This window comes from Anabas testudineus, chromosome 10 (assembly GCF_900324465.2).
Source record: "Anabas testudineus chromosome 10, fAnaTes1.2, whole genome shotgun sequence".
NCBI classification, from domain to species: Eukaryota; Metazoa; Chordata; class Actinopteri; order Anabantiformes; family Anabantidae; genus Anabas; species Anabas testudineus.
The window spans coordinates 21,331,315-21,448,642 of NC_046619.1; the positions used below are offsets into that span (position 1 = coordinate 21,331,315).

General features: G+C 40.5%; 4 protein-coding genes across 8 annotated transcripts; 3 read left to right on the forward strand and 1 right to left on the reverse strand.

Annotated features, from left to right (window-relative positions):
• Positions 1–43,097: 43,097 nt before the first annotated feature.
• Positions 43,098–48,654, forward strand: smu1a (SMU1 DNA replication regulator and spliceosomal factor a). Its single transcript, XM_026358568.1, has 12 exons — positions 43,098–43,212; positions 44,108–44,318; positions 44,582–44,734; positions 44,926–45,036; positions 45,149–45,277; positions 45,391–45,510; positions 45,632–45,748; positions 45,929–46,056; positions 46,215–46,341; positions 46,465–46,632; positions 47,618–47,770; positions 48,034–48,654. The coding sequence occupies exons 1-12, from the start codon at positions 43,187–43,189 to the stop codon at positions 48,130–48,132; spliced, it is 1,542 nt and encodes a 513-aa protein (XP_026214353.1). The 5' UTR covers positions 43,098–43,186; the 3' UTR covers positions 48,133–48,654.
• A 1,212-nt stretch (positions 48,655–49,866) lies between these two features.
• Positions 49,867–59,290, forward strand: LOC113160558 (probable carboxypeptidase X1). Its single transcript, XM_026357873.1, has 15 exons — positions 49,867–50,195; positions 50,945–51,097; positions 52,975–53,084; positions 53,167–53,306; positions 53,630–53,714; positions 54,108–54,267; positions 54,346–54,437; positions 54,990–55,113; positions 56,505–56,701; positions 56,785–56,964; positions 57,653–57,850; positions 57,940–58,036; positions 58,345–58,484; positions 58,574–58,676; positions 58,898–59,290. Exons 1-15 carry the CDS (start codon positions 49,877–49,879, stop codon positions 59,215–59,217), a joined length of 2,418 nt encoding a protein of 805 aa, XP_026213658.1. The 5' UTR covers positions 49,867–49,876; the 3' UTR covers positions 59,218–59,290.
• A 540-nt stretch (positions 59,291–59,830) lies between these two features.
• On the reverse strand, positions 59,831–71,148 carry elp1 (elongator complex protein 1). Of its 3 annotated transcripts, none has more exons than XM_026357426.2 (36): positions 71,057–71,148; positions 68,952–69,170; positions 68,641–68,793; positions 68,413–68,494; positions 68,095–68,175; positions 67,919–68,004; positions 67,650–67,840; positions 67,362–67,485; positions 67,145–67,238; positions 66,566–66,796; positions 66,315–66,485; positions 66,055–66,133; positions 65,806–65,961; positions 65,588–65,694; positions 65,280–65,383; positions 65,070–65,123; positions 64,826–64,931; positions 64,578–64,693; positions 64,406–64,479; positions 63,991–64,069; positions 63,733–63,812; positions 63,493–63,630; positions 63,321–63,406; positions 62,990–63,138; positions 62,756–62,879; positions 62,557–62,654; positions 62,159–62,360; positions 61,982–62,043; positions 61,780–61,842; positions 61,550–61,610; positions 61,230–61,343; positions 60,923–61,022; positions 60,714–60,841; positions 60,295–60,446; positions 60,098–60,176; positions 59,831–59,966 (listed from the first exon to the last, which is right to left on the reverse strand). In XM_026357426.2, the coding sequence occupies exons 2-36, from the start codon at positions 69,099–69,101 to the stop codon at positions 59,899–59,901; spliced, it is 3,942 nt and encodes a 1,313-aa protein (XP_026213211.1). In that variant the 5' UTR covers positions 69,102–69,170; positions 71,057–71,148; the 3' UTR covers positions 59,831–59,898. The 3 variants fall into 3 exon arrangements, with proteins under 3 accessions (XP_026213211.1, XP_026213210.1, XP_026213212.1); XM_026357425.2 differs by lacking the exon at positions 71,057–71,148 and adding an exon at positions 69,808–69,923; XM_026357427.2 differs by lacking the exon at positions 71,057–71,148 and adding an exon at positions 69,808–69,920 and having other exon boundaries at positions 68,952–69,179.
• arhgef37 (Rho guanine nucleotide exchange factor (GEF) 37) lies at positions 70,792–90,411 on the forward strand. 3 transcript variants are annotated; one of them, XM_026357429.1, is made up of 17 exons: positions 70,792–70,987; positions 71,587–71,690; positions 73,868–74,059; positions 74,366–74,463; positions 76,422–76,885; positions 77,990–78,119; positions 79,218–79,365; positions 79,461–79,660; positions 79,876–80,006; positions 80,787–80,891; positions 81,747–81,860; positions 82,002–82,171; positions 82,635–82,782; positions 82,948–83,076; positions 84,210–84,405; positions 84,817–84,986; positions 87,597–90,411. In XM_026357429.1, the coding sequence occupies exons 5-17, from the start codon at positions 76,433–76,435 to the stop codon at positions 87,813–87,815; spliced, it is 2,313 nt and encodes a 770-aa protein (XP_026213214.1). In that variant the 5' UTR covers positions 70,792–70,987; positions 71,587–71,690; positions 73,868–74,059; positions 74,366–74,463; positions 76,422–76,432; the 3' UTR covers positions 87,816–90,411. The 3 variants fall into 3 exon arrangements, with proteins under 3 accessions (XP_026213214.1, XP_026213216.1, XP_026213215.1); XM_026357431.1 differs by having other exon boundaries at positions 74,369–74,463; XM_026357430.1 differs by lacking the exon at positions 70,792–70,987 and adding an exon at positions 71,269–71,360.
• Positions 90,412–117,328: the final 26,917 nt, after the last annotated feature.

Here is a 117,328-nt window from a genome sequence, read left to right on the forward strand (position 1 = left end):
TTGCACACATCTGATGAACAGCGCAGCACTCACTGCCTCACTTTGCAGATGCTGATTAAAATCATACGCTCTGGCTCGGCTGTCTTCCTCGTTGATTGTGTCAGATCCATCTCACTGTGTCCAGACAGTAAATGAATATACATCACTTTAATAAAATGATGTTAACCAAAATGCTTTTATTGCACCAACCACACACAGTCAGTGATTCCATTCTGCATAAAAATGGTATTTCAGTAGCATTGGAACATTTTTAAGAGACAGGGTTAAAGATACACAGATACACAGGAACTGTGAGAATGGGTTTTAGGTCCAACTAAATTCTTCCACCTCTGCAGTTTTGTTCTTCTTTTGACTTAGAATTAGTTTGTGACACGTTTTTCCAGCTCTAACTTTACATTCACAGTTACATCACTACTTATTCACATGTGCGGCTGACTACACGTGATCCAGGAAGCTCTTGCAGCATCCATCTAGACACGGCCGATACTGCCGGACAGACCGAGTGAGAGAGGAGAGGCAGGAATGTTGTCTTGTCAGAGTCATTAGAAGCGTTAAGGTCACTGAGGCTATCATCACACAGCTTTTATTTGATTTGGACAGAAGGGTGAAATCTTGTTATACCTCCTAATGAGCAGAAAATATTACCCAGAGCTCACTGAGATGGCGAGGGCCTGTCTGGCACCTTGTGTTGTTGACATTTTTGCCCCTGCTCAGGCTTCAGAGATGGGGACAAAGACAAGGTTGGGGATAGAAAGCAGGCAGGGACACTCTCACCTGAACCCGTTCGGAGGATATATCTTCCTCAGCTTGTTTTTCCCCAGTGAGACAACCGGCAGACAGCAAGCGCAGGCTGCTAATGAGGGCAAAGCTCGCTCACTGTGACTCTTGGCTCATTGCAAAGGTCGCTGTCGTTACCAGAGCATACATTAGAATAAGTAGAGGAATGTGATGTTAATGCAAATTCGTCATCACACTGGAAGAAATGCCATCCATTTCCAAAAGAGAGAAACAAGAGTTGTAATAATCTTTCAACTTTTACTTCTTAGTATGTGCCTCCTTAGGACTAACTGAACAGCATCTACAGAGTTATACACTGTACTACAGCGGCTTTGGGAGCTTGCCCAGGCTCTTGTTTTTTGTTTTTTTTAATTATTCACACTGTAGTGCTTTTCATATCTTCTTTTTTAACAAATAAAAGGTACTGCTACCCACACTGAGCGATGACTGAGCATTCTGGGGAGAGTTTTAATGATCTTTCCACTATGAAAGACCTGAAAAGCCTGCTTTAGACTGGCTAATGTATGCCATTAGCGTGGAAACACAGATGTGTGGAAGTGAAAGCGAGCGACCAGATGAGAAGCACAGAACATGAAAACAGATGAACCCCCACCAAAATACTGAGATAAGCCCCGAACACTGCCTTTCTTTAAGAGCAAATGTTCAGTGGATGTGTCATGTAGTACACGTACTGTAATTAAGTAGTTAACCAAGAGATGTCAAATGAAAACACACAAAGAGATGCTGTCATTCAGTTATTTTTCAAAAATGGCTAAAGTAATGTAGAAATTACATGTTAGAGGGAAGGAAAAATGGACTGGAAGGAACAGTAGTACTGAAATAATCAATCACAGAGTCAGTGCATCATCATTGTTTCTATATTGCTGATTTCTTTATCACCTTATATAAATGATCTGTATTGTATAGCAGCACTTGTTCTGCCAACAAGTTCTAAAGTTATTAGTGTTTTAATACAACTTCTTCTGTCTTTGTGGTTGATGATAGGATGATAGGAGGATACACTGATGACGTGCATCATCAGTGTATCTTTGACCAACCAAGTGGTGAAATTAACAAAGATTCTGGCACTTTTATTCCATATTTTTATTACTGTCAACAAAAGACTTTTGAAAAAGTATTTTGTCCAAACTCCACTAACACTCCCAGCACAGGACTGGATGACTCATTCATCATTATCACTGAAATAAAGCATCTTGCTACTCACTAGTGCATCAGATTGGACCCAGTGGAAAATAGTCCCCAACAGACGCCATACATGCTCCTGTTTGTGCAATGTTTGCAAAAACATATATAGCATTCTGGCGTTTTAGTTATTCACTTGAATTTATGGCAGAGTTTTTAGTATTCAGTGGAAGTGAAACTGCTTTAAAAAGCAGCCTAGGTGTACTGTAAAAAATGTAGATCATGTAGCAGGAGATGTCATTTGAGACAGAACCATCTCCCTGTGTCACTGTTTACCGTACGAGCATTCAAGAGCTTCAGCTTTCTACTTTGTTGATAAAGTTTTATCAACCAAAAACATATATTTCATAGATTTAAACATGTAAGAGCCCAGTGTCATGAAGGGGCAACATCCTTTCTTGAATTCATCAAATCTGTGTCACTAAATGATGTGAAGTCTTTGGCTGTTGCTGTTGTTGTTGGTTTGTCTGTCAGCGTCTGCAACCTGCAGTCTCACTTTGTAAACTTTTGACCCTGCCGTGGTTTCCTTATGATACAGGTGGGAGCCATAATGAGCTGCATCGATCTGTTGTTGCTGCCAGATTTAACCTGTTTGATCTTGGAGACTACAGAGCGAGCTTGTTATTCAGTGTCACCTAGGAGGTCATCCAGTGTCAAACAAAATCAATGAATATTTTTGAAAGATGAAACAGATGTAGTACTTATTTCAGTCTGCAGACAGCATAAGTCCTGATTTGTGTGACAAATATCAGAGCTAAAAATGAGACCAGGAGAGTTAGGGAGGTCCTGTCAGCTGTGTTATACTGATTTCACCATCCCCTCTTTTCTACATAAATGTTAGATCGACCTTCATCCTTCAGAATAATGAACTAGAAACAGTGAAGGTTTGTGCTACTTCCTCACTATCATACAGAGGGTTTCATCTTTCATTAAGGTTTGTGGATTTATTTTTTTACGCAGGCACAGAGAGTTGATTTGAGCCTTGGCAAACATCACTAGGGGAGTGACACATATTTTTAGAGAGGAGAATTTACGTTTTTTAGCCTCTACTAGAAAATGTTGCTCTATATAAAGGTTCCCATGGTGATGAATATGATTATACCATCCAAATATGATGGATATTTATAGCCTGCATGTTACTTCCTGTCGCTGCATTGAAGTTCTGTCACTGCTCTTTGCTACTACGCACTATTAAATATTCATTTGAATGAATAAGTTAAGTATCAAGGAACACTTCAGTACACCCTAACAGCTTGACAAGATGGAGCATTTCAGAGTCACAGATTTGGCATGATTACTGTTTGTAATGTTGTCTTCCACCTCCCCCAGAACTTAATGAAGCACCAGTGGTCAACTAATAAACAAGGGCACATGCAGTTTACTGTTTACAGTACTTTGTCTCTCATACGTACCAGTTAGAGAGGACATAGTTTTCCCTTCTTGATTGCACAGTGTATTCAGACCAAACTCTTCAGAGCAGAAACTCAGAGGTGGAGGAAATACGTCTTTATTTCAGTAAAAGTAGTGATACCACAGAGCAGAAATACTTTTAAAGTTGAATATTTCTGCACGGAAAATGTTACATTAAAGTACAAAATCACCAAATATAAAAATCCAATCTTAGCTCGTCTTCAGTGGTGTCTCCCCCCTAAGTTTAGAATTTCTTTTGACAGTCCAGCAGTGAAGACTAGGCAACCAATTTCTAACACGATGACCCGATTTTCTTCCATCATACTTTGACATAAATCTGAACAGTTTGTTGACGTTCTATCAAATCGACATCAGATCTGACAGGGTGAGAGTTTCTTGGGACTTCCTGTACAGACTGTTTGCCATCACTGCCACCTGCTTCCACACTTGACACACTTTACTTTTACTGGACCATATACATGTCCAGTCACTTTATAGATTGATTTATATTATGCCAAACTGTGCAAACTTTTTTTTCCAAGCAGGTTTATCAGAATAAAAAATAAATCATCCCAGTCTTCACTGAACTCACTGCATGTTTTCACAGATCTGGTTGTTGGTTATATTTATTCCGAATGTGTCGGCTTTTGAGTCCACAGTGTGACAGCTTATTTCATTTTAACTGCGCTTCACAGTAAAACAAAGCAAAGCAATATTTAAAAAAGTAAAATACTAGCTCCACCCTTTGGGGTTTATCTTAAAGGTTGGTGCAATTACTTTTGTAAGCAGACAATCTCTGTAATGTGAGAGTGCAGAATTACAAAGGAACTATTTTCAGCCATATTAGGTAAGAAATCAGAGCAGAGATGGAAGAAAACTGGGCTTAAAGTCCTTTATGAAGCTATGAAAGACTCACTGCTCTACTACAACTGTGGTAAAGAATGCCAGAGCTACTGTAAACACTTCTTAGACGTGATCGAAGTTTCTATTTCTGACTGTTGATCATTTAGTAAATCCAACCCCTCCCAGCATTACTGCTGAAATGTCTTAACCTTTTTATAGATAAAGTAGAATCAGTCAGAGCTTCTATTATCCCTAACACCTCCTCAAAGATTCTCACCCCACTAGAGAAAACACTTTAAGCCGGTTTCCTCCCATGTCCTTGTCTTAGTTACTTGGTATCAGGTATGAAACCGTCTTTCAGCTCTGTTGATGCCGTTACAACTAAGTTCTTAATCTCTATTTTTGATTTGTTTGCTGCTTTTCTTCTGAGTATTTTGGAAACTTCTCTGTTTGCTGGGTATGTCCCAGATTATTTTAATATGGCATGTGTGCAACCTGGCCTAGATCCCTCTCTCCTTGAAAACTCTGGACCAACTACCTTTCATATAAGATTTTACAAAAATATGTGTCTAAACTCTTCTAGCTGCAGATAACTTATATTTTTGATGAATTCCAATCTGGTTTTCGCAAACATCACAACCCAGAGAACGCCATACTAAAAGGGACTAATGATATTCTGAAGCTGGCATGTGCTTCGTTCTTGTCCTCCTAGATCTTAGTGCTGCTTTTGAGATAGAAGATCATCACATTTTGTTGGAGGACTTTTGTCCTTTAAAGTACGAAGTCCCGCAAGTTTCAGTGTTAGGGCCGATCTCATTCTCGCTGTACATGCTTCTCTTGGGACCTATCATTTGTAAATGTGGAGTTTCTTTCTACTGCTACGCTGACGACACTCAGCTGTACTCAGAACATGAAAGGAGGAGTTCCTTACATGCGTGTATAAATAAGATAAAATGCAGCATGGCTTAAAATTTTGTCTCAAAAGAGAAACAGATGTTATTAATTCACAACATGTAGCCAAACACATTTTGCCCAGTGAGGAGCTTTTTTAGAAAACACTAGGCCTCCTGCAAAAAGTCTTGGTGTTTGGTTTGATAGTAAATCAAGCTTTGAGCACCATGTCACAAAGCTTGTTCAGATATGTTTTTATCACCTCAGAAATAACTCCAAAATACAGTCAATTCAATCATTTAATCATACAGAGATGATTTTAAATACATTTATTTCCTCATTCCTTGACTATTGCTATTTGTGGGAATGGTGGCAATTGGGCGAGCAGGGCTGGCTGCCATCCCAAAGCCACAGTACACCAAGGCTGTGGCAACAACAGACGAAACGGGTGTCTGATGTTATGAGACCCGAAACACCCAAGGATCTCAGGAAACATCTCTGATGTGTCCCAGTGCATCAGTGGATGTATCTATGCACTGCAACAGTCTGTTCACCTGTCTCAGCCATAAACCTATTATTCGGCTCCAGATTGTTCAGAACTCTGCTGCAGAACGAAAAGACTAAATGAACATATCACTCCTGTCTTAGCTTACTTGCACTGGCTCCCAGTATGTTTTAGGATAGAATTTAAGATTTTATTAATAACTTTAAGCTCTGCACGACCTGTTTAACAGCAACATATCCCAGCTGTTAAAGCCTTATGAGCCTGCCTGCAGAGAGATCCTCTGGTAGAGGTCTTCTGTGTGTCCCTGATGTCAGAATTAAAACTAGAGGTGACAGCTTTTGTCCTTGGAGCTCCCAAACCCTGGAATGACTTACCTTAGGAAATAAGATCAGCTGACTCAGTCAGACAACATTTTTTAAATTTCTCCTTAAAACATACCTCCACCGATGTGTGAATGTGTCCTGACTTTCTTCAAATTTACTGATTTGATCGATTTTCCTCCCTCTTTCTTTTGAAACTGTTTTTTCCAAGTAAAACAATAGTTGAGTTGTAGTTGTTGTTTACTGTTACTAGATATTTACCTTTATATATTCCCCTCATCCCAACCGGTCGAGGCAGATGGCCGCCTAACTTGAGCCTGCTGGAGGTTTCTTCCTAGGAGTCCTAGAGAGTTTCCTCTTCACTGTTGCCTAGTGCTTGCTTGAGTAGGGTTTGTTGACTTTTATTATTATTATTATTATTATTATTATTATTATTATTATTATTTCTTGTTGTGTTTTTAGCTCCTTGTTTGTCTTTTTGGTTTGTACCAAAAAAAAACATATCCAGCTTTGGTTAAATTAAAATGTTCCTCTAAATACACAACTACTACTACTACAATTTGAACTACACTGAATCTCAGTGCTAGTCAACAAAAGCCTAGCATTATTATTATCATGCAAATACTAATTCACTCTGCCTGTCTGAGGCACGGGCTCAGTGGCAGCTCTCTAAGCACTCTCAGACTAACGTAATATTACACAGGCATCGTGGTTACATGAGCCCCCTAAAAGCCTCAGATGGACTCAATTATGCCTTCATCAGAAAGAGAGAATCAGTATATGCAGTATTTCCCTTATCTCTCTTTGCCCCAAGCTTCCCTCTCCACCGAGGTAACACACATTAAAATGTCCAAATACAGCTGCCACAGAGATTAGATCTATACAGGCCAGATACACACAGCCTGAGATGAGGAACTAATACCAGCCCCCAGCCAAAATTATGGAACAAGAACAGGTAATAGTGGTCAGTTATAACTTCATACTAATATGATGCATTCAGCTTTATATTAAATATTAGCAGTCAGTGTCAGTTTTTATGTATAATACTAATGTATAATGTGCTCATTTAGCTGTCAAGCTTTCCTTTCTCAGCTAGATAACACATTTTCTCTACATAAACACACAATAAGCAACAACCTACCAACAACTACCTGGTGTTTTTACTTGACAAGTCATACAGTATTAATCATGACATGTTATTTTTACAATGTATTTCGGGTACCACAACTCTATTGCAACACATACAGATGAATTATATAAAGTTATATTTATTATATAATGAATGACCACACCATCAGTATATGCTTTTGCTAAAGATGCTACTTGTGACACTGTCATGAATGAAATAAGTAACAGGAAGGATTGGGGTATTGTCATTGTTGCAGGCCAAATCATGTTATGTTTGCACATGAGCGACCGCTTCATCAGTCCCGTGCCCCGTGTGGTGCCAGAGAATGCATATCATATTACCTCGCACACAAAGAAAGAAAATCCATTAAAAAAGGTCATGTCATGGGAAATGACAGAAGCAGCAACGAGAGAGAAAATGAGTAATCCCTGTCTCTAGCTCTCGTCTTCTCTCTTGCAAGATGCGTGGTTTGCATTGCATATGAGATGAAAAACCAGCAGCTATACTGATGGGCATGTCTTTGTCCAGCACTGCCTCATTTTGTGCTGAGCAGAGCTAGTTCATTTCAGAATAAATCGTTTTGAGGAATATTACACCAGTGCAATAAATCTCAACAATAAAATGTGTCATTAACCTGCTATCGTACAGCAGTTTGAAAGTCTTGCCTTCTGCTGTGCGGCAATCTGTTATGAATTTCTGAAAAATAGTTGTTTTGCTGGTGTAACATATTTCACTTCATAACGCTTGAAAAATGTCACAACGAATTTCATTGTGAAAAATGTCTGCTGTCATTAAAGTATTGCCATTTCTGGTAAAATAGAAGCATTTTAGTGAATGTAATCATCAGGGCACTCTGAGCAGCTAAACGAATTAAACCAAAACTCCACTGATTTATCATCGCGCTTCTATAACATTGTTAGGACAGACACAAAAGAAAAAGTTGGTGCAGCAGAACAGTTGTTTTTATTTTTCACACACTTTGCTTCAAACCGTGGTGCCTCTTGCCCACAGTGGCAAATCACTGCCAACAGTTTTGGTTGGCGACTGAAGTGTATTATGGTAATAGAGGCTAATGCAGCATCTATCTGCCTCACAGATAAGGAGCAGGCTACAGAGTCTGGTGAGTTCAATTCCTTCTAACTCAACAACTCCAGATGTTCATTTCCAAACTTGTCTTCCACCCTAATTAAACTGAGGTCTTAACTTTTAGTACATGCAGTAGTGCTACCCAAGATCAGTCTGCAACACACAATATGTAGCTGCAACAAATTTGTCCAGAATATAACAAAGCTTGTTTATGTCTGCACCTAACGTCCATCTCATGTTCTCCTATTAATAATTTTGTTCCTGTTACAGTAGGATGTGCCTTTGTCTCGGCATAACCTCTCTCTCTCACATATTTAAAGGCTTACTCCACCATTGCTGTTATTGCAGCTTTTTGATTAGTCCTTCCCTGCATCACCACCAATGACTATTCCTAGCTCTCATCCAGGGATTGTATCTCCAGAGCCCTGCTGTGTGTGTTTTTGGCAACACCGCTCTAGCTAGCAAATCAAGGCATCTGTATGTGTGTTAGTCTGCCTCATGCTACAGTGCTATATGCATGTTGAAGAAATGTGCACCACTCACCACATTATCTAAATTTTTGAACAGCCATGGATTGCATTCATACAACTATTTATAGCAGTCATTTATCTTTTATTGCATTGCTTAGTGCTTGTGAAAATGCAGTGTGGTACAGTAAAGGTTGTTGTCTCACATTAACTCTACACAACCTGCTCTGTGCAAATGTCAATTAAAAGCGTTTACAATTTTCTATAAATATACAGCATCATGATGAATAATCTGAACAGGAAATAAGTTACACTTTTAAATCCAACTCTAAGATCCAACCCCTTGTCTAGTTCAGGTGTGAGTAACCCTGGTCCTAGAGGGCTACTGAAACACAACTTTGTAGTCTTTTTATTTTTTGGTTGCTTTGCTCTATCATCCACAATCTTGCATGAACAAAACTGGCATTTCTGTAATGTCAGCAGGCAGCAAACTCGAGTCACTTGCTGTGTGCTGTCAGTTCGAGGATTCACAGTGTCTTCAGTTGAGTGTCGGAGGCACCCTGCACTCTCACTGCCATAGGCAAGTCCAACACTCTGCACACACCCTCATCCTTCTCTTTGGTTTTGATAATCGATGACAACAGTCTGTCTGAAGTGAAAGACATGGCAAAAGAAAACTTTTGAAAACATGAAAGCTTGTTCCTTTATGACATAATGTCACTGTAATGTTGATTTAGTTTCATCTAATACATTTATGACATTTAATCAAACCTTTTTGGACAAATTACAAATCCTATATAAAGACTGAACCGATCAATAGCTGGTTTTGTTGTCATTTACAGTTCAGCATTTCAGTAGCACAGTTAGTAGCAGACCCACTGAGCAATTTAACATTGATTATGTAAATGTATTTATTAAAACTGGGTTGTAAATAGTCAAAACAACCCCAGGCTCTGTGGGGGATAAAGCATAGATACAATATTAAAATCACCTGCAGTGCTCTGTGGTGAGCATCTAATGCGTCAGCAGCTAGTTATTATGTGCTTTGCTAATGGACAATTCTCATTTACTGATAATAGAGACACTGTGTTTTTCAGATACACAGACACTATAAAAAGCATGTCAGGTTTTGACACCTGTCAACTTTAAAATAGCTACAGCAACACAGATATTAACCAATTAAAGGTAGCTTGATCTGGGTACTTCATGCAGAATAATTGCATGGTATAAAAAATTATTTATTGTGTTTTCAAATATATTCTATGTAACATTCGAATATAAGAGTAAGTATTGTATTTTTACTATATATTGTAGAATATTCTGCTATTTCTCATTCATATTTTTCTATTCTTTAGGTATAAAAACAGCTAAACATCACATATGATCTATAAAATGTTCATCAATAAATCATACACTAAGTTACTAGACTTGTATCATCTAATGCAACAACCCTGCAATAAATCCACAGATACTATATTACAATAACATGATCAAGAGGTATATATAAGGTTGTCCATTATGTGTAATTTGGATGAATGCAGTTTGCAGCACTCTCTGATATACAGCAACTAATACTACATACAGTATAATCTGATTTATTGTGTACCACACGTATACTCCTGCCTCTATCTGTCTCTTAATAGTAAAATCTGCCTTTTGCCCAGGATGCATGGAAACAGCAATTCTTCCATTTTTGCTTTTTGCCACTGGTGCAGGCTTTAACTTTATTTTGTCCTCTACAAGCGAGTGAAAAAAGATTTTTGTTACTGTTGGTATCATCATTTCTTCCCCTGCATTTGAAGTAATCTCAGTCAAAGGGTGGGTGGCTAGCAACTGAACCTTTGCTGTCAGGCGTTTTGCTGTGAACAAGAACATTCTGTTAAATGGTTTATTCATGGCAACATGAAGAGTCAACTGCAGAGGATCAAAGGTTCAAGCTAAACTTGAATAAAACCACATCCAGAGCTCAGCCACTATTTATCAATGTAAACACAATCCCTGCCTATTGGGGGGGTTCAGATCTGTGACCCGCAGCTCTGAGATAATAACAATGGTAAAATGTGTGACGTGATTCAATTCTATAAGACAAAATGAGATGAGACTAAATCCTTCAGTCATTACAGGAAATCTCATCTAATCTAAATGAACAATTCGACTGCATCTCATTAATTACTGTACATTACACTAGATTACAGTACAGCAGAGCGGTCAAGTTATTTTTGACCAAGTGCAAAAAAGATAATGCAGAACAGTGCAGTGTGGGTATGAAAAGGTTGCTTCAACATTTACAATATTGATCGTCCGTTTTAGTTGATTCTTGTTTAGTTTATAAAGGAGACCATATAAAAACCAAGTTCGAGTAGTCTTGTCTTATTTAGGCACAAACAATCGTAATAATCCTCCTCCTGTGTACGGTGTATGCAGAAATGCTAACTAAACAGAATGAATTTCATTAAGATATTGGAAAAGTAATCAAGCAGGGGGTTCAACAATCAGTATCTGGCAGAGTAAAACTAATTCTTTATCAACCTGTGATATCTTTTTGGCGCGTTTATTCCAATCAATCCCTTATTAGATTGAATATCAGTGTGCTGCTGATGGAAGAGCTGCAGAGCACATCATCATAAAACACACTGCTGCATACATATTCAAATACGGGCTCTTTCTTAAGGCTCAGTATGCAGTGAATATGCATAGGCATGCAGAAGGGTATCTCAAATCAGTCCTTGTACAAGTAGTAAATTAAATTTAAGACAGTGGGCCCTGCTAAATGACTTGAAGTAACATAAGGTAGATGTGCTATACACTGACTAATTTGGGCCAGATGATTAGATTTGACTTATGTTTTCATTCTAAACAAGCCGGCATAAGTAATGAACAGTACACTCATGCACACTTTGAAGAAAAAGTCTAACTCTTCCTATCACACTCATTTCATCATTTAGCCCACATTGTGAGATAAAGAAACATTTACCCCCATTTGCATTCTAATCATGTTTTATTCTTCGTCAGCTCTACAACTGATTGGAGCCGTAATGACTGAAAAAGTGTATTCTTTGTCTGCGGGATGTGGTGACAGAACATTTTCCTGGCAGTACATTCTCTGATTTGCATTCTAATTAGTACTCTAACAAAAACGGCAATCGCCTCAAAACTGTTGTTGCCAGTTCCGCCTGCACATGTAGCTCACTCTTAATAGCAAAACACATTTTGGAAAGCAAACTTTCAGATTCTGGCATTCATGGTTTTTTTCTTTTTAATGATATGTGCATCTTTTCCACACCGAGTTGGCATTTCAACACATAACCAGTTTCACAACAAATAGCAATATTGGATTTACTTTTTAATGAGTACAACTCACATTTAATTTCCCTTAAATTTAAGTTTTAAATTGTTGTAGTACTTTTTGGTAGTGATTGTAGAAAAATAACAGAGTGATGCGTGGTCAGGTGTCCTGGATACAGGTTCCTAAAATACCCTAAAACATCATGATCAAGGATCCGGCTGGCTGTCATGTGGTCCAGTTCTTATAAGAGCTCATAATACAAGCTAGTTTAAGTTCTCATGAATTGTCTAATTAATGTTCCCAAGCATTTCAGTATGGGGCCAGTTGTTGTGATCCGATACTAAGCAGAAAAAATGAGTGATTTAGTGATCACAGGGCTGCTGGTTCAATCCCGACTGTGTACTGACTGATTCCCAAATCTCAAATGATCAGGCCAGCTTTTTGGAACCACCCAGAGAATGAAAATTTGCTGACTTTCATCCTTATCAAATCAGACTTGGCTCCAAAATGATCTCATCTGTGCAATCTACGATAACCAGCTAACTCATGAAGCACAATAAGTAGTGTCCTTCCTGCTGTCACAGTGACTCAGACTCTTGGTACCAAGAATGGTGTTATATTAGCTTTTTTGAGAGTTCCACCTCACTGTCTACGTAACGTTTTCACAAACGGCAATGATTCAGGAGAAAAACATTTATTTTGTTCTACATTAAAATAGTCAGATTCAGCCTTAAATTAGCACAATCAGTATTTCTGTTCTAACATCCGTATCATACCAATCTGTATTTTATATTTTATTCCCTTTGCAGGCTGTATCTACACTATTGGCTTCTCTTTCAATAAGAGTGAACAACCCATAAATCTCCGTCGCTGATAAGGCAGCCTGGAAACACAAAGATGTTATAAAGTCAATCACACTCGATGCATACCAGTTTTCTCTAAGCCTCTCAGAGACGCCACTTCAGGTTTCACATTTCAGTGCAATAAGTAGGATTTCCTAGGATAGATTGGTGTCAGTTAAGGATACAAAAAGCTGTCTATAAGCTTATCACAATCTACAACAATAGTGGAGAAAATGTGGACTGTTACAGCAGGACCTCCTGAAATGTGGAAAAATAAATGTGCTGTTGTTTAGTGTAAAAAGAAAAATCATTTATTTCTTCCCAGTGACCGAAATAGCTGAGAAAAGTTAACTTTAGGCCAAAATAATGACCTGCTTCCTGTATGTTGTATTTTCTTAACAATGGCAAATAAAGCCTTTAATTCAGGTTGGGAGAATTAATGGAAAAAACATTTTCAGAACAACAATCAGGTCAACGCAGCATTTGACACAAGCTACAATATGTGATTAGGGGCAACTGTACATAATCTCTATTGAATGGCCCTGCTTGTTTCCCTGCATCACCATTGTCACATTTCTTCACACTTACAGACCAGCAAATCCCCTGCTGTTCAGAGCTGCCACTTCCTCCCCATTAGGTTGACAGAAATGAGTTGATGCATTGACTAATCGTTACTAATCATAATCTCTAATGTGTTTTGAAGATTGAAACAAGCTCAGTCTGTTCTTTTTTATTTTTCATGGCCAGGCTCCCCGGGAGGGCCAGCTAACTTTTATCATGGAAACTATCTCATTCTTGTGTTTTACTTTTTAGTAGAACTGATATCTGAGGAGAAACAGACAGTTTGTGTTGAGTTGTTCCTCATGTGAGTTGGAATCTTCTGAAACAACCTTGTGGATGTCTGAGCAGCCCATACTGCTCCAACATGTGTCCTCTGGAAGATGATTGTTTAGACTGCATCAGTTGGTTTTATTTATACTTCCAGAAAGGAGAGAAACACTGTCCCAAGACACGTCAGAGGAGTGGTGCAGTACTAGTTAGAGGGATACTTAAAACGTGTGCTTGGAAAAACAGGCGTTAGGTTGGTTTTAAAACCCCAAGGCTACAGAATTCAGCAGAAACTGGATGGCAGCGATGGCGTACGCAGCTCACCCAGTACATCTGCAATGCGTCTTTATCAGTAGGATATGAATGTGTTTGTGTGTGTTCTCCCTGTTGGCTTCTCTCAGTTTAGCCTTACAACCATGAATGCAACACAATCAGTCCAACAAAAACATAAAAAAATAAAAAAATCCTGTTATTTTTTTCCAATCTGGTGTTTGTGACAAAAGAATGTAGTTGTAAAGACTGAGCTTGCTGTGTGTGTGTGAATGTGTGATCTGCATTGTAATGTTCTCTATATTCACTACAAGCATAGATGGGGATTTAAGAGATTTCTGCGTGGGGGTTTGAAGATCCCTTTGGTGTTTGGGTTGTGCAAAGAATAAAGAAAATGCACAGTGTTCATGTCTCCCATGTTACCCGAAATTAGATCTTAACATCTTTAGAAACTGGGGCAGTAAAGCAATTCTTTGATTAAAGAAAGTTGGGATGGTACATAGTTTTAAGATGCATGAGGGGTAAGAGTCTGAAAGCTAACTGGAAAGACTTGTGCCTTCTTTCATTCATTCTGCAATGATTTCAGTCAAAGTGAGCATACTGCAGTCACAGGGTCATCTGGCTTGTCCTCTGTGACTGATCTCCGCCTTGTGATTTGCAGCTTGGCAAGAGTCATGCAGGAAAGGTTGGAAAATGCCACTGTCAGTGTGAATTTAGCAATAGTTTGATGATGGTAAAATAGTTATTATACATTTAGTTTTTCTATGTTTATGTGATAATCCACATTCCCCACATCCTTCAGACTAACTGTTCAGCAGAGTTGATAACCTGACAAATAGAGGAGGAAGCCCAAAATTATTGTGAGTCTGTTGGAAATGTCTGGAGGAACCCTCTGTCAGAGGGGTCTTCATCTCCCACCACCGGGAGAGCGTCAACCAGATCCAGTGAGATGTTGGAGATATTGAGTCTTTCGGTGAATATTCATTAACACCTTTTGGTATTTGGTATTTTGAGCATACAAGTGATATTTTACTTTACTACTGATAGTATGTGGGAGTGAGGCTGCCAGTTTACATCACAAATTCCCTTCAATCTTCACTCCTCGAGGTATTAAACAACATCAAGCGAACAGAGCAAACAAACTGTCAAAAGGTCACAGTCGACTACACTGATCTGAGATGTATTTAGCCAACACACAGCAGCTTCAGAAAATGAATTAAATCAGTATCTGATTGTGTCTGTAGGGAGACTGTGTAGGCCCGGTCCTATGCAGGCCGACCTTTGGCTTTGGACAGACACCACATCTCACAGTAGAGGTTAGTGATAGGAGTTTGAGTAAACAAGCGTTGTGACTGATTCCTAAACTACCTAGAGCCAAACTATCCAAACAATGAATTCCTCATAAAGATCAAGTTAAAATAAAAATGTACGGTTTATTACACTCTCCCAAGTTCATACTTGTACAAGTCATACCTGCAAGTTCATACAAGTTCATATTCATACCCAATGCCTTTGTACATCCAGTCTATATGAAGATGTCTTTATTTTAAGACTCTGCAACAAAATACATCTACCTTAACAAGCTGGTTCCTTATATCATGTTTCATTTTACCAAATGATAGTTTAGTAAACTGCTTATTTTGGAATGATCCAACATTCAGTCCTGTGACTGTAGAAAGCTGAGATGAAACTGCGTAATGTTATTCCACCTAATCTTCAGGTAAAGTAAAATTAAAACTGTCTTAGGAACACTGACATTTGCAATGTGTAATATCTAAACTCTTCAAACTCCTAACCCAACGATTGATATCCACTGCAGAACTGTGGAAGTCATATGTTTTACTTTGCTCTAAGACAGTTTATACAGGCACACCGGTTTATAAAAATGGATGTGCTTGAAATTCTGCACACTCACTGCTTCTTGCCGACATGGTCCAAACAGTCTTGATGAAGTATTGATCTTTGGTCTGGGCTGTGTAATGAAGATAACTATAAGCATTGACAGAATATGTAAACTATCCTGTGGAAAATGAACGGCTGCCTCTGCTGCTGTCTTTGAGCATGTCTCCTTCAACGTTTTAATGATGCCTGCTAAATATAAAAGTATCTGTAAACAAGGCAAATTGGCCACATTGAGATTAGGAGGCAGTGGGTGGAAACAAATCAATTTAGACCATGCAGCGCTTTGAAAAGCACAAATATCATGGAAAAACAAGTGTGGGAAATGCATTTTGAAGAAATTATTGATGTGTCTAATTTATTTTGTGTCTTATTTGTTTCATGAATATACATGAGGTGAATATAGAATAGGAAATATTGTAGCTCTCTGAAATTTCACAGTTGTTCTACAACTAACGTGTTGATGTAAAACCTTTTCTTTCTTTATTCTGTTTTGTGTTTTCAGTGTTTAGCCTATTTATTACTAACTTTACATATTTTACTGATTAAATACCTAAAATTCCTAAAAGTTATTTCCAAAAAAATAAAAAAGAAACTGTAAAGTTGCATCATAGAAATTTAATTATTTTATGGAAATTTATAGAAAACAACAACTTCCCCATTTGTTATCATCATCATTGTTATCAAAATCTTTTTTTTTAAGTTAAAATTGATTAGATTTTATTAAAGAAAGAAACTTCACTTTAATTTCTGATGAAATCTCAGATATGGACAGTCACCCCAAAGGTCTTCCTAAATCCTATATGTTCAAAGGTTTCCCTTACCTTCTGATTCTAATGCAGAATGGTGCCTAGGATAACATGAACATATGAGTTGCAGATCTTTTCATTTCTGTCTATTTTTAAAAAGAGGACAGAGCAAGGTGAGTCCTATAGCTTTAGGACACAGTGAAAAAGAGAATCAGTTTGCATCATGTATAATATACAGAATCAGTGTTTTGATCAATAGGTCAGTAGTTTGAATCCTCCCTTCATCAGATTGTTATGTTGAGGAATTGGATGTTTAATAGTTTTGTCTGATGAAGTCTGATGAGCAGAAAACAGAAATGTACAACTGCAGGGTTCCTTGTACAAGTGTTATTGTTCCTGTTGTGTTCTGCAGAGATGATGAAAGCACAACAAACCATCCAGAATATTTCAGCTCTGTCCAGAACATCACAGGAGATTCTACAGAGAAACATGAAGAAGTCTTGAAGGTGTGAAGGAAAGAGGCAGGGTTGTGTGTGTGTGTGTGTGTGTGTGTGTGTGTGTGATTGAATGGCGGTGGCATTCAGTTTACATGTTTAGAATAAAAAAAAAACATGACGACTATTCGGTCAACCAGAGAAGTTTATTTACCAATACTGTATTATACTCTATTATAGTTTATAGGGATGCAACAATACAACACATCATCATTAAAGTAAAATGGTGCTCTGAGAAAGAAAGAGGTGGTAGGAATCTACAGTATCTTCCCCCCAAGAGTAAAACCAGTGCCTGCAGGTGGATTATGGTTGGTGTTGGAGCGAATAAACAGAGCAACAATTGGTGCAATGTGTGGTGCAATGAGCAGCAGCTGCATTGGCAGAACAGAAGGAGAGATAGAAATTCCTGGCACCAATCTGAAGGGGTGTGTGAAAAGGTGGTGCAGTCCAACTCAATTTCCTCCCATTTGTCCAAATTTTAGCTATTTTGTTCCCTTGAAAGCTGATGTCAAAGCAGGTCATCCATTTTGTCAGATGTCGAATTTTCTTCATGTTTCAAACGCAAGAATCTGCAAACCCCAAAAGGCAGTTGTACAGGAAAGAACATGCAAAATAAAAGAAAAACAACAACAGTTGTTCAGGCTCTAAATGCCAGGAAATAATGTCATCATGGTTGTAATTTATGATTGTGCTATTATGTGTCAAGTACTGGTACAATCCAGTGGAAGCTAATGAAAAATAAACTTTCATCAGAACGACTTCCTGGATCACATGTAGCTCTCTTAATTTAGACATGTACCAAAGTTCAGTCAAAGTAAACGTGGAGCTAAAAAAAATCCTGGTGAAAAAAGCGTGAACTTCAGTCTAATGAGAGGGTGTCATGCACACGAAGGCCTGGATGTGTACATGCTTTACTGTGTTTCTGTTTGCATCTCAGACCTGAAGTTCATACAGTGTATTTGGGCAGACTGGCAGTTGGTAATTAAAGTGCATGTTTAGCTGTGGTGCTTCCTATGTCCGCCTTAAAGGTGTCAGCTGTGTAGAGAGCAGGCCTCTTTATCTGTGATGGATGCTGTAATTACACCAGGCAGAAGAGCTTGCTACTAAAATTGGCCGGAAATAAAGAATAGTTTTGCCCCATTAGTCTCCTGGACAGAAGCTTCAAGCCAGTTGAAAAGTTTTTGTCTTTGGATGATCAGATCTGTAAGATCTCCACTGCTCAGACTCACGTCCCTGCAGGAGCTTGTGATTACTTTGCCACCACTGTGGGTCTTATGACAAATGGCTTCTGGGTGCAACTTTGCAAATGACATCGATGTATAGTCTGTCATTTTAAGTTGATTACATCAAAGGATCAATCTAGGGGCTCTGAATAATGCATAGCACGGTGGGAGGCTGGATAAAACCACTGACTGCTGCATTTTGGGGAACTTGCACAGAGCGAAGAAAGAAAGTGACAGAGCATGAGAGACTAGCAGAAAGAGCGAGCTGGGAATTCCTCAGCTTAATTGCATCATGTTTAGAATCCCCCATGTCCTCAATAGAGAAACTGCATTTGACATTATAAAAGAGAAACTTTTGAAACTTTATTTTTCGCTTACGTGGCTAAAATTGGATCATTTTCTGGTAACAGAAACTATTTGTCCTGCAGGTAAGGTGAGGATTGTTGTTGAGCACATAGACTAATGGTGACAAACTGTTCCGGAGGATTAGTTCAGTTTCTGGGTGGGGAGATACTAGACATCTATCTAACACGGCTGCACATCTAACGACCTCTTGTGCTATTTTTGGGGAAGTTAGCCTGGCTTCAGGGAAATGATGGCTGAAAGTATGTACGTTCCTAGAGTTATTAAGTAGGACCAATGGGAAGTTCTGGTATACTTGAACAATAATTTACATTGTGAATTAAACAATAAACATACTGTCCACCACCTTGTAGCTGCATACAGGCTCTAGTAGCAATGAAATGCTGCAAAACCCGAAGAGCTGGTTGGTCCTGCTGACTTAAAAAGACCACTCGGCAGCTCACTGAAAAGGAAACATAAAGGGAAAAACATGTGTTAAACTAGCTCCACATTTTTAATGGGAGCCCACACACTCCAGTGACTCAAAAAGCACTTTTGACAGTGTTTGTTGTGTGTGCTTCTTTAAAGCAGTGCATAGCCTGCACCACAGACCCTGAAACCCGAACAAGTATCAGTGCTTCCTTTTGTTTGCTAAAACAATACAGCTGGCAGGTGGACACATGCAGCATGATGTAAAGTTGATGAGAATAAAGCATTAGAGTAAGTCACTGTCTTAGTTCCCGGCAGCCCAGAAGGCATGAATTTATCCCCTTCACTAATCCTGTGCCAATAGCAGTGTCTGACAGTCAGACCTTCAAGTTTAATACAGACAAAACCAGAACATCCACATGAAACTCAGATTTCCTCCTCTCAATGGTGGTATGAGATGAATATCACTACTATGAAGAAGATGAGACGACACTAATCAAACAAAAGGACAAACACTGATGATCCTCTGTGAGCCAAATGAATAAAATCTGTTTTCTTGAGAAAGCATCAGACAGAAGGATTCAACCCAGAGGTCAACATCCAACTTATTACTTCGTACGTGTGAGATTTCATACCAGAGTTTCATATCCACTGACATCTCACCACAGAGTGTAAAGGTTCCTTTTTGCATTTAGGAGATAATGCACAGGCGTTCAGAGATACAGTGTATGAGCTCTGTGAAACATCTTAAGCAGAATGGCCTTTGATATATTGCAGACATCAGCCTGAGTGCAAACATCCTCCCACATCTCTTGTTATCTGAGCTCCCTCTCAGATGACAGAGCAGACGCAGTTTAGCTTCCATCAATGATAATTAGAACTTTACTCAAGTATTTTTGTTACTTTAAGTACATTTCTGCCTTTATAAGACGATGATAGAGAAAAAACAGGAAACATGGGTCTGACAAAGAACCCTTGGAACACTGGGGTCTACTATAAGATCCCTACAACCATAAAATACACTTACAGTGGTTAGTATCCTTAATTCTCTATATGCATATTACCCCAATGTTCATGTATCTGGATTCATCAGGTGTTGAACCTACAGAGAAACCAACATATTTACTATGACTCTGTACCTGGAAGAAAACATTATTAAAACCCGTGTACATGTTGAACTCTCCCAGCTGACCATCTCACTGCGTGTCCCTGCTGAAGCATTACACTTTGTTTTTCCAATATGAGCAGAACAAAACAAACCGTATGTGAAGTTTACTGAATATGTTTTGATTTATTCACAGTGAATTAAAACCCCACTGCATCACAGCGTGACTTTCAAACTGTTCTTTAGTGGGTTTAATAGGAATAAGAAGCAAACAATTGCATTTTAAATTCAAATTTGCACTTTTTATGTATAGGAAGTGGAAACATTTAATGATGTTTCAAACACTTTTCATATCAGTAGCAGCATTTCGTCAGTCCCCGAGGTTGATTTCCTGGCTTACTAGGCTTACTGAGCAGCTCCACTGGAAGTACGTGACTAATGTGCAGCTTAATCAAGGCAATCGTTTGAAAGGTCATCTAATGAGTAGGAGTGAAGATCATATGTTAGCCTTTATCCCGCACTGTGGGTTATCGTGGTGAGCAGAGAGCACCTGCCGCTTCCTGTCAAAACATTAACTCGAGTTAATTACCTAAGTGATAGCCTTGTTTTACCATTTCCACTGTGGGCCACTACAATAAGTTACAAACGCCTTTTACTGATCTAAGGATAAAGTCTGTTGTACTGATCAGCCACAATATTAAGACCATCTTGTGTTTTCAATGTTGTGTTGGTCTCAGAGTCTTTTTAGCCAATGATAGTAGCTGTTAGCAGCTGCACTGTTTCCCTCGAGTTAACAGTTAAAAGAAGAAACAATAAACATGAATTTTGAGCTGTTTTACTATTTTTGATGGTTAAAAAATAATAAATCACATAAATAACAACATCAATGTTCAAGTTTTTTTTTTTTTCTATATTTGAAGAAAACGTGGTTCTTTAAGAGTTTCTAACTTCCTGATAGGACATCTCTGAGGCAGGTGGATTTTAGTTAAATCTTTAAGTAAACAGGGCGACAGTACGTTGGTGATGTGTTGCAGGATGTATTTCTCCAGAGAATAATCTTTAGAAATCCACAGAGAGTTTAGTGAATTTTCCCTTATTAGAACTTCTTATAGATCTTCCTTTGGGTGCGTCACATCATTTGACACTGAGAGGAAGCCAGCTGGGCTAATGTGGAACCTAAATACATCTTTATTTGCCTGACATGTGATTGCTCTATTCGTCTAATGTGGATTAGTTACTGCTGTTTGTTCTTGTTGTAAAATGTGAAGCTTTTTTAAACTTCCATGCATGGAAAGCCGTGTTATTAAAAGCACTAGGAAACAGTTCCTGGAGCACTATTTCCACCCTTCCTGGTTTCAGACTCCTGAGTGAACCTGCATTGCAGCAGATTGCATTTTTATGTCACCATGAATCATGATCTCAGTTGGTGCAGTCGCTTTCATCAGCCATACCACAGTCTTTGCAGCCCTCTCTCAATGCCAAAATGCGCAGTGTTTAAAAGAATGACCTGTCAAAATAATAAAACGCCTGCAGCCATGTGATGTGATGTGGTGTATAAGAAGGGTCTGACTGTGTTTACCGTGGAGTTATTGATAATTCATCTGCTGCCTCTGAATTGCCATGAATTCATTTTTAGTTACCACTTCTTGACACTTTACTGTATAATGTACCCCAACATTAGTCGTCTTATTCGTTTAAAGTATTTGCCAAGTGCCAGGGTTTCCTCCATCCTTTTGTCAGCTCTCTTCCTCTTATTTAGGCTTTTCATCTGTCTGCTCTCCCCACCTGTGCCCTTCTCTCATCTTAACTAGCTCTTTCTCTACCTGTCCTGAAACTGTTTTTGTCTCATCTCGCCTCATTTCCATCTCTTGTCTCCTCTCCTCCTTGCTGCAGACTCACTGAGGACTCCTGGGGTTTCCAAAAGGTCAGTAAATGTGGGACCATTAAGTGCACTCACCAGTCTCCAAAACATAACATTATAACATGCACGAACACACACACACACAGACACACACACAGACTGAGTTGAGTATTTGACACTAACTAGAAACCAGCATGTGAAGGCAGACATGTTTTTGAAAGAAGAAAATCACAATAGGTGAAAGTGCTTTAACAGGTATGAAACGCACACTCACACCTTCACACACACAATGCTGCACAGGTATGTGGCAGGTCCCACAGTTTCACATATAATGTGATCTGCAGACTGTGACATTTAATTCACACTTTATTCCGTCTGTAGCACAACAAGGACAGAAAGTAAAAGTAATTGCTCCATCTTTTGAGGAAACACGGTGGCACTTATTTGAGATGACAGGCTGACAGCATGTTAGGTGTTAAATTTATTCACAAACAGATGATGGCAAGTATCTCCACTTCATCATGGATTCAGTAGAGTTTCTATGTAAACATATTAAAAACAATGGAGACATTTTTGTGTGATCAGCCACAGCAGTTAATTCATTTCTAAGTTTCACTTCTAATTCACAACTTTTAAGATTTACGTTACATGCAGTTAAACAAAAATACAGCTGTAGTTCACATATTTCTTCTACTTCTCAAGTCTTCTATTTGGTGTAATGTTCAATTTAATTCAACACTTCCTGCAAAGGAAGTATGAAATTAAATCCATTTAAGACACTGGGGACGGCCTTACTGCGAACTGTGCCACGTGTTTGTTGTTTCACTTACTGCGGGTTTTAAGAAACAGAATCTATAAAGACAAAGAGAAGAGCTGAGGTTATATTTACAGATGAAAATCAGGAAGCAGAGATCGTATTAATAACATAGCAAATTATATTAAACGTCAAATTATACTTGAAAAAAGTGAAATTGAGAATGAAAACCCATAATAGTCACTGTAATAGTTTGTTTTTTTGGCTTTTGCATAAAACCAATAAGAAGAAACAATGAGAAACAATGAGGTATAATGAAAAATGTGGATAATTAAGTAACATTTACTGTTAAATAACATTATACCTATAATATAACATTATAAGTTTCTAAACCTGCTTCTAATAAACCTGTTAAAGTTAGAAATGCATTTCCTTCAGGCTGAAACGAGACGTATTTTTAAACATGAAAAGTCCCATTGAAAAGGGAAAAGTGGCAGTTTCTGGTTTCATGGAAGGAGAAGTCGACGTTTGACTACGAAACACTGAGTGTAACCTTCCTCTGTTTGCTCCCTCGACAGTTAACCTGGTTAAATAAGGTTTAAGCCTTCTATACCCAGGGTGTGTGAGGTGCGAATGCTCGGTCTCAGCGGCCTGAGTTGTTCGCTTTTCTTTCCGCCCAGTTCTCATTAAACATCCCTGTGCACAGACTCTGTTTTCTCTCCTGTTTTTCACTAATCTGATCCTCTTGACAATCAAACATCTGTGCTTGATCTATGCAGCCTTGCCTCAGACTGGACTTCAGACTCATTTGCCTTAGTTTGTCAATTTAATATAATTTTTTTCTCAAGTGAGCAGGCAGATGTCCAATCAGGTCGCTCGTACGGACGCCAAGATCAACTAGGGCTTTGTGTTTTAATCATTTTACAATGAGAGAGGGCAGACGAAGGCAGCTTGACATCATCTGGTTTACTCAGATTCTCCAAAGAGATGAAGTTGGCTACTATCACACATTAGCCAGTGTAATAGTGTTTTTCCACCTCACCTCAACAAGCTCCACTCTTTCTACCTGACTCACTTTTGGTAGCAGGTACTTTGTTTTCCACTGCAAACAGTACCACCTCAGTGTAGCTGGTTGTCATAGCGATGCCAGATGAAGCTGCATCGGGAACAGGAGAGGTTAGCGGAGGAATGCCGTCCTTGTTTCTCTGTATGTGACTATTTGTCACAGCAAGGAGACAAATCTAGTTTCAGAGGAGAATGACAGCAGCAACATGAAAGACTGCTGAAAAAATCTGAGAGTTTGAGAAAAATACTTCAGAGTTCAGATGAAAAGAAGTTCAATTTAAACTTAAAAGGCAAACTTTTATAAGGTACAGTTTATTTTTTACAATCAGAAATTAAAGAAGTTATCAACTAGTGGAACATTTACATGCTACATATATAAAACATTTTTTAAAATGTTTTATATGCATCATTTTTAAGGTGTTTAACTACAAGTAACCAAAGAGTGAGTTAATGCTGCTTTAAAATTCAAGTTTAAAATCTTAAGCAAGACAAAAGCAGCGTCCTGAACATCACTGATTCTGTGAGCACTGTATTCACAAAGCTCCACTCTTTCGTCTGTGTGTATGTGACACGTTAGTCTTGGCTGGAAAAACTCTTTTTGAAGGCAGCTCCACTGTCACAGTAGCCCGGCAGCCTTGAGGCATCGTACCACAGTGAATGTGGTTTCAAACAAACTCCAACCACACAGCGTGTTCTTCCAGTTCGCTATGTTCTGTAAAAGCTCCTGTCAGACAAACGGTTTTTGAAGCAAGCCCTGTTGTCACAAAGGCACAACAGCCTGCAGGCCTCCATGCCTCAGCGGACGCTGCATTTTGCTGCAGTCTGTTGCTCCTGTTGTGTGACGGACACTCTGTTATTGTCAGTAGCAAATAGCGGTGATAGGAAGACCAGAGATTGTGGCACTCGCTGACAGGGATCCTCTCCCAAGGCTTGTTTAATTCAAAGCTCTTCCACATAAAGTCGGCTGAAAGTCAGAGGCCTCTAACAAGCTTTAAAACTTATCTAGAAAGCTTTCATGTCAGCGCTCGTCATCTCTTCAACATCTACCAGTCGCTCACTAATGAGACTTTAGCCTCCACGTTGCATTCCTGACCCTCCTGTGTGGTAGTCAGGTGAAGCAGAAGATGTGACGTGTGCTTTAAAGACTTCATGTGTTGGTGCTGCAGTGGAGGTGCTTCCCACCCCACACTCCTCAGTCACATCGTGGAGTTGCTGTGAAAGACTTTTTGTCCTCTTTGTTTGTATGTAACAGAGAGAATAAAACAGCAAACGAAACAAAGAGACCATCAGAACATGTGTGTGAGGGTTTTATTTCTTTTGTTTCTTCATTTCAATTTTTTCAAACTTAAAACCAGGTTTAATGACTAAGTTCGGACCATTCCAATATCTGATCAAATTTGAAGTGAAGTTTGATATTTGATCTACGATGATGATGAGACTTGAAGTTAAACCACATGTTTGTATCTTATTCATCAATACATCATTTTATTACACATAATAACTCAAATAACAAGTAAAAATGAATGAGATGCTTCAGGTGTAGTCTTAAATTAATACTGTGATTATACTATTAGCAATTATTATAGACGTGTTCACAACAATGAAAAAATGGTTGTTTTTATTGATTAATTTAACTCACAAATCATGTGGTTAAAGTATATTTACACAAAACGTTTCTCTCTGTGACGTGCACCTTTTGCATTTTAACTAATCCTGGCCAATGAACACAGTTTAGACAGTACTGCATTTACACATTAGTCTTATAATTGCTATAAGAGTTTTATGGTTAAGACCTTTAGGGCATCGGGGTTGTGTTTAGGCACATGAGTCTCTATGAAACTCCAGTAAATGAAAACTGTGTCCTCACAAGAGACAGAAGCTGTGCATGTGTTTGACTACAACTGTCCTGCTGTGTTTTAATTTGTCCTCATCTTGTAAAAGCCCCATAAATCAGCTTCCCATGGACCAGACTTTTAAAAATTACAGTGATCTATCTGTGAGGGGCCGATTGGCTTGTTGATCAATACGAACGACTCAATTAGTGGGAAGCTGCTGAGACTTGCATCCACTGGCACGTACAGACCTTCATGAGACTTTCTGTGACATCGTGGAACGTTTCATTCAACTGACAAAAAATAAATATAATGACAATAGAAATGACAAGCACTTGAATTACTTCAGTAGCCACCAAGGTGACTCTCTGCTCTCATTAGCAAGCTCACTGACAATATTGTGACAAGTGGTTCTTCATGTCAGTCTCTCCAATCCAGAGACTCTGCCATCCAGAACAAACAGCAACACACCAGAGGATGTGCTTTCATAGCATTGACTTTATGCTGCTCTGTGTTAATAGGCTTGTACACAGGGTCTTAGGGCAAAGCTAAATTAATTACTGACAGGATATTGTCTTTCACCTCTGAGGTTTTGAACCAGTGTTAGTTCGTTGTGCTGAGAGGGCAGATGTGGTTCTTTTTTTTCAGTCTCTGATGAAATGCTGTGTAAGAAATTAGCAATTAGATTTCCTGAATTGCAAAAATCCTTTTTGATAGGAGCGTTCACATATACATTTTTGGTCTTGCACATCTTGGACTTCGTCATGGATTGGCTGCGAGCTTTGATGAACTTCAGTCGCAGCAGTAACCGCTGACTGCGTCGCTCTCATCTCTCTAAGACATCTAATTAGAGATGAGACGTGCAACCGCTCACTATGATCAATGACATGTTGCCACCCAATGCGTGAAGCCAATTTAACCAGCTGACTGGTCTCCAACATATGGAGAGAACATAAAGGAGGTTTTCTGTTGGCTATACTGTGCATGGAGCATATCCTGTCTGTAAAAATGTAAAGAGCGGGACATGGTGTGACTGATTGTGTCTATAGTAGTAATAGTAAATTATTCAGGGCCCAGTGTTGACATTTCCACTATTAACAGCGGAGAGTGATCTCGCCCAGCTGAAGCGACTCAGGCTGCTGGCTGACTCTCATTACAAACACATGCAAACACACACTCACTATAAATAGGCCAATTGCAGGTCCTGCCTGTTCTCTCGACCCCAGCTTACTATGAGGGAGAAATTGCAGGCTGTTAGAGAAATCACAGGCTGTTGTACCAATAACAGGAATGAGCCATTTGTGACATGCTGTGTCATTTATTTCATGTCATTTCTCATCATTAGCGAGGTCTTTAGACAGCAGACAGTCGCTGACTCATTATGTGAATAGGAAAACATCCATGAAAGCCATATCTCAGAGAGGATAATGAAAAGTTGTGTCTGTAATCACCTCTCTGCACAAATCTGACTCTGCATTATTGGATGTACCTCAGCCTGCCTTCAGAAAGGTTGCTGGGCAAAAAAAGGTTACGTGGATGAGAGGAGGTTTCATATGTGAAGTTTCTGACTGTCAGTGCCGACACTCACCCGGTCGCTCCCCTCCTGTTCTCACTTTCAACATTGACTCAGCTGCAGCTAATCCCCAATCACCCTGCTCTCAGTCGCTGCCAGATAGTTGTTACTGCCTGCTCAGTCTCCAGCTCCTTCGCTGATGTTTTTGTGCAGTCGGAGGTTGCGTCTGTGTTTGTAGTTTTTTCTTGCTCACCTCTTGTGCTCAACCCGTCTCAAGCCTGCGCTGGGTCGATGACAATGATTCCAGTTCTTGTTACTGTTTCATAGCAGGTCGAGGACAACGTTGATCCATTTGCTGTTCTTAAACTTTTAATAGAGGAAATGCTTCACATAATAAAAGTGTACAGAAGATTTGAATGTGGTTTTAAAATGCTGAGCTGATGGGAAATACGTGACTGTGTAAAAAGAATGATTTGAACCACTTGAGTTTTACCAGTAGGCTGTATTTAACATGTTATTGGAGGTGAATCACCTTTTCTCGATCACAGAAAGGTCATAAAAAGCTGACATTTGTTCCACCCACTTGATGCCACAGTAGCTGGCATGTGGTGACACTGAGAAATGCCACAGTGAGCAGCGACAGTGTGTGAGATCTTTCACACGAGATGCACTGTGGGGTTTTTTTCCACAGTGACTCAAGCTGTACCTGGTGCAGGAACATGACAGCCCATACATTTAACTGAGAAACAGGGGGAAATGGTTTTGGAGACATACATTTTCTAACAGAATGAGAAATGATGTCAATGGCTTTTTGACATGGAGTGTCTGAACGCTGAATGAAGTCAGACTGGCAGGGAGAAACGGGGTTTGTGTTCTGGTCGTCCATCACAACAGGCAGACGAGACAGAGCTGTGGTGACAGAGTGACAGGACGTGTGTGGAGTGGGTCAACAGAGGCCGAGACTTATCTCACAGTCTAATGCAGCAGAGACGCAGTAGCATCTGATTTCTATTCATATCGGATTTACCTTTATGTTGTGTCTCTTCTTGTTTATATGAAATATGTGAAAATAGATTGTTTTTGTACAGTTGCAAAATATTTTTCATCATTTCTAAAAGCAGAGATGAAGAAAAAGGCTTTGAATTCCTCGAGTTTATTTGCACATGAAAAGAATAAAAGTGAAAGGAAAATAAAAAAGGAAACAGGCAGAGAATAAAAAACATAAATCATGGGTAAGACAAAGAGACTCCCACGGGTTGACAAAAATGTCACGCAGAAGAAGAAGAAGTGATTTTAAGTGAAGCTGGGTTTTAAATGTGCGGCATTAACAAACAGATCAGCACTGCTCATTTCAAGCTGTCATTTATTCAAGAGACATTTTTTTGAACATGTAAAAAGAGCATCAGTACAAAGTAAATGATGTAATGAAACTGCCTTCACTCACTCAGATGTTTACTTTGTTGTACAGAAACTTATACTCAGCAGCAGACTGGATGAAGTGGGAGCAGAGTCAGGAAAACTGGGCAGAGGAGCCAAACAACATGAATTCTCAACGCATGAAAATGAGTTTTAGGTTCATGTGGCAAAGAACAAATCCCAATTCTCTCAACCTTGGGGCTAAATGATCGCGCAGCAGTCCTGGAAATTACACACTAATGGTGGCTGACTGCCTCCCCAGATTGTTGATGGAGGGAGATTGACCTGACAGCACTGATAAAGTTGATCGCTCTATCTTCCCTGCGCTCTCATTTGTCATTCTGCACCACCTCGATATAAAGGTTACACATCTATCTGTCTCAGTGGAACTGAAGACTTCGTTCCAGAGTATGAACTCAGTTCTTTGTCACAGACGTGAGAAAGTATCTGTAGAGAGAGAAGAAACTAAATCAGAGCTTCTCATAATCAGAAACGGTTCTTCCATCAAGTGAACACACACGATGATACAGTTCCTGTTTTCAACAGTACAATAGGATAAACTGTTTTTTCAGCAACAGGAAATGTGTATGAATTCCTCAAAGTGTGTGGGAGAGTCCTCAGGCTACATGCTGGCTTCAGAATAGGACAGTGATTCTCAGGAACACATCGTTTAGAGGGTGAGAGGGAAAACTGGGTCTGGGACAAGACCCCAACGTCTGGTGGGTCTTTCTAGGAAAATCCTCACACATACACAGACCACCCTCATCTAAACTACCAGGAAAGCAATAATATTCTATCTCCTGTGGCTTTAAGACAGTATCAAATAGAAACACAAAAAGGACTTTACATATAACATGGTAGATTTACCTCCTAGGGTGTAGAGTGACAGTTATTCTCACATGAAGCATCAAAATCCCAGCAACCCTTTAACAATAGCAGGACTGTGATAAATGTGTCATTGACAGAATGAAGTGTACCCCTCTGTGGACTGAACTAGAGAGATGTTCATGTTTAATTCATTTGTAGCCTGGTTAATTTGGGACTAGTGACTTGATTTCTTCCTGTGGTCAGATTCCCTCAGCAGGAAACTTGACAGTTGCTTGGAGACACAGACCTTCCCAGCAACACTTCAGCAGCTCTGTACTTTGAAAGCGTACAGAGTAGATGAGGCTTTCTGACTCCACGTCTCTCACTGGACATACAATAAGTACAAAAAGAAAGTGGGCAAGATCTTTGTCCTGCTGTTAATAAAAGAAAGAAATATGAACTTAAAAGGTGCAAGTCATGCATGCAGAAAATGTTTTCAGAATGTCATCAGTAAAGTGCAATCATTCTTTATGACTGAACAACGCCCCGTTAGAGCAGCAGCATCCTGCAGCGACAACCTAGCTGATAATCCTGCTGCACACTGGGGCAGGTTGGGAAAACAGTCATCCATAAACAGATGAAGGCATTGCTCAAATTCTGTTGCTGGCCTGTAACTGTATCCTGAGTCATGTTTCACTGTGAAATTCTTAATGCCTTGTATCTCTGAAATCAGATCTTGAGATGACATTTTTAATCCTCCGTGGGTTAATCAGTAAATAAAAGTTTCCACACACAGCAGCTGTGAAGTCATGACCCTTTTTAAAACTCCTTCAAACTCATTCTTCACTGTGAAATCGTACTATCGCAGCACAGGATCAGTGTCATAAAACGCCATGAAAACAAAATTCATCAAATCTCAGTAAAAGCCAAGTGAATTTCATGGCATGAATCTTCACCCCTCTACATGATAAATCAGCTCTTCAACAGCAATACAACATCCAGGCAGCTATTCTGACAGAAACACTGCTACTCTCACTATGTGAGCGCCACCAGAGACCAGTCATGTGTGCAACACCCCAAGGCCACATGTGATTAATATTTATTCAGCAGTCATTATTTTCCCGTCATGCAGGATGAAAGGATGCAGAACATGGAGAAGTCAGAAGAAGTCGAGGCTGTGTGCTCCTCGGAAGGTCTCACCTCAGGAAGGAAGCTGGCGGCTGAAGAAGCATCATTCTAACAAAGTGTTTACCTGCTTGGAAAAGACAGAGGCCTTTATGCACAGTTTCACTCACACATTCGGAAAGAAGCTCTTAATGGCCTAATGGAAACTCTAGAGCACTGGAAAAACACTCTGGTTAAGAGTGTCTGAAGACGTATTAGTGCGATCTGAAATCTCTCCCTGCCTTTGTGTTGCGGACATCTTCCCAAGGCCATAGTTTGTCTACCAGCACCATATCTAACTCTTACCAGATGTACTAACATAAGAAAAACATGGTGAACGTTTAGGCTGTGAGGACTCAGCAGGTTTAACAATGTCCAGTAATATAATAAATGCTGAAACTTACTTACATCATAATATATTTCTATTACATCAAGATAGAAGAGATTTATTTTATAGATTTGTATACTACATTTATTTATTTATTTATTGCACTGTACCATTTTTCTGCAAATATTAAATAATAGTAAAGTTATAAAAAACAAAGCAGTGAATAAAAAGCAACAATATTGGCTAAATGATAAATAGATGTCTTCAGATTTTATGACTTCATAACCTGGCTGTGTGTTCACAGGCAGGTTAGAGAATTATTAAGTGTAGTTGTCTCTGTCTAATGTAATGTTTCACTGTTGATGTGATGGTTCATTCATGTGCCAACTTCACACATGGCCGAGTTTTAATACAGTGAGGGTTTGTAGACAACATTGTACAGTACATATATAACTTTAGCAGAATAAGACTTTAGCTCTAATGGACCCTGGGGGGTAATATAGTGCAAAACACGTTGAAGATGAACACTATCAAATGTACCTTAATTTACCACAAACTACAGCCTTTAAAATACTATTGATTTTGATCCAAGGGACTATTTTGAGTCCCACTGACTCCACTGTATAAATTGCACTGTGGAATGCAGCTTTCATCCTGAGAAGACTTTCAACAAGATGGATATTAGGAGTCAAGTATAATGGAGTGGAGGTAGTGAACTTGCAGCCAGGACTGATTGCACTGGACCTATGAGAGGGATTTCCTTTATACAAATGCTCCGTATTTGGACTTAAACTAATTATGTTTCACTGTGGGGAATGGGAGAGGTGATATGCTATCACTTCAACATATTCCAAGGAGGGAAGAAAGCAATTCAGACACATCCGGCCATTATATTCACAAGACGGGATTAAAACTGTACGTGTGAGTTTGAGTGTATGAGAACGGGCAGAAAAGCAGGACGAAATGATTTACTGCTTTTTGAGAGTACAAAAGACAAGAGTGTGAGTTAATCAGAGCCAAATTAGATGACCTTTAATATCACGCAGAGTCTGCCCCCAAATTCCCCTGATACGCTCTGATTGTGTTTGTCATGTTTTTGCCGTCCTGCAGCAGTGAGATCGCCTTCAGGAGAATGAGTTTGAAAGTCAATAAAAGAAGGAAAAGATGAGATCTTGTTCTTTCAGATAAGATCTGCAAAAGCTAAAGGGGGCAAATACATCACCCAAGTCTGCCTCTTTTGTTTGTTTCATCCAATGGACTGATTCAGTTTTCTTATGAAGCCTATTTTAAATCTGAATCATTCACTGAATCTTCCTACAGTTTTGTTGATGATAGTGTTGCAACAACCAGTTACTTGACAGCTCTACACTTGTTTCTCTCTGCTTCTCGTCGTTGTAATAAGGTTGTGTCACAAACTCAAATAAGAACTTAAGTTACTTTTCTATCATGGGATCGCTGGGAGCTTTGCTTATGTACCAATGCCTGAATGGTATTATTAAAAAATATGTTTTATATTGCTGGAAATATATCATACAGTAGAGGTCAGATTGAGACCCTGAGAGTTGGAGCACTGATAAAAACGGAAAATATAGGTTTTGGAATTGAAACAAGTTGAGTGAATAAACACATTTTAGATCATTCACAGGCAAAATAAAGCGCTCATTTCCTCAGTTTGGCTATTACTAGACTGGAATGTGAAGGAAGTATATGTAGAAACACACAAACAACAGAAAGACCAGACAGTGATTCTCTGGATATGTTTCTTCCAGCTTATCTCCAGGAGTTACAGTGATTATCACAGCAGGACTGAACTGTGCTGGGAGGATCTCTGACTAAATCTAACATTCACATCTGTTCACAAATTATTAACACTGAGAGCATTTCAGGAGGTGTACTCTGAAACGCTCCTGTGCAGCTACTATTGGTATAGGAACGGGAGTAAAAGGTGAAGTTGAAGTGATGTTCAACTAATCTGAAAGAGAAAGAAACAAGTAGAAGAAATCCGCCTGTGGATCTGAGGCTGCACTGTGGCTCATCATTTAACAGGTCTATATTTGTGCTCGTAACCTCCAGTTATTAATTATTTTACAATAACATTCATTCACCCATTGAAATGCAGAAATCTTGGAGGGGGGCAGTATAAATAAATAGATCCAAATTAGGGACCTTACTCGGGTTAATTGTTGTTAATTGTTTGTGTATTAATAATTACAGTGAAATAAATAAATAAACGTAGACGTAAAGCTTCAACCTCCCTCAGGGGCTGCTGCAGCAGAACGCCCCAGGACCAGCCTCAGTTCAGTCAGTGTACGACAGACTGTGGTTTTATAGGCAGCTACCTGACGTGAATGAATTTAACTGTGACTAAGTCTGATCAAATTAGTGATAAAGAGAATGCATGCCCAGTTGACTTTCCCTGAAGAAACACGATAAGATAAAATAAACTTTATTGATCCCTGAGGGGGAAGAGGCTCGCTGCGGCAGCAGCAAACGACTGAGATGCCACTTCACTGAAGAAAGAAAGATCCAGAGATACCAAGAAATGAGAATGAAAACGCAACAAAGGAAATAAAAAATGCAATAAAGTGGAAAATATATTAAAGATCTTCATGATGTCTAATAACTAAATACAATGGTATAATTCCACATTACCCAGACTCTGAAAACAAAGTGAATTCACATGAAGAGTGAATGAAAGAGTGTATATCTACACTAGCAGGACTTTCCTTTCCCTCCATGACACTGAATCATATTCTTCAATACAATAGTCACCAAACACTTCATTTAGCCCCGGGCACCGACTTCTTCTTACTGTATTTATTCCCACTGCCAGTGGAAATAGGATATCGCATTGGGCAAAATAAATCTGATGTGTTCTTGTTACAGCACTTTATTATGACCCATACTTCTATCATGAGTGTCTTCCTGCTCCTGGTGAAGTCTGGCACAGTATGTGCTGCTGACACTGAAGGAATCCATGCAAGGATGTAAGTGGTCAATGCAACATGGGGAGGAATCCATCTGTGATCATACACAGAGGTAGCACGATATTGGATTTAAGTAAAAATTAAAAATAACGTCAAAGGTCTGTTGATAAAACGTGATTCAACACCTAGGGACGGTGCAGGTGCACATGGTGCACAGTGTTGAATATACAATATTTATATTCCTTCACTGATTAGGACAATTTAATAATCACAATCACAACAATTTAATAAAAAAGGAAAAATCTAGTAAATGACCCTTGACATTGTCCTGTGGAGGAAATCAACTTACATGAGATCCACATCTGAATCTTCATCAGTGGACGGACATTATATAAAATGCTTTCAAGTGAAGCTTGAGTTATTTATTCTAAAACAGAAATTTACCTGCAGTAATTATATACTGCAGTAAAAAAAATAATTCAACATGCAAATACAAAAAAAAAAGCCATCCCCCTCTCGTTAACAGACTGTGACCTTTGCAAACTGGATAGGCCTATTTCCTTAATGTCATTATTCTTCGACAGCCTGGATAATTCCTCCACAGACAAAATGCCATTTTCATTTAAAGAGAGAAGTGTAGCAGCAGGACGTCGAAGAAAAGCACTGACATTTCGTGTCCAATCTCTGGAATTGGCCTCTTGAGAACATTCAAGTGCTTTTTTGCTAAATATAATTAAAAACAAATTACACTTGTGTAATTCAGAGTATAGTTGTGTAAAACTTTCCATTTGCCTGAAACGGGAAAGATTTAGACCACTAACCTCTCGTGCTAAACCCCAGTGTACCCAGACTACGTCCCTCTCTGCTGGGAGAAACCAGCACAACACCCCGCTGAACTGGATTTGCTGGAGTCTTGTCAGCTCTCCACTGTGGGGGCTCCTTTAGTGTTGTATACACCTTTACTCTACTGAATGGAGGTTTAGAAACACCTCTGCTCCCTGACATCATCTATTCCTTTCATTCTCCTTGGCTACAAAAGACATATGGCGTTACATAATGTCTCCCTTCAGCAGAGGAACCCTGGATTTTCAAATTAAAATAAAATGAAAATGTCTATTGTTGATCCTAGAGCAACTAAAAATGACAGAATGAATTATTTATTATTAATGACTGTTTACATACACTTCAGTAACCAGGTTACTCAGAGAAACCGGATTTCTCTGGTAATCAGTGAACAAGTTTACCTGCACTTAGGAAACTGGTCACTAAAATCTGCCTATAAATGCAGCAGATGAGTAATTTGATTTCTGCTCTAACGTGGACTTATCTTGGAAGCAGTGCTCACAGAACTGTATAGAGACAGATGAGACGGCTTGCTGGATTGTTTTTTATATGCATTGGGGGAACTGACTGACAAAGCTGTGAGAGGGACAAGCAGGCAAACACAGCACAAAATGTCCAAATAAAACACATATATCGTGGGAAATTACTTATTTAGAAGTCTACAGGACACGATGTGTTGGTTCTAGTCTGATTTTGGATGGACTTGATTTAACGAGAGAGCATTGCTCTGGGTAATGAGCTCCTCTTTTTATCCAGCCCCCTCCTCTCTGCTGAAAGCAGCAGAGCATCTGCAGCCTTTATCCTGCACATGCGCGCTCATAAAAAGCCAATTAGAAACCTGGTTACACAAGTACGAGGCAGAGTTTTCAAAATGTACCTTGGGAAATCCGATTTTTCTAATCCTCTACCCTGATTACAGAAACCACGTATTTTGTTAATCAAGAAAGCCAAACATAGTCTAAACACTGAGTGTGTTCAAAATGGCTGCTGAGGAGTCTAATTACAACCGGAATCAGGTGTGTAGGTGAGAGGAGAGGCAGAGTAATCAAGGTGAGTGACTGCAGCTGTAAAGGAGTGGGATCGTTAGACAACAGGTAAGTGAGTGTTTGTGAGTGTGTCAGTGTAGAAAACACTGGGGAACACTGAAGGCAAAAATAAAACTAAGGACCTAAAAGGACCCCGGGCAGAGCAGTGACACCACCAGTGAAACATTACACAGTGATTTGTAATTGCAGTTTTTTTGTTTTCACTGTCCTCCCATGTTTTCTCTTTAATTACACACTAAGAAAAAGGTCATTAAGTGTGGGCTGCGTTATCCACGATCAATGTGGACGTATGAGTGTGTTGAGACAGGAAGCAAAGCCACATTTAGCCTTGTTGTGTCTGTAAATCTGACAGCTGGACTGTTTGTGCAGTCTGTGTTGCTTTGCCCCAAATAGCCAATATACAGAGTGTACAGATGTCATCTGAAGATAGCTCACATCAAATAGACTGTGTGGGCAGCAACCCTCCGACTGAACTCTAAGGGTTGCTTGAACTTCTTTCTGTTGTTTCTCTCCACTCTTTCTCCTTTTATGTTTGTCATGTAGCCTGAGGATAATTTAAATTCCCTGGTCAAGTTAAGAGTGTTGGTTTGTACTGCTCTGGGAATCTAATTAAGTATTTTCATTGTATATACAGTGAACCCGTGAATCCAGAGTCAAATCATTGTTTCAAGCCACCTAGAAAGACTTTCACCGTAATGTGTCAGTATAGTGTGAGATCATATTGATCCAGTTGATGTCTGCAGCCTCCCTGACTGGATCACGTAGCTGAGGAAGATTATTCTACATGATGCAGCGGCGGTGTGTTCTCTTTCTCCTCACGTCCTGCTGGTTAGGCTCCTCTTTAAAGCTCTGTGATGGGGTGGGGAGAGATTGACGGATGCTCACAGTCTGCTTGTTCAGCTCTAAAATTAAGTCCACCTGAGCGTGTATGTGTGTGCTTTAGAAACATTTGCGTGTGTGCTGTTGTTCACAGGTGTTTTACTCTGCATCAGTGAGCAGAATCCCTGAAAATACAGTTAAAGCTGCAGTATGTCGGTGTGAGATACTGACACTTCCCACAGCGTCAAATACACTAAAAGTGATGCAGCATCAGCGTTTATAAGCATGCCTCACCACGTATGTGATGGTACAGATTGGGGAACACTCCAATCACGATGCAGTGCGATCAGTCTGATTTAACACAGTGTGATGTGATTAAATAATGAATGATGCTCAATTCAGTGAGTTTCAGTATTTACTAATCAAATAAATTAATATTCAATATGTATTAGACAAACAAAAGAGTGGTATCAGTCTCCTCATCTGATTCTCTGCAAAAATGTGAACAAGCTCAACAAATTTAACTTTGCATTTCAAACACATGTGCTTTGTGAAATTGCATTACAGTATCCCCAATACCCTTCAAATGTGCAGATGGAAGAACATTATCAATCCAGGCAGATTCCCTGGTTTCCCACTGTATTTACACACTGAATGAACTGAGTACAGAACTCAAATTTGCAGCCATGTGTTAGTGTTTCTGAAAAGGGTGTGATGATCTCTGACAGTGTACTCTACCTACAAACACTGAATATTAGAGAAAGTTCACTTTCAGCTACTACAGTTACTGTGTATAGGAGCCCTAACCAGAATACTTTCCACCAGAAAAGTGCAAACTATAAAACTGCAGGAGTCATTTCACTTGATGGACAGAGTTTATTCATCATACCATTAATTAGAAAACATCTATTTGAAATGCAGATATGAAAAAGACCATGTGACTCTCATTACCAGGCTGTGACTTTTACTTTCATTCATTTGTGACACGAGGGCCCATTCCTATGGAGACAAAATGCTACTGAAAAAGTAATAAAACACAGAATGGTGCTATTGGACAGATGAGGAGAGGCAGTGACATTTAAGATTTCTTTTTTTCCATTTCTGCAGTCGCCCCCCTGAAGAACCCACCAGTGATTTTTCAGCCCGATCCAATATTTGAAAAGGAACCACGCATGCCAATCCTGTCTCTATAGATGACAACTGCCATGGGGAACACTGACAGTCCACAGCCCATTATTTCAGCTTGAAACCAGCTCCATGCTGGGATATTCTACTGTGGAACAGTGAAAATAGCCTCAATCGGGAAATGAATTAAATGTTGAGGGCTTGCTTTCAGAATCAACAGGGCCTCGGAGCCCAAGTGGACAGTTGACATGTATGCTAACATGCGATAAAAAATCTGTTATGTACTTCAGGAAAGAACCTAGGGATTTAAAGACTCAGGCTGAATTTTGACTGGAATAAATGAAATACTTCAGCCTGTCTGTTCCTTCACTCGTATGTGTGATTTTATGTTTATGTCTAAGAGGGTCAGAATACAAAGTGATACCTCCTGTTAATAAGATTCGCTGTCTGTGTCTCACGAAGTGCACTTATGTCTTTGTTTGAGTGCTCATATCCCATCAACTAGCTTTGTTCCACTCCAGCAGTACAGGTTAATTAAAACACCATGGATGAATTTATTCTGTTATTGGATTCTCTGTGCCAGTGAGTTTCCCCAGATGTGTCTGATTCCCCTTGTGCTTCATGCGTTGGTGCTGCTGAGTTTGGTGTGTTCAGACTGTGCAAGCGAAAACAAAGTGATGGTAATCCTAAACAAAAGAGAGGAAAATTGGATCTGAATATGTTGCTCTCTTCCCCGTAGGACTACATTCCCTTCAGCGGGCTCTGACAGAAGATGGATTTACTTATTATCGTGCCTGCACATTCCAATGAGGGAGACACAATCAATAACCATCCGCAGAGAGTGTGAGGGCCATACAAATGTGCGGTCAAGCCAGGTTACAAATGAGGAAATTGCTAAACGAGAACTAAGCAAAGAGAGCCCTAAGTATCCGCATGCCTTCTGTTGTATAAATTATTAGACAGTTACTAAGAAAATTACCATGTTAATTGCATGCAAATAGACTCCCTTTGTCTTCTATGTTTTGCATAATAACCTAATTTCAACCTGCCGGTTCGGCCTACTGTGAGCTCTGTTGAATGTTTTTTTTTTTAACCCTATTAGGTCTTAATTGTGAGCCTCAATAGAAGGATCATGGCCTTTTGTGGGTCTGCATCTTGGCAGTTTCTACAATGTCACATAAGGAATGAGCTTTTCTACAGTTTGAAAATGAGTCAGGTTGAAGCTTGAGACTTGTTGGGAAGATAAGAGCAACCAAGGCAAACATGTCACTGTTTTTATCCAATCTAAACATGTGTTGTTGAAACTGCAGGACAGAAAAACATATACACATCATGTTTATCAGATTTATAAAAAACAATGTTAGCATTATGTTTCTCATATGGGCTTATTTATTATCCCTTATAATGCTGCCTGAGTGTGTATGCATGAGCTGAACAATGTATGTTCTGACTTCAGCTGCAAAGATTCTCGTACATTGCCTGAATATCCATAAAACCCTTCAATGCATTTTCAACAGCCTGACAAAAAAGATGCCTCAAGTTGTAGATGTCAGATTTATAGGAGCACAGGTGCAGGAACAAGCAAAGATAGACCAGCAAGTGAAAGGCGAGAGCTTACCCTGCTCAGAACCATTCACGTGTGTCAGCACTTTGTGGATGTTTTTTTTCCTTTTTTGTGAATACAATGGGGCTCCTGGAGCTTTTTAGCTAAGGAGAAGCTGTGGCATTCACCCAGTAAGTGGATAGCTTCTATTTACATTGTCACATGAGAAATGTGCCCCGCTGCATATCTCTCTTACCCAGACTGCAATGAAACTAACATACAGTTTATTGTATCAGGTCACATGTGCACTGCTTGGTACGTCGTCTTCCAGGCACAATCCTATTTCCAACTCACTGCTTTATCACCTTGATGACCCATAATTTATCATGCACCCATGCAAGCTACTGTGATATGAATAGACCTAATTCTGCACATTTCTATGGGTTGTAGCACCTGTTTTTGTGTCACAAAGATTGAGAATATCAATAGAGCTCTCGCACTGAGACCCTTTACGCTTTCTAATGTGTCTGTTGAGAATAATGAACATGCCAATAGGATTGATGCTTAGCCCCACCCCTCCTCTTCCTCTACCTTCGCCAATACCTCTCACATACTCATACCTTCCACCCACCACCACTTGTGACTCGAGGGCTGACTGACTGGCAGAGAAATCAGCCATTAGCAAGGAGCTGTGAGCAGCTTCTCAGCTGCAAATTAATGGACCCTTGTTCATTGCGTTCTGCTGCCAGGTACACTCAAGGACAAAGCTCTTAAAGATGCATAAACAAACCAAATTGTGTTGGTTTTATCTTAGTTCGTGATGTTCTCTGATGAGCTGGTTCCTGGAAATGTCTCAAAATTAGCTTTTTATCTTTGATGCTCTGTGCAAGTTTACATAAAAGAGACTTGATGGAAAGACAAATACAGGAATAGGATGATGGATGAGTGGATGTGTTTGGATTCAAGCTTGATAAATTAGATTTCAGCTTCCAGCTCCTGCTAAGATTAGACTGTTGTGTATCCCCGAGCAACTTGTTGTTGTCTTTTCATTGCTGAAAGGAAAATGACAGCACTGGTCAAGTGTGTCACTGTCTAGAACGACCTATGTCCTAACCATTTGGATAGGACTGGTTGTCTGATGATGCTCCCTCCACCACGCTTCACTGTTGGGATGTTTTCATGTTGGTGTGAAATGTGAAAACATGCTGTTTTCTGCCACTTACGATTCACAAAGTTATTGAAAATGTTTTGGGGACTGTTGAAACTAAGGTTGAATTATTCCAGAAGAACACACAGCACTGCAGTACACTAAAATACACTTCATCTCAACGGTAGAATTCGGATGTTTCAAAAAATAAAGAACCCCCACCTTTTGAAGTGGCCCAGTCAGAGCCTACAGCTCAACCCCAGATGCTGTGGAATAACCTCAAGAGAGACGTTCACACCAAACGTATCATATGGATAACTACATATAATGTATGCCTTAATATAGTATTAGTTTACATGTTTTTGTGTTTAGTAAGCTGCCTTACTAAATCATGAACAAATCACATCCAAAATTGTTCCTGTGTTGGACTGATTAATATGAAATGAAATGTCCCCACTACCATGAGGAAACCATGTGAAGCATGTAAACTCAAATAATTGGTGCTCAGCTTAGCAGGCTGCAGACTTGATGCTTGTGCACAAGAACAAGATCTAAGCACAGAATACAATCCATACACTCTGCTGCTTGAATAGGACAGAAATCCATCAAATAATCTGATGCTGATTGTGTAAATAAAATTAGTATTTTCCTCCTCTAATGTGGATCAATAATCTGTGGTACAAACTTCAAACATATAGAACCAACAACATTTTGCTTTCGGTAGCTGCATCTCAGTGCTTTGAATGTGCAGATCTTGTCTGAGAAGCAGTATGATTACAAAGCATATTCACAGTTCTCATCTCAAAACCTGTGCATCCTACTCCATCCTACTCCAGCAAAGCACCTGTAATCCCGTCTTTAGCTGACAAGACATCATAAAGCTTTACAAACATCCACAACCTATTCTTATCATGTTTTATCCCCATTAAAAAGTAATGTCACTAAATCTTGACTAAGCAGGCATTCATCATTTCCCCACCAGAATTAGTTTGAAGTTCTTTTTAATTGTTGATGCTCAGAACACTTCTTTTCAATAAGTATAGCACAACTTAAACCACAGAAATAAAAAAAAAACCCACCAGGAAATATGTCTCAGAAGGAATCAATACATTTAGAAGTGGCCTCATTGTGTTGTTGTCTATCAGTTGATGAATCTCTTTAAGTGTTTAACAGATGCCCTTGGCTCTTTGCTTTGATTTGCTTTCACCGTCAGAGCTGTGAATATTCAGTTTAGAAGTTTAAATGGTTTCCATGAGAACACAAGAGACTGGGATTATGAAGATTGTGCCAAGAAATGCAGAATTGTCTGTTGTATTTTGCAAAAATGTGATTGTGAGGCAATTTTTTTTTTCTCAGAATAATTGACAGGGTTTGATTCATAAATGTCAAGACTTGAACTTATGGCATACAGTTCTTTCTCTTTTACTCTTGTAGCACCATGTAATTAGTCTTCCACCACAGAGCAGGTAATAAAAAAACAACATCTTTCTTTTTCTCCTCAAAGACAGACCAAAGAAACTGCATTTCTTTGTGGCGGTAAAGTGTTATTTAATTATGATAGGGAAAGGTTAACTTTATTGCACGCTAAGAATGGCACCTCACACAAACTTAGAATTTCCTTTGTTTTTCTCAGAAAGGATGAAGTGATTACATTACAGCCTTTTGTGTGGCTGTCACTCTTCCAGCATGCTGGCGTCTCCCTCATTGGTAAGCGTTCTCCAAACAGCCTCTGCTTTGTCATGCCAGAAGACAGCAAAATTATGTTGACGTTGTTTTTCTGCTCTTATGTTAATATATTCAGGGTGCTATGCTATTGGTTTTGTGTGAAAACCCCACTCCCTCCTCCCCGTCCTTTCTGCTTCTCCTCATCGACTCCCAATGTATTGGCAAATGAAACCAAGCAATGTCTGCTGTGTTCTTGGTGCCAAATTAATTTCCAATGTGGATAGGGTTCTCAGTGGGATTATGTCATGATGGACCAAAACAATCAAACCCAGGCCGTGGTTTTACAGAGTGAAGTGGTGCTGCACCGAGCATCATAATCATCATAACCTTGAAAGACCTTCACTGGCAGAGAGAAGGGAGTCAAGAGGGCCTGGGAGGCATAACTGTGCAGATAGAGCCCCCTGTTGAACATTTTAGGAAAAAGAACGCACCAAAGCAACAGCGGTAATGCTTAAAGGGAAGAAAGGCTCATAATGACATTATACTGTAGATCCTCTTATTGACAGAAACCTCTAGCAAAATAATAATCATCAAGATATATTATTTTATTAAACTGATTTGTTACAGACAATTGCTGCTAGGGTCCAATTGAGCCTTTTCAGTTACTCCTAATGATCCCTAGGGCCAGTTTTAAGACTATATCAGGTGTACTGTATATTAAACATGAGTGCTGCATGAATGAAGCAATAGATTAAGTAAAATTACACCTAACTGGACGGAACATACTTCAATGGACATCCAAATGAAATTAGATAATACTTCAAAGTAAAGCAGTATGTGCTCTATACGAGTATCATTTAATGGAATTAAATGAAAAGTTTCGCTTAAAACAGGTTCACATCACAGAAATCCACAAATTCAGCATTTCTCCAGCAGAAAACTTACAAAGTCGGCTCCAAAGCCTATACAACATTGAGATTTAAGTATTTTATTTTAATATACAAATCAATCTATGATGGTCGTTTGTTTTGTCAGAAATATGAAGTTGATCTTGAATCTATTTCTCTTTTTATTTCAAATCAATGTTCCACCTTCACACAGTGAGGACCAGACTTTTATTTTGAAGATCCCCGACTCCTCCCAGCACTTCCGTGTTTGCGTCGTTCTCCGGTCGTGTGTTTTCTCGCTTTTCCTGCAGATTGAAACGTGTCTTGTTGTTTTAAAGAAATAACAATGTCTCTGGAGGTGGAATCCGCAGAGTAAGTAGTCCACCTAATTATCTTTAAATGAGTGTTTTTTAATAAACAAAAACAGCAGCTTAAAACTGCGCATTTGTTTGTATTTTTATCAATGAGGCCTGTCTCATCCTTTCTGCAGTCATTAGCTTTAGCGCTTTAAGCTAAGCTAACAGGCTAGGCTAACTCAGATATATGGATGTTTGTTCTTTTTTGGTGCAGCTATGTAAATGCATTTCACTTTGAAGTGTCGCTGACTGCTTTACTTACGGAACTACCTGTTTTGTGCTTCTATTATTTCCTCATGTTACAAACAGAAGTTAAAGTGAAATTGACGTTATGTTAGCATTAGCTAAGGCTAAGGTTGCACTGCCAGTTTAGCTGAAATATTCAGACTTCAGCAGCTAACACAGTTTTAAAGTTACACCGTTTGATAAATTGCTAAATGTACCTTATGTGCTGTCCGTTTCTGCACTGTTAACGTTAATAGCAGACCCAACAGATAGTACTTACTTAATTAAACTGAGGGAATATTACCGGGATTTCTATGTTAGACATTTGTCAATTAAAATGTTGGTTGTCATATATTCTCCTTGCTGATGTCTGATAATTGTTAGAAAGAAATAAAAATAAGTTTAACTTTTTACTAGAAGACTGATCCATTCCTCAGCCAGTCTGATGAATGTCAGTTAACCTAATATAAAATGCAATCAACTGGAAAACCTGAATAAACTCAGTGAATGCTGTAAAAACAGCATTTGCTTTTCAAACAGAGGTTCTTGTTCTACTGCTCTAATATTCTCCCCCAATAATCCACAGTGATTCTTTATTTGTCTTATTATAATTTCAATTACTTAAGTAGAGCTGTCGCAGAATATTTATTTGCACAACTGACTTGCATCCATTGTTTTTCCCACAGCGTGATCCGTCTGATTATGCAGTACTTAAAAGAAAATAGTCTGCACCGGACTCTAGCCACCCTGCAGGAGGAGACCACAGTATCTCTGAACACTGTGGACAGTATAGAAAGCTTTGTGGCAGACATAAACAGTGGCCACTGGGATACTGTCCTCCAAGCCATCCAGTCCCTCAAACTGCCAGATAAGACCCTGATCGATCTTTATGAGCAGGTGAGATTTTAAAACATTGCTCCTGGTCATCTTTTCCACGTGCATGGTGGAAACACTGTTAAAGTCACAGTGGAAGTTTGAAGAGTTTAGATATTTTACCTTTTAAAATGTTAAATTTCATATTTTTTGTAGTTTCATATTTCTGTAGTTTGTAGTCTTGAGCTGATTGGCTTTATCATGAAGCATTTGCTTGTATAAAAATACCCATTACTCATGTCTAAGGTTACCTTTCATCTGAGTCAAAGTGGTTGCTTTATTTTCAGGTTGTGTTGGAGCTGATTGAGTTGAGAGAGTTGGGTGCCGCACGTTCCCTCCTCAGGCAGACCGACCCCATGATAATGCTGAAACAGACCCAGCCAGAGAGATACATCCACCTGGAGAACCTGCTGGCTCGCTCTTACTTTGATCCCAGAGAAGTGAGTCCACAACAAATGTGCAGAGATATGCTATCCCTGTTCATTGATGTTTAATTTTTTATCATCAGTAAGTGCGGCTTACCAAAAAACCCTGTGTTCATCATGAGAGACAGATGTTGTGCTAGGTCTGTTGCTAGGTTTCTGGCATACCTGAAGTTGTATGAAGTGTGTTTATTGATGTTCCTGTCCAGGCATATCCAGATGGCAGCAGTAAGGAGAAACGCCGGGCAGCCATCGCTCAGGCTCTGGCAGGAGAGGTGAGCGTGGTGCCCCCCTCTCGTCTCCTGGCTCTTCTAGGACAGGTAAGAGATCTTCAAACCTGGTAGTGTGGTTAGAGACCTATTCTTAAAAATGCAATTTACATAATTGCAAAGTGTTGTTTCTTGAATGTTTGTCCACATTCTCTACTTTCAGTCTCTGAAATGGCAGCAGCATCAAGGACTTCTGCCTCCTGGTATGACCATTGACTTGTTCAGGGGTAAAGCTGCTGTAAAAGATGTGGAAGAGGAGCGCTTCCCCACTCAGCTCACCAGACACATCAAGGTAGCAACACTGTCCTGTCCTGTTATTTTTGTGAAACATACTGTGATTATAATTCTATTTTTTTCAGTATGGTATATTTCATGTGTTTGTAATTGTTTTTCTTTAATGCACAGTTTGGACAGAAGTCTCATGTGGAGTGTTCCAGATTCTCCCCTGATGGTCAGTACCTGGTTACTGGCTCTGTGGATGGCTTCATTGAGGTCTGGAACTTCACCACAGGCAAAATCAGAAAGGTAACTAATACATGAGAAAGACACAAACCAGGTTTTCTCTCTGGTTGAATAGAGCACTGCATTACTTGCAATACTTGTCATTCCAAAATCACCTTCAAACTATATGCACCATTGCTTACAGGATCTGAAGTACCAGGCTCAGGATAATTTCATGATGATGGATGATGCAGTGTTGTGTATGTGCTTCAGTCGGGACACAGAGATGTTGGCTACTGGAGCTCAAGATGGAAAGATCAAGGTAGAGGATAAAGTTCACATCTCTTTTCCCTTAGCAGCTGTTGCTTTGTTCAGCATTTAGAAGTTGATATAATCCAAGTTACATCCTGGTATTAAAACAAAAACAAAGCAAAATGTTGAACATTTGGAAGTTAGAATACCAGAATGTGGAAAAATAAAGACACAGTTTGTTTTTGTGTAGGTGTGGAAGATCCAGAGCGGTCAGTGTCTAAGGAGGGTTGAACGTGCCCACAGTAAAGGAGTAACATGTCTAAGCTTCTGTAAAGACAGCAGCCAGCTCCTCAGTGCCTCTTTTGATCAGACAATCAGGTAAACTCACATCTGACATAACACCTTTAACTCCTTCTTACTTCCAAACTCTGCGTTAACTGTTAATAACTGTGGATGTAACTGATATGTTGAGTGTGCAGCCACACCTTGTATGAAAATGGACATTTTTTAACATTACCTCGTGTGTTTTGTGTAAGAATCCACGGACTGAAGTCAGGTAAATCTCTTAAGGAGTTCCGTGGCCACTCTTCATTTGTCAACGAAGCCACATTCACTCCAGACGGCCACCACATCATCAGTGCTTCTTCTGACGGTACAGTGAAGGTAAGAAAAGATAGAGAAAAGATATTTACGCTTTGATCCTTTTTTTTTTTTCCTTTTATTTGAAACATTGCCACGATGTCTGTTCCTTTATTTTGTCTTTCCGGCCTACATCAAACCTGTCAGGTGTGGAATGTGAAGACCACTGAGTGCACAAGCACCTTTAAGCCTCTGGGTACATCGGCTGGAACCGACATCACAGTCAACAACGTCATCCTGCTGCCTAAGAATCCAGAGCATTTTGTAGTGTGCAACCGCTCTAACACGGTGGTCATCATGAACATGCAGGGACAGGTCAGTTCAATCATTATTAAATTATTAAACATTACAGCACTTGATTCATGAAGGTCTCTGGGCTGCCAAAGCCAACTTGTGAGCTAATGGTCCAAAGCAGATGCTGATCTTTAGAGAGCAGGAAAACCGATGACTGATTTATAATGCAGATATGATGTTGTTCATCTGAGCAAACAGAATAAATTCAGAACCAGCCTATGAATAATTAAATTTTAAAAATGTAAATTGTTTACAACAGGACCAACTCAGTTTAAGCAAATTAGACTGAACAGTCACTGTTACTGCTGTTCTGAGAGTTTGACTGTTTAACAAGTGTTTCAATAAACTACTTTAATATCTTATTATTCACTTTTATCATGTGCACAGTAACTTCAGGTATAATGAACCTTTTCTACTGCCTTTGTGAAGGAGCTGAGCTCTGGCATTGGTCACAGAGACACCGTTACCATAACTGTATTTTTCAGATCTGCTAATCTCACTTGCTGCTTTCTTCAAGTGCCAATAAAACGTGTCCAGATGAGTCATCGCATCTGTGCGCCCAGATCATTTTTGTATGATATCTGCAGACATTTTTTATTAAACATCTGACATTAACACAAATTAATAAAAAATGACAAAGATGGGCCAGATTAATCTATCATTAAATTAACTTTTGGTTGTGTGTGTAATTTAACTGCGTCTCTCAGATGATATTCTAAAGGACTTGAATTGAATTGAAAATTATCAAATTAAAGGAACCAACAAGAACTTGATAAGTAATCACCTGTCTTAGCTCATTAGTTAGAGTTTTTGTGCTATTAACTACTCGACCATAAACGCTAAATGGTTATTTGCAAACTGAATTTAGTTCATAGTTTAAAAGTGAGAACTTGAAGGTGGTTTCATTACGTAGGTGGTAATAAATAAATAAATGTGCCTACCTGCCTGCCTTCACATATTTTTGATCTGTGTGGGTTTAAATTCATGTGTGTCTCTGTCTTTGCAGATTGTGAGGAGTTTTAGCTCCGGTAAGAGGGAAGGTGGTGACTTTGTGTGCTGCACTCTGTCGCCCCGCGGCGAGTGGATCTACTGTGTGGGTGAAGACTTGGTGCTCTACTGCTTCAGCACAGTCACAGGCAAACTGGAGAGAACGCTGACGGTACGGTACTGCACTCGGGAACATAGATCAAAAAGTTTTAAAATATCACTCCTTGTTCACGCCTCTGCTTCTGCCACAAAAAGTTCTGACTGTCAAGTTTAAATCTTAAGTGTTGGAACGTGTAGGTGAAGCTGCTTTTATTTTGTACATAATAAAGGTGAAGAAATGTCAAACCTTCTACATTTTCTGAATTTAGCTTGATCCATTTCCAGTATCTACTGTTTTTGCAAACTTGTAAATTATCCTCTCTCCTCTCTCTTCAGGTCCATGAGAAGGATGTGATCGGCATCGCCCACCATCCTCACCAGAACCTCATCTGTACATACAGCGAGGACGGTTTGCTGAAGCTTTGGAAACCCTGAGATGTTTGAGTCCAACTGGGGCTAAACATTCCCTCACAGCATCAGCTCTCCTCACTGTGGACACTGCTCTGTTCTGTGTTTTGTTGTTTTTTTTACACACTGGGAGAAACGGCCTCTTCCAAATCAACCTGGACTGAAGGATTTAAGAAACGTGTTAATGATGCCGTCAGTTTGACAGATTCAGCTGTATGAAAGTGTGTACAGGTGATTTAATAGATTTGACTTTTCCTTTTTTTTTTTTTACTGTTGAAGCTACACAGCTGAATATTGGCAGTTGATGGTGGTTTAGAGTTTTGGTGTGTTTGCACAGTAGAGCCTTATTTACCTCAGGAAACTGTTTCCTGTCTGTTTAACAAAGAAGCATCTAATTGACCTTTATGCCGTTTGTGTGTTCATGTTTAAGTGTTGATCTTCTGTCTACTACAGGTATCATAAAAGGTGCTTCCATCTTTGTACAGATTCATCCATTGCATCTTTAAGTTGCAGTTAAAATAAATAAGGTTCTGCTGTTGAACACCTCTACAGCAGTTTACTAACTTTTTTTTATTCTATACTTCTCACAGGGAGGAGGGGGATTGACTGGGTTGTCGTGTGTAGATAGACACGGACATGATTCTTTTGAAAATTACACTTATTTTGTAAATATTTTTTATTTTAACATTTTTTCCAGTACATCTGTTTAGGTAGTTATAGTGTGGTCTGATCATTTTGTGCTTTTACTTTTCAAATCTTTTTAAAATTCAGCCAGTGTTGAATCTCATCACACGTCAGTGTCTTGTCTGTGCCATTAAAACTGTTACATCAGAACATCTTTTAAATTGTATTTACATGTCAACACACAATCTGAATTATTATACGAATATTTTTAAGAGGGTTTTATAATGTTTGGGGACACCAGATGTCACTACACAGCTTCATGTAAAGATCTTTGGATGGAAGCTTTAGAGCCCTCGATAATTACTTTTCTAGCTGTGCATGCTGCCCCTCTGTTTTCCAACTCTGCTCCTCAGATGAAGAGACTTGACTGAGTCTGATCCCTGAATAAACTCTGGTTGGATAGTTTGTTAGTTCAGCAGCTCTGCAGAGAGGAGCGTCAAGTCAGTCAAATAGAGAAATACCAGGACACTTTCAAAATAAAAGCATGTAGTCAGCGCTTGTGCCTGATGGTTTGAAAAAGGTACTGAGTTTGTGAATTGTCCACTGGAAAAACGATTTTTAAAATGGCTTTTTAAAAGTAGATAATTGGAAGCAATGACAATTAACCATTTATTTGATTTTAATCTTAGATGACCAAATAATGAGTCTTAATTGGAGTTTCTTAAATGATTATATCCATTTTATTGCAGCTTCTCTAATTGTGTTCTGTGCCTATTAAATCGTAAGTATCCTGAGGGTTGGCAAATTCTCCATGGTTCTATGCTCAGCTAACATCAGATGCTTTAATTTTTAAGCAGAAAAGTGTAAGTGCAGTAATGTTTTTCTAGCTGGTTTGCCTTACATAAGACTTTCCTCAGTGAAAACCTTTTAACAAGCACGTCAAACATTTTCATCACTGATTTTCTGAAGCAGTTGATTGATAGCTAATATTTTATGACTAATGACATATTGATCCAATTTTGTTTTGTGAAACCTGTTACCGGAAGTGGTTGTTGCGCTGAGTGCGCCTTGACAGCTGCAGAGTGTCAGGTCAGGGAGGCTGAATGAGTGTTCAGTGTTGGACGAGTCTCTGCTGGGAAGAGTTAGCATGGCAGAAGTTCTGTACTTCATTCTGCTTTTATCTCTGAACTGTGGATCATTTGTTTCAACAAGACCTGCTGATAACACAACTGCAGTGAGATCCACTGTGGGATCAGATGCTGCTCTTACAACTGTGAGTCTTTTCTCTGCAGGAAATACTAACACTCCAAACACCACTGGTATTTCCACCACAGGATTCACAACCAGTTATAGTAGGTCAACAGCTAAACCTCCCACAACTACCAAACCTCTGGCTCAAAGTCCTGGTAAAATACCAGAGACAGCAGTTCCTCGAAAGAAAGAAGAAGAGGGTCCAGTGGAATTAGGTGAGTGAATAAAAAAAAGGGTATCTTATATTTTTAACATGGGAATTTTAACCCATCCTGTTTGTTTTATTCCCAATACATGTATAATATTTATTTGGAAATGTGCAGCATGTGATATCCAGTCCACAGTGATCACACCTAAATAGAAATTTATAGCTTTTAATCTGCTGATTATATTATGTCCAGATGAAACTCAATTGTTCCCATAAACACAAACTGCCCTTTTAAACATTTTAAACATGCATCGCTTCTTTAGCCTGAAATGAGGTTCCCCATGTTCTCGGAGCACCATCATGTTCTCTGTTCAGTAGATTAATGAGTTGCAGATGAAGTCTGAGTTTCAGTAACAACTTCAAGGGAAGGAATCCCTCAGGGTTCCTCAAAGACTCGCACATTCTCCGGGTGTGAAAAAGCTCTGTTGGTCTTTGCATATCTCTGCGGTCGGAGTCAGTGTCCGGGGATGGGGGAGGCTGTCCTACACTCATTTTAGCCATTTATTTTCTGCTGATGAAAGCCAGATGCCTCAGACTAAAAAGAAACAAAGAACAAGACCTTCACACCCCTTAAAACCCGCTGTATGTATGTAGCTCTGTATAAATGATTAAAATGTAATCAGATGCAAACATTCAGTGTGGATCCAGAAACTCTGGCAGAGCAGCATCTACACATTTAAAAGCCTCTTGTTATATATAGCTAAATGATGAAGTCTGAAGTCATGCACGTGAATAAAATGCTTTGCCTTTTTATAGCAAGGACCATCAGGAGCACTAAGGTAGCAAAGAAGAGTAAAACAATCCTGAGGAAACCCACAGTCATCACCAAGAAGCCTCATGTTGTTAAGAAAGCAAAACCCCAGGTCAAAAAAAGTGTGAGCCCACCTGTGGCCACGGACACAGTTCCACGTATGTATTTGGATTAGTCTGAAAATATACAGTATGGCAATCAGACAGGGTTGTGTTAGTGCTTCCACCAGCTGAAATATAAGATGTGGTCTCATGTGGTCTCAGGGAAGCATCAAACAATTTACAAATGTAAAGTTCAAAGTGCAGATCTGATTCTGTGCATACTGTATATCTCCAGTTAATACATTAACAGTTAATTAGTTCAGTACTAATTTCACTAATACTAATTCATAATCTGCTGCTGCAAACCAAAGGCTTCACTACTGACTTAGAGCACCAGTGGAACAAACGAGCTGTGTGTGTTAATGAGCTTCACCTCGTCTGCACCTACACTGAACACAACATAAGAGATTTAAGTATTTAAGTCAGAAGTTTTACTGAAAACTGAAGTATTGCAAAGAGAAAACTGCATTTTTTTAGTCAGCGGCCATAAAGATGTCGTGTGTGTGTGTGTGTGTGTGTGTGTGTGTGTGTGTGTGTGTGTGTGTGTGTGTGTGTGTTTATCCAAATCCAATGTTTTACACATTCTTGTGTATGCATGCATATATTATGTGTGTGTATAGTGGGGCTGGGAATTAAGCCAGTTGAGGAAGTGTGTGTACACAGAGCATCTGTATAGACGGTTTAATGTGTGTATGTGAAGGGGAAGGTTGAAGCAGAGATTAGCTTGTGTAAATGCTTAGTAAGCAACTTGTCATGTCATGCCAGAACTGAGCTGATTCTCATTAAAATCCATTCTTTCCTGTCAGCCAATGCAGGACTGAGATAAGCTGTGAGTGCTATGACAGGAAAGCTGCAACGTCTGGAGTGAAAGTGTGAAAGAGCAAACTTCATATTAACATGAAGGTCTCAGCTTTTCATAGTGGAACCCTGCATATTATTATAGCTGAGGCTTAGAGGGCGGAAACACTTCTTTAATCAAGCATCTTATCCGTCTTCCTCCTGTGGTGTGAGGGGAGTAAAGGGAAAATGTGAGCTAAAAACCAAACCACTGTACGTTTTAAAGTGACTCATGGTCTTTTTTCTTCATTAGCTTCATTTAGATAAAAATGCTCCTCGGTCGAAGTCAGAAAACAACGATGAGGCCGAGCAACGTTTGTTTGCAGTTCAGGGCCACAAGATGCTTAAAAGGTTTTTCCCCCAAAGCAACAAACAATCTTGATGTATTGATGTCATTTATCCAGATCATCTTCTTTAATGTTAAATACATGCAGTGGTTTTGTCTCCTCTGTCTCAGCTTCAGTAGTTTGTGGTTTGGCTGTAATCCAAACGGTAACGGAGGATTTTACTTTTTAGGGCTGAGCAGCGGTTTGAGTCACAAACAGCTCATCAGCGATCCAGCTGGACTACAAGGCTAAATGGGGAAGTGGTCTTTAAAGTAAACGCCACCTACATTTAGCACATGTTTGTGCTGCTTCTACAACTTGTCCTGAGACTTTTTAGCAGCCAGTGAAGCTTCCTGGCAGGAAGAGTCAGGTTGAACCGAGCTGACCCCCCAAACAATGAGAGTCTGTGTGAGCAGCTTTAAAGAAATGTCACTGGCTACGACAAAGTTGTACATTTATATCATTTATTCATCATTGATTCATTATATGTTAACAACACACGTGCATTATTCCTAATAACACAACAGATTTCGTCATTGTCCTTGTTTCTAACTTCATGCTTTTAAGATGTGATCTTACCGTCAGTCAGTGTTCAGACATGTACTAAACAGTATGTGTATATATGTGGTAATCAAACGTGCACTAACACAGAAACACATGCAACAGCTATAATTTCACTTTCAGTAATGATCCAATGATCTACCTCCTTTTTACCTCATTGTTCCCACTTTGCTGTTTAAAAATGTCTCATTTCCCCGTTAACTGTGTCAGAATGTCCTCCACTGGGTCTGGAGTCACTGAAGGTCAAAGACACTCAGCTGAGAGCATCATCCTACAAACGCAGAGGCCTGGGCCCCCACCGCGGCCGCCTCAACATCCAGGTGACTCCTACACACCTACACACTGCAGAACAACAACATGTCTGTGTATTTTTTATGTGTTTAATGCGTGTGTGTGTGTAAGTCTGGGACAGAGGATGGCGACATCTATGATGGCGCCTGGTGTGCTCAGTACAAAGACAAGAAGCAGTGGCTGGAGGTTGATGCTCAGCGACTGACTCGCTTCACCGGTGTCATCTTGCAGGGTCGCAACTCCATCTGGAGGTCAGAAGGTTTATAAGAGCAGAATAAAAAATGTCTCTCAAACTTTCCTCTGAGCTCGTCAGGGTGTGGACACCTTCAAAAAACCACTTGGTGTCATTACCTAGTGTTTTACCTGTTGGGTCGGATCATTCTAAGATGCAGAAATACAGAGTTCCCTCTGATTAACTTGATTTCTCTCCATAAACCTCCCTGATTAACTTCATCAATAGTAAAATAGACGAATGTGAATCTCTCTTCACATTTCTTTGTTCTTGTATGTGTCACATGATTTGATTTGTAAGATGATGGATATGTGGAACTACTTGTGTCTTGTTCATACACAGCTGGGACATGGTGTATACCTACAAGGTGCAGTTCAGTAACGACTCGCTGGTCTGGAAATCGTCTATGAACGGGACTGAGGAGGCTGTGAGTGAACTTACTGCTCCTCTAAATGTATTTGACAGTGACAGGGCTGCAAGATTCGACTAACTTAGGAATTATTAGAGAATTCTGGATGCTAAAAAAAAGGATTGGAAAGTGTGCAGGCAGCTTTGGTCACGATTGTTTGCAGTCACCGCCGACCATCAAGTGTAATGAAGCTACACAGCTGAATAAGAAGGTATTATATCTTAAGAAGTATAATACAGATCGTTAAAGAAGAGGAGACTTCTTCAGTGACAGCTTGGCGTCCTGTTTCTGAATCTAAGGAAGTAAATACAAATAAGAAGTGAATGAATATTAACTATTAGAGTGATGAAGTCTATCAACGTTAAATCTCATTGTAGTTTCTGCTTTTTATTTGAAATCTGTGTGTGAAAGATATTTGAAGGGAACCAGGACACAGAGACACCCGTCCTCGCCCTGTTCAACACTTCTACAGTGGCGCGATACATCCGGATCAACCCCCAGACCTGGTACCAGAACGGGACGGAGGGGGACATCTGCCTGAGAGCTGAGGTGTTAGGCTGCGCACTCCCAGGTACAGGCTGCTGGACTTTGCACTTTGAACTAGTTTCTGCTCTGTTTGGCTGTCATAACACATACACCTGTTCCATAGATCCAAATAATATCTACACGTGGCAGACGGAGCCGACAGAGTCCAAAGACAAACTGGACTTCAGACATCACAACTACAAGGAGATGAGAACGGTAGGACGAGTAAACCGGGCTCAGGATGACTTTCAGAACGAGAAGATGTCGGCTGTGATTTGACTTCTTGTAGTGGTGTTTAAAAAGTAGATTGGGAACTTTTTTGAGATTAAACACATTAAGACACGTTTAGATTCTGATTCATTTCATTTTTTGCATCAGGATCAGACTCTGTTGTCAAGAAACATTTACACCATTTCCATGTAAAACTACAGGCACATGTTAATAGAGGAATGTACCATTTGGTTTTTGCAGAGACTGTAACAAAACCCCACAGTGTGTGTGTTTTGTGTGTTTTGGTCTCAGTTTGACCAAAGAGCAAATAGTTTGGGAGGTTTCACTACTTCATGGCAGCGTCCTCACTGTGCTGCTACTACAGAGGCTGGTTTGAGGTTTGTCCTGGAGCTGATGGTCAGAGATCAGACCACAGAGGCAAACACACACGTGGAAACATGTTTCTTTGGGTAGATTGGCTACTGTGATGTTACAGGACACCACAGATTGAATTTACCATTTTTATACATCAGTAACAGCTTGGCCTCTTTTTCACAGCTGATGAAGTCTGTGAATGAAGAGTGTCCTGATATCACCCGTATCTACAGCATCGGGAAGAGTTACACAGGTCTGAAGCTCTATGTGATGGAGATCTCCGACAACCCTGGAAAACACGAACTGGGTGAGACGTGAGAGAAAACTTCAGTTTTAACCTTCATCGTGGTTCATTTCTGCCGTTAGAGCAGCTCAACCTCAGTCTTCCATGTGGCAGGAAAGTGAAACGGTGGAATCATTTCATTCCTGCTTTGAATTCACTGAGCTGATCAGAGGGGTCGAAGGCTCAGGACTCCACAGTGGCTGTTATTGTCCCCTACACACACACAGTCCGGCACTGTGTGGACTGTCTGTGTAGTAAACAGAAACCCGAACAGACCAGAGTTCCTGTTCTTTTGCTCTCAGATGTACAAATGTTTTCTTTGGCCTCTTCAACTTTGCTCACGTGGCATCAGAGTGGAGAGATTTTCCAGCCAAAACACTCGACAGTGAAGGCAACACAGACTAGCAGAGAGCAGGAGATTCTGAAATCTTATACATTAGATTCATTAAAATAACATCTCTAACATAACTTAATCACATTATAATAAAAATTTATTTTTTCCACAGATCCGTGGTGGTTTGGTTTGATCCTTTGTTCCACTGACTTTGAGGATTTTCTCTCAGTGGTAACTGGAGGAACATGCAAACCCCGAGCTGCCCCTTCACTTATATGATATTTACTTTTATCCAACTCTCTGAATGTCTTCCTCGCTGCAGTACTGTGTAGTTTATTGTACAATGTTTGTCTTCAAAGTTCCCTCTTATCCCACTGGCAGAACAATGGATTTCAGACCTATTTGACTTTCCAACAGTAAGATAAATAAAGACAAAACAGAACCAGACTAAACTAAAAGAAATTCCACAGTTCGCTTCAGTCTTATCACCTTTCAGATGGAGAAAAGTATGAAAAGCAAATTGAGACGATTGGTTTTACATGTACAGCATTAAAAGCTGTTTACAGTTGTTCTTCATGAAATATAAATGTTCTAATGAAAAACGTATATATATATATATATATATATATATATATATATATATATATATATATATATATATATATATATATATATATATAACAGAAATCTTTAAATCACCACAATATTCAACCAGTGACTCAGGCACCAAACACATCTCACCTCTCTGAACCACAGTATGAGAAACTTCTGTCAGCGTTGAGTTAGAAGGAGCTGAAACTCCTCATAAACAGTTTTGAGGAGGACATGTGACATTTCAGAGCTACTTGCTGGTGTAATGTATGTGGACAAAACAAGAAACAGAAACAGGTCTTCCCAGTGAACACTCAGTGAATGAGACTCATCTGTGCAGCTGTGCTTTGAAAACACAAATACTGGAGGTGACTGAGGTTTTGAGGATGAGCTACTCGTCCTCACTGCACATTTTTAATACATCAGAGAAAACAAACATCTTACAGACTTTATTCTGTCGGATTCTAATACTCTGTACCCTCCCCTGCAGGAGAACCAGAGTTTCGATATGTCGCCGGGATGCACGGGAACGAGGTGCTGGGCCGAGAGCTTCTGCTTAATCTCATGCAGTACATGTGCAAAGAATACAAACGGGGTGACCAGCGCATCGTCCGCCTGGTAAAGGAGACTCGCATCCACCTGCTGCCCTCCATGAACCCTGATGGATACGAGATGGCCTTTAAAAAGGTGCCTTGATATAAAGACGTATACTGTACTCTGCACATGTTGGGAATCCTGAAAGGCCTCTTCCAACCCCCTTTAATCCACAGGGCTCAGAGCTGGCAGGTTGGGCGCTGGGACGTTACAGCTATGAAGGTATTGACATGAACCACAATTTTGCGGATCTCAACTCAGTCATGTGGACCGCCATCGAGCTAGAGACGGACCGCTCCAAACTCATCAACCACTACTTCCCCATCCCTGAGCAGTACACCTCTGAGGAAGCCTTTGTAAGTAAACACACACACCAGACACACTGACTACTCAGAACTACCTCAGAGATCTGAAGACACTAACACTGCTGCTGAAGGTCTAATTAGTTTAGTTAGTTTAAGTCACTGTGTGATTTTTTCTTTTTGTTTTCAATCACAGAACTGACACCAGCTTCTCATTTTCCTAGAAACATGTTTTTATTACTTTTTTACTGAAGGCAGAGAAGACAGAGCAAAGCTGGAACGATTGGTGTGGAGACTTGTGTTAAATCCTCCAGTTTATTACAGCAGAAATCAGAAATGCAGGTACTTTATAATCCAGGTGTTTTCACTTATTCTGGCTTATTAAAGCTGAAACTATGTGAAGTCACTCTGTCAAATGAGATGCAGAGAGAAGCAGACGAAGTAAAATCACCTGTGTGGACAGAAACTAGAAGATTTAAATACTGTGCACACTCTTAGTTTGGAGCATGTTCATCACATCACTGCAGATTCCATGAGGGTTCGACAGGCACCTGTTGAGCACTTACAATAATAATGATGTTACAAAATAATAGTTTTGTCTTTATTAAAATGATCAGGAACAGACATCTGACTCGCTGTACATGCATCTTGTGTTTAATCTTTTCAGCAAGACTGAGTAAAGACTCAGTTTAAGAAACACATTTTCCCACTGAAGCTAAAAAGGCTTTTGCTCCAACATTAGGTGGCATCAGAGACCCGAGCCGTCATCAACTGGATGCAGAACATCCCATTTGTTCTAAGTGCTAACCTCCATGGTGGAGAGCTGGTGGTCACCTACCCGTACGACATGACCCGCGACTGGGCACCTCGCGAGCACACACCCACTGCTGATGAGAGCTTCTTCCGCTGGTTGGCCACAGCGTACGCCAGCACCAATCAGGTTCATCCTCCACCTGCAGTTACTGGGAGGGTCGGACTGAGGCACTGAACGGCCACAATATGCATTTCACATGTATCTTGTATAAACAGGTGATGTCCAACCCAGACCGGCGGCCCTGCCACAACAAGGACTTCCTCAGATACAACAACATCATCAACGGAGCCGACTGGCACAACGTACCAGGAAGTATGAATGTGTCTGATACTAATATCCCTTTATCATATGACAGGTTGGTTTATAATTCACAGCTTGGGTGTTGAGCCTCATGAAGCCAGAGAGGTTTCCAACATGGTTTACTGGTGTAAAAGTTGAGTAAATGCTTCTTTAAGTAAAGGATTGTTTATGCACTTTAACAGATTTCATTGTTGTCACTGTTTTTAACGCTTCTAATCTAAGTAGCAGAGAAAATATAGAAGCCTCAAATATTTAAATGATCAGTCTTATTACTTGGAGCTACCACATTTGGAAGTATTAGAAATGTTTCTGTCTTGCAGGTATGAATGATTTCAGCTACCTACACACGAACTGCTTTGAGGTGACGGTGGAGTTGTCCTGTGATAAATTTCCTCATGCCAGCGAACTTCCTATAGAGTGGGAGAACAACAGGGAGTCGCTGCTAGTCTACATGGAGCAGGTCAGGTCTCTTTATTTATTCAGATCTACTCTCACTGTTCTCAACTTGTAATTATTAAACACTTTTTTCTTTCTTTGATCTGATTATAGGTTCACCGTGGAATTAAGGGTGTAGTTCGGGACAAAGACACAGAGGCTGGAATAGCAGATGCCATTATCAAAGTGGACGACATTGATCATCACATCAGATCAGGTAAAACATATTTAATCTACTTGCTGGCTCACTTGTGTATGTACTGAACTTTACCTTTTACTTTACGTCACTCTCTAATATGAGCTCTATTCTCATGTAAAGGAATGTTAATGTTAAACTGCCAGCTGAATGATGGAAAGTGAAGAATGAAGTGTAATATTTTAGTGTTCTTCTTTCATCGAGCCGTTGTTCAGCAGCTCCTGATGTCTCTTATTTTGCAGCGGGTGATGGTGACTACTGGCGGCTGCTGAATCCAGGTGAGTACCGGGTGACAGCCAGCGCTGAAGGCTACTTACCTTCTTCCCGCACCTGCCAGGTCATGTACGACCACTACCCCACAATCTGCGACTTCCGCCTCACCAAGATACCCAAACAGAGACTAAAAGAAATGTTGGCAAAAGGAGGGAAACTCCCCAAGGACTTGCAGCTCAGACTGCATCAGCTCAGGCTGCGTAAACTCAGAGTTACCACCAAAACCCTCAACCAGAGGCGTGCTGCTGCTGCTGCAGCCGCTGCTGCCAGAAAGGCAAAGAAGGTGTGACATTGATGGATGAAAGTAATCTGGATCAAAGCAGGGCTTGGTTCAGTTCACTCTGGGTTCAGTCTTCACTGGAGTCGTGTCACAATTTCTTTTTCTTTTAATACTGTTATTTATCCAGAACACTTAAAACCATCCAGAACTATTATTGTTCCACTGTGGAGCAGCGGAACATTTGTGGGAACAAAGATTTGCTTAGGGCAACATTTATGGTTGCTGGTAAAAGAATTCTCTTAAACTGCTGTTTGATTTGGAGTTTAAAGTTTGAATCCTCTTTGATGATGTGACAAATATCTGGCTACACTAGGACAGAAGTCTTTTCCATGTGAGGTGGTTTCACTTGTGGCGGAGACACAATGTATTGTATGAAGAAAAAGAAATATTCAATCCTTACAAATGGAATAAACTAAAACATGTTTTCCTAACATAACTTCTGCTTCTCTTTTCTCCAGAGTAGAATGTACACTTCCCGATAAACAAACCCTGTCTGTGTTTTGTGCTTTGTATCGACCGCCACCTCGTTTTCTCCAACACGTGAATTAGTGGGATTGAAATGGAACAACTCCTTCAAAATAAAAGCTGTATAAGATAAACAAATAGATCTGAACAAATGTGGTAATGAGACATTACTCTGATCTTTATTACATAACTCCTTTACAATTAAAACATAGAAACAAAGCTGAATTACTTAAGAATAGTGAGCTTCCACTTGACACCGTTTCTCATCTTTGGTGGTGTCAGGACCTCAGCATCTGCAAAGAAAAACATTTGGAGACAGATAATAGAGACATATTATTATCATCATCATCAGGTGAGTTAAGGCAACAGAAATGGTCAATATAACAAGATGAGAAAGGCTGATTTAACACTGAACGCTGCCGACCTTGCTGTGAAACTACAGGTTTCTGTTGCTGCTGGAAAGAGGCCATGATGCTGTTTGCAGTCGAGTTTGGACCAGTGAGCTGTAAAACCAAATCAGACAACCGTTATGTTTTAATTGTGAAAGAGAGCAAGAGACCTGAAGTCAGATCAGGACACACATGAATAGCGTGTCACTGTTAAAAAGGCAGTCCTAGTTACCGGGGCTTGGTTATTTTGGAGGCCTTCAGGCCAGACCTCAGGTACTGCTGCTGCCATCATCTGCAGGGCGTCCTCGTAGGCCAGCTGCAGCTTTTCTGCCTGTTTGTCAAACTCGAACAGCACCAGGGCCTTCAGCAGGCTGTGCACGTCCTCTGCAGGAGGGGAGGCAGAAACGAGCAGTCAGTCAAGCTGGATGAATAGTTCATATACAATAGAAGTAGTAGAATACAGTGCAGCTTAGATTTGTGAGCAGGAGATTGATTGTAACGCAGATTTAATTCTTCTGCAAAGTAGAACCACATTTCCCAGAGTGCTTTGCTACTTCCAGCTGTTTTACTGCTAAATTTTGTATTGTAGAGATTTGATGATTTTTACAAGCAGACAAATCAAACACACAACATTATGAGTAAATGTGGTACCTCTCATCTTGTCCACTGTGGTGCTGATCTCACCCAGAGCGTACATCAGTGCTCTGTCCTCCATTGGGCTTCCTTCCTTCAGACTGAGCTTTTTTCGCTCGGCTTTCCGCCGATTCTTTGATGATCTCCTGCAGGCAGAGCGAGAATATGAAACCAATTTTCTTTTCTTATGTGGGAAAACGTACAAATCTGAATAAGTTTTGTCTTACGAGGAGATGCGGGAGTTACTCTGGGAGTATTTAGAGTTGGTCATCACGCTGCTGGCTTCAGAGTAAAGTTCAGCATCAGGACAGTCTGGACCATCCTCATCTGTAGGACAAGATGGAGGTTTAACTATATATCCAAGATATATTCTATATATTATTCTATATATTATATTGTGATGTGTCTGCGGTGATAATGTGACGGCAACATATTGACAGATGAACATAATGTTGCAAGGTTGCCGTAAACATTTCTAGAGGTGAACATATAATACAAACACATTGGCTCAGATGCCGTATATGTTTTTCTCACCGAGCATGTCCAGTCGGGCCTTTTCTTTCTGCTCTCGAACCACAGCCAGTCGAGTCCTGTGTCGTACGAACGTCACTACCTGAGTCTCCAGGAAGACAGTCTGGGTGCTGACAGCTAAAACAAGACAACATGTCAACAACAAAAGTTCTTTCTATTTTCTTCCTCTTCTCAACATGTTGCATATCATTTTTCTGTATCCAGTATAGTCTCTTTGTTCGATTCTACTTCCTCTATAAAAGTATCTGAAAGCAATTTGGCTTCTCCTATTTCTGAAGTAAATCAGTAACATCTAGCTTACACTGACTCTGAACTGATTTTACCTTCTAGCAGAGCAGGTTTCAGGTTGGTTTCAGTGATGTCCTGCCTGTTGTGCATGTAAATCTGAAGCAGAGAAAACAATATCTGTATTAAACTATAACACAAACAATGTTAAAGAGTAGAAATGCATTTTAAAATGCTTTATTTTTATTGAACAAGCTTTTCATCATACAAGAAATGTAAAGACATAAAGTGAAAAGACGAGCAGGACGGCAGAACTCTGTTTACTGACCAGTCGAAGAGCCTCCTCCCAGACTGCACCAGTGATCAGGGCCAAGATGGCTTCCTCACAGTCCTGTTGGAAACAAAATCCCAAATCAGAATTCAACTAGCAGCTGCACAGAGGGAATGTTCTGTGGCTGGGTGATCTCTTCTGTTTTGTTTTGTGTGAGTGTGAATAGTCAGAAGCTGTTGATTGCTGCAGACGGTCTTACTTTGGCGTACTGGTCCAACAGTAGAGCAGCTTCGGAGTAACGGCGCTGTTCAATCAGCTTTTCTAGAAAGCAACAAAGGAAACCAACAATAATAGGGTTGCATGCAAAGACTCCCTGCCCCTGAGTCGTATATTCCATCAACTTGCCACTTGTCTGTCTACTAGTAGTCTTGGTTACCTGCCAGGTCTCTGGCCAGCAGGGCTAACTGGTCAGGAGGTAGTGGGATTTGCTGTGCAACACAAATTGCATTTCTCCAACTGGTGCTACTGGCGAAAGCCTGCAGGGCACTGACTGGTTCTCCACATCGCCACAACAACAGGCCAGCTTGCTCCGCCTGCTGCTGCTGCACTAGGTGCTCAGCATAGGCGCAGCTCAGAGCCTGAGGGTCAAAAGTCAAAATCCGGTTTCATGTTTTAGCTACTGTGTAAATGAATCTGTGGCTTTAGGTGCTTGAATAAATCTTGACATTCTGTAATGATGATTAAGTTTTCAACAAAAACTGGTTTGAATGGAATCTAATTAATCTATTTGTTCCAGCTCTGAACTCTGAAATCCATCACACAGACACCTTGTACCTTGTAGTGAGAGCTGTTGGCTGAAAACATTCGCAGAGCTTCACTGTAGAGTTTTTGCTCCTTTACCAGCTGCAGAGCTTCAGGAAAATGTTGTTCTCCTGAAACAAAACACAAAGTTGCGTCCAACTCAGCTCGTCTGGACAAAAAAAAAAAAAAACTAGAACAGCTTCACTTTACTGAGAGGAAAACTGTGACTGACCACACTTGCTGAGGTGATGCAGGGCCTTCTTGTAGCGTTTCAGGTGTTTGTCGATGGTGTAACGTTGGTAGTTTGGCTCCAGACTCTTCAGCATGTTTAAGAAAGGAAGATACTCTTTGGGATCCTGCAGGGATTGACAGAAATGACCAAACATTAAACAGAGCATTTATCATATTACAGTGTTTTTACATATTTTGCTGCCTGAAATGTTTAAGTTTTGACTAATGAGCATACCTTCTGGGATTTCTCAGCCACCATGAGCACAAGGTCGAAGTCATACGTTCCCAGAGAGTGTTCATACAGGTCGTTGACATTGACAAGGAAGAGGAGGTACTTCAGTGCCTCCTCAGCACTCACAGCACCGGGAGCTTCAGAAGGGTTTTCTAATAAATAAAATCACACAACATAATGTAATAACTGAACAAATATCTGCTCTGTGTGTGTGTGTTTGTGTGTGTGTGTGTGTGTGTGTGTGTGTGTGTGTGTGTGTGTGTGTGTGTGTGTGTGTTAGTCAACCAGAATTCAGTTTTACTGCACATCATTACTGAGCTTGATATTCGCTCACCTCGTAGCTCGTGGACTTTCTGCAGAGCGATCTCAAGTTCAGGAACTGTCTTCTTCACGTGAGCCGTCAGAATGGACAGACAGAACCTGCACACATGACATCATGGTGTTTCTATGTGCCACTGTCTGATGTTAATAATGGATATTAGCATCCTAATGATTGTTATCATTACTTGTTTGGATCCATTGATTCCATGGCACCTCGTAAGGCATCACACACCACATCCACCTTCTTCTGACCAGAGGCAGGCTGGGGTTGGATGGGGCTGCTCTCAGGATGGGGGTACATGGTGCTTGTTGTATCCTCCTCCCTGGTTACAAACAAACAAACAAAAAACGCATGTTATTAAAGAGTTTTTTCCTCTTTTCTTCTGCAGGTGACGTCCATCCCTCCAGCTCTGACAAAATCTTACTTGAGCTCCGTGAGAAAAAGGTTGACATCGTTGATAGAGTTGAGTTGCGTGATGAAGGTCTCTATGTTGTCTAGGAACACCTACAGAACGCAAAGAAAACCAATGTACACAAATAATTTGTTTGTACATACTGTAACCATCTGTGCATTTACGGAGTATAACTTGTACTTGTTTATGAAGCTGTGAACAAGAAAGATTTGAATCAAGTCAATTTTCAAAGTAATCTCTTAAACCTAGATGTTAAACCCTCATACAAACCTTTGGGTTATGGTCACAAATGAGGTTGAGGTTGATCCTTAGCTTCCTCATACACTCGAAGGCTTCTCTGAACTTCAAACTGTGAAAATAAAAACAGGTAGGACTAGTTTTAATAATCCAGATGCAGACTGATGATTTTTTCCTGTATACTTTCTTTGCCGGGCAAGAATTGTAGGTAAGATTCTACAGGATACCGTTCATTTAGGCATCACAAAACAAATGGTGAAGCATAAATATAAATAAATAAGATTATTTGTATGTATCTACAAGGACAAAGTTGCAGCGAAAACATGAATTTGATGCCGTCATGCTCAGTGTTGACCTGGTTGGGAGTACAGGTCCACACTAAGATTTTGGCTACTTCCAAAATTCTGTAAAAATCAAACGTGGTATGATGAAAGAAGGTCAAGTTCACCTGTCTAGCCACTTTCTGAGCTGAGCCAACACCAGCGCTCGATGATGGACAGTCTCCAGGTTCCCACGAGGCATCTGAACACACACACACAAATCAAGACAACGAGAGTTAATACAAATTCTCTTAGTTTAATGAGTTTTACATGAAAAAGTCGTTCGTGTGTTAAACTCACTTGTAAAATCACTCTCGTATCTTGAGGTACCACAGTAACGATCCTGGATCCTCTCTCCACCCGTCGCAGTGTCTCGTCATTCTGATTTCCATCTGAGGCCAACGCCACCTGCAGCCCTGCAGGGTCAATGGTCAGTCAACTGAGATATCCCATTAAATATACTAGAGGCAACAGCAACCTTAATAATTCTTCAGGGAGTACAGTGGAACCAAACATAACGGAATGAAAAGACTCAGCCTCCACCCTACCTTTGACACTGAGTGAGCTCAGATGGAGGCAGCGGCAGGTGTGGGAATGTGTGGTGATCAGAAGGAAGTCGTTGCAAACGGCAAAGGAAGAAACGTTTGAGGCAAGCTGAAGAAGAACAGATGTAAATAAGCAAACACAAGGTGAACTAAAGTGTTTACCTTCTGCTTTCACCAGAAATATTCCAAAGTTAAGCTAATGTGTCTTATCACATGTAGATGTTAGAAGCAGCTCGTTGCTTTTTACCTCTGAGTCTCCAGCATAGAGGTGAGATCTGTCCGTCAGGCCAAACAAATATTCCTGTAGACATTAAGTCAAAGCAATGGGCACAAGGGTTTTCACTCCTTCATACACAAGCTGATAACTAGAGTGATGGTTGGTGAGATTTTAGTATATAGTGTTTTAGTATATAGTCTTCCATCTGAACAAATGATTTAAGATATATGTAGCTGATACCTCTCCACTGATGCTGCAGAGGGCCGTCTGAATGCAGGCAACAGGGAAGTTGATGCTACATCCACTGGAGTCAGTCCAGTCCTCTACTGATGGCTCAGGACAATCTACACAGAAAAGTATTTATGTGAACTAATGCTGAATTTTTCATTTCATATGATGTTCTTCAGATGTTATATAACAATGCATTTATTGTTTCTAAAACATAAATATGTGCATCTGGGGTTTGAGAATTTCCCATAAAACAGCTCTTAGTATGAAAAAAAGACAAAACACATTTCAGCAGCAGATGATCAGTGCTGGTTACTGACCCCAGAGCAGCTTCCTGATCTGTCCGTCCTCCAGCTGCAGAGCCACAGTCCTCGTCTGACAGCACTGAACCATACTGACCACAACACCATCCACTTCTATCTCAGACCTGAGTGATAAGAAACATCATATAAAGTCTGCACAATCATCTATAGAAATTAATTTATAAATTTTCATCACAAACATATGGAGGAACTAGAGGAGTTTGCTAAATGCAGACCTGACACTGAGCGTGTCATCAGCATCCTGCGCAGGGCGGAGCATGACCAAGGTGGAGGAGGTTGGCAACAGACCAGAGCTCACACCCACAAACAGCTCATCCTCCAGCCACAGCAGCTGCCGCAGGACCAGAGGGTCATCCTGGAGAGCTGCAACTCTAGGTACATGTGTAGGAAGGACAGTGATAAGACAATGAGCTGTGTGTTAGAGGAAAGGAAAGGGCATACCGAACTGCAGACTGATGTGCTACCTGAAGGTTTTCTGAAGAACCAGGGGACGTGAAATGACCCTAAATCCATCTGCTGTTTTGTCAACGTCTTCTCTTGAATCTGAATTAACATTTAAAAAGATTTGCAAAGAATAACACAGGTCACAATACTATTTACAGTAAAATGTACAGGTACAACACATTTCAATACTAAGGGCAAAACAATTCCATAAATACAGCCAGAATTACTATTGTAGGATAGATTTAAGAGAAAATAATTTAGAAAGCAGATCACAACCGACCTTTGCCATAAACAGAGATCTGTCTGTCAGCAGTGAGTGCTGCCAACTGATTGGTCTTCTGAGGTCGGCAGAGGAAGGTCACCTGGTTCACTGGTGATTTCAGCTGCAGCTCAAATGAACACATGGGAGGAGGAACCACACACTTCCTGAAGGTCGTCATCAGGACCTTATCTGAGCAAAATTAAACAAATATTAGCACCGTGCTAAAATTATACTTCAGTTTTCACTTGTATTGTTTCATTAGCACTCACCTCCATCAATCACGGCCACGTTGGCATTGTCAGTGTCATCCACCCCAGGGCTGCGATCTGTATTCCAGCCCCAGTCATAAGTGATGGTGGTCCAGCCACGGGTCACCATGTGCAGCCGCAGGGGGCGTTCTGGATCCCAGCCAACACAGACCGGAGCCTTCTGAGGATCTTTGCCAAAGTCCAGGCTCTGCTTTAGATACCAGTGGTAGTTCCCCACTGTCCACAGCTGGACTGCAGAGGGAGCATGAACAAGTTTAAGGTGAATTTATTACACACACACGCACGCACACACACACACACACACACACACACAGGCAAAAAAATGGCAAAAAAAAAATTAATTCAGTAAATATTTTGTGCCTTCAAATTTCCTCAACTACAAAAAATGTTTCTGATAATAACATTTCTTTAGCCTTCAGACTAAAATCTCCTGCTCACTATGATTACTTGAAATGCAATATGTCAAGATGTCTATTTCTGATATTTAGCCACCATGTAAACATTTTTCCTAGTTATCTTATTCTAAACTAAGGTATAGTTTGTATGCTGGAATTCTTTAGTTTAGAGACTCTAACTTACCATAAGTGTTCACCTGTCCATCCTCCCCAGGAGTCATGTCTTCCAACCAAACAGCTAAAACTGTGGAGTCACTGTTCCACAGCAGATCCTTCACCTATGAAAACCACATGAATCAATGTAATATTTACAGTATTGATCATTTTCTTCTGAATCATAAACTCTAAAATCTAGCATTCAGTCCTTTTAAGGTTTGTGTGACATGTTTATTAAAACGTGCCTTCGCCTGATCTTTGCTGAACGGCAGAGTGAAATCTCCATGCAGGAGTCCGTTCTTCTCCATGAACACCACACTGTGTTTGTTGGGATGACGCTGAGAGCTTGCTATCAGGCTGCCTGAGGGTCTGAAACAGGAGAAACCAGGAGACAATTTAATATGGAGTCACCCAGTCTTTTAAAAGTATTACTATTATAATCTTCAAATTCAAAACAGCCAACATCCAGGAAACGGCGAATCAGAAAAGAGTGAAGAAGCTCAAGATAAACTGAAAGACAACAGCACTCTTACTTCCAGCAGAGCGCCTGCTCTAGGCCACTGATGGGCTCACTGGTGGCCTGCAGGACGCCCTCTCTGTTCCACACTCGGACCTTCCTGCCTCCAGTCTGAGGACAGACAGCACTGACAGCAAACAGCTGACCGTCACCACGCCATGTCACCCGCGGCCTGTGGTCATCCCACGCAGCAGCTGGCTGCACCTCCTGTGGACATATGTTTACATCATTACGAATACTTTCATATCACTACAAGCTCTGAAGTTTCTGTGGTTAAAATCCGACCTGGAGTTTTCTCTGTGCGGCCTGCTTCCCCTCTGAGCCATGGAACTGTGTCTCCTTCTTCCCCCAGCCCACTGTAATGAACTTCCCTGAAAAAGAAACAATGCAGATGTTAACACTGATCAAAATATTATTGTCACTCGACTAGAAAACATCAGAATGATCAGAAGCCACTGCACCTTCACCAAAATCATCCTGGTGGATTCCAAACTCAATGATAGGCTCGAAGTCCTTGGTCATCATTATAATCGTTTCCTGACCTGTGATTATAAATTGATAACGACTTAGTCATTTATAACACTGGTTAGTATGTTTAACAAAAACAACTGATCTTTAAGTTACATATCGAATGTATTTTAAATCTTAAGCAACAGTTGATCTTGACTTTATTCATCTTTTAAATAAAACTGACACTTTTGTTCTGCTTTGACAATTTCCAAAAAAAAAAAAAAAAATCTTTTGGTTTGAATTCCACCGTTTTGACTTTTTGAACAGACCAGTAGTAAGAACGACAAGCTCTTCATCAGGACTCCAGCTCATCGAGGTCAGACCGCTGTCCACACTGCCGACACACTCCACCTGTGCAAAACAAACACATACATTCTGTAAAATATCTGCTCTTCACCTCGAACTCAACACTTGTTGAGGTATGATTTGTCACAACTGTCAAACAGCCTTGTGAAGGTGGAGACATTTTTGACGTTCTATATTTCTGTGCTGCAGACCTGGCAGGTGTTGAGGTTGAAGAGGATAACATCCCCTCCAGCTGTGGCCAAACATGCTGACTCAAGTTCGGCCAGGTCCTGCAGTCCAACCACCACGCCGCAGCCATCATCAGGAAGGAAACCATCAGCAGTCAACGATGCCTCGTTTACAACCTGCACAGAATAGTATTGTTGAAATTACGTAGGCAACTATAAACACAGTGCTACACTCAACAAAAGAAAGGCAAGTCAAAAATTGTTTTTCAGCAGCTAAGGCTGAGAACCCCATCTCCTCCTGAAGCAAAAGGACATACAGGTTCCAACAAGCTCACCTGTCCAGTTCGAGGATCAAACTCTGTGATGGAGTACTGAGACAAAACCAGCAGGGTGCCAGTGTCAGCTCGCACAGACAAATACTGCGGGGAGCCTGGACCCTGCAGCTCTGAGCTCCGCAGGCTCTTCAGCAGCTTCAGGTTCCTCATCTCACATCAGGACAGAAAAGAACCACACTCAGCCTGAGTCTGAAGCCAAAGGCTGCAGAACACCTGAAACTGCAAACACTGAACATGGTCAGTACTGAAATCAGTGACAGGTAAATCTAGGTGATTCTTTAGTACAGGACTGATAGTGTGACAGAAACAACAAGCATCTTTCTCTGATTTCAGTTAACGTAATACAGTGAACTGGCTTCAGTGTCGTCTTAAATGAACTGTTGTACATAAATAGGAAATGCCATTTGACCACAGTTCTTAAAATCAGTCTCAGGTTTCGATATTTTGTTGGCTTTAATTCTGAATAATCGCCTCGCAGAAGAAAATCTGTTGTACTCCTACTTGTTAAACACGACCGTAAGTTAGATTGACCCATTATCGGACACTCCCTCTATTTAACAAAACCCTGGATGACTCTCTTATGCTGATAATTAACGATATAATGCAAAGTTTATCTACATATTTAAAATTGTATTTGATACATACTGTAGTTTCTTTATGCTACATTCAGTTGTCGGAACTTTAACAAAACAGTAATTTCACGTTGAGAGTTTAAAGACCAAAGTTAAAGTAGCGTCCGAAAATGGAACTGTGTGCTAGCTTACCATTAAACCCTGAAACACGACTTGTTCTCGCTACAATAACAGATAAACAGAATGACAGCTACGAATATAACATGGAAACCTTATAAACTCACCCAGAACAAACAGCTTGAAGCAATAAAACCCTTTAAATATCCCGCATCAACAACACAACAACATGCATGTGGCGCTGTCAGGCTCGTAACCTTTCACCTCTGACGATGATATGCGCGTTCCCGGCAGTGTCGCCCCCTGACGGTGGGAGTGAGCATAACACAGCACAACACGAAATGATAGGATCAGAAAGTGTTGGTTATTTTCCATATACATGGATTAAAATGAGTCACAAATAAAACTAAAATATACTTTAAACACCCTATTTATAGCACCACAAACTAAAATGGGGAATGCCTACTTCACTTCTACAGATTTGTATTCTGTTCTCATTTTTCCCTCTCTATAATGCTTCTTATTTCTCTACATGTGGTACCACAGTGAGAAACTGCAGTAACATAGAGTACTTCATATTTCCATGATACACAACTGTAGGCATACTGAATGTCCTGTATTCAAACCTTTAGTTTAGTTAGAGTACAGTAAACTGTACAATAACAACCTTTAGTAGGTGTTTAATTGTTGTACTACTCTACTTATGTACTAATAAATTATAAATATAAGTAGCATTTAATTCTACCATGACTCATCTATTTTTAACAATGTTGTTATATAAATATAAATTAATAAATATATAGTATTTTTGAGGTTATTATCATCACTGGTATATTATTCATTGAAAGTAGAAATGTAAAACTAAAGTAAGTTGGGATGAAGTAGATTTTTTGCCTGAAACAGCAAAAACAAAACATGTTCTACTCATTAAATTATTATATCATTACTGGTACACGTTATTATTCATCTGAAAAGATAAATATAGCCTAATAGTTCACTAAATTTTGTGGCTCAGACTTAAAAGTAGTGAATGAACCACCTGATTCAACAATACATGAAACGAGAAATGCAATTAGCACAACTAAATCAAAGTAGTGAAGTAAAAAGTTTAATGTTTCCCTCTGAAAATTAGTCTTAAAGTATAAAGACATTAAAAACTAGAGGATTTGATCAGTCCCGTTATTTCTCACGCTCATTCGTCTTTCGGCTTCCGGATGTTGCTCCTTTCACTCGGCTTTTATTTTGTAAGAAAACCGGATGTTGTTCTCTGCGGTTGCCGGACTCCGACGACAACAGGTGAGCGAGAGTTCAGCGTCAGTAACGAGTGTGGGATCACTTCAGCACAAGGTAAATATCAAATCACATTTGTCGGTAATTCTCTGATTTTTATATCGTAATACAGGACAGTAGACTTACCTCACTGTGACAGGCGCCGAGTGTTTTCATCTGGCTCATCGTCCGTTTGCTAACGATCCAGAATTAGCAGGTTTAACATCCTCAGACTGTTCAAGTTCAGCTTTAAGTATCGTCTTCACTCACTTCCGCCAACAACTCGTCTCATTCCCAGTAAACTGAAGCTGCTGGTGTGTTAGTTTAACACTGATGTGAACTGGAAGATGCTGTTTTATGGAGACATTTGGGAGACAGGTGCTTCAGGGTTCAGGCTGTGTTGTGTCCAGCTGCTGCTCAGGAGCTGCTCGGTACATCTTACACAGACAAGGTTGACTTGACTTAAATGTGTACTTGAAATATGGAACAAGCATTTCAAAGCATGTATGTCTCTAAATCGGTCTTATGAGTGTCATTTCATCCCATTCTGTCACCTTTAATATGTGTGTGAAGGTGTTAAATGGATGAAGAGCTGTCACTTAACTCAGATTGAAACAGAGACATGAACTCTGAATCTGTAAAATGATGTTTAGTCTATTTCAATTTGTTTATTTCAGGTCTCCGGGGATCAGGAATCTGAGCTTCCTGTGATGTTTCCGTCTCCTGCTGCTGCCCTTCGTGTTCTCAGTGGAGGTTCACATGTGAAGACCTAAAGCAAATTGTAAGTAACACTATAAAGTTTAATATTACCATCAGTCTCATGCATGTAGACCTACGTTGTTTAGTCATAGGTTGATAAGATGCTAACTTGAAATAAAGTTTCTTCATCGAGCCTCTTATCTCACAATTTGGTGTCACAAGGTTTGTCATGAGTCACTGTTTGTGAATCTTTCATAGCTTTTTTGCTGTATAATCCACACTTAACTTTGAAATGACTGTTTCTGTTGCATCATTCTGTTGGTTCCTCTTTGACATACTTATAATAACTTCATTATAATCAAGTTTCCTTTAATTAAATTGCTTTAATTGTTTTGCTAACATTTCTTCCTGCCAGTCGAATTCCTTTGATGCCATGTTGTGAAAACAACAAGCATAAAACCTGAGAGTGAAAGCTAAACAAGTAAAATGAGCTGATGTAAACCTTCATATTATAGAACGCGTCAGGGAAATAAAAAAGTGTGCACATCTTAAATCTGCTGACACTTTGTCATAGGATATATATAGATAATTGAGCTACTGTGTGTCACCAGTCAAACCCAGAAATGACAGAACAGCTTCTATATTTAGCTTTCTCCACCTTACTAACTCTTCATTACTTGAATCACCCACCCATTCAGTGACTCTGAAACACGTGAATTAAAACTCTCCTTCCTAAAAAACAGTTTGATGATGCATGTGTTAAGCAAGATTTTTATAAATGCCTTAATCGACAGTTGAGAGAAGACAGGAAACGAAAGTAGAGAGAGAGAAAAGTGGGGAACAACAATTACCAACGGACCCTGGATGGTCTTCAAACAGGGACTCTAATCCCCGGGTGACTAGAGTGCCGTAAATGAGTGAAGGATTTGAAAAAGCTAGGCAGCACTGGTATTTATATTTGCCTCAGACTAAGTTTGCCATTTCTGTTATAATATTTCTCATCACATTTACTGTGAAACCAATATCGATATCTGTAACTTCATAGCAGTAACAACAGCTTCAGATGTTTGCTCAACCTTGGCAGCAGCATAACGAATGCTTTCTGTGAGTGAAGCATTTACCTTCTTGGAATGGGAGGTTTTGACGCTAGAGAGATGCCTTAAGTGTGACATCATGTTTCAAATCCAAGTCCTCCTGCAGCACACCTTAAGTTATCATCACATCAACATAAGTCAGCTGGTGAAAGAATCCAGTCGTGCAGCATTCCTTCCTGACATGAACTGGACTAACCACTGTCTTCCTGCCATCCTCATTCCAAACTCATTGAGTGTATATAATCTGAATTCCTGCACAGTCTCAACCTTGTTTCATGCCAACACCATATTTTAAATATACCCAACGTTCACTGGCAAACATTAAAATAGTAATTTTACTGTTTTTGTACTTGTGTCATCGTTATGTAATGTATGAACAACAACCAGTGCCACATACAACTGCATATAAAGGTTTATTTGCAATGACTCCTCCTACATGGGACTTTAAAATTTAAAATAGAACGTTTAAAGCCCAGAGGAAAATCACTGAGGTAAAAATGACAGAGTCCTGCCTGTTCTGTTGGTTTTCAATCTCCACCCTGTTATTTTTTGGATTTGCTGTAACCTCGTGTGTCCACACATTATCAAACAACAGCTCTTCTGTGTTGAAGGAAAGTTTACTTGAAGACTTGGAGAGATGACAACCTGACCTTGTGGTGTTGATCTCAAACACACAAAAATACTGTCCCAGCTTTACTTAAACTATCTTTCCACATGTTAAATGTTAAAGTGTTGATGGCTACGCTGGGGGCACAGCCCTAGAGATGGTAATTTCTCAGCAATGGGATGGATTGCTGTGCATTTTTCCATTTATTTATACAGACATTCACAGTGTCCAGAGACACAAGTGTACTGACTAACGATCCCTTTTTCCTCAAGCTCCACCAGCAGACCGTGATATTCGTCACTGATATTCAAGATGCTCAGAGGTGGAATCAGAATGTCACTAATCCCAGTGTCTCTAGTTAACAGCTTATATATGATATAGGCCAGTAACCTGTGACTGTTTTTACAGCACAACCATGAGGTTGTTGTTTGTTTTGTTGTTGTTTTTTGTGTGAGTTAATAATATGAGTTAATATCTACAGATCTATTTGTATAAATGTTTTATTTCTATCTAAACAATATCTAAAGTAGCTACGAATGTCTTGTTGTTTTCCATTAGAAAGTCCAGACCACCTCTTGGCAATTGGAAGAGGATGGGACGTCCCTCTGTGCTTTTGTTTCCTGTGAGAGGAAAACTTCAGCCATTTGGATGCTGTGTCTTTATTGGGCCGTTTAGTGGTTCGTGAAGGTGTTTTCTCATTGGTCATTTAGCTCTCTCTGAAGAATCATCAGCCAGTCAACTTCTGCCTGGGTGAGTGCCACTTCCCCTTCACACCAGCTGCTGCAGTCAATCAGCTTATTCAGCAGTGTGTGTGTGTCCTCGATCCCCTCTCCACACACACACACCCCCTCCCCCTTTTCCTCTACAAAACAGCCAGCCCACCCTCCTTTCCACTCCCATCCCCCTCTGTACCTCACACACTCATATACCGTCTCTTCTCTCTCTCTCTCTCACACACACACACACACACACCCACTCCTGCCGCATGTAGCTCAGCAGCAACTGTGGTTGTTGGAGAAAGTTACACCAGTGCATGTGTTTGTGTTTTCCATGCAGCAGCGTCTCCACTGCAGCAGATTTCTACTTCAGCTGGGGACAGAGCACAGGGTGGAGAGAGAGGAGAGTTCGAGCTTCACTGCAGCTGAATCACTGAGGTAATTATAACCTTATCTCCTGTAAATGTTTTTGAATGATACTCTGTCATTTTTGTACATGTTGTAATTAGAAGATGCCTGGAGTTATGACACACTTGTTTTGGATGTAAAGACACTTTTCTTGCGTCAGATGTGTCTTAGAGTAATGTTTTTCTGTGTGTTTGTGCTCTAACTGTTATAATGTAGTGGTTAGAGCTGCAGATCAGTACCAGGGTTTTTTCCTCATCCCTACAAAACTAGGACTAGGACTATGTTCTGTAGAGATTTTACAAGCTTTTTGGTTGAAAAGATAAGTTCTCAAGTGTCTCAACTGGCTAAACATAAAGGTCTGTCAAGAACTAAAACTGGCAAAGCTCTGATTTAGATAAATATTTCATTGATAGCTTTTGGTACAGTTTTTTATGGTTGTTGTGAACCTATTTCTTTCTGTTTTAAATCACAGCTCTTAGCTCACCAGATGCTGCTGAAACCTTAAACCTTTTTTTGGGGAGAAAAGAAAAATCTGTAACAGAAGATTACATGAAAAAGAAAAACAAAAATTCAACAGTGATGTACAGTTGGTGGATATGTGAAAAATACAAAGCAACTCTATTGCATTGTAGGTTTGAAAATAGTAACAAATGTTTATCTCATTTGCTAAATAAAAACAAAATATAAAATATAGATTTATGTGGGGAATTAAGGGTTTTTGTTTTACAACTGCAGTTAAAAGTATTGTAGTCTGTTACAGCAGTTGCCTTAATGGAAAATATCAGAAACATTTCTCCATTTGACCCAGTTGACTTTCACTTATCAGTGCCAGTAAGGCCTGTGCATACAGTGGTGAAAAAAACTATGTGAACCTTTTGAAAATTTGTAGTTTTCTGCATTAATTTGTTATAAAAGGTGATCTGGTGACTGGTCGCCCACTTCTTTGCACAGTAGCCACAGTCCCAAAGTGTCTTGTCTAATTGTAAAATGGTGAGTTTCTAAAGTCTGCGACATCACTTTGTGAACCTCTCCAGCTTTATGTAAATGGCATGGCTCACATGAGCGTATTCTTCTTCTGCTGAGAAAACTCAAAGTGTTAGTGGTTTTTGTCAAAGTAACTTTAGTCCACACCTCCAAAGTAACTTTCTTAACAAGACTCCAGGTATTGATTGAATGGAACTACCAGCACTTCTAGTCTACTAATACCTGACTTCCCTATTATCTTCTTGATTGCATGGCTTTTGATGAAAGTATTTTTTTCCTGTGCATAAGAAACAATTAACTGCATATTTTTGATGACTTAATTCACTTTGTGCACGAGAAATGTAAAGGTACGTGTTTGTCATGTGCAGTAATATAAATTCTTAGTGAGTCACTGTTTAGAAAGATTTATTTTATACATTTTAGTAATGAATGGTGCAACATGTTATCAGATGGTTGTACAGAATCAGACTGTTAGTGCATGAGTGAATGCTCACACAGACATTATAATTAAATAAGTCACAGAATGATGTTAAGCTGAACCATTTAAAGGCTAATTGTCACAGCGGTGGTAGCATTAGTTGCTCTGTAAGCAGCTTTCCAGACTCCTGGTGAGTCAAACATAGCGTCCCAGCTCGGAGGCGCCATGACAATACATTTCCCCCCGTTCGTGTTGCTGTGCATCAAACAAAGCCGTAACATCTGCAGCCGTGCTGCGGTGTGCTGTTTGATGCCGTGATAAAGGTCAAGTGAATATGGGTAACTTTGGTGGTTATCTATCTTATCGGTTATATCATAATTTAGTTTCTTCCTTTGGGTCCAGATTGAAAAAATAAAAAATGACTCACGCATCTGTGCACACGGATTAATGGGGGGATTTAGGACTTGATTCCTTACTAGATACTGAAGAAGGCACAGATCCCTTTTCTTATGAAAAAACATTGTAAGTGTTTTGACACATTGTAAATGTGTCAACACAGTGTCTAAGCAGTGTTTTTCTTTAACAGGGATCTTCATTATGGAGGTGCCACAGAGGCCTCAACCAGCCTCCTTCACACTGGTACTCCCTAAACCAGCCTCATCAGCTCCTCTTGGAGCTGTACAGAAGATCTTCAAGAGAGATCCAGTGAAAGAAAACAACAAACAAACAACAAGTGATCAATTTGGAGAAGAGATGTTTGGTACAGAAGAGGAGACGGATGTGTCTGTGCATGGTGAAGCTTCTACTGTGAACTCAAAACTTTCCCCACAGGATAGTTTCTCAGAGGACACCTTAATGTCAGAGGAGAGATTAGCACAGGAGGCCGAAGAGGCCAAAAGGAAATCTGAAGAGGATGAAGCAGCCGCTAAAGAGAGAGCTGCCCAGAGACAAGTGTTGGCCATAGAGGAGCTGGTGCAGTCTGAGAGGAATTACCTTGAACTGCTTAAAGTTAGTACTGGAAGAATCAGGAGCAGCCTGGAGACACTACAGGTAAGGATGCAAAACTCAAAAGTCAAGACATTTAAGACGTCACAGTTATCTGTTAGAAATTAAAAAGGCTTTTTAGGGAAAATTTAAGGCTCAGAAAATAAATTAGATTAGATTAATCATTTATGGAAAAAGTTAGTTGCAGCCCTACTCATGTCAACCTCAGCTCATTGCCCTTGTTACTCCAAATTGCCCGAGGCCAACAACAACAGCAGTGTACTTATATAGATTGTACTACAGCAGTGTGCAAATACATAGAATTGTATGTTTAGAAAAGAAGGAGAGGGGCTCAAGTCCTGTTGACACAAAAACAAGTTCAGATTCATGTCACCAAAAGAAAAAGAACCTCAAGTAACATTAAAGCCTGTTTTTTTTTGGTCTTTATTTAAGGGTTGTGATTATTTCACAGCTCTTTTGATTGTGCATTTAAACTGAAACATATCACGCTACACTGCAGCATCCACTGGCACTGTTCGCTGAGACTCCTTGATGGTTTATTATCATCAGCCTTTCATTTCATCTCAGGTGTTGCTTATTAAATAATCATTTATTATCACTGGGGTAATGAAATGAGGCCTCATAAAACATAATGACATCAGACTATGAGCTGCAAGAACAAGCATGAAAATAATATCACACAGAGGAAACTGCAGGTGAGGGACTTCTAAATTATGACCTGTTTAGTCTGTCCTATGTGCCATTTGTTCAAAATTATGAAATGAGAGACCAGGGGAAAAATTAATTATAGAGGTGGGCAAAGGAGTAAGATGAACATGGAAAAATACTGCAGAAGCAGCAGAGTGAAGAGTGGCTGCACAGAGAAATGGAATATATTCAGATGAATGAAGCTATTGTGGGACAGAAAAGCTGGCAATGTGCAGATTGTTCAGTCTTCCACCAGTTAGCCCACTATTCTCTCATGAATAGTGGGCTAAAATGGAGCTAAACAAAAAGGTTCTTTATCAGCTGTGCATTTGCATTTTACCAAAGTGAACAGATGCCAAAATGATTCATATAAAACAATGTAGTACATGTTAAAAGTTACATATTTAAATAAAAGTGCATTCTGTAATAAATCAAATCAACCTGTCTGTGTGCTCACCCCAGCCTCCTCTGGCCAACCTGGACAGTATGTTTCTCTATATTGAGGATGTGATTAAGGTGTCGAGTCGACTCCTCACCTTATTGGACCAGAAGCAGATGAAGCCTGGAGACCCTCTCTTCCTGGAGACTCTCTGTAAGGAAAATCATTTTACATTCACCTCTCTTCCACACAACTGTAATCTTATTGACTGAGATGGTCTCTGAGACATGACAGACATGACAACAGGCAATGACACACAGGAAGTGGTGAGACACTTCGATCACACTTGTTGACAGGAAGTAAATAAAAACGTTCACACGTCTTGCCTGCTGTGATTTCACATTCATGGGAGAAAGTAAATGGGGTAGTGTGCAGTCTCAGGAAGGTTTCCAGAGGTGCTAGCAGAGTTTATTCTTAAGGGAACATTTTACATTTGCATGTGCTAAAAACAAAAGTGTGAGATGGGACAGTTCTTGAGAATCTCTCCATCCTTTTGTCTATTGTTTCATTTTACAGATGTGTCTAAGTCTGTTTTACATGTGTTGAAATACCGAACGTTAAAGAGGTCAAATTATGGGTCAGTTATCTCATTCACCTCTCACTGAACCTCTTTAAATAAATAGGTGTGACCACATTCTTTCTATGAATCAAGCAGACCAGACTCCCAAAGATTCTTTATGCTCTTTTGAAAGGAAATGCACCCACTGTTCTGCCTCTGAAGACTGTGTAGACATTTCGTACTCTGCTATTACTATGAATTAATAGATGGATGTGAACATATATTTGTATAAGAAAAAAAAAGCACTGATAGATAAACATATGTAATAAATGGATGATGATTATAGATGCTGGAACCACAAATATTATAGGAACATTTGTCAAATATTAAAGAAAATATAAAGAAAGCTACAGTTCTCCTGTTTCTCCTGTTTAATACACAACTCTGGTACAAATAAAAACTTCGGGTGATGGTTAAAGTGAAGTAGAGAGATGTTTATTGTTGCAGGTTGACGTGACTGTTCCCTTGACAACATTCGTTTTCCAGCATGAGGGCTGTTGATTCAATTTCCATGACAGCCATGACACCACTTAACTAGACGACAATAGAGGATTGTCGTTTGTTTTTTTTAAATGCACTATTGTGTTGCTTATTTGTCGTTTTTTAATTAATGTATGGTTCAGGTTATTTGATATGACTATAGTTACTACTTGTCAGCTTTTTGAATCATGCCTTTTTTCCCACCCTGACAGGTAATTCATTCCTCAGCCTGTCTTCAGACATCGAGGCGGCCTATAAGGAATACCTAGCCAACTACAATAATGTTACAGTGGTGGAGAACAGCTACAAACAGAAAGAGGTGCTCTGGAATGAGATTGTCAAAGTCATCAAGGACTCGGCGTAAGTTTATATGATTTTTCTTCACACATCAAGACATAAATATCAAAACCTGTTTGACACTGTCTGACTGCTCACGGTTTCTCTCATCTCTCCAGGCCTAAAGTAAATGCTACCTCTCTTACTTTCTTCCTGGTGATGCCTGTGCAGCGAATTGCCCGCTACCCTCTCCTGCTGCAAACCATCCAGAAACACACTGAGCGAACTCACCCAGCTTATGCGCTCCTAGAGGAGACCGCTCACACCTCCATTGCTTTAAACTGTCACATCAATGAGTACAAACGCTTCAGAGAAGTTGGTGAGACAAGTTTGCCATGATGACCAATATTATGATATTTCCATTTCTTATATGTTGCTTTGTGATATGTAGCACACACACCAGATAGAGGGAGGCAGCAGTGATACTCTGGAACTATGTGGCTATAAAAGCACCCACTCCTCAGAGTCAGTGGGAGTACATAGGAGGACCGGTGCTGTACTCCAGATTAACGACCTCTCACGTTTTAATTGCAGCTGACAAATACAAGAAGACAGAAACTCTAACCATCAAGGACAAGATCAACCGCCTCAACACCCACAGCATCGCAAAGAAGACGTTGAGGCTCAGCCAGCAAATCAAACATGAGACTGGAATGGCACCTAAGGTAGGATGGGACTTTACTTGACCTAGATTAAATATCAACCTACATGGGGGAGTGATGTGTAGGCTCCAGGATCCCGTAACTAATTCTCATCAGTATTTCACACTGTTCCAGTTTGGGCATTAGAGAGAAGACTTTTCTAGCCCATAAGAAGCAGAGATGGAAGATGTTAGTTTCATGATAAAGTGTACCTTCTCTGAGCTATAAATTATGTTCTAGTAGCCACTGTTTCTCTAGCTGAAAGCAGTAGTTAATAACTAACCTCAGGTGTGGTTACCTGCTAACAAAACATATGATATGAAAGTCCATGTTTGCCCCTGTGTGCCTGTTGTTAGGAGGTGAGGCTCAGAACAAGAACAGGTCGTAGCTATATATCTGGACAAAAGACACTTAACCAGCATTTACAAGGAAACTACTGTTTTCATTTTAGTTAATGAAGTCATAGATTCTTAAACACAATAGAACAACATCCTCCATTTGCTGATCTGACGGATCGAGCAGATAGACAAAGTTTTCATCCTGCATGTGAAGCTGGTTTACTTCTCAGTTATTTGCAGTATATTTGAGGCATTAGGCATACACTATCTGAATGTTTTAATACATCCGGTCAATATGCATTGTTTCTGTGTCCAGTGACTTGGGAAACCAATAAAATAATAGCTGAAAATGAAAAGAATACATTTTTTTTATGGTTTTATCTTTGCAACCTGCTGATTTTTATGTTTACACTTGAAAGAAGAGATGCCACCATTTTATAACGTGTCCCTGTTTGTTCTGTTGCAGCTGGTTGATGAGGAATTTGATGCCCTTGAAGGTTTCTTTTATGTTCTGGAGCATGGGATCCTGGAGCTTCTTGAGAATGTGGAGACATTCCTGCATCACCTAGAGGTAAGCTACAAATGTCCTGCGACATGGTGCCAAATAGATACTTACAGCGACGGGCTTCCTGTGTCTTTAAACCACATTTTAGCTGCATTGTAATGGAATTGGAAAACGTGAACATATCATCTTATCATTTTTCTTTGTCTTGTTTTCCAACCTGACCTTCTGAAACATGCTGCTCAAACAAAGCTCAATGTAACTTTAATCATTAACGTGCTGACAACTGCACTTAAATTAGAATAATGTTGTAAATGTTGCCTTTCCTCCAGTTTACATGGGGGAGTTTCTCAGGAGAAACAATGTGAGTATACACAATAAAAGATCACCAAAATGACCGTCTTTCCCCCTGACACACACCCTGCCTGTGACACTAGGTTCAGCACAGTTCCCCCCACACAGAAATGGTACCTTTTACAACAGGGAGGCGTCGTATTGGTGTCGTTAACTGACCTTGAATGTACAGTGGACAAGGGATTTTAACTCAGCTCAGTTAAACTGGAATATTATACTTATTCTTGAACATATTGTCATACAACGTGTTCATGAGTCACTCAGTGTGAACTTAAATACACTATATTAACACAGTTTCCGTTCTTAAATTATCTCTCTGGAAACAGTATTTTCCTTTATATGTTCACAGTCACAAAGCATCAGTGCTGTATCCCCTTTTACACATATTTATTTTCCAAAATGAGTCCATGCAAGTTATCCTCTCTAGCTTTCTTTGTTTCTTAGCATCCCTAATATGCACATGGTAACCGGTTTGCTAAAAACTAAACTAAGAAGGTCAAACCTAGCTTAATATAGGTCAGATACTTCAGCAGGGTTTTGTCTGACCTGTTCTTCTTTGTTCCTGTACAGGTGTTCCTGGCCTGTAAAACAGAGGAGTTTGACTTCGACATGGATGGAGAGAAGGCACCTATTTGCTACAAGGAGATCACCACTGCTCTGAGACAGTGGATCCTTCCTACGTTTGTGAGTTCACTGGACATTCTCATCCAGATATCGGTGGTGGAAGAACTAGTCAAACAGAATGTAGCTGAAATCAGAGAATATACACTTGTTTGTTGTTGGTTGTAATACTGCCTCTAATCAATCCATCTTCCTTTGCATTAGGAAAAGAGGATGCGGACGTTGATCCACAAGCCGCTATGTGCACTCCGTGACCTCCTGGTGGGCCCAAGAAACCTGATTAGAAAGAGGCTGGACAAGCTGCTGGACTATGAATTGATAGAAGCCAAATCCAATCTGAGCTACGACGAACAGGCTGTTGCCAATACGTACAAGTAGGCGCAGAGATTTGTTTTTATTACAGGCCTTCTCTCATTATAAGTGGAGCTGTGTCATAATGTAATGAACTGTTTAATGATTTACAAATGGAACGACTTTTATCCAGTTTCATGGTTTTAAACTATCACAAAATAATATAGAAATTGATTAATTCATTATTGCAGATTATAATTGTAAATGTGTCGACTGAAGCCAGAGCTGATTGAACCCAACCATCCTTATCACTACACTGCACAAACAGCACTCTGCCTCAGTCCAGTCAAAACAGCCTTTAATTATTACTGCCCCCTCTTATGAATCATCACACATTGATTTTTTTCATTAAAATTGAATTTGCGTTTGCAGAGAACATCTAGAAAAAGGCTGAAAATAATTTAATTCAATATTTAACTTGTTTTTTTGTACTAGCTCAACTTTACTTTGAAACATCTCTTCTTCTGTTTCTTCTTCTCTTCTCAGGACAATCAACACGCTGCTCCTTAACGAGCTCCCTCAGTTCAATGGTTTGGCTCTGCAGATGATCTGGAGCATGCTGGGAACATTTAGCTGTCTGCACAGAGATCTTGCCTCAGACATGGAACAGCTGTTCCAAAGCTTTGCACAACAGGTACATTATCTTTTAGTGAGTGTGAGGTGAGGTGGAGAAGTAGATTACCATTACATGAGAATAGTTCTCTTCAAGTACACGAATCAATCAATTATTAAACATTCATGCTTTAAAAACTTTTATGTGGTTTATGTTTTTCTACTTTCCCATCTCTCTCCTCTTCAGCTGCCTCAAAGCTCTTTAGACTCCGGTGCCTTCTGGGAGTGGGCAGAGTCGACAGTGTTAGAAGAAGCGAGCAGGCTGGAGACTTTGTGTCGAAGTGTGGAGGACACTCTCAATGCCCCTTTCATCCAGGTTGGAGTTAAAATAGAACTGTTGTGTTATGTTGTGTTTTTCTAGAATGATTAATTAACTAAATAAGCTCATAAGAAACAGGAATACATTTATAATTCATAAGTCCAGGAGAGTCCAAATATCATAAGAGACTAAAACAACAGTGCTGACACCTGATCTCATGGTCACACAGGTGCAACAGGAACAACAAGAAATTTGAACGGTTTAATTCAACACAGAACAAGACGTTTACACAACATCACAACTTCCACAGCAGACGACAGACGACAGCTCTGTGCTACGTGACAGTAGCCTAAATATTCTGCAGTGTGGGATGTTAAACACAGCTGACATAACTTTATTTATATATACTGTATAATATTTGTAACGTCTGTATGTAAACTGATAAAACAGAGGGTCTTCTAAATATTAATAATGATACTTAATTAATCTCCTGGGAGATTAAGCTGCATTTAAGCTACCAAGAGTTCGGGGTTTAGTGTTTAGAAAATAGACATTTAAACATCATCACCAGCAATCAGGTAACTGGGAATTCTACCATCAACCCTGGGTTTCATAGACAACTGCCCTAACAACTGAGACTTGTATATTCATTTTGTGTTTGTCCACAATAACCCTCCTTCATCTCCATTTAGCCATAATAGCATAGATGGTAACATTGACCCCTTAGGCTAGGATTAGCCAAGACATTTGTGGTCCCTATAGAATCCAGTGATAGATCATTACACCATTAATAGTTCCTGGAAAGATGATGAATGATGAAAACTAATTTCCTTTAGATCTGTTAATAAGCATTATATTCAGTACGTCACCGAGCGTTTTTGCTGCTCTTTGTTTTTACTGTTGAGCTACTCAAACGTCCTGAACCAGGCCACTTCTATTAAACCTGACAGCTAAGATGCATAATACTGAAAGATGAGGTTTTTCAGCCATGTCATGTATTGTTTGAGCTTCTAATTTAACCTTTGATTAGATTTGAACATGTTCCTGAGGTGATGATTTGCCAATTATATAAATTGTTCACTACTGTACAACAGAACTGAAGCTTCAGTTGGTGTCTTAAATAGAAATAGAAAATGTTTTATTTTCACCACGTTTAATTCTCTTTTCTTTTGCCTTGTGTGTTTTTTCAGCCTCTCAGCCCATCCTCTCAGCGCCGACTAAAGCAGTTAACAGATAAGCATGGCTCTGAAAAGATCTATCAGGTGATAGGGGCGGTTGTAGGCAGCCGAGACCTGGACCTGAACTTGAGCAAAGGGGAGCTAGTTGCCATCATCAGCGAGGCTGACAGCCGTGGAGACAAAAGGAGGTGGCTGGTTGATGCAGGAGGTATAAAACAACCCCTTACCATGAAAACAGATATGATGGTGATGAGTAAGTTGCACTCTTACCAACAGTCGTGTTGATTCCTGCATAAATAACAGGGATGACAGCATGATGCAGCTTTGTTAAATGCAGCTCACTGGTGCCATCTCCTGGTTTGCTGCTGTTATTGCCATGAACCAGCTGTCACATAATGACTGATAGATCAGTGTTTGTGATGTAGAGGAAACTCTTCTGAAAATGGAACAGATTTTTGAAAATAACCCACTTGACGTCAACAGTTATTTAATATTTTAGAGAAAATATTTAGAACATTTCTCACCCAGTGTTTTAAACGTGCTCTATGTATATTACAGTTGTATTTTTACACCCTCTCTATGAACACTTTGTATCTTAACATATCTATATTGCACCTAGGCAGAAGAGGCTACGTGTCATCCTCAAAGCTGATTCGCTATCATCAGGCATCAGCTGACCCGCCGCCCTCGCCACACCCGACCGTGCACGAGAGTGTGATAGGAATCAGAAGACACTCCTACGCCCCAGAAAGCCGCCCCCTAACAACAATGAACCAGCCTTTCTTCCAGGTGATTGACAGTCTTCACCACATGTCCTGTTCCTCTGAACAAAAAGTAGAAATTCTATCATGGTCGGTGGCTCCAGTAAATATTCAGAGCCCTTCATGTTTTATCCATTTAAAATAGATCTGTAAGGCACATGTTTCCCTTTAGTGTGTAGATAATCTGATTACATGTTGGAGCAGTTGGCTGCATTAATGTGCACATTGTTGGAGTAGATTGAATCTTGAAGCAGAACCATATTTATTATTGTAAAAGCACCACCCAAATATAGTTTAAACAAGATATCTTGACGTCCCGATGCACCAACCAGTCTCATTAGTATTGCTAGGCAGCTCAAGTGCCACTTGTTTATACAGAGATACACTCTGTAAACCTGAAGGACCATATGACTAACTGTGACAAAAAGTGAATCCTTGTATATCCAGCCGTGGACAAGTGCATTCATGTGTGCAGGAATATCTGTAAGAGGGCATCCTGGAGTGTGTGTGCCTGTGTTATTAATGGAAAGGTCCATAATTAGCTGTTTAACCTTGTAAGTAGGTTACTCTTTGAAGTGCTCGGAGTTAATTTATGCGATGCAGCTCTCCAGGCTGAAATGGAGAATGTGAGCATGTTGTGAGACTGATTGACATTTGCAGCACAGTGTGAGAGAGAAGTTACTTTGCTCTTCAATTTGTGGATATGCACATGAGGAGTTGGGGGATGGGGAGGGAAGGCTAGCTGATGAGAAAGCTAGGTTGTGTTAGGTATCAGGTAGTATGTGAATGTATGTGTTTGTACTGTATAGATGTGTGATATGTGTCCACACTGCCTGTTAGTGACTGATTGCTGCAGTGACCTTATACAGGCAGTTTTCACACCCCCTCCTCCAACATCCATCCCTCTCAACCCTGAGTCTGCTCATAAACAAACAAACACACCCTGCATGCTGCAGAAAATAAGAGCATTTTAAAAAAGATTAGTTAGTGGTTAAGGAAATAGAAATGAGTTTAAAAACAAATAAAGACATTAATATTAATTAGATTATTTTTGACATCCACATGTGACAGAACTAAAAATGGTGTTGAGCTTTGTTATAGAGGGTTTTTTGAGATGATCTGTTCACAACAGATCAGGTTTATCAACCATGTTTGTTAATGCGACCCCTCCCCCCCATCCTATTTTTATATCAGGAATGTGCAGAGAGTTTCTCAGGGACAGTGTTTATTTATTTTAAGAAACAATATTTTACATGTGGTTATTTAAAAGATATGTGGATATACATACATATACATATTTGTATGTTTCCACTCTGGACATATCACGCACACAGGGTTATTTGATGTTGTGTGTGGGGCACATTTGATGAATCTGGGGCTTGGACTCCAGTGCCGCCCTCTTCTGCACATGCCTGTCTAATTCAGTAGATAATGATAAATAATGTCATACTTTACCCCTTGGAGAAATTGTGGTTGGACAGGTTCAGACAGTACATATCAGCGTCTTGTCCAAGGACGAGACGACTGCTCCACCAACTGAGCCACTGCCGCCTCCTTTACACATCATTTTCATGGCCCCATACCAACACAAAGAGGCGCTTAGCGCCTGTTCAGCTCTTTAATTGCCATCAGATATTTTGCCTCGGAAGATATCCGCTCTGCTTCAGCAACATGAATCACTTGTCAGCTGATAGCCAGGGTCTCTTTTATTTTTTAAATTTTCTCTCCCCTGTCTCTTTTAGGCAAAATGCTTATTAAATGCTAATTGGTGGAGAGCGTCAGGGCAGAGCTAATGTCGTAGCTGAGAGGTGAGCTGAGGTGAAGGGTTTGTTAATGACATCTTGCAGCCAGTTAAACTCTGCGATTAGCACTGCTGGGGCACTCTGTCATAGCAACGCGAAGCTCATTAGGAAGCTTTCGTTCTGTGTGTGTGTGTGTATATGTATCAGTGTGAGGTGATGAGATGAGGTTTGTCAAGACATAACTAGTGGGCTTAACCTTTTCAGAGAATATTACAATGATCTATGGTTGTGTGTGCGTGCCCACATTAGTACCTGGGTGTATTCCCTCTTGCTTGAACATTTCTTGAGGCTGTGTCGTGAATGTTGTGCAACATTAGTGTTTAACTGTAACTTAAACCATTATTTACTGAATGCTTGGGGCAACACCTGTGTATTCACCGTACAGTCTTCACTTTCTTTTAGTGACAACAACACGACATAAGCTGCACAACATCAGTTCACAAGGAAATACTTCTGAAACATTTGAGGTCTTTTTCCTTGTTTACCATTAAAAAACATCCATATTCACATACATATTATCAAAGTAACAGTCCCTGGCGTTCTTGCTGAGACTGTCTCTTTTTGGGATCTTGCTCCTCCCGTTTGACAGTTTAATGACAATTAAGGTGTTAAAACACATTTGTTGAGAGGATGCAGTGTGCTTACCCAGCCATCCAAACATCTCTCATTGCACATGGAAACACTTCAAGTCAAACTGCTCTACTACAGTTGCACAGCCTATTTTGGAGACACATCAACTACCTGTATGGTGGAAGTAAACCACTGCAGCCTCACGGGGTAGCTGTCAGTAACATAGACTTTGACTTTTCTTTCTAACTAAGCATGCTTTCTTTCAGGTGATGGCAGCCTATAACTTTACAGCAAGAGGAAACCATGAAGTTTCTGTGCGTGCTGGCGAGCCGGTTCGTGTACTGGAGCCTCATGATAAGAGAGGGAACCCTGAATGGAGCCTGGTGCAGGTCAGAGGTGGGCAGAAAGGCTACGTACCCTCTAACTACCTCACAATCATGCCTATGGGAATGGGACCACCTGGAATCAACCAGCTTCACTGCTAGAAAGAAAGGAAGGAAAGAAGAATAGAGGGGGGAAAGAGCAGCGTGTACAGTATCAGCATAGACAATATAATAACTGATTAATATTGTCCTCAGAAAGCTTAAAGCAGTATCTTTTAATTAGGCTGTGTCTGCTTCTCAAAGCTCACGAGACAAAAGCTTGATGTCTTTTTCAAGACACCAGAGCCGTTAAATCATCTTCAGTTATTCAGTGTGTGAGCAATCAGATGTCAAAATGAGGATAATTCCACAACTGGAATCGGTGAATTCATTTTTCTAAAACCACTTCCTGTGCAAGAAAGTGCACAAAACTGCAAGAAAAGCAAGGTTACTGACCTTCACCCTGTCTAATTAAGACCTTTATTTACTCAGTTTGTTTCTGTACTAACAGATAAATTAGAATTGAAATAGTTTTAATTATCAAACGTGTCATTTTCAGACATGCTCACTAGATTGAAGATGGCTTGAGTCTTAACATAAAAGTTAGTACAAGCGTTCACTGCATGTCTCCGTGCTCTAGCTAGATGTACAAAACGACTTGATGGTGCAATAATATAAAACTGTCAGAACAACAGAAGACACTGGAAGATTTGTACTGATGGGATGTTTCAGTGTGGATACTGACTCACTGAACGATCATGATGTTTTAAGTTTTTTTGGCCTTGGCTGCACAGGATCCATGATCTTTACTAAGTGTTAACCTACAGTATGTTGCACTCTGGGAGAAAATGAAGGAAGTAGCAGCTTTTGAGCTGGAACGGATTCAGTCTCTTGCTTAGAGACACGTAGGCAGGGTCTTTGCCTGCAGAGACAGAATTTAACCTTGCATCTCAATGCTAAAGGACAATCCTAAAGTTGCACTGCAAAATGTTTGTGGCCAATGATCCAAAGCACCACAGAGGAGTGCTTCTGAATGTGAGGGTGGGGTCATTTGGCATGAAGGAATTCTACTTTGCTCCCATGAGCCTCAGCAAGAGGACCACACCGGATTGTAAATGACAGACTACATGTTCTTGTTAGCAGCGCCTAACTGCAACACTACAACACACAGAGAGCAAAATGCTTGTGTGCATCAGTTTGATATGAAATTGAGCTGACGGGTGAGCGTGTGTGTGTGTTTCGAGTCTCCTCCTCCTCACCTGCAGGCAGGAACAGCACTGTATCAAGACTGACAGGTACACAGCACTCTCATCATCTCAGACTGTGTAATGTGATGTAAATGTAAAATGTCTCTGGGGCCGAGTAAAGAGCAGGGAGAGAAGGAGGAGATGTAAAGAGAGAAGAGGGAATTCAAACGGGGAAGAAGTAAAAGAATTAGAGGGGAATAAGAAAGAGACACAGGAGGAATAGCTTTGTGTTTCTAAACTAAAATATTGTCTGTAAAAGGATCCACCACAGCATTAGCTCCACCCTTTAAACCCCTTCCTCCTTGACACCACCAGGTTATTTCGGTGTGGCCACAGACGATGGGGACATTTTTGTAGAAAACAAAATAAAATGCTGACTTTCACTGTCTGTCTGGCATTCCTCCAAGTAGACCTTATGTGAGGAAGTTTTTAGAGTAACGTGTGTTCTTGCTGGATTGTGCTGTATCAGCTGCAGTGGATGTGAAGCAGGGAGAGGGAGGCCGGGATTCAGGGCTGCTCAGCTGGAGCTTAGCTGTTCCCATCAGGCTGAATGTCAGGACGGAGCAGAGCAGCAGGAGGGAGAGAGAGAGACGGTGCTTAATACCCAAATACCAAATGTCCTCAAGGTTAGAACGATGAAGGAAAATGAACAAAATCCCCAACCTGAGGACATTTGATCAGCTTTCACCTCGAGTTAGGGTGGAAGGACGTTGGTAAAACCTAGAATGGCATCAATTGACTTTCCTAACATAACATAACAAATGAGTAGTAGCATGACGGTGCTGTTCACTAATCGTTATTCAGGATTTTTTTTTTTGTTTTTCTTGTTTTATTATTCCACTAGAAAATGTGACCAAGCATGTAGATACTGTAAAAACCAAATGCTAAAGGCTTCACCACCACACAGCACCGAAGGGAACTGTTATTCACTGCTCCTGCACCAGAGGGAGCAGGAGACCCAGGTTGGCTGTGTTTTGGGAGTGAGTCTGTGTAGTTCACTGTGGAACTGGAACAAGTGTCTCCGTCTTTACCTTTGTCAGTATTAGTGCTTTTCTGTGAATAGAGCTGAACCTAATCCGGTACATTCTCCTCATATTGTTCATTTTACCTGTGATTGTATTTTATTTTTAAAGACCAAAGTGTGTAAAGTAACATGTTTAACCTGCTTTTACTCTTTGTACATTTTCTGTGGATAATTTATTTTTTGTAACAGTTGTTGTAGCAGCTTTGTTTTTTTAACTTATTTGATGCAGCGGCGTCACATGACCTAAGATGAAGAAGAAACCTGTGTTTCCATAGTTATGATGTTGACACACACACACACACACACACACACACACACACACACACACACACACACACACACACACACACTCACACACACACATACGTTCATAGAGCAGAGGTTCCTCTGTGCAGCAGTCAGTCTGCAAACTGATTGTATGGCTTCAATAAAACTAATCAGAAACCTGCTCAGTGTCATTAGAAGTTTAAATTCCTCAACATTAATGGGTCTATGACCCACCAGACTGTAGGGACTTGTCGTTAGGTGTCGTTCTGGGAATTCAGGACCTTCTGGAAATCAGAAACACTTTCCCATATAATAATGTTTGCTCTTGTTTGTATATTTCTATTGTAAATGACTGAGTGTAATTCATTGTTGCTGTGGAGAAATGTGTTGTGGGCTCTGCTCTGTTCAACATGCATAAAACACTTTAACTGTAGAACTGCACCTGATCTTTACACCACTTTAGGACTCCTGCATATTTTACTTTTCTTATTCTCTTAACCAGTACAAACTAATATTTACTAATGTATCACAGAATGGAAATGTATAGAAAGACGGGATATGATACTGGAACTCTACTGGTTACTGGTAACCAGTAAAAGAATAAACTGGTCCAGAATCCAACATGACTCAAAGGGAACCTCACAAATGTAACATGGTACCTTTACTGTTCAGCAGAAGAACAAAAGGTTTTGATGACTGAGATGGTTCAGTGTTTGTGTACGAGTCCTGAATCTTTAGATACTCAATGAGTTTTCTGAAAAAAGTCATGTTTGGATTTGACAGACAAACAAATAATCAATTCATAAAATGTTAATTTGTATTATAGAGACTAAAAATATAAATATATCTAGTTTACATGGAGACCAGGACAGAATGTTTGAACTGTTTCGGTTGCACAACTTTCCTGGCTGCGTTTCACTGTCGAGCAGGTTTTACTGAAACTAAATTAAAGTAACGTGGATGAAGCTTTGAACCCGTCTTATCTTGGACTGGTGACAATGGTCACAGTGTCAAATCTGGATTCCTCTTTTTAAAAAAACGATTCACATACTTTTCCTTTGTCCTGGTTTGGATCCCACGCTGCAGTGCAGTTCACTCACTGTGGATCTAGTTCTGGAATATTCTTACATCATGAACATGTTTGAAGAGTCAGCTGAGCTCCTCACAAGTTTCCGATTCTGCAGCGGGAACGGACCCGTTCCCCAAACACAGCAGCTGTTACTACATCATCTGCAGCTAATTGAACATGTTTATTTGTTTCCCTCCTGTGCTCGTTTATTGGCTTTGTTCAAATCTGGTCCTAAACACTGGGATTGATTTAGTGATTCGGCATCACAAGTCATTTTTCTCCCCTTCTTATTTTTCAGCACAGCGTATGAGAAAACTGTTCTTAAATTCTCACTCCTTCACTATTTCTGTCAAATAGTTTTATTCGATGTGTCCTTGTAATTATTAGCAGTGTTATTTATTTCTAGTGTTTTTATTTATGATGTTGATAAAGATTCAGGTGAAGAAATGCTAAATGGAGAAAGTGAGACAGAGAACTCCCCGTATTGATTCAGGCTGAAAGAGACAAAAACACAGGACGACAAATATTAATGACACGAAGAGACGAACGAGGACGAGGAAGAAAAAGTAGAAAGCTGTTTGTGGGCTGTTGTCAACTAATGTGAGTGAAATAATCAGTTCTATTACTTAAAATCTTCCTTTGTCTGTTTTGTTGTGCTTTCATTTCACATTTAAAGTGTCTCCTGATGATAACAGTAGTGTTCAGTACAGACTGCAGTATAAAACGTCTCCTAAAGTTGATTAAATGTATTAAAAACCACACGTTCACATCAGCTAACATCTTCTTCCTGCCTTTAGTTTGATCATTATCACCACTGACTCTCAGGCTTTGGTGTGAACCTTGTTTCACGAGTGAGGTGGGTGACTGCACTGCAGGGAGCTGTGTGAGTCTCTATACATTGATTCAATGCTGTGGCCTGAGTTTAATGTAGAGAACAGCGAAGGAAATATTAACATTGTGTATCTCCTGTGTTCCTGGAGTCGGTGATGGCATGTTGAGTTGCTGTGATCATTTACATTCAGCGGTAGTGAGCTTTACACGCTGCTGCACCTTTTAACATGAAACCAGTGGGAATCCTTGATCTCTGTCAAACAGCCACAAAGATTTGCTCCTGAAAAAATCTGTATTCACTGAAGTTCTCTGATTTTTATTCTTTGTCTTATGTATGTGGCTCAGTAGCCAGCTGTATGACGTACGGCCTAAAGCTTCAGTAGGTTGAACCAAAGCTGTATCTCAGGCGGTATCAATCCAAATGCTCGTATTCTAAAATACATTTGGACGTTTTGGTCTAACGAATGTGAAATGTTATAACTTAATGCAGCCTGTTCACCATCCTGCCCACAGCCGCAGCATCATGTCTGCTCAGTGGACTGGATTTAGTCTGATGTGGCTGGAGTTGCCTGTGGAGTCTGTGTGTGTGTGTGTGTGTGTGTGTGTGTGTGTGTGTGTGTGTGTGTGTGTGTGTGTGTGTGTGTGTGTGTGTGTGTGTGTGTGTGTGTGTGTGTGTGTGTCCACAGGGAGCATCAGCGAGCTACAGCGGGCACCGGAGTGTGAACTGTGGAGCTGGTTCGGGGCCTTAAGTGAGCGGCACTTAATGAACGAACGTGGCCTCTGTGTTTGTGTGGAAACACCTGAAGTCATGCTGCATGCATGAGTGTGAACCACAAACATTAGTATGAACTCTTTTACTCATGCGTGTATGTTTGTGTGTGTGTGCATGTCTTTCTATGTTTGTGTGGCAAAATTTAAGTCGAGTACCATCTTAGTGAGGACATAGCATGTGGGGCAAAGGGAAGCATTGAGTCAATGCGTGTCCTCACAGCTGTAAAAGGACCAACACGCATGTGTGCTCATTAATGCTCACGTCAGCAGTTTGATGCAGAATAACTTCTTCAGGCATTTAATCTCTTCTGAACGACTGCATGTGTGAGTGTGTGTGTGTGTGTGTGTGTATTACTAAGTCCTGGTTTCAGTGTGTGTCTGTATCTGTGTACATATCTTTCTAAACTGTAGCGTGACAACACATGGAGACATTTTAGCACGTTGTCCCACATTCAAAGGGCCGTTTCAAGGTTATGACCTAGTTAAGGTTAAGGTTAGAGTTACCATTAGGCTGGAGGGGGGGCTGCTGTTAGGCATGTAGCGGGGGGGAGTTTAGGTTGAGGGAAGTGGCGTCATGTCACAACTAAAACAGCACTGTCCTCCCTTCTACAGTAACTCCCACATGTGAGTGTGTATATGTGTGAGCTGCAGCAGTGTAACAGTGAGCAGATCACATCTATAAATAACTTCAGCTGAGGCTGAGCTAAAAATAGATGCAGCGCTCAGTCTGCAGCCTAGAGGACAACAGAGGAACTGCAGCCAGGGCTGAAACCTCAGGAAACACACACACACACACATTTTTTTGTGCACAGTTGTAAATTCCTCAATCAGGAGATTTTGGCACCTGTTTATGTGCTTAAGCAAAACTGGGATTTGAAAACGAAGCACAACTAATTTCACTTAGTCACTTTATTCTGAAGCGTCACAACAGTCGCACCGGAAAATCCGCTGCAGTATACAGCTGCTGAAACATGACAAATGCACAACGGTGTCACTGAAAATATGTTCAGTCACCATAACAATCATTGCAGTTTTTACACATCAGTACGTCTTTGACTTTACACCGAAAGCAGATTTTTGAGATTCATTCATTTTAATGTATTGAGGTTGTGTTATGCAGCAATACGTCTGTTTTTAACCCTATGTTTGTCACCACTGGGGAAAAAACTGAGAAGATGCACTGGAGGCCGCCTGTGATTTCCTTCTGTTTGTGTGCAGCATGTCTCAACATGTACACATGTACGACAGTATCAGTGTTTGAAATCCTCATTCCAGCAGTATGTTGTTGTACATGTGTTTGTGTTGGGGTGTGGGTGTGTGTTCAAGAACAACCACACTGGTCATGTTGTTAATAGCAGCCTCAGGGTGCAACAGCGATGTGTGTTGCTGATCCTGATTTTCAGCAGAGACAAGAGAGAAAGAGGTGAAAGGTGTGTGTGTGTGTGTGTGTGTGTGTGTGCTTGGAATGACAGCTGATGTCTGAAATTAGGAGCAGTCAGCCCCCCAGAGGAGATGGTGAGCTGCTGGGCTGACCTGGCCCTGCACACAACACAAACACAGACATGCACAATCTTAACGTCCTCACCACATGAAGTATGTGTCACCAGGAGTTAAAGAAGCTTTGTGCAGCATCCTGATGACTGTGTCGCTCATTTTGAAGTGGATCAGTTCACACTTACACTTCAGGTTGTGATAGATTTGGGGAACAGGGGCTTCAGAAACAGTCAAAGGTGACAGAAGGATCCTCCAGCTGTTTCTCAGCATGTGTAATTGGTCTTTTTGGACACACACAGGGCATCGGTTGGTTAAACTATTCAGAGCTGTGACTGTGGTGATCGACAGTCCTGTGAGACTGAGTCTGGATCATTTCCACTGCTCATGTTTCTCAGTCTTTCCTTGTTCCTTTCTTTCAACAAATATTTAAACTTTCCATAGCAGGAAATACACGGTGTAATGCACAACAATCCTAGCTTTGTTTCATCATTGAAGCCATGAGCACAACATGCAGGACTTATCACAGTGATGTTGGTGCAATCAATGGGAACACGGAGCATCACAGATCTGCAGCCAGGCAGGTGGTGTGAGTCTGTGTCCACTTTAGACAGACAGAGGTGTTTACAGCGTTATGCACAATAACAAATGTACGTTTCCAAAAATGAAAGTTCAAAAGGACGTATGACTCATGAAAACAATCAACTGCTGTAATCCAACATCTCCCACACAAACATGCAGTGGAGGTGTGTCTGGTGATTTTGGAGCAGTTTAGTGATTACGTCAAGTTGAACACAGCGTCGTTCAACCTCCAGACGGCTGCAGAAGAAGAAACGTTCCTACAGCGTCAAACAGCTCTGACTTATATTCATTTAAAGATGAATGCACATTAACATACTACACTTTAATTTTGTTTATTTACATTTTAAGTATAATTGATGTGATTTCTGTGCCTTTACTCCAACTGTTCAGTTTGCTCCTGTTGATAAAATCTCCAGACTGACCTCAAAGTGACCTGTGAGAAACGGACAAGATTCCAAGGAATCTGTTTTCAGCACAAAGAGGACGGTCGGCATCTAAAGTTCCCCCCCCGCCTGTGCACAGAGCACTCTTTGTTTGGCATCGAGACAGTTTCTCAGAAACAAAGGTGAATTATTTCATTTCCAGCTCAAAGGTGAGAAACACGTGTTGTTTCCTTATTGTATGTTTGTGTGAGAAGCACCAAGAATCGTGGAAGAGCATCGTCAGCAGTGGATAATAAAGAAAAGGTATAAATGATAATAACATGAGACAGTTGATGAACATTTCTTTAAACAACCCCAGACACACAGCAGAAAACATGATGTGGTTCTATTTACATGTGATCAGAGGCTCTGACACTCTGACACCCATCAGATGATTGTTGTCATGTCCTGACGCCGCAGACATACTCAGACATACTCAGACATACTCAGACATACACACATGCTAAACCGTCGACCCAGGTATCAACACACACATTCTTATGGTTCTCATCTTCCAGCCTGTACTGTCTCTTTTCATGAACCGTCTCACTGTGTGTTACTTTACACACACGCTGGCTTCTCACTGAAACTCAATACAGTGTTCACTGTTGTTATTTGATAGTGAGTTACTCATTTTTCTCTTATTATTGTTGCTTAAAAATCTTTTATGAATTTGATATTGACCTGAATTCAATTGTGAAACTTGACTTAGTTTTGTTTTGTAGTAGAAACACTGAAAAGGTGAAATGTGAGAAGCCTTAATTTAATTCACTGATACATAATATTGATGATGGAGATAAACTTACATTTGATTTAATCTTTTTTATCAGACCCTGTGTTTGCTCCAGATCCAAACATCAGGTGAAAGTTGTTAAATGTCGACAGAGATCACGGTTTTGATCCATTTCTTTCCTTCAGCAGAAAATCACGACGCTTGGTCATGGAGAGATTAGCTTCTGCTGACACATGGGACTGACGCGTCTCGACACTTTCACAGTTTATCAGAGGCGTCAGTGTCGTCTCGTGTCATCCTCCAACCCTCCTCTACCTGTGTGTTTTGATCTGATATTTTTTTTATCTGTATTTTTCTGTAGATCCTGATGTTACACAGGACCCCGACTCTGCTGCCTTTCACTGTTCTTTCGCTTTTATTCCAGATTCAGGCCCCATCAGTGTGTGTACTGTCACTTCTCGTGTTTACAGCCACACGTGTGGTTTCTTACACGTGAACACACTTCTCCTAAGCTGTATAACTTGCCCCAGTCCATCGTGTCCACAGTAACACAGACGGATCGTTTTAAAGGTAGGAATAATAAAGGTAGGTCACCAGACACAAGTGTTGATTGTATTTATGCCATAGGATGTTTTGTTTGTTTTGTGACAGTGACCAACTTTTCACAACCGCCCTAAAACAGTGGCGTCCTTGAAACTAATGATCCATGGATCAGTGTTAGGTAGCTAGTCAACGCTGGTTAATTAGCACTGACCTCTACTTTGACATTGTGAATTTCTTTCTCTCACCTCCCCAGTGGCAGCATTATTGACCCTTCCACACTGAAAATGCGTAAGCGTTCACCGCGGAGGAAAAGTGAGAGAACAGATTCCTAGTTTGCTCTCACATCTTTGTTTTTGTTTTTGTTTTTTCTGTTGATGCAAAATGAACATGTCGCTGCTGTATGTCAGTGCAGTGCAGTTACTGTATGTCACTAAAACATGAATTGTAAATGAAGCCTCAACAAAATGCCCGATGTGTAAAATGCAAAATCAATGAATATGAAACTTCTGAGACCAGCAGTGCTGTTCAGATCCTGACAAACTGTCAGGAGCAGTAGCAGAGGTCTTACCTCACAAGCTCTGATGTTAGAGCTCATCTACTGCCCTCTCATTGTGGATTAGAGTATTGTCTTGTTATTGGATACAACACCAACATCGTGCTACTTCAGCATCTTCCTGTCACAGTCAACATTTGCTCAATCTGAGAAATTTCCTTTTCCAGAAAATACATTAGTTTTTCTGTTGAAAACAATCCCACAGGATTTTTTACCTGTGATGCATGACGTGAAGCTGCAGAGTGAAAACAAGACAGTAACTAGAGGTCAAGCCCTTATTTACTAGAAAGAGCGAAATCCTGCAGTGACCTTGCTCTGTCGGATCCCCTCCAAACTCCACCTCACTGAGGTGAAAAAAAGAGTCTGTTTTAGGAGAAGATGAAGATGGTTGAAAGAAAAGTGAGCGATTGAAAAGAGGGAAAGAGAAGAAGGTGGAGAAGGAGGAAAAAGACCAGCAGTAGGAGCAGGATATAAAGGTGGGAGAGAATGAGGAGGGCAAAAAGGAGAGGAGGAAGAAGATGAGGTAGAGATGAAGAAGAGGGGCTGAGGTCAAAGGAGCTGAAGGAGTGTGTGGAAAGAAGTAACATGAAGCTGAAAGAGGAGAAAATGACAGAGACGAAGAGAAAAAGAGGAGGTGACAGAGGTGACTTTCATCATCAATCACAGTTTAAAGAGCTGGGTGGACACGGGACTCGAGCAGAAGAGAGAAGAAGAGAGGTAAGAGGTTGAAAGGCAAGAAGAAAGGGCAGATGGGCTCAGTAAAGGATTCCAGTATATCAATATGAAAGAGAGGCGGGGTGGGGGGGGGGCACTTAAGTGATTCTGTCAATAAGATGTTCTTCTGCTGGCCTTGACTAACACTTACCTCACCGATTCGTTTTTATCCCTTAACTAGCAGCTCGTCGATGACTTGCTGCACCAGAGGAAGTGAGGAGGTCGCACACGTGTACACACACAATCAAACCTTCACTCTCACAGTGTAAGTCTGCGTGTTTGCAGTGGACACATGCTGAGGTCTGGTCTCTAAAGTACATGGAAATGAGCTGCAGAAGAAAAGCTGCTTTGTAAATAAAGATCTTAAAGAATGATGTTTGCATTAAATATAGAAAACGCAGTGACAATTAAAGGCGTTCAGCTGTGAGAGAGAGAGAATGTGCCTGTTTTATTTCCCAGGGTGCACGGTGTACATTTCAAGCTCAGTAGCTGTGGTGGAACTGATTTAGGATGCATTCACACACTCAGACACAAGCACACACACACGACTACACAAATGTCTGCTGTCATTTTCTTGTGCACAGGCACAAACTCCAAACTGCACACACTTGTACAGAAGTACTTTTCACACTCGCTCACACACAGTGGTGTCAGAAGAGTAGACTGATGCACGGCGACAGGCCTGGATTGAGCTGGATTAATACACTTAGTGTTCCACATGTCAGATTGTATCACTGCAGTCAGGAACATCTCTCTCTCCCTCCTCTTGGTTTCAGTCTCTCTCTCTCTGATTACTTCCACCAGCACAGCCAGCTGTCGACTCATCCATGCATCTACTCAACCAGTCAGTCACCCGGCAAACCAGCAAACATCAAACTGACAGCCCAGTACCCACCCACCAGTGAACATCATGGCAGCCAGCTCGCAAGGCATCAACATGAAGACATTACTGGAAAACAGCTAGTCTACAAACCCGCTACCCTTCCTTCTTATCAAATACAGACAAATAGCTAATAACTAGTGCCCAACACAGCTTCATTCATCCATTCAAACTCAACACAGATCAAATCTGTGCATCTCTAAAGCAGTCGGACAACAGTGTAGTGGAAAAAGCCTGAGTGACCTGTAACTAACCAGTTTACCTGCTGCATAACCAGTCAACCAGTGCACATCTCCAGTCTGACAACAATGAAGTCAGCATACCAGTTAACAAGGCAGCTGGTCATTCAAGGTCAGGTCCATAAGAAGGCCGACGCGCAGGGAACGCTGCTACCACGAATAAAGGTGTGATGTGTAAAGATCACAGGGGATCATACACTTTACCTGTTGGTGCATTTGTCTGTCTGCGGGTGTTGGGGGGGGGGATGTAGAGGTTTCAGATAGGAGGTGTCGAGGAAGCCGAGGGTCAAGAGGGGAACACACAGTCACAATAGCTGCATTCACGTCATAGCTTCACTGCGCGGCTGTTTATGGCCACTGGTCACTTCCTGCTTCGTGTTGGGTTTATTTTGGCTCCTCAACCAAAGAGGCCACAGACACCCTGATAAAACACTCACGTAGTGGCCCTCTGGGCTCAAACCGCTCGGTGTCAGTAAACAACAGCAGGCTCGTGTTCGGGGAGAAGACCTTTCTGACTGTAACGTTGCTTGGTTGGAAACCAAGGTCAGAAGGGATCAGGACTTCCTTCCTCCGCCTGCATCTATTGTTGTATTGCCCTTAAACAGGACACATACTCGAATCCCACTGCTTGGGTGCAGCTGTTAAGAGCCCGTAGAAGAATATAGAAGAATAAGGACGAGGCAGAGAGAAGATATTCAAAGGAATCATTTGTTCAATCCACCTCCAGCGTCCGGCAGACAAAGCAAAGTGAGTGTGGCGTCTTCTAACGCACAAAGAAACACATCATGATCCCAGACAGTGAAGACTGAGACTCTCACTGAGCTCCTCTTCATGGTTTTACTGGTTTACAGTCTTTTTTATATAAAATCAAACTGTTCCCTCTCCGTCCTGCCAGCTCGTCTGATGTGCCTTGTTATTTCTCTGTGGTTTCTTCTTTCTTCCTTTTGGACTTGATGCTGTGTTGCCGTTCACCTGTGGCTGTCTGTGACTGTGTTTTAAACCCGTGATTGAACTTTTCACCTACCTGGTGTGAGAGAGGTTTAACTAACCCTTTTAAAGGATGTTATCAGACTGACGCCGGCGAACGCCGACGATGTGTCAGCATGTTCTGTCTGCTTACACCTGAATTCAACACTTTCCCACACAAACTGCTGCTCGACGCAAAATCACTGGCTAAAAATAAACAGAAGATGTTTATTATTATTATGAGGATAAGTTCACTTCTTTCTCCTGAATAGTGACTAATATTCGTTTCTGACCTCCCAGTGAGCTCTCAGTTTTTTGAAGTCACACTCTGAAAGGTGTCAGTTTCCAGTGAGGAATTTATTTATGGGCTGTGATGGTGATCGCGCTTTAAACTGCTGTTAGAGAACGTGGTTATAATCCCTGAGCTGGATCTCAGAGTATCTCAAGCTATGCCCGCTCCTCACAGTGGGCCATTTGGAACGAGCAGGCGTTGCATGCTTTCACTGGCTGCCGGCCAGCCTGGACACACACACACACACACACACACATCAATACATGAAGGTATTCAGCCTCACATAGATGGAAACTGATACTCACCTTAGTCCACACAGTTTTACAAGTGTCCGTTCATAGCAAGTCAGGGCTTTTGCCAAAATGGAAAATGCCCAACACGAGTTCAAATTAATGATGATGTTGGTCTGTAACTGCTGGATGTATTAAAATGCCGCCATTTTACCCTATAAATTACAGTGGCAAGGAAATTCATGGTTTACTACATTAATTAAAGAGTATTAACAAATGTGATGTTCCTAAAGTAATAACACAAAATATTTCTGATCTTTCACGTCTTTATTCAGAACAACCATAAAAACCTTATTGTGCTAGTGGGAAAAGTATGTGAACCCTTGCAATAATGAAGAGCTAATTGGAGTCAGGTGTTAAGTTAAAGAAATTTGCAGGTGTGGACTGGAGCGACTCCGACTGACAACAACTACTCTGACTTTTTGAGTTTGTTCCGCACAAGTAATAATTAAGTAATATTTACATAAAGCTTTAAAGGGTTACAAAGTGGTGTCTTTGACCCCAAGAGCACAACAAACACTCCTAGCTCCAAAGAAACCTAGCTAGTTTTCATTGCAGTAAAAATCAGTATTATTAAATCAGTTACCAGGTCTTGTATTGTTTTATTGTTTAATGATTAATAATTAAAATAAAATGATGAGCTGAACAACAATGAATAACACACTTCCAGGGTCATAGACACCACATACTTGCACATAGACTCCCATGAACACAAAGACTTAAATAACATGTTCCACCTGATATCTTTGACCCAGATCGGGTTTACTGCCTCTAGATGGGGAGATGCGTACGTGGTTGCTGTTGGGACTCTGTATAATGAGGCTGACATGTCAGCAGGGACACAGACTTACACCTTGTCAATAAACAACACAGCTGTTTACAGTGTAAGCAGCCAGAGAAGGATCTCAACCAAAAGCCAAACAGTGGCGAGCCTGATATGGAAGCTGCTGATCTAATCAGGCCATGGGAACCTGCGCTGCAACACGGACTCAACACTTTACCAAAAGACAGAAGCCATGGCAAAACATCGACAGCACACACAACGGGGCGTGCTACTTGTAATATTTCATCCTTCTTTGCTCATCGGCTCCTGGAGTTCTCTGGAATTCGTTTTACAGGCTGCCAAGGTGCCGTAACCTTACACCTACAGTGTGACCTCCACATCTTTGGTTCCAGATTTAGGTTTGAAGCTTATTTTACAGTTGCACTCACTTTAGGTCACATTATATGTTAGTGTCAGCAAAACCACTCAACTGTAAACGTGAGCCCTGGAAACCGGCCAGGTTCAGCTGCGAACTCTCAACAAACGTGATTTGTTGGGTGGAAGACTACAGGTTATGTGTATATATATATATACATATGTACATATGTGTGTGTGTCGTATTTATTTATTTGTTATCACATTATGAACATCTCGTCCAGAGAGGATCCTCGTTCTGCAGCAGCCCGGTGCTTCTCACCACAGCTGGGGCCCGTTTTCATTCTTTTATGTGTTCTCCACCTGTTAATTACACGTCTGGCGAACAGCACAAACAGGCTGTAACTGAGCCTGATGGGAACATACCACATTTTACTGTTGTTTAATGGCTGTGTTGTGGTATTTGTGGGACAAAGGTTTTGCATGTTGTGTAAGTAAATTATGGAGGCGGTGGAGGATTAACCTGTGTGTGTGAGACTGTGGAAACTAACTGGGATGCAGACGTTTTGACATACTGCCATAAAAATGAGCGACCAAAGAAATTAGCATTTGATCCATTTGACTAAATAAATGTTTTTTATTGACCAACTTAGTAGCATTTTGTAAATGTAATTAAATCTTTTATTATAGCTACACTACACTACTTTTCCAGAACAGACCATGTTTCCACTGTTATTTGGTCTAATATGAGCTTGGATGTGTTTCTGCACAGAACTAATGTCTGTCTTCCTCCTTGTGTTTTACTATTAAACCAGTGTTAAACATAATTTCCTACATTTCTGGTGCAGTTTAGTTGTGTTCTGGTACAGTTTAGTTGTGTTCGCTCCTCTGTGCTATTCCCATTTCTAGGAGCTTTGTAGACATATTCCCCTTAAACTGGTGTTAATGATGCACTAATACCAAGCAGTTGGGGTTTTTGGCCCAGCTTGTGAGCTGTTATGACTACATAATAATGTCCCAAACCCTCTAACATAACCATTAGTTCTCAGCATCTTTGAATGTATAGCTGTTAGTTAGCACATGGTGTGGCTCTGTGTAGCACTGCAGTTTTATTATACCCAGTATATGAAATGTGAGATATAATGGAAGGCCCTGGGCTGCCCAGCTGCACATTAACATAAAGAATGATTTGGTGTTGGGCCATAACATTAGTCTAAAGAGCTATAAAGGTCTTATATGAAGTAAATAAAAGAATCATTAATGTGACGGCCATACTAAATGAACTTGGCACAGTTTATTCCCCAACAACAACAATTCCTGTTTATTTTTCCCTAGGAAACCCTGAATTAATCACATATACACAGGATGTATTTGTTACAATGCCAAGTGCTATTTAATATGTATTTTTGTTTTCCAGCCGGGAAACAGTTGCTCTGGAAACATCATACTGGGAATGTTTTGGATCCCGTGCTTCCAATCCCGTGATTTTCCACATAGCTTCAGCAGATACCAGACAAGACAAACATTTCCTTGCTTGGTAGGCCTTCAGCGCAGGCAGATGATGCTGGTGTTCGCTCCTCTGTGCTATTCCCTTTCTGTGTGTGTGTGTGTGTGTGTGTGTGTGTTTACAGAGCAATGACACTGACCGTTTAGCTTATTCAGAACCAGACTAACTTGGAGAGTTGGTGAAACATGATATCCTGACATGTTATTAATCTGTCTATCTAAGTCTGTAGCTGTCTTTACTTGGAGTTTTACTCTTTTCCCTCCGGCTACTCTTCTGTTCTTTTGCTGTGCCAGCCGCCGCCACTAGGGGGCTGTGGGGAGTTGTAAATCTCAGCAGATTGATTAAGGCTCCAACTTTTCCTAATATGAGAAACTGAGGCATCATTTGATGTTTTAATCTCACTCACACACACAGTGTATTGCTGCGATATAAGGTCAGTGCCTCAGTTAAGGTAAAAACCCCAGTGGGAACCTTTCGTGTGGAAAAGGTGTTGATGAAGCCACAGGTCACTGAGTGCATGTTGGAAGAGAGAAACAAACATTTACACAAGCGGACGGTCGATGGCCGTTCGTGATTTGTGTCATATTTGGGTTGACCCCTGCGTCTGTCAGTGGGTGTGTGTAAGCCACCAGATCCAGTTTGATTGATTACAGTATATTTACTGTAGAACTGATGGATGATGGGTAGATATCTCATTAAGGAGTGGAATAGCAAAGCAGCTTTGGCAGGGCTGTACATCACATCACTCATGGCTGCATGTGACCACAGCCATAACTCCACCAGAGCGACTGTTGCCAACTTGTCTTTACTTTTTTGAGAGCTGGTACTTTAACTTTGAAAACCATCGGTGTCCTTTTCTTTCAAGAATGAGCCTCGAGAGAAATCCAACTTTTGGCTTTAACTTCTCTGCTTTGAAGTGACTGTGTTGTTGTGTGGCTGTGACTCTGGATAGACTGGGTTCAGTGAGTGTAGGAGAGCAAACAGCAGCAGCCTAAATGAGTTGTCAGGGTGAATAACAGTCGTCACTGCTTGTCCGGGAACCACCTTCTCCTTTGCAATTATTCTAAATGATTTATTTAGTTATAGTTTATATCAAAATACACATTTATTTAGCTACTAAAACTTTAGCTACTTATCATGCAACTGCAAGAAATGATAAGGTAATCTAGATGGTGAACATAGTCAACTTAATACCTGCAGCAGCATCCTCATCTCACCTGTGTTACCATCCTGAATTAGCTCAGAACATAAAGTTGAACTTGATAAATGTGATCATGGATTCAAGCCTTTCTGTTCATTCCACATCCACTTTAGTTTTTCTGTCTTGATCTTTCTGCCGCACCTCTCATCTCCTAATTAATCACCTCTTCTCACTGTGTACACACACATTCATCAATAATTATTTTAGTACCAAGGACGTTTGTCCTGCTAAACAACGTCATGTGTTGTGTTAATGTGTATGAGTTTGGATGTCCACTTATTGTGATTTGCCAAGATTATATAAATATATATTATATACCAAAAAGTCTATAAACTGCAACTGCAGTTACATTTTCTATCACTGTATGTGTGTCACAGCTCTCTCAGACTGAATTCATGCTGCTTCTCTCTACTTGCCTATTAAACATGAGCCTGGCAAGCTGCTGCCAGCTGCTGCTACACTGTGTTTGGTGATGAGGTGATTCAGGGTTCAGAGGATTGAAAAATTATTATTGTGGCTTATTTTATGAAAACAGCACGAACAAACAACATGAACAGATTTTATTTTCTCTAAAAGCCGTGAGAAGCTGCAGTTTGACTAATGTTGGGCTGTGTGTCGTGTTTGCAACACAAACTTTATTTACTTTGGGGTGGGAACTCCTTTGCTGTATTGTCTATAATGAAGAAGAAGAAGAAAAGATCCCAGACGTAAAAGAGAATCCACAGGTACTAGATGTATATTATATTACTGTATATCCAGCCACACTGCAAACTGAAATCAGACCAAACCTGCATCAACGAGACACACACAACGTAAGTCACTGAAATTTGAGAACAAGGTGACATTTGTAAAAAGAAGCCAGATGAGCCAAGAAAAACAAATGCTCATATGATCATACAGGTAGTAAACAAATCCCCAGGTTAGATTTAGCTAGGTTTAGGTTAGAGTTCCCTGTACTGAGTGTCAACAGAAAATAAGATTCAAGCTGGAAACTGGAATAGTCTTTTAGATAGAAGTTGTATTTTTACAAATTGTAAAAATGTAGAATTGAATGTAAAAGGTCTTCATTTAAATTCAACTTAAGTAAATGGAGGATTATTGTGTCAGTAATTGTTCTTTATACATGATAAGTAAATATATGCATTCTGGAGAAATGTGAGGTGAAGTGATGGAGGTGAAGTGATGCACCCATCATGACTAATGCCTACTGTACCAGCCTGTGGGGGCAGTGCTATGATCTGGGGTTGCTGCAGTTGGTCAGGTCTAGCAATGATAGTCAGCTGACTACCTGAATGTACTGAATGACCAGGTTATTCCATCAAAAGCAAAGACAAGGCTAGCGTAAAGAGGTCTTGTGTAAGGACTTCCTAATACTCCGGTTAGATGTTGTTGATTTAATTAAGCTAGGAGATAAATGAGTGAAGAACAAAACAACACAAACGAAGCTCTGACAAAATATTTTAGGTAATTCTGAAATGATGAGGACAAAAAAATAAAAACTGAAAATGCAAACACTCAAAGACATTAAGGCAAATTCAAGATCATTATTCAGGCCCAGGTTAAAAGTGCCAGTTTCAGCACAGTGTCAACAGAGAAGAGTAAAATGTAGATGTGATGCTGGAAAAGTGATGGAACGACAGGGTGGTGGAAAGAAAAGCAGAGGAGAGAAGGTGTGAAAGCTCGTGTCTCGTCGTGTTTCTTGTTGGCATGAGGACTTCAGCGCTGATGATGGGTGACACATTCAGGGTCAAAGGTCGCAGCAACTGACAGCTCAGGCCAGCCGTGTGGACAGCCTCCAGCCTGACAGCCATGACAGACAGGCGATGGCTGGACGTCGGGTGGAAGATGCTGGTCTGCTGTGTGGACCAGTACTGGGGGGTCATGGTGACAAAGAGTTAGTACAACGTCTAGAGTGAGTAACTTACAATACGGCCAGTTAGTGTATTTATACTACACATGTAGTAATTGAAGTAACAGTAGAAGTACGAGTGCAAACAAGCAGGTTAAATACCAGTAGTAAACAACTGTACTGGTACCTAGTTAGTAAAAGTAGTAATAATAGTAAGAACTGCAGCTGTAGTAGTAGTAGAGTTAGAGGTAGAGGTATATATATGTACTAGTAGTAATTATAGTAACAGTAGTAGTATTAAATGGAAGCAAAGTGGACAGTCTGTCAGTTAATCTGCAGCATCCCTGCAGTGGTCAGATGTTGAACCTCCTGCCCTTTTTATCCAGATGATGATGCTGTAATCCTGCATCTGAGCACGCACACAAACACACACACACATACAACACACACACAACACACACAACACACACACACACACACACAACACACACAACACACACACACGCACACACACACACACACACACACACACACACACACACACACACACACAACACACACACACACACACACACACACACAACACACACACACACACACACACAACACACACACAACACACACACACACACACAACACACACACACACGCACAGTGGCCACCACTCGTGATGAGTCCAGATGGTCTCAGACATGTAGTTATTACGTTAAGTTCGACATGTATCGACTGTCTCTTCTGTCTTAGTTTAATAACCAAACAGAAGCAAATTTACAGCCACACAGATTCATGCAAACAAAAAGAACAACACACACACACACACACACACACACACACACTTCTGTATGGTCAATCTGTGCTGATATGATAAAAAAGAGCAGACATTAAAAAACATTGCTGGGACCTGCACCTTCCCAAGCTTAACATAAACAGGAGGATATGACGTTGAATATTTTATTCTGCTCTGTTTTCTTGTATTTAGTGATAAAGCTAAAGTAAAAATATATATATATATATAATTAATCTATTCACTGATATTTTTTCAGTAATAAAGTAGCAAAAAAAGTATGTGAACCTGTGGAATTAATAATATTATATTTGTTAATACTCTTAGACTTAGATGAAGATAAAATCCCATTTTATGACAAATTAATAAAGAAAACCATGTAATTCTAAAGGGTTCATTTACTTTTTCTTGCCACTAAATACATATTGGCTTCAGAAACATGAACTACCCAACATGAACCACTCTGTCGCTGGCTTTAGCCTAAAATAACATCATTTTGAATGAAGCTTCAGCCTTTATTCTCGCTCACATTGCATCGCTATGTTTCGATCATGGAACCAGCTGTGTGTGAGCATGTGGACATGGATAGTGGTGTTGTCTAGTGGCTACCAGCAGAGTTATTGATGCCTGTGACCTTGAGGCCTTGAAATGACAGTATACTCAATAATAGATTGGACTGCACTTATGTGTGTGTTTGCCCACGAGTGAGAGTAAAGGAAAATGACAGATACTGTATATAGTGCTTCATAAGCATATTTGTGTGTGTGTGAGGCTTGTTTGTAAAAATGACTTTGAATCTGTGTGTGTCTACATGTCCTGTATATTTTTTCAGCACCTGCAGTGTGAGTGAGGAGGTGCAGAGGGAGTTCATGGCCACTGTACACGTGCTGCATATTTCTCCTCTCTGCAGGACTTGAAGAGAAGCTGAAGAGGCGGGGAGATGCACGCGGAGGTGATGTAGATGTGAGCAGGTGGATGCAAAGGACGTGGAGAGAAGCTGAGCTCAATGTGAACGAATTGATAAATTGACGGTGACGAAGTCTAAAGATGTAAACAAATAAGCACGTGTGCCTGAATAGAGCTGCAATTGAATTTAGTGTGGATTCAAACAAGAGTATACGAAAAGTTGTTCCGGTTCAGATTTCCTTTCTCAATATGTTTTACAGCAGCCTGGATTTCACTCATTTCTACAACAAGCAAATGCAAAGCTTTAAATGATTTGACTGAGGAAACAACATCAGCTGGAGACTGAAAGAGCTCCGACAAGAACCAGAGGTCTTTCACATTAAAAGGAGCCACCTGAGAGGGTTCGATCATCTGATTGTGGAGCCTCCTACATGTCTCTCTGTGGAGCTGCTCTATTCCAGACACGTCAAACAGAGAGGGAGACCTTGCGGCAGGAAGTAATATATAACTCAGCTGGTATGGGAAAGCTTATGGACACCCAGGAGGGGGTGGAGATAGTAGCTAGGGAAGATGTGGTCAGCCATTTTTTATTTATTTATTTTTTATATATTATCAAGGGCGTCTGAAAGTCACCGCGTCACTTATGCCTTGCAAATAACAACATGTTGAAGTGAGAGTTAATTTTTTCCTGCGTCGTGAAACTTACTTGGAGAAAATCCACTTTTTGGAGGAAAAGCTTTGACAACACAGGAAAAGAACAGAATTTATTTAGGGCCACGGTTTGTCGCTGTTTGTCGCTGTCACCCGACTTGGGGGTAGGAAAGGTAAAAGCAGGTGATGGGGAGCTGAGGTGAGGAAGGAGAGGAGGATGTGAGGAGGAAAAGCAGAGCTGCTCTGTAGACATTAGTCATCCGAGATTAATAGTAAAGTTCAGCTTAACTGTGTGAGTCACTGCTTCACTGGAGAGTAGAGTAGTACCAGCACCGAAATGGTACCGAGAGTCTGAGCTGAGTCAGTGAGAGATAGATGAAATATGTAGAGTAGGAAAGTTCAGCTGTAGAAGAAGAAAACAAACAATGATTAAAAACAATAAAAACCGTCGGTTCTCACATTTTACGTAGAGAAAATATTCAACAACAAAGATAGTGAATGAGAGGACGGGTGGAGTCAGGGTATGTGTGTGTGTGTGTGTGTGTGTGTGTGTGTGTGTGTGTGTCTGTGTGTGTGTGTGAACAGTAGTACTATAAACCTCCACTTTCTCTCATTTGCAATTCAAGAGTTTGACACAAACACACATGGAGAACTTTATTTTGGGAACAGAACTCCAACATCACCGTTAAATATTAAATAGTTTATTTTTGCTGAAGCTCAAACAGTGAAACTGTAAAAAGAAAAGCTTAAAAACCCACTCACTAACTCAGCAAAACGAATGTATTAAAGTTTTCACTTTTAAATTTGCATATTATTTGGATTGTAAACGATGTCAGTAGGTGAAGTGAGTAACAGATATTTACCTCCTCAAACTGCCAGCTTATAGTGGTGGAGGGGTCTGTGTGCCCGAATGACCCTAGGACCTATGTTGTCGGGGGCTGAAAGGCCCTGGTAGGGTCTCCCAAGGCAAACAGGTCCTAGGCGACAGGCCAGACGTAGAGCAGTTCACAGGCCCCTTCAAAAATAGAAAAGCGAGGACGACTACGTCCTCTGGATTGGCGTCACCGTTCTTAAAATCTCTGGACGGGGTACTGGAAGGTTCTGTACTGGCCTCTGTAGTTCTGCTGGGGGATTTCAATGCTAACGTGGGCGATGACACTTGGAGGGGTGTGATTGGGAGGAACGCCCTCTTCAATCTGAACCCGAGTGGGGTTTTGTTGTTCAATGATCGACTTTGTGATCGTGTCATCTGACCTCCGAACATTTGTCTCGGACACTTGGATGAAGCTGAACCTCCGACATGTTGCTGGTCCCAGTGCATGTTGTGTGCTAGTGGAAGTGAGGTAGTGGTCTGCTGGCCGCGTTATTACTGCCTGGACCCTTAAACAGATGAAATATGCTGTAGGTGATGTTTCCGCCACACAAAGTATGAATTAGTCTGTTGGTATATGTATATATATATATATATATATATATATATATATATATATATATATATATATTTTTTTTTTTTTAAATATATATTTATATATATTTATAATATTTATATCTAAAATTGCCACAGTTTTTCTTTCTTTTATTTTTCTTTAGTACCTTTTTAATGCCTCTTTTTTGTTGTCTTACTGTCCCTTCTCCCCAGCACCAGCCTGACTTGCCTGTCTCCTGCCTTCCTCTGGCAGTCGCATTAACATTTCCAGCCAGGGAATAACGTGTGTGTGTGTGTGTGTGTGTGTGTGTGTGTGTGTTGTATTTCTATCATACCACAGGGAGCAGCCGCTGGTGTCTGCTCTCTTTTGTGGCCTGCTGCTATTTGCAGAGTGTATCACATGAGCACAATGAGAGACACACACACACACACACACACACACACACACACACACTGACCTTCACACACATGAACACACACACACACACACAAAACAATGACATTGAAATTTGCGCACACTCACTGTGCAGGCAAATACACTGAACCGGCTCTGCACACAGGCACAAGCCACACCATGCCTAGAGAGGTATTCAGGACACACACACACACACACACACACACTGTTTAAACCATAAACAAATGCCACCTGCCTGTGTAACGGCCTTTTCTCCTGTGGGACCCACTGCTCCTACTCTGCTCCTTTAAGCAGTAGCTACTCCGTGTTTCATTGCAGGTTAAACAGCACAGTTCTTAGAATAAAAAAACAAGTAATTAAAAACAACTATTTTGAATATTTTACGTTCTAAAAGTTCTGTTATTGTGGGGAGGAGTCATCGTTACGCCTCCGCTCTGTAAAGTGGTGCAGAGATATTTGCTTCTAAAGGTTTGTGAGTGACACTCTGCCTTACAACAGCTGTGGTATCTGCTTGATTAGTAAGCTCTGCAGCATTCTTTGTTATTAGAAGTTGATAATGACTAATACCAGGAGGGCTGTGCCGAGTGTAGAGAGGGACAAGGCAGAGCACGGAGTAAAAAGTACTGTATGTCACATGATAATGTGTGTGTAAGCACCAGACATTAAGTTCAGGGGTTTGGGTTGAGTCTGCAGTGAGTGAGTGTGTGTATGCGTGTGTGTGTGTGTATGTGTGTGTGTGTGTGTGTGTGTGTGTGTGTGGCATCACCTCGGAGCTGTCTTCAGGCTGTTCTCTGAAGCGTCTCCTGCTATCCTCGATTTGTACCGTGAGAGACAGAAACATGAAAAGAAAACAAGAAGCACAGAAAATGCTGAATTCTCAAAACAAAAAGGAAAAATATCGACTGAAAGACAAAATAAAAAAGAAAAGACGACCTGTAGATAACTTTATAACTTTATAACTTTATAACTTCATGGATCATCATCATCACTCTCCTTCACTGCCTCATCTTCAAACTCCTAAATCATTACAGAGACACAGGAAAATAGATGTTTGACAACAGCTCTGAACAAACTCGCCCTTCTACCTTCATACCTGGAATTCTCTTCCCTCCCATTGTTTCCCTCTGACCCGTGGGCTCGAGCCTCCTGTGCAGCCTATTGCCCCTTAGACTGGCCAGGGGCTAAAAGAAAGCCTCAGGACTTTTTGTTTTTCTCCACTGCAGCGACGGTGTGTGTGAGTGTGTGTGCATGTTAAACAAGCAGAGCCTGACTTAACCTTTAAACTGTTATGAAAACACGAGGTGGGGGCTGTTGTGTGTTTCGGTTATTTTGCACATCTGTATGACCACCACATGCATGTATGAGTGTGTGTAGGTGTGTGTGTGTGTGTGTGTGTGTGTCATGGAGGTTGGCTGTCCATGGGGGAGGACTGGAGGCGTTCTTGTTTTGAATTCCTTCAAGCCAACTGTCATAATAGAGTCGGGAGTTACAAGAACAGACAAAAACTACTAGTGCCAACGGGACCACGTCCTGGTGCCACGGCCATTAGAAATGATTTATGTTCATGCTGATCAGTCATGTTTAGCAGGTGTCTGTCCAAACAGATATAATATAAATATTAATATGAATAAAACTGTCTAATAAAAGTGAAGCTCATTAGATCATACTCCAATCAAAGTTATGTCTGTAACTATGGTTCAGTGAATTCCACTGTTAACCGACTGTTACGATGACCTTACAGTGCCTCAGTTAGGGTTTATATTTTATTCCGAGACTCTGCGGGTACAAGATTAGATTAGATGATAATCCCTGGCTGGATACTGATGAGATCGCCGCCCTCCATGTGGGAGACCACGTTCAAATCCTGGTTGTGGTCTACCTCCAGTAGACCTCCTCACACCTACCTTTACCCTGTTCCTTGTCTCTCACTTTGGATAAAAGCTTCTGATAAATGAATGTGTCTTTAAGGCTCAGGTCAGCTTTAGTAGTCGGCTACTTAGAGGGTGTAGGAGCCCAAAACGGATGGTCAGTTATGGATTTTCACAACACTTGACATCAGCTGATGCAGCATTTTGAAAAAGTTAATTTGTCAAACTTCACTTCCAGCCCGTTTGCAAACACACGTTCAAGCTTTGGGCCTCCATGTGTTACACGGGTACCTAACTTCAGAAACGTGTTCACTATATGTAATATCAGAACACATAAAGCAAGATACAACCTCTTTAAGCTGAAGAACTTCGTGTGTATTAGTTTCTTTGTGATTAAAAGAAGCAGTCATCTGAAAGGAGAAATCCAAGGAAAGGTTACCTCCACAGTATCATTTTTAATCTATTCTAGCTGTTTAATCTCTGACAGAAAGGACCCTGAAAACACATTATTAATGCGTATGCACTACTAAATTTGTTTTCACACTTTTCTCTCCTCTGCATAATAAAGAGGAGCCCGAGTTGATAATATGAGGTGATCTTCGTGCCCTTTAAAACCACCTCTATGGAGATAAGAGTCTCTGTTTTATTAGATGGTATAGACCACTGCATGCAGCAGAAATTAACACACGCAGGATGAGGAATGGGACCTGCACTCCCTGCTTCGCCCTCCAAAATTGCACATGGAATAGCCTCATCATTATTTTCCTCATCAGTAAATGCCCTCCTGGACGTGGGCATGCATATTAACTCATCAGAGGAAGCCTAGGAGGGCAGCAGCGGCCTCCCACTGACCCTCGTTAGGCACGATCTGGTAAAAACAAGAAACCCGCTCCCGCGTCAGTACAGATGAAACCACATGTGATGGGGCTGCACTGCAAGCGGTGAAAGGTCAGTTAGAAGTCAACAGAGGTGTTGGGACTGTTTGGGTGGAGGTCAGCGGTGACTGCATGAGTTAGGACACTGTGTCGGCGTAGTCACAAAACAAAGACCATCTGTTTACAGCATCAACTCCACGCTGAAGCATCAGGGCCCAGTCCAGCCCGTCAGTCGGGGGGGGCATGCTGGTACAATCACACTTTCATTTTTGTCTTGTTTGCACTTTCATATGTTCACTTTGTTTTTGGAAGTCACACACGTCTTTGTGGTGACGTGTAATTTAGAGGAAGCAGCTGTTTTACCAGTGAACCACAAACTAACGATCTAATATAGAATCATCTGAACGTGTTACAATATAAGATCTGTTGAAGTAAAATACACAAAGTGATAAAAACCACACACCACACAGCCGTGCAGTGGCAGGTTTTCATCTCACTATGTCCTTTAAACATTTGAATGTCCAGTTAACTGCTGCCCCAACTTCACTGTGAGCTCATAGTACGACGTTCTGTCTTTTCCTTTTTATCAGCACTTTGTATTAAGAGTATTCCAGTGACTTAGTATTGAACTTATATGGAGCTGAGGATTTTGTGAGACAGATTAAAAAGAGACTGGTTTCAACTGAAACTGCAGAAGCAGTGACTTTCAGCTCCTAATAAAGGTCAAGCACTAAAAGGTCTAAAGCTCCACAAAGTACTTCTACAGTTCCTCTGCAGCTCGATTGCATCTTTTCATTAGACTCCCCCAGCTTCTTAAAGACCACATCGTTCAATCTCCACATCAACAGTTTGTAATACTGTACTGTAAAACTCTGATGCAAACGGAAACTACCAGGACGATGAAGCCACGGACAGCCGATAGATGCTAGTTTAAAGATTCTTTGCTCTATTTGAAAGAACAAGTCTGTTTTTCCGGGAGACATTATGAACAGTCACTGGCGTTAGGCCCTGTAATAGTTTGGATGTTATTGACAGATTCATTCAGGTTTTGATGGTGTGTGGACATTAATCGTCAGACACTAGTGACAGTTTGCTTACGTGCAGCTGTCTAGATACTGGACTTACACTAAGATGGACTTTTTATATTATTTCATGTTCATTTTTTCAGTCAGCATTCAATCCAAGGTGGTGACACCCTGATCTCCAGATTTGGACGGTTAAGGCTCGAAATGAATAAGTGAAGAAACCACAAGCAATAATTTGGGTTTCAGACTGGTTCAAACAGTCCAAACCTGTGGGTGATCTCACCTTGTCCATATTTATGTACAGTTTATGCTCTGATAACATCACCATCAGGATTCTCCTGACTCATCAGGTCACTTCACTCAGAGTAGTAACAACCCATGAACAGTAAACTGACCTCAATGTGTAAAATCCCTCAAAGAAATAATATTTTATTTTATACATTTTTTTTGCCTTAACCTCAAAGAAGATAAAAGTCAGTAGTTTTTATATTCAAGCTAGTTTAAGCTAAACATCACCAGACTGGTGGGTGTTGGTCAAACTGAGTTAGTGTGAGCGCAGCTGCTGCTCTGTGCAGAAGCAACGGACCAGAAGAACTCCAGAGGAAGGTGATGTGGCCTTGAGATGGCCTTGGTACGGGCAGAATTAAATGGAGGGTTATTATCATCACCTTACACACACACACACACACACACACACACACACACACACACACACACACACACACACACACACACACACACACACACACACACACTGCCTGTCCAACATGCATACCAATGAACAATGAAACTTAAGTAGGCCCTCAATCAGCTACTTCCACACACACACATATACACAGCTACGTATTAGAACACACTGTCAGGTACACACACACACACACACACACACACACACACACACACACAGTCACGTGTAATACCAGCCCCTGATCAATAGCAGCACTAATGGGAACTTGCGACAACCCAGAGAGAGGGAGAGCTCCCTCCAAAGTCATAGTCATGCTCCTGTTGTGATAAAATGCAAATGTTGCCTAGAGGTCAACCAGCCCTGACACACACACACACACACACACACACACACACACACACACACACTGAACTGAGTGTGACATTACTGGAATTCTGGCTGCTCATGTGGAACCAGCTGACCTTCGGCCACTGATACTTGTCCTTGAGTCACATGCAAGAGGGGACACACTGCACTTTGTGTGTGTGTGTGTGTGTGTGTGTGTGTGTGTGTGTGTGTGTGTGTGTGTGTGTGTGCTATAGTAGGGGGTAGGTTTGAGGCGTGGGGGGTTAGGGGGTGGTATGGAACAAGTGTGCCTGTGTCAATGCATAACTGAACTGCATTTTGATACTTCAAATGCTGCATGTGTGCTTGTGTTACAATATCAGGTGCTGTTGTAAAGGCACCTGCTACAGGAAGGACAGTTCTGTGTCAAGTGACAGTCACAGATTTTATGTTGCTCTATATCATATGTCCGTCCGTTTCATTCAGCCAGGCTGAGATAAGTTAAGCTTAGATCGTGCTTTGTGTAGGTCAAATATAGAAGATGAACACCAGTAATGTTAGAAACATTATTTTAAAAATGAAGCTCAAAGCTGAGATTAAACGTCGATGCACAGTGAAAATGTGTTCATGTAAACCTGTTTAAAGTGAGACTGAGTCTTTCGAGCTCTGTGTGTTTACTGGATGTATAGAAATACAATATATACTGTATGTGTTTATACCTGTGCATTATTGATAAATGTGCTTGTGTGTTGGTGTGTGATCCTCTCAGCACACGGAGGCTAAAGCCCGACAGAGATGGACTAGAGAGAAAGAATGAGAGACCTTTGTGTCCCCTCAATATCACCCCCCCCCCCCCCCCCCCCATCATCTTCCTTCTTCCTCTCATTTACCTTCAACATGTCTTCCTGCGTCTGCCCCTCTTCATAATACTCCTCCTCATCTCTGCTGCCCCTCCCTTTCTTTTTTTTATTACCTGCACAGCTGCCGTCCTCTCATCTTCAACAGATGAATAAAATACAAGATATTGGAATAAAATTCCACAGAGTGACTTAGTTTATGATCTGAATGAATCAAATGGGTCCTAATAAAGTGGACTATAACATTTCTTCATGTGTGAGAATGTGTGTGTGGTTGATTTATGAGCTCTAAACTTTGTGTACTTTCAGTTTTGGTGATTTTATAGCTCTTAATTAGCTTCATGTGAATTCTCTCTCTCTCACACACACACACACACACACACAGTAGGGTCACTCACCTTCTATCTGTGTGTTAGCTGCTGTAATATACTTTTAACATTCCGAGGACCTTTGGCCTGCAGCTCTCTATTGATAACAGATGTAGATAAAGAACATGTTTTATAGCTTTATTTCAGCTGCAGACACTTTGTTTCTGTGTATTTGTATCTGTGACTGAATAATCAGTGAAATGCTTATTAACTAATCTGCAACCAAAACCTGCCAGAACACAACTTAAATTTCAGAGGCGGTGAAACTGCAAACATGGAAGTTGACATAACAGCAAAGTGCTGTGATATGAACATGCTCCTGTGTGGTGGATAAACATAGGTTGTATCAACAGTTCAATAAATCTGCAGAATAAAGCATCGCAGGCGTCGGCTTTCTATTCAGTCTAACGCTCTGTACTAAGCTCTTCAGAGAGACGAGGAAGAACAGACTTAGAAGTGGGAATAAACTTTAGTTTAGTTACTTCACTGCACTGAATCTAATGAAGTGAAGTATGAATTAATACGCTCTCACTCACAACACACTGCACTATTTTTCAATTTGCTGGTGGTTCACGGCTAATTAACCAAAAAATAAATGTCCTCCATTAAAAGATTCCTGTGGAAAAACATATTTTATATTTTAACTGGTCTTAAGTCTGATCTGCTGCTGCTTCATCCAATCAGTCACGATGTTTAATCAGAGAGAGAGAGAGAGTGTGTGTGTGTGTGTGTGTGTGTGTGTGTGTGTGTGTGTGTGTGTGTGTGTGTGTGTGTGTGTGTGTGTGCACCCTTTTAGCTGGTCCAGCTCCAAGTCTAGATAAGAAAATGAGAGCCCTAAGA

Bases quoted from the DNA above. Each gene is read 5' to 3' on its own strand.
- smu1a (XM_026358568.1), top strand. From the start codon at position 43,187: ATGTCTCTGGAGGTGGAATCCGCAGA. The intron at 45,511-45,631 runs GTAACTAATACA...CATTGCTTACAG, and splicing joins CCACAGGCAAAATCAGAAAG to GATCTGAAGTACCAGGCTCA. The intron at 47,771-48,033 runs GTACGGTACTGC...CTCTCTCTTCAG, and splicing joins AACTGGAGAGAACGCTGACG to GTCCATGAGAAGGATGTGAT.
- LOC113160558 (XM_026357873.1), top strand. From the start codon at position 49,877: ATGGCAGAAGTTCTGTACTTCATTCTGCTTTTATCTCTGAACTGTGGA. The intron at 53,715-54,107 runs GTGAGTGAACTT...TGTGTGTGAAAG, and splicing joins TGAACGGGACTGAGGAGGCT to ATATTTGAAGGGAACCAGGA. The intron at 58,677-58,897 runs GTAAAACATATT...CTTATTTTGCAG, and splicing joins TGATCATCACATCAGATCAG to CGGGTGATGGTGACTACTGG.
- elp1 (XM_026357426.2), bottom strand. From the start codon at position 69,101: ATGAGGAACCTGAAGCTGCTGAAGAGCCTGCGGAGCTCAGAGCTGCAG. The intron at 68,794-68,951 runs GTGAGCTTGTTG...TATTCTGTGCAG, and splicing joins TTGATCCTCGAACTGGACAG to GTTGTAAACGAGGCATCGTT. The intron at 65,695-65,805 runs GTCTGCATTTAG...CTTATCACTCAG, and splicing joins GATGACACGCTCAGTGTCAG to GTCTGAGATAGAAGTGGATG.
- arhgef37 (XM_026357429.1), top strand. From the start codon at position 76,433: ATGGAGGTGCCACAGAGGCCTCAACCAGCCTCCTTCACACTGGTACTC. The intron at 82,172-82,634 runs GTAGGCGCAGAG...TTCTCTTCTCAG, and splicing joins GCTGTTGCCAATACGTACAA to GACAATCAACACGCTGCTCC. The intron at 84,406-84,816 runs GTATAAAACAAC...TATTGCACCTAG, and splicing joins GTGGCTGGTTGATGCAGGAG to GCAGAAGAGGCTACGTGTCA.